This window comes from Castor canadensis, chromosome 3 (genome assembly GCF_047511655.1).
Source record: "Castor canadensis chromosome 3, mCasCan1.hap1v2, whole genome shotgun sequence".
Lineage (NCBI taxonomy): Eukaryota > Metazoa > Chordata > Mammalia > Rodentia > Castoridae > Castor > Castor canadensis.
Window position 1 is genome coordinate 93,134,482 of NC_133388.1, and position 144,179 is coordinate 93,278,660.

Consider the following 144,179-nt stretch of genomic DNA (forward strand, 5'->3'; position numbering starts at 1 on the left):
CCTATTCAGCAGATTGAAGAAACACATATAGCACTGCAAAGATAACCATCTATGTTAGAAGCTGCAGATTTGAGCACATGGTTTGCTTGTGAGAATTGAGTCCATTTTGAAAGGAATTTCCCTTGCAACTTAGACTTTTCGAGGTGGAGGTAGGCTCTGGTTGTTCCAAGTAGCCCTATTCAGATCAGTTGAAGAAACACCATGTATCACTTCAAAGAAGACCATATGTGTGAGAGCTGCGGCATCTAGCACATTGTTTCCCGGTGAGAATTCAATGAGTTTCTGAAAGTAATCCTTCCTCCAACTTATGCTTTTCATGGTTGACCTAGGCTGTCTTTGTGCCAAATAGGCCTATTCAGCTGAGTTGAACAAACAGCTGTACAACTCTAAAGAAAACCATCTATGTTTCAAACGGTACCAACTATCACCTTGTTTCCAAGTGAAAATTGAGTTAGTTTTTGGAAGGTGTTCCTCCTTCAACTTCGATTTTGAACGTTGGAGATTAGCTCTTGTGGTTCCAAAGGGGCATAGTCAGCTCAGTTGAAGAAACCCATGTATCACTGCAAAGAAGAACATCTGTGTTAAAAGCGTCATTATCTAGCACATTGTTTCCCTATGAGAATTGAGTAATTTTTGACAGGAACTCCACCTTCAACTTAGATTATTCAAAGTGGAGATAGGCTGTCTTTGCTTCAAATAGGCCTACTCACCTGAACTGAATGAACACATGTTTCTCTAGAAAGAAAACCATCTGTCATGGAAGCCAGATCAAAAGTCACATTGTTTCCCTGTGAGAATTGAGTGAATTTTTGAACAGAAAACTTCCTGCTTCTTAGGTTTTTCAAGGTGTATACAGGCTGTGTTTGTTCCATATTGGGCTCTTCAGCTCAGTTGAAGAAACACATGTGTCTCTCCAAAGAAACCATCTATGTTAGAAGCTGCAGCATCTAGCACATTGTTTCCCGGTGAGAACTGAGATTCTTTCTGAAAGCAATACTTCTTGCAAGTTAGGTTTCTGAAGGTGGGGATAGGCTTTCTTGTTCCAAATAGGCCTATTCATGAGAGTTGAAGATACACATATATCACTGCAGATAAATCCATGTATGTTAGAAGCTGCAAAAACTAGCAAATTGTTTCCCAGTGAGAATTGATTTCTTTTTAGAAGGGAATACTTCTGGAACCTAGGTATCTCAAGGTGTAGAAAGGCTGATTTTGTTAGAAGTATGTGTATGCAGCAGAGTTGATGTAACACATGTATCTCTCGAAAGAAAACCATCTGCGTTATCTCTTTGAGCATCAGACACACTGCTCCCTGTGAGCATTGAGTTAGTTTTTGAAAGGAAAACCTCCTGAAGCTTGAATGTTTCAAGGTGGATGTTGCCTCTGTTTGTTCGAAATAGGGCTATTCATCTCAGTTGAAGAAATACATGTATCACTAAAAAGAAGACCATCTGTGTTACAAGCTGCAGTATCTAACACATGGTTTCCCTGTGACAAATGAGTTCGTTTAGGAACGTAAACTTCCTGCAACTTTGCTTTCTCTCGGTGGAGATAGGCTCTGTTTGTTTCAAGTCGGCCTATACTGTTGAGTTGAAGAAACACATGTATCTCTCGAAAGAAAACAATCTGTGTTAGAAGCAGACTCATAGAGCACATTGTTTCCCAGTGAGAAATGATGGACTTATTGAAAGGAAAACTCCTGCTCCCTGGAATTTTCATGGTGGACATAGGCTCTGTTTGTACCAAGAAACTCTATTCAGCTCAGTTGAAAATACACATGTATCAGTCCAAAGAAACCATCTCTGTTAGAAGCTGTACCATATACCACATTGTTTCCTTAGGGGAATTCAGTTTCTGATAGAAATACTTCCTGCTAATTAGGTTTGACAAGGACGCGCTTCACTTTCTTCCAAATAGGCCTTTTAAGCACAGTTGAAGAAACACATGTATCATGCAAAGAAAATCATCTATATTAGAAGTTGAAGTATCTAGTCCACTGTTTTCCTTGGAGAATTGAGTGAGTTTCTTAAAGTGCTACTTCTTACCACTTAGGTATTTCAAGGTGGAGATAAGCTCTTGTTCCAAATATTCCTATTTAGATGAGATGAAGAAACACATGTATCTCTCCAAAGAAAACCATCTGTGTTAGAAGCAGGATCTTCAAGCCCCTAATTTTTCTGTCAGAATTGAATTAGTTTTTGAAAGGAAAACCTCTGCTTCTTAGGATTTTCAAGGAGTAGATATGATCTGTTTGTTCCATGTAGGCCTGTTCAGCTGAGTTGAAAAACGGATGTTGTAGAACAAAGAAAGCCATCTGTGTTAGACGCTGCAGCATCAAGCACATTGTTTCCCTATGAGACCTGAGTTAGTTTCTGAAAGTAATACTTCCTGCAACTTATGTTTTTCAAGGTGGATATAGGCTCTTTTTGTTCCATATAGGCCTATGAGGCTGAGTGGAAGAAACACATGTATCAACCCAAAGAAAACCATTTTAGATAGAAGCTGCAGCATCTAGCTCCATGTTTCCCTGTGAATATTGAGTTAATTTTACAAAGGAGTACTTCCTGCAACTTAGGTTTCTCAAGGTGGAGAGAAGCTTACTTTTTTACCAGTATGCCTATTGAGAAGATTTGATGACACACATGAATCTCTCGAAAGAAAATAATCCACATTCGAGGCAGGAGTATCTAGCCCACTGTCTCCCTCTGAGAACTTAGTTAATTTCTGAAATTAATAGATCCTGAAACGTCGGTTTTGAAAGGTGGAGATAGACTCTCTTTGTTCCGAATATCTCTATTCAGCTGAGTTGAAAGAACACATATATCAATTGAAAACAAACCGCTGTTGTTAGATGCAGGATCATTGAGCTTACTGTTTCCCTGTTAGATTTCAGTTGTTTTTTCCAAGAAAAACCTTGTGCTACTTAGCATGTTCAAATAGGCATATTCAGCTCAGTTGATGAAACACATATGTCACTGCAAAAAAGGCCATCTGTGTTAGAAGTTACAGCATTTAGCACATTGTTTCCCTGTGAGAATTCAGTTATATTCTGATAGCAATACTTCCTGCAACTTAGGTTTTTCCAGCTGGAGATAGTCTCTCTTCGTTCCAAATATCCCTATTCGGCTGAGTTGAAAAAACACACGTATCTCTCCAAAGAAAACCATCTGTGTTAGAAGCAGGGGCATCTATCACACTGATTCCCTGTGAGAATTGACATACTTTTTGAAAGGAAAAGTTCCTTCTACTTAGGAATTTCGAGATAGTGATAGGCTCTTTTTATTCCCCAGTAGGCCTATTGAGTAGACCTGAAGAAACACATATATCACTTCAAAGAAAAACATCTATGTTGAAAGCTGCAGCATCTAGCACCTTGGTTGCCTGTGAGAATTGAGTTAGTTTTAGAAAGGAATACTTCCTGCAACTTATGTTTCTCTAAGTAGATGTAGGCTTAGTTTGTCGCCTGTAGGCCTATTGGTAAGAGTTGATGGAACACATGTATCTCTCAAAAGGGTACCATCTGGGTTCAAAGCTAGAGCACCTAGCACTTGATTCCCTACGAGAATTGAGTGAATTTGTGAAAATAATACTCCCTGCATCTTCGGATTTTCTTTCTGGAGATAGATTCTGGTTGTTCCAAATAGGCCTATTTAGCATAGTTGAAGAAATGTCTGTACCAATCGAAAGAAAATCATCTGTGATAGAAGCAGGATCATCAAGCACATTGTTTCGGAGTGAGAATTGAATTAGTTTTTGAGAAGAAAACTTTCTCCTACTTAGGTTATTCAAGGTGAAATTAGACTGGGTTTGTTCCACATTGCCTTGTTCAGGTCCCTTGAAGAAACACTTGTATCACTCTAAGGAAAACCATGTATGTTAGAAGCTGCAGAATCTGGCACACTGTTTCACTCTGAGAAGTGAGTAAGTTTTTGAAAGGAATTCCTCCCCTAACTTAGATTTATCCAGAAGACGATTGGCTTTCTTGGTTCCAAGTAGTCATACTCACCTCAGTTGAAGAAACACATGTATCAACAGGCAGAAAAACATCTGTGTGAGAAGAAGGATCATCTAGCACATTGTTTTCCTGTGAGAATTGAGTTCGATTTTGAAAGGAAAATGTCCTGCTATGGAGGTTATTTAAGGTGGAGGATGGCTCTGATTGTTCCAAATAAGCCTATTCAGCTGATTTGAAGAAACACATGTATCAATGGAAAGAAACCCATCTGAGTTAGAGGCACGATCATCTATCACATAGTTTTTTATTTTTGTGATAATTGAGTTACTGTTTGAAAGGGAAACTTCATGCTACTTTAGGATATCAAGGTGGTGGTAGGCTCTCTTTATTCCAAATAGGCCTATTCAGCAGATTGAAGAAACACATATAGCACTGCAAAGATAACCATCTATGTTAGAAGCTGCAGATTTGAGCACATGGTTTGCTTGTGAGAATTGAGTCCGTTTTGAAAGGAATTTCCCTTGCAACTTAGACTTTTCGAGGTGGAGGTAGGCTCTGGTTGTTCCAAGTAGCCCTATTCAGATCAGTTGAAGAAACACCATGTATCACTTCAAAGAAGACCATATGTGTGAGAGCTGCGGCATCTAGCACATTGTTTCCCGGTGAGAATTCAATGAGTTTCTGAAAGTAATCCTTCCTCCAACTTATGCTTTTCATGGTTGACCTAGGCTGTCTTTGTGCCAAATAGGCCTATTCAGCTGAGTTGAACAAACAGCTGTACAACTCTAAAGAAAACCATCTATGTTTCAAACGGTACCAACTATCACCTTGTTTCCAAGTGAAAATTGAGTTAGTTTTTGGAAGGTGTTCCTCCTTCAACTTCGATTTTGAACGTTGGAGATTAGCTCTTGTGGTTCCAAAGGGGCATAGTCAGCTCAGTTGAAGAAACCCATGTATCACTGCAAAGAAGAACATCTGTGTTAAAAGCGTCATTATCTAGCACATTGTTTCCCTATGAGAATTGAGTAATTTTTGACAGGAACTCCACCTTCAACTTAGATTATTCAAAGTGGAGATAGGCTGTCTTTGCTTCAAATAGGCCTACTCACCTGAACTGAATGAACACATGTTTCTCTAGAAAGAAAACCATCTGTCATGGAAGCCAGATCAAAAGTCACATTGTTTCCCTGTGAGAATTGAGTGAATTTTTGAACAGAAAACTTCCTGCTTCTTAGGTTTTTCAAGGTGTATACAGGCTGTGTTTGTTCCATATTGGGCTCTTCAGCTCAGTTGAAGAAACACATGTGTCTCTCCAAAGAAACCATCTATGTTAGAAACTGCAGCATCTAGCACATTGTTTCCTGGTGAGAACTGAGATTCTTTCTGAAAGCAATACTTCTTGCAAGTTAGGTTTCTGAAGGTGGGGATAGGCTTTCTTGTTCCAAATAGGCCTATTCATGAGAGTTGAAGATACACATATATCACTGCAGATAAATCCATGTATGTTAGAAGCTGCAAAAACTAGCAAATTGTTTCCCAGTGAGAATTGATTTCTTTTTAGAAGGGAATACTTCTGGAACCTAGGTATCTCAAGGTGTAGAAAGGCTGATTTTGTTAGAAGTATGTGTATGCAGCAGAGTTGATGTAACACATGTATCTCTCGAAAGAAAACCATCTGCGTTAACTCTTTGAGCATCAGACACACTGCTCCCTGTGAGCATTGAGTTAGTTTTTGAAAGGAAAACCTCCTGAAGCTTGAATGTTTTAAGGTGGATGTTGCCTCTGTTTGTTCGAAATAGGGCTATTCATCTCAGTTGAAGAAATACATGTATCACTAAAAAGAAGACCATCTGTGTTACAAGCTGCAGTATCTAACACATGGTTTCCCTGTGACAAATGAGTTCGTTTAGGAACGTAAACTTCCTGCAACTTTGCTTTCTCTCGGAGGAGATAGGCTCTGTTTGTTTCAAGTCGGCCTATACTGTTGAGTTGAAGAAACACATGTATCTCTCGAAAGAAAACAATCTGTGTTAGAAGCAGACTCATAGAGCACATTGTTTCCCAGTGAGAAATGATGGACTTATTGAAAGGAAAACTCCTGCTCCCTGGAATTTTCATGGTGGACATAGGCTCTGTTTGTACCAAGAAACTCTATTCAGCTCAGTTGAAAATACACATGTATCAGTCCAAAGAAACCATCTCTGTTAGAAGCTGTACCATATACCACATTGTTTCCTTAGGGGAATTCAGTTTCTGATAGAAATACTTCCTGCTAATTAGGTTTGACAAGGACGCGCTTCACTATCTTCCAAATAGGCCTTTTAAGCACAGTTGAAGAAACACATGTATCATGCAAAGAAAATCATCTATATTAGAAGTTGAAGTATCTAGTCCACTGTTTTCCTTGGAGAATTGAGTGAGTTTCTTAAAGTGCTACTTCTTACCACTTAGGTATTTCAAGGTGGAGATAAGCTCTTGTTCCAAATATTCCTATTTAGATGAGATGAAGAAACACATGTATCTCTCCAAAGAAAACCATCTGTGTTAGAAGCAGGATCTTCAAGCCCCTAATTTTTCTGTCAGAATTGAATTAGTTTTTGAAAGGAAAACCTCTGCTTCTTAGGATTTTCAAGGAGTAGATATGATCTGTTTGTTCCATGTAGGCCTGTTCAGCTGAGTTGAAAAACGGATGTTGTAGAACAAAGAAAGCCATCTGTGTTAGACGCTGCAGCATCAAGCACATTGTTTCCCTATGAGACCTGAGTTAGTTTCTGAAAGTAATACTTCCTGCAACTTATGTTTTTCAAGGTGGATATAGGCTCTTTTTGTTCCATATAGGCCTATGAGGCTGAGTGGAAGAAACACATGTATCAACCCAAAGAAAACCATTTTAGATAGAAGCTGCAGCATCTAGCTCCATGTTTCCCTGTGAATATTGAGTTAATTTTACAAAGGAGTACTTCCTGCAACTTAGGTTTCTCAAGGTGGAGAGAAGCTTACTTTTTTACCAGTATGCCTATTGAGAAGATTTGATGACACACATGAATCTCTCGAAAGAAAATAATCCACATTCGAGGCAGGAGTATCTAGCCCACTGTCTCCCTCTGAGAACTTAGTTAATTTCTGAAATTAATAGATCCTGAAACGTCGGTTTTGAAAGGTGGAGATAGACTCTCTTTGTTCCGAATATCTCTATTCAGCTGAGTTGAAAGAACACATATATCAATTGAAAACAAACCGCTGTTGTTAGATGCAGGATCATTGAGCTTACTGTTTCCCTGTTAGATTTCAGTTGTTTTTTCCAAGAAAAACCTTGTGCTACTTAGCATGTTCAAATAGGCATATTCAGCTCAGTTGATGAAACACATATGTCACTGCAAAAAAGGCCATCTGTGTTAGAAGTTACAGCATTTAGCACATTGTTTCCCTGTGAGAATTCAGTTATATTCTGATAGCAATACTTCCTGCAACTTAGGTTTTTCCAGCTGGAGATAGTCTCTCTTCGTTCCAAATATCCCTATTCGGCTGAGTTGAAAAAACACACGTATCTCTCCAAAGAAAACCATCTGTGTTAGAAGCAGGGGCATCTATCACACTGATTCCCTGTGAGAATTGACATACTTTTTGAAAGGAAAAGTTCCTTCTACTTAGGAATTTCGAGATAGTGATAGGCTCTTTTTATTCCCCAGTAGGCCTATTGAGTAGACCTGAAGAAACACATATATCACTTCAAAGAAAAACATCTATGTTGAAAGCTGCAGCATCTAGCACCTTGGTTGCCTGTGAGAATTGAGTTAGTTTTAGAAAGGAATACTTCCTGCAACTTATGTTTCTCTAAGTAGATGTAGGCTTAGTTTGTCGCCTGTAGGCCTATTGGTAAGAGTTGATGGAACACATGTATCTCTCAAAAGGGTACCATCTGGGTTCAAAGCTAGAGCACCTAGCACTTGATTCCCTACGAGAATTGAGTGAATTTGTGAAAATAATACTCCCTGCATCTTCGGATTTTCTTTCTGGAGATAGATTCTGGTTGTTCCAAATAGGCCTATTTAGCATAGTTGAAGAAATGTCTGTACCAATCGAAAGAAAATCATCTGTGCTAGAAGCAGGATCATCAAGCACATTGTTTCGGAGTGAGAATTGAATTAGTTTTTGAGAAGAAAACTTTCTCCTACTTAGGTTATTCAAGGTGAAATTAGACTGGGTTTGTTCCACATTGCCTTGTTCAGGTCACTTGAAGAAACACTTGTATCACTCTAAGGAAAACCATGTATGTTAGAAGCTGCAGAATCTGGCACACTGTTTCACTCTGAGAAGTGAGTAAGTTTTTGAAAGGAATTCCTCCCCTAACTTAGATTTATCCAGAAGACGATTGGCTTTCTTGGTTCCAAGTAGTCATACTCACCTCAGTTGAAGAAACACATGTATCAACAGGCAGAAAAACATCTGTGTGAGAAGAAGGATCATCTAGCACATTGTTTTCCTGTGAGAATTGAGTTCGATTTTGAAAGGAAAATGTCCTGCTATGGAGGTTATTTAAGGTGGAGGATGGCTCTGATTGTTCCAAATAAGCCTATTCAGCTGATTTGAAGAAACACATGTATCAATGGAAAGAAACCCACCTGAGTTAGAGGCACGATCATCTATCACATAGTTTTTTATTTTTGTGATAATTGAGTTACTGTTTGAAAGGGAAACTTCATGCTACTTTAGGATATCAAGGTGGTGGTAGGCTCTCTTTATTCCAAATAGGCCTATTCAGCAGATTGAAGAAACACATATAGCACTGCAAAGATAACCATCTATGTTAGAAGCTGCAGATTTGAGCACATGGTTTGCTTGTGAGAATTGAGTCCATTTTGAAAGGAATTTCCCTTACAACTTAGACTTTTCGAGGTGGAGGTAGGCTCTGGTTGTTCCAAGTAGCCCTATTCAGATCAGTTGAAGAAACACCATGTATCACTTCAAAGAAGACCATATGTGTGAGAGCTGCGGCATCTAGCACATTGTTTCCCGGTGAGAATTCAATGAGTTTCTGAAAGTAATCCTTCCTCCAACTTATGCTTTTCATGGTTGACCTAGGCTGTCTTTGTGCCAAATAGGCCTATTCAGCTGAGTTGAACAAACAGCTGTACAACTCTAAAGAAAACCATCTATGTTTCAAACGGTACCAACTATCACCTTGTTTCCAAGTGAAAATTGAGTTAGTTTTTGGAAGGTGTTCCTCCTTCAACTTCGATTTTGAACGTTGGAGATTAGCTCTTGTGGTTCCAAAGGGGCATAGTCAGCTCAGTTGAAGAAACCCATGTATCACTGCAAAGAAGAACATCTGTGTTAAAAGCGTCATTATCTAGCACATTGTTTCCCTATGAGAATTGAGTAATTTTTGACAGGAACTCCACCTTCAACTTAGATTATTCAAAGTGGAGATAGGCTGTCTTTGCTTCAAATAGGCCTACTCACCTGAACTGAATGAACACATGTTTCTCTAGAAAGAAAACCATCTGTCATGGAAGCCAGATCAAAAGTCACATTGTTTCCCTGTGAGAATTGAGTGAATTTTTGAACAGAAAACTTCCTGCTTCTTAGGTTTTTCAAGGTGTATACAGGCTGTGTTTGTTCCATATTGGGCTCTTCAGCTCAGTTGAAGAAACACATGTGTCTCTCCAAAGAAACCATCTATGTTAGAAACTGCAGCATCTAGCACATTGTTTCCCGGTGAGAACTGAGATTCTTTCTGAAAGCAATACTTCTTGCAAGTTAGGTTTCTGAAGGTGGGGATAGGCTTTCTTGTTCCAAATAGGCCTATTCATGAGAGTTGAAGATACACATATATCACTGCAGATAAATCCATGTATGTTAGAAGCTGCAAAAACTAGCAAATTGTTTCCCAGTGAGAATTGATTTCTTTTTAGAAGGGAATACTTCTGGAACCTAGGTATCTCAAGGTGTAGAAAGGCTGATTTTGTTAGAAGTATGTGTATGCAGCAGAGTTGATGTAACACATGTATCTCTCGAAAGAAAACCATCTGCGTTAACTCTTTGAGCATCAGACACACTGCTCCCTGTGAGCATTGAGTTAGTTTTTGAAAGGAAAACCTCCTGAAGCTTGAATGTTTCAAGGTGGATGTTGCCTCTGTTTGTTCGAAATAGGGCTATTCATCTCAGTTGAAGAAATACATGTATCACTAAAAAGAAGACCATCTGTGTTACAAGCTGCAGTATCTAACACATGGTTTCCCTGTGACAAATGAGTTCGTTTAGGAACGTAAACTTCCTGCAACTTTGCTTTCTCTCGGTGGAGATAGGCTCTGTTTGTTTCAAGTCGGCCTATACTGTTGAGTTGAAGAAACACATGTATCTCTCGAAAGAAAACAATCTGTGTTAGAAGCAGACTCATAGAGCACATTGTTTCCCAGTGAGAAATGATGGACTTATTGAAAGGAAAACTCCTGCTCCCTGGAATTTTCATGGTGGACATAGGCTCTGTTGGTACCAAGAAACTCTATTCAGCTCAGTTGAAAATACACATGTATCAGTCCAAAGAAACCATCTCTGTTAGAAGCTGTACCATATACCACATTGTTTCCTTAGGGGAATTCAGTTTCTGATAGAAATACTTCCTGCTAATTAGGTTTGACAAGGACGCGCTTCACTTTCTTCCAAATAGGCCTTTTAAGCACAGTTGAAGAAACACATGTATCATGCAAAGAAAATCATCTATATTAGAAGTTGAAGTATCTAGTCCACTGTTTTCCTTGGAGAATTGAGTGAGTTTCTTAAAGTGCTACTTCTTACCACTTAGGTATTTCAAGGTGGAGATAAGCTCTTGTTCCAAATATTCCTATTTAGATGAGATGAAGAAACACATGTATCTCTCCAAAGAAAACCATCTGTGTTAGAAGCAGGATCTTCAAGCCCCTAATTTTTCTGTCAGAATTGAATTAGTTTTTGAAAGGAAAACCTCTGCTTCTTAGGATTTTCAAGGAGTAGATATGATCTGTTTGTTCCATGTAGGCCTGTTCAGCTGAGTTGAAAAACGGATGTTGTAGAACAAAGAAAGCCATCTGTGTTAGACGCTGCAGCATCAAGCACGTTGTTTCCCTATAAGACCTGAGTTAGTTTCTGAAAGTAATACTTCCTGCAACTTATGTTTTTCAAGGTGGATATAGGCTCTTTTTGTTCCATATAGGCCTATGAGGCTGAGTGGAAGAAACACATGTATCAACCCAAAGAAAACCATTTTAGATAGAAGCTGCAGCATCTAGCTCCATGTTTCCCTGTGAATATTGAGTTAATTTTACAAAGGAGTACTTCCTGCAACTTAGGTTTCTCAAGGTGGAGAGAAGCTTACTTTTTTACCAGTATGCCTATTGAGAAGATTTGATGACACACATGAATCTCTCGAAAGAAAATAATCGACATTCGAGGCAGGAGTATCTAGCACATTGTCTCCCTCTGAGAACTTAGTTAATTTCTGAAATTAATAGATCCTGAAACGTCGGTTTTGAAAGGTGGAGATAGACTCTCTTTGTTCCGAATATCTCTATTCAGCTGAGTTGAAAGAACACATATATCAATTGAAAACAAACCGCTGTTGTTAGATGCAGGATCATTGAGCTTACTGTTTCCCTGTTAGATTTCAGTTGTTTTTTCCAAGAAAAACCTTGTGCTACTTAGCATGTTCAAATAGGCATATTCAGCTCAGTTGATGAAACACATATGTCACTGCAAAAAAGGCCATCTGCGTTAGAAGTTACAGCATTTAGCACATTGTTTCCCTGTGAGAATTCAGTTATATTCTGATAGCAATACTTCCTGCAACTTAGGTTTTTCCAGCTGGAGATAGTCTCTCTTCGTTCCAAATATCCCTATTCGGCTGAGTTGAAAAAACACACGTATCTCTCCAAAGAAAACCATCTGTGTTAGAAGCAGGGGCATCTATCACACTGATTCCCTGTGAGAATTGACATATTTTTTGAAAGGAAAAGTTCCTTCTACTTAGGAATTTCGAGATAGTGATAGGCTCTTTTTATTCCCCAGTAGGCCTATTGAGTAGACCTGAAGAAACACATATATCACTTCAAAGAAAAACATCTATGTTGAAAGCTGCAGCATCTAGCACCTTGGTTGCCTGTGAGAATTGAGTTAGTTTTAGAAAGGAATACTTCCTGCAACTTATGTTTCTCTAAGTAGATGTAGGCTTAGTTTGTCGCCTGTAGGCCTATTGGTAAGAGTTGATGGAACACATGTATCTCTCAAAAGGGTACCATCTGGGTTCAAAGCTAGAGCACCTAGCACTTGATTCCCTATGAGAATTGAGTGAATTTGTGAAAATAATACTCCCTGCATCTTCGGATTTTCTTTCTGGAGATAGATTCTGGTTGTTCCAAATAGGCCTATTTAGCATAGTTGAAGAAATGTCTGTACCAATCGAAAGAAAATCATCTGTGCTAGAAGCAGGATCATCAAGCACATTGTTTCGGAGTGAGAATTGAATTAGTTTTTGAGAAGAAAACTTTCTCCTACTTAGGTTATTCAAGGTGAAATTAGACTGGGTTTGTTCCACATTGCCTTGTTCAGGTCACTTGAAGAAACACTTGTATCACTCTAAGGAAAACCATGTATGTTAGAAGCTGCAGAATCTGGCACACTGTTTCACTCTGAGAAGTGAGTAAGTTTTTGAAAGGAATTCCTCCCCTAACTTAGATTTATCCAGAAGACGATTGGCTTTCTTGGTTCCAAGTAGTCATACTCACCTCAGTTGAAGAAACACATGTATCAACAGGCAGAAAAACATCTGTGTGAGAAGAAGGATCATCTAGCACATTGTTTTCCTGTGAGAATTGAGTTCGATTTTGAAAGGAAAATGTCCTGCTATGGAGGTTATTTAAGGTGGAGGATGGCTCTGATTGTTCCAAATAAGCCTATTCAGCTGATTTGAAGAAACACATGTATCAATGGAAAGAAACCCATCTGAGTTAGAGGCACGATCATCTATCACATAGTTTTTTATTTTTGTGATAATTGAGTTACTGTTTGAAAGGGAAACTTCATGCTACTTTAGGATATCAAGGTGGTGGTAGGCTCTCTTTATTCCAAATAGGCCTATTCAGCAGATTGAAGAAACACATATAGCACTGCAAAGATAACCATCTATGTTAGAAGCTGCAGATTTGAGCACATGGTTTGCTTGTGAGAATTGAGTCCGTTTTGAAAGGAATTTCCCTTGCAACTTAGACTTTTCGAGGTGGAGGTAGGCTCTGGTTGTTCCAAGTAGCCCTATTCAGATCAGTTGAAGAAACACCATGTATCACTTCAAAGAAGACCATATGTGTGAGAGCTGCGGCATCTAGCACATTGTTTCCCGGTGAGAATTCAATGAGTTTCTGAAAGTAATCCTTCCTCCAACTTATGCTTTTCATGGTTGACCTAGGCTGTCTTTGTGCCAAATAGGCCTATTCAGCTGAGTTGAACAAACAGCTGTACAACTCTAAAGAAAACCATCTATGTTTCAAACGGTACCAACTATCACCTTGTTTCCAAGTGAAAATTGAGTTAGTTTTTGGAAGGTGTTCCTCCTTCAACTTCGATTTTGAACGTTGGAGATTAGCTCTTGTGGTTCCAAAGGGGCATAGTCAGCTCAGTTGAAGAAACCCATGTATCACTGCAAAGAAGAACATCTGTGTTAAAAGCGTCATTATCTAGCACATTGTTTCCCTATGAGAATTGAGTAATTTTTGACAGGAACTCCACCTTCAACTTAGATTATTCAAAGTGGAGATAGGCTGTCTTTGCTTCAAATAGGCCTACTCACCTGAACTGAATGAACACATGTTTCTCTAGAAAGAAAACCATCTGTCATGGAAGCCAGATCAAAAGTCACATTGTTTCCCTGTGAGAATTGAGTGAATTTTTGAACAGAAAACTTCCTGCTTCTTAGGTTTTTCAAGGTGTATACAGGCTGTGTTTGTTCCATATTGGGCTCTTCAGCTCAGTTGAAGAAACACATGTGTCTCTCCAAAGAAACCATCTATGTTAGAAACTGCAGCATCTAGCACATTGTTTCCCGGTGAGAACTGAGATTCTTTCTGAAAGCAATACTTCTTGCAAGTTAGGTTTCTGAAGGTGGGGATAGGCTTTCTTGTTCCAAATAGGCCTATTCATGAGAGTTGAAGATACACATATATCACTGCAGATAAATCCATGTATGTTAGAAGCTGTAAAAACTAGCAAATTGTTTCCCAGTGAGAATTGATTTCTTTTTAGAAGGGAATACTTCTGGAACCTAGGTATCTCAAGGTGTAGAAAGGCTGATTTTGTTAGAAGTATGTGTATGCAGCAGAGTTGATGTAACACATGTATCTCTCGAAAGAAAACCATCTGCGTTAACTCTTTGAGCATCAGACACACTGCTCCCTGTGAGCATTGAGTTAGTTTTTGAAAGGAAAACCTCCTGAAGCTTGAATGTTTTAAGGTGGATGTTGCCTCTGTTTGTTCGAAATAGGGCTATTCATCTCAGTTGAAGAAATACATGTATCACTAAAAAGAAGACCATCTGTGTTACAAGCTGCAGTATCTAACACATGGTTTCCCTGTGACAAATGAGTTCGTTTAGGAACGTAAACTTCCTGCAACTTTGCTTTCTCTCGGAGGAGATAGGCTCTGTTTGTTTCAAGTCGGCCTATACTGTTGAGTTGAAGAAACACATGTATCTCTCGAAAGAAAACAATCTGTGTTAGAAGCAGACTCATAGAGCACATTGTTTCCCAGTGAGAAATGATGGACTTATTGAAAGGAAAACTCCTGCTCCCTGGAATTTTCATGGTGGACATAGGCTCTGTTTGTACCAAGAAACTCTATTCAGCTCAGTTGAAAATACACATGTATCAGTCCAAAGAAACCATCTCTGTTAGAAGCTGTACCATATACCACATTGTTTCCTTAGGGGAATTCAGTTTCTGATAGAAATACTTCCTGCTAATTAGGTTTGACAAGGACGCGCTTCACTATCTTCCAAATAGGCCTTTTAAGCACAGTTGAAGAAACACATGTATCATGCAAAGAAAATCATCTATATTAGAAGTTGAAGTATCTAGTCCACTGTTTTCCTTGGAGAATTGAGTGAGTTTCTTAAAGTGCTACTTCTTACCACTTAGGTATTTCAAGGTGGAGATAAGCTCTTGTTCCAAATATTCCTATTTAGATGAGATGAAGAAACACATGTATCTCTCCAAAGAAAACCATCTGTGTTAGAAGCAGGATCTTCAAGCCCCTAATTTTTCTGTCAGAATTGAATTAGTTTTTGAAAGGAAAACCTCTGCTTCTTAGGATTTTCAAGGAGTAGATATGATCTGTTTGTTCCATGTAGGCCTGTTCAGCTGAGTTGAAAAACGGATGTTGTAGAACAAAGAAAGCCATCTGTGTTAGACGCTGCAGCATCAAGCACATTGTTTCCCTATGAGACCTGAGTTAGTTTCTGAAAGTAATACTTCCTGCAACTTATGTTTTTCAAGGTGGATATAGGCTCTTTTTGTTCCATATAGGCCTATGAGGCTGAGTGGAAGAAACACATGTATCAACCCAAAGAAAACCATTTTAGATAGAAGCTGCAGCATCTAGCTCCATGTTTCCCTGTGAATATTGAGTTAATTTTACAAAGGAGTACTTCCTGCAACTTAGGTTTCTCAAGGTGGAGAGAAGCTTACTTTTTTACCAGTATGCCTATTGAGAAGATTTGATGACACACATGAATCTCTCGAAAGAAAATAATCCACATTCGAGGCAGGAGTATCTAGCCCACTGTCTCCCTCTGAGAACTTAGTTAATTTCTGAAATTAATAGATCCTGAAACGTCGGTTTTGAAAGGTGGAGATAGACTCTCTTTGTTCCGAATATCTCTATTCAGCTGAGTTGAAAGAACACATATATCAATTGAAAACAAACCGCTGTTGTTAGATGCAGGATCATTGAGCTTACTGTTTCCCTGTTAGATTTCAGTTGTTTTTTCCAAGAAAAACCTTGTGCTACTTAGCATGTTCAAATAGGCATATTCAGCTCAGTTGATGAAACACATATGTCACTGCAAAAAAGGCCATCTGTGTTAGAAGTTACAGCATTTAGCACATTGTTTCCCTGTGAGAATTCAGTTATATTCTGATAGCAATACTTCCTGCAACTTAGGTTTTTCCAGCTGGAGATAGTCTCTCTTCGTTCCAAATATCCCTATTCGGCTGAGTTGAAAAAACACACGTATCTCTCCAAAGAAAACCATCTGTGTTAGAAGCAGGGGCATCTATCACACTGATTCCCTGTGAGAATTGACATACTTTTTGAAAGGAAAAGTTCCTTCTACTTAGGAATTTCGAGATAGTGATAGGCTCTTTTTATTCCCCAGTAGGCCTATTGAGTAGACCTGAAGAAACACATATATCACTTCAAAGAAAAACATCTATGTTGAAAGCTGCAGCATCTAGCACCTTGGTTGCCTGTGAGAATTGAGTTAGTTTTAGAAAGGAATACTTCCTGCAACTTATGTTTCTCTAAGTAGATGTAGGCTTAGTTTGTCGCCTGTAGGCCTATTGGTAAGAGTTGATGGAACACATGTATCTCTCAAAAGGGTACCATCTGGGTTCAAAGCTAGAGCACCTAGCACTTGATTCCCTACGAGAATTGAGTGAATTTGTGAAAATAATACTCCCTGCATCTTCGGATTTTCTTTCTGGAGATAGATTCTGGTTGTTCCAAATAGGCCTATTTAGCATAGTTGAAGAAATGTCTGTACCAATCGAAAGAAAATCATCTGTGATAGAAGCAGGATCATCAAGCACATTGTTTCGGAGTGAGAATTGAATTAGTTTTTGAGAAGAAAACTTTCTCCTACTTAGGTTATTCAAGGTGAAATTAGACTGGGTTTGTTCCACATTGCCTTGTTCAGGTCACTTGAAGAAACACTTGTATCACTCTAAGGAAAACCATGTATGTTAGAAGCTGCAGAATCTGGCACACTGTTTCACTCTGAGAAGTGAGTAAGTTTTTGAAAGGAATTCCTCCCCTAACTTAGATTTATCCAGAAGACGATTGGCTTTCTTGGTTCCAAGTAGTCATACTCACCTCAGTTGAAGAAACACATGTATCAACAGGCAGAAAAACATCTGTGTGAGAAGAAGGATCATCTAGCACATTGTTTTCCTGTGAGAATTGAGTTCGATTTTGAAAGGAAAATGTCCTGCTATGGAGGTTATTTAAGGTGGAGGATGGCTCTGATTGTTCCAAATAAGCCTATTCAGCTGATTTGAAGAAACACATGTATCAATGGAAAGAAACCCATCTGAGTTAGAGGCACGATCATCTATCACATAGTTTTTTATTTTTGTGATAATTGAGTTACTGTTTGAAAGGGAAACTTCATGCTACTTTAGGATATCAAGGTGGTGGTAGGCTCTCTTTATTCCAAATAGGCCTATTCAGCAGATTGAAGAAACACATATAGCACTGCAAAGATAACCATCTATGTTAGAAGCTGCAGATTTGAGCACATGGTTTGCTTGTGAGAATTGAGTCCATTTTGAAAGGAATTTCCCTTGCAACTTAGACTTTTCGAGGTGGAGGTAGGCTCTGGTTGTTCCAAGTAGCCCTATTCAGATCAGTTGAAGAAACACCATGTATCACTTCAAAGAAGACCATATGTGTGAGAGCTGCGGCATCTAGCACATTGTTTCCCGGTGAGAATTCAATGAGTTTCTGAAAGTAATCCTTCCTCCAACTTATGCTTTTCATGGTTGACCTAGGCTGTCTTTGTGCCAAATAGGCCTATTCAGCTGAGTTGAACAAACAGCTGTACAACTCTAAAGAAAACCATCTATGTTTCAAACGGTACCAACTATCACCTTGTTTCCAAGTGAAAATTGAGTTAGTTTTTGGAAGGTGTTCCTCCTTCAACTTCGATTTTGAACGTTGGAGATTAGCTCTTGTGGTTCCAAAGGGGCATAGTCAGCTCAGTTGAAGAAACCCATGTATCACTGCAAAGAAGAACATCTGTGTTAAAAGCGTCATTATCTAGCACATTGTTTCCCTATGAGAATTGAGTAATTTTTGACAGGAACTCCACCTTCAACTTAGATTATTCAAAGTGGAGATAGGCTGTCTTTGCTTCAAATAGGCCTACTCACCTGAACTGAATGAACACATGTTTCTCTAGAAAGAAAACCATCTGTCATGGAAGCCAGATCAAAAGTCACATTGTTTCCCTGTGAGAATTGAGTGAATTTTTGAACAGAAAACTTCCTGCTTCTTAGGTTTTTCAAGGTGTATACAGGCTGTGTTTGTTCCATATTGGGCTCTTCAGCTCAGTTGAAGAAACACATGTGTCTCTCCAAAGAAACCATCTATGTTAGAAACTGCAGCATCTAGCACATTGTTTCCCGGTGAGAACTGAGATTCTTTCTGAAAGCAATACTTCTTGCAAGTTAGGTTTCTGAAGGTGGGGATAGGCTTTCTTGTTCCAAATAGGCCTATTCATGAGAGTTGAAGATACACATATATCACTGCAGATAAATCCATGTATGTTAGAAGCTGCAAAAACTAGCAAATTGTTTCCCAGTGAGAATTGATTTCTTTTTAGAAGGGAATACTTCTGGAACCTAGGTATCTCAAGGTGTAGAAAGGCTGATTTTGTTAGAAGTATGTGTATGCAGCAGAGTTGATGTAACACATGTATCTCTCGAAAGAAAACCATCTGCGTTAACTCTTTGAGCATCAGACACACTGCTCCCTGTGAGCATTGAGTTAGTTTTTGAAAGGAAAACCTCCTGAAGCTTGAATGTTTCAAGGTGGATGTTGCCTCTGTTTGTTCGAAATAGGGCTATTCATCTCAGTTGAAGAAATACATGTATCACTAAAAAGAAGACCATCTGTGTTACAAGCTGCAGTATCTAACACATGGTTTCCCTGTGACAAATGAGTTCGTTTAGGAACGTAAACTTCCTGCAACTTTGCTTTCTCTCGGTGGAGATAGGCTCTGTTTGTTTCAAGTCGGCCTATACTGTTGAGTTGAAGAAACACATGTATCTCTCGAAAGAAAACAATCTGTGTTAGAAGCAGACTCATAGAGCACATTGTTTCCCAGTGAGAAATGATGGACTTATTGAAAGGAAAACTCCTGCTCCCTGGAATTTTCATGGTGGACATAGGCTCTGTTGGTACCAAGAAACTCTATTCAGCTCAGTTGAAAATACACATGTATCAGTCCAAAGAAACCATCTCTGTTAGAAGCTGTACCATATACCACATTGTTTCCTTAGGGGAATTCAGTTTCTGATAGAAATACTTCCTGCTAATTAGGTTTGACAAGGACGCGCTTCACTTTCTTCCAAATAGGCCTTTTAAGCACAGTTGAAGAAACACATGTATCATGCAAAGAAAATCATCTATATTAGAAGTTGAAGTATCTAGTCCACTGTTTTCCTTGGAGAATTGAGTGAGTTTCTTAAAGTGCTACTTCTTACCACTTAGGTATTTCAAGGTGGAGATAAGCTCTTGTTCCAAATATTCCTATTTAGATGAGATGAAGAAACACATGTATCTCTCCAAAGAAAACCATCTGTGTTAGAAGCAGGATCTTCAAGCCCCTAATTTTTCTGTCAGAATTGAATTAGTTTTTGAAAGGAAAACCTCTGCTTCTTAGGATTTTCAAGGAGTAGATATGATCTGTTTGTTCCATGTAGGCCTGTTCAGCTGAGTTGAAAAACGGATGTTGTAGAACAAAGAAAGCCATCTGTGTTAGACGCTGCAGCATCAAGCACGTTGTTTCCCTATAAGACCTGAGTTAGTTTCTGAAAGTAATACTTCCTGCAACTTATGTTTTTCAAGGTGGATATAGGCTCTTTTTGTTCCATATAGGCCTATGAGGCTGAGTGGAAGAAACACATGTATCAACCCAAAGAAAACCATTTTAGATAGAAGCTGCAGCATCTAGCTCCATGTTTCCCTGTGAATATTGAGTTAATTTTACAAAGGAGTACTTCCTGCAACTTAGGTTTCTCAAGGTGGAGAGAAGCTTACTTTTTTACCAGTATGCCTATTGAGAAGATTTGATGACACACATGAATCTCTCGAAAGAAAATAATCGACATTCGAGGCAGGAGTATCTAGCACATTGTCTCCCTCTGAGAACTTAGTTAATTTCTGAAATTAATAGATCCTGAAACGTCGGTTTTGAAAGGTGGAGATAGACTCTCTTTGTTCCGAATATCTCTATTCAGCTGAGTTGAAAGAACACATATATCAATTGAAAACAAACCGCTGTTGTTAGATGCAGGATCATTGAGCTTACTGTTTCCCTGTTAGATTTCAGTTGTTTTTTCCAAGAAAAACCTTGTGCTACTTAGCATGTTCAAATAGGCATATTCAGCTCAGTTGATGAAACACATATGTCACTGCAAAAAAGGCCATCTGCGTTAGAAGTTACAGCATTTAGCACATTGTTTCCCTGTGAGAATTCAGTTATATTCTGATAGCAATACTTCCTGCAACTTAGGTTTTTCCAGCTGGAGATAGTCTCTCTTCGTTCCAAATATCCCTATTCGGCTGAGTTGAAAAAACACACGTATCTCTCCAAAGAAAACCATCTGTGTTAGAAGCAGGGGCATCTATCACACTGATTCCCTGTGAGAATTGACATATTTTTTGAAAGGAAAAGTTCCTTCTACTTAGGAATTTCGAGATAGTGATAGGCTCTTTTTATTCCCCAGTAGGCCTATTGAGTAGACCTGAAGAAACACATATATCACTTCAAAGAAAAACATCTATGTTGAAAGCTGCAGCATCTAGCACCTTGGTTGCCTGTGAGAATTGAGTTAGTTTTAGAAAGGAATACTTCCTGCAACTTATGTTTCTCTAAGTAGATGTAGGCTTAGTTTGTCGCCTGTAGGCCTATTGGTAAGAGTTGATGGAACACATGTATCTCTCAAAAGGGTACCATCTGGGTTCAAAGCTAGAGCACCTAGCACTTGATTCCCTATGAGAATTGAGTGAATTTGTGAAAATAATACTCCCTGCATCTTCGGATTTTCTTTCTGGAGATAGATTCTGGTTGTTCCAAATAGGCCTATTTAGCATAGTTGAAGAAATGTCTGTACCAATCGAAAGAAAATCATCTGTGCTAGAAGCAGGATCATCAAGCACATTGTTTCGGAGTGAGAATTGAATTAGTTTTTGAGAAGAAAACTTTCTCCTACTTAGGTTATTCAAGGTGAAATTAGACTGGGTTTGTTCCACATTGCCTTGTTCAGGTCACTTGAAGAAACACTTGTATCACTCTAAGGAAAACCATGTATGTTAGAAGCTGCAGAATCTGGCACACTGTTTCACTCTGAGAAGTGAGTAAGTTTTTGAAAGGAATTCCTCCCCTAACTTAGATTTATCCAGAAGACGATTGGCTTTCTTGGTTCCAAGTAGTCATACTCACCTCAGTTGAAGAAACACATGTATCAACAGGCAGAAAAACATCTGTGTGAGAAGAAGGATCATCTAGCACATTGTTTTCCTGTGAGAATTGAGTTCGATTTTGAAAGGAAAATGTCCTGCTATGGAGGTTATTTAAGGTGGAGGATGGCTCTGATTGTTCCAAATAAGCCTATTCAGCTGATTTGAAGAAACACATGTATCAATGGAAAGAAACCCATCTGAGTTAGAGGCACGATCATCTATCACATAGTTTTTTATTTTTGTGATAATTGAGTTACTGTTTGAAAGGGAAACTTCATGCTACTTTAGGGTATCAAGGTGGTGGTAGGCTCTCTTTATTCCAAATAGGCCTATTCAGCAGATTGAAGAAACACATATAGCACTGCAAAGATAACCATCTATGTTAGAAGCTGCAGATTTGAGCACATGGTTTGCTTGTGAGAATTGAGTCCGTTTTGAAAGGAATTTCCCTTGCAACTTAGACTTTTCGAGGTGGAGGTAGGCTCTGGTTGTTCCAAGTAGCCCTATTCAGATCAGTTGAAGAAACACCATGTATCACTTCAAAGAAGACCATATGTGTGAGAGCTGCGGCATCTAGCACATTGTTTCCCGGTGAGAATTCAATGAGTTTCTGAAAGTAATCCTTCCTCCAACTTATGCTTTTCATGGTTGACCTAGGCTGTCTTTGTGCCAAATAGGCCTATTCAGCTGAGTTGAACAAACAGCTGTACAACTCTAAAGAAAACCATCTATGTTTCAAACGGTACCAACTATCACCTTGTTTCCAAGTGAAAATTGAGTTAGTTTTTGGAAGGTGTTCCTCCTTCAACTTCGATTTTGAACGTTGGAGATTAGCTCTTGTGGTTCCAAAGGGGCATAGTCAGCTCAGTTGAAGAAACCCATGTATCACTGCAAAGAAGAACATCTGTGTTAAAAGCGTCATTATCTAGCACATTGTTTCCCTATGAGAATTGAGTAATTTTTGACAGGAACTCCACCTTCAACTTAGATTATTCAAAGTGGAGATAGGCTGTCTTTGCTTCAAATAGGCCTACTCACCTGAACTGAATGAACACATGTTTCTCTAGAAAGAAAACCATCTGTCATGGAAGCCAGATCAAAAGTCACATTGTTTCCCTGTGAGAATTGAGTGAATTTTTGAACAGAAAACTTCCTGCTTCTTAGGTTTTTCAAGGTGTATACAGGCTGTGTTTGTTCCATATTGGGCTCTTCAGCTCAGTTGAAGAAACACATGTGTCTCTCCAAAGAAACCATCTATGTTAGAAGCTGCAGCATCTAGCACATTGTTTCCCGGTGAGAACTGAGATTCTTTCTGAAAGCAATACTTCTTGCAAGTTAGGTTTCTGAAGGTGGGGATAGGCTTTCTTGTTCCAAATAGGCCTATTCATGAGAGTTGAAGATACACATATATCACTGCAGATAAATCCATGTATGTTAGAAGCTGCAAAAACTAGCAAATTGTTTCCCAGTGAGAATTGATTTCTTTTTAGAAGGGAATACTTCTGGAACCTAGGTATCTCAAGGTGTAGAAAGGCTGATTTTGTTAGAAGTATGTGTATGCAGCAGAGTTGATGTAACACATGTATCTCTCGAAAGAAAACCATCTGCGTTAACTCTTTGAGCATCAGACACACTGCTCCCTGTGAGCATTGAGTTAGTTTTTGAAAGGAAAACCTCCTGAAGCTTGAATGTTTCAAGGTGGATGTTGCCTCTGTTTGTTCGAAATAGGGCTATTCATCTCAGTTGAAGAAATACATGTATCACTAAAAAGAAGACCATCTGTGTTACAAGCTGCAGTATCTAACACATGGTTTCCCTGTGACAAATGAGTTCGTTTAGGAACGTAAACTTCCTGCAACTTTGCTTTCTCTCGGTGGAGATAGGCTCTGTTTGTTTCAAGTCGGCCTATACTGTTGAGTTGAAGAAACACATGTATCTCTCGAAAGAAAACAATCTGTGTTAGAAGCAGACTCATAGAGCACATTGTTTCCCAGTGAGAAATGATGGACTTATTGAAAGGAAAACTCCTGCTCCCTGGAATTTTCATGGTGGACATAGGCTCTGTTGGTACCAAGAAACTCTATTCAGCTCAGTTGAAAATACACATGTATCAGTCCAAAGAAACCATCTCTGTTAGAAGCTGTACCATATACCACATTGTTTCCTTAGGGGAATTCAGTTTCTGATAGAAATACTTCCTGCTAATTAGGTTTGACAAGGACGCGCTTCACTTTCTTCCAAATAGGCCTTTTAAGCACAGTTGAAGAAACACATGTATCATGCAAAGAAAATCATCTATATTAGAAGTTGAAGTATCTAGTCCACTGTTTTCCTTGGAGAATTGAGTGAGTTTCTTAAAGTGCTACTTCTTACCACTTAGGTATTTCAAGGTGGAGATAAGCTCTTGTTCCAAATATTCCTATTTAGATGAGATGAAGAAACACATGTATCTCTCCAAAGAAAACCATCTGTGTTAGAAGCAGGATCTTCAAGCCCCTAATTTTTCTGTCAGAATTGAATTAGTTTTTGAAAGGAAAACCTCTGCTTCTTAGGATTTTCAAGGAGTAGATATGATCTGTTTGTTCCATGTAGGCCTGTTCAGCTGAGTTGAAAAACGGATGTTGTAGAACAAAGAAAGCCATCTGTGTTAGACGCTGCAGCATCAAGCACGTTGTTTCCCTATAAGACCTGAGTTAGTTTCTGAAAGTAATACTTCCTGCAACTTATGTTTTTCAAGGTGGATATAGGCTCTTTTTGTTCCATATAGGCCTATGAGGCTGAGTGGAAGAAACACATGTATCAACCCAAAGAAAACCATTTTAGATAGAAGCTGCAGCATCTAGCTCCATGTTTCCCTGTGAATATTGAGTTAATTTTACAAAGGAGTACTTCCTGCAACTTAGGTTTCTCAAGGTGGAGAGAAGCTTACTTTTTTACCAGTATGCCTATTGAGAAGATTTGATGACACACATGAATCTCTCGAAAGAAAATAATCGACATTCGAGGCAGGAGTATCTAGCACGTTGTCTCCCTCTGAGAACTTAGTTAATTTCTGAAATTAATAGATCCTGAAACGTCGGTTTTGAAAGGTGGAGATAGACTCTCTTTGTTCCGAATATCTCTATTCAGCTGAGTTGAAAGAACACATATATCAATTGAAAACAAACCGCTGTTGTTAGATGCAGGATCATTGAGCTTACTGTTTCCCTGTTAGATTTCAGTTGTTTTTTCCAAGAAAAACCTTGTGCTACTTAGCATGTTCAAATAGGCATATTCAGCTCAGTTGATGAAACACATATGTCACTGCAAAAAAGGCCATCTGCGTTAGAAGTTACAGCATTTAGCACATTGTTTCCCTGTGAGAATTCAGTTATATTCTGATAGCAATACTTCCTGCAACTTAGGTTTTTCCAGCTGGAGATAGTCTCTCTTCGTTCCAAATATCCCTATTCGGCTGAGTTGAAAAAACACACGTATCTCTCCAAAGAAAACCATCTGTGTTAGAAGCAGGGGCATCTATCACACTGATTCCCTGTGAGAATTGACATATTTTTTGAAAGGAAAAGTTCCTTCTACTTAGGAATTTCGAGATAGTGATAGGCTCTTTTTATTCCCCAGTAGGCCTATTGAGTAGACCTGAAGAAACACATATATCACTTCAAAGAAAAACATCTATGTTGAAAGCTGCAGCATCTAGCACCTTGGTTGCCTGTGAGAATTGAGTTAGTTTTAGAAAGGAATACTTCCTGCAACTTATGTTTCTCTAAGTAGATGTAGGCTTAGTTTGTCGCCTGTAGGCCTATTGGTAAGAGTTGATGGAACACATGTATCTCTCAAAAGGGTACCATCTGGGTTCAAAGCTAGAGCACCTAGCACTTGATTCCCTATGAGAATTGAGTGAATTTGTGAAAATAATACTCCCTGCATCTTCGGATTTTCTTTCTGGAGATAGATTCTGGTTGTTCCAAATAGGCCTATTTAGCATAGTTGAAGAAATGTCTGTACCAATCGAAAGAAAATCATCTGTGCTAGAAGCAGGATCATCAAGCACATTGTTTCGGAGTGAGAATTGAATTAGTTTTTGAGAAGAAAACTTTCTCCTACTTAGGTTATTCAAGGTGAAATTAGACTGGGTTTGTTCCACATTGCCTTGTTCAGGTCACTTGAAGAAACACTTGTATCACTCTAAGGAAAACCATGTATGTTAGAAGCTGCAGAATCTGGCACACTGTTTCACTCTGAGAAGTGAGTAAGTTTTTGAAAGGAATTCCTCCCCTAACTTAGATTTATCCAGAAGACGATTGGCTTTCTTGGTTCCAAGTAGTCATACTCACCTCAGTTGAAGAAACACATGTATCAACAGGCAGAAAAACATCTGTGTGAGAAGAAGGATCATCTAGCACATTGTTTTCCTGTGAGAATTGAGTTCGATTTTGAAAGGAAAATGTCCTGCTATGGAGGTTATTTAAGGTGGAGGATGGCTCTGATTGTTCCAAATAAGCCTATTCAGCTGATTTGAAGAAACACATGTATCAATGGAAAGAAACCCATCTGAGTTAGAGGCACGATCATCTATCACATAGTTTTTTATTTTTGTGATAATTGAGTTACTGTTTGAAAGGGAAACTTCATGCTACTTTAGGATATCAAGGTGGTGGTAGGCTCTCTTTATTCCAAATAGGCCTATTCAGCAGATTGAAGAAACACATATAGCACTGCAAAGATAACCATCTATGTTAGAAGCTGCAGATTTGAGCACATGGTTTGCTTGTGAGAATTGAGTCCGTTTTGAAAGGAATTTCCCTTGCAACTTAGACTTTTCGAGGTGGAGGTAGGCTCTGGTTGTTCCAAGTAGCCCTATTCAGATCAGTTGAAGAAACACCATGTATCACTTCAAAGAAGACCATATGTGTGAGAGCTGCGGCATCTAGCACATTGTTTCCCGGTGAGAATTCAATGAGTTTCTGAAAGTAATCCTTCCTCCAACTTATGCTTTTCATGGTTGACCTAGGCTGTCTTTGTGCCAAATAGGCCTATTCAGCTGAGTTGAACAAACAGCTGTACAACTCTAAAGAAAACCATCTATGTTTCAAACGGTACCAACTATCACCTTGTTTCCAAGTGAAAATTGAGTTAGTTTTTGGAAGGTGTTCCTCCTTCAACTTCGATTTTGAACGTTGGAGATTAGCTCTTGTGGTTCCAAAGGGGCATAGTCAGCTCAGTTGAAGAAACCCATGTATCACTGCAAAGAAGAACATCTGTGTTAAAAGCGTCATTATCTAGCACATTGTTTCCCTATGAGAATTGAGTAATTTTTGACAGGAACTCCACCTTCAACTTAGATTATTCAAAGTGGAGATAGGCTGTCTTTGCTTCAAATAGGCCTACTCACCTGAACTGAATGAACACATGTTTCTCTAGAAAGAAAACCATCTGTCATGGAAGCCAGATCAAAAGTCACATTGTTTCCCTGTGAGAATTGAGTGAATTTTTGAACAGAAAACTTCCTGCTTCTTAGGTTTTTCAAGGTGTATACAGGCTGTGTTTGTTCCATATTGGGCTCTTCAGCTCAGTTGAAGAAACACATGTGTCTCTCCAAAGAAACCATCTATGTTAGAAGCTGCAGCATCTAGCACATTGTTTCCCGGTGAGAACTGAGATTCTTTCTGAAAGCAATACTTCTTGCAAGTTAGGTTTCTGAAGGTGGGGATAGGCTTTCTTGTTCCAAATAGGCCTATTCATGAGAGTTGAAGATACACATATATCACTGCAGATAAATCCATGTATGTTAGAAGCTGCAAAAACTAGCAAATTGTTTCCCAGTGAGAATTGATTTCTTTTTAGAAGGGAATACTTCTGGAACCTAGGTATCTCAAGGTGTAGAAAGGCTGATTTTGTTAGAAGTATGTGTATGCAGCAGAGTTGATGTAACACATGTATCTCTCGAAAGAAAACCATCTGCGTTAACTCTTTGAGCATCAGACACACTGCTCCCTGTGAGCATTGAGTTAGTTTTTGAAAGGAAAACCTCCTGAAGCTTGAATGTTTCAAGGTGGATGTTGCCTCTGTTTGTTCGAAATAGGGCTATTCATCTCAGTTGAAGAAATACATGTATCACTAAAAAGAAGACCATCTGTGTTACAAGCTGCAGTATCTAACACATGGTTTCCCTGTGACAAATGAGTTCGTTTAGGAACGTAAACTTCCTGCAACTTTGCTTTCTCTCGGTGGAGATAGGCTCTGTTTGTTTCAAGTCGGCCTATACTGTTGAGTTGAAGAAACACATGTATCTCTCGAAAGAAAACAATCTGTGTTAGAAGCAGACTCATAGAGCACATTGTTTCCCAGTGAGAAATGATGGACTTATTGAAAGGAAAACTCCTGCTCCCTGGAATTTTCATGGTGGACATAGGCTCTGTTTGTACCAAGAAACTCTATTCAGCTCAGTTGAAAATACACATGTATCACTCCAAAGAAACCATCTCTGTTAGAAGCTGTACCATATACCACATTGTTTCCTTAGGGGAATTCAGTTTCTGATAGAAATACTTCCTGCTAATTAGGTTTGACAAGGACGCGCTTCACTTTCTTCCAAATAGGCCTTTTAAGCACAGTTGAAGAAACACATGTATCATGCAAAGAAAATCATCTATATTAGAAGTTGAAGTATCTAGTCCACTGTTTTCCTTGGAGAATTGAGTGAGTTTCTTAAAGTGCTACTTCTTACCACTTAGGTATTTCAAGGTGGAGATAAGCTCTTGTTCCAAATATTCCTATTTAGATGAGATGAAGAAACACATGTATCTCTCCAAAGAAAACCATCTGTGTTAGAAGCAGGATCTTCAAGCCCCTAATTTTTCTGTCAGAATTGAATTAGTTTTTGAAAGGAAAACCTCTGCTTCTTAGGATTTTCAAGGAGTAGATATGATCTGTTTGTTCCATGTAGGCCTGTTCAGCTGAGTTGAAAAACGGATGTTGTAGAACAAAGAAAGCCATCTGTGTTAGACGCTGCAGCATCAAGCACATTGTTTCCCTATGAGACCTGAGTTAGTTTCTGAAAGTAATACTTCCTGCAACTTATGTTTTTCAAGGTGGATATAGGCTCTTTTTGTTCCATATAGGCCTATGAGGCTGAGTGGAAGAAACACATGTATCAACCCAAAGAAAACCATTTTAGATAGAAGCTGCAGCATCTAGCTCCATGTTTCCCTGTGAATATTGAGTTAATTTTACAAAGGAGTACTTCCTGCAACTTAGGTTTCTCAAGGTGGAGAGAAGCTTACTTTTTTACCAGTATGCCTATTGAGAAGATTTGATGACACACATGAATCTCTCGAAAGAAAATAATCGACATTCGAGGCAGGAGTATCTAGCACATTGTCTCCCTCTGAGAACTTAGTTAATTTCTGAAATTAATAGATCCTGAAACGTCGGTTTTGAAAGGTGGAGATAGACTCTCTTTGTTCCGAATATCTCTATTCAGCTGAGTTGAAAGAACACATATATCAATTGAAAACAAACCGCTGTTGTTAGATGCAGGATCATTGAGCTTACTGTTTCCCTGTTAGATTTCAGTTGTTTTTTCCAAGAAAAACCTTGTGCTACTTAGCATGTTCAAATAGGCATATTCAGCTCAGTTGATGAAACACATATGTCACTGCAAAAAAGGCCATCTGTGTTAGAAGTTACAGCATTTAGCACATTGTTTCCCTGTGAGAATTCAGTTATATTCTGATAGCAATACTTCCTGCAACTTAGGTTTTTCCAGCTGGAGATAGTCTCTCTTCGTTCCAAATATCCCTATTCGGCTGAGTTGAAAAAACACACGTATCTCTCCAAAGAAAACCATCTGTGTTAGAAGCAGGGGCATCTATCACACTGATTCCCTGTGAGAATTGACATATTTTTTGAAAGGAAAAGTTCCTTCTACTTAGGAATTTCGAGATAGTGATAGGCTCTTTTTATTCCCCAGTAGGCCTATTGAGTAGACCTGAAGAAACACATATATCACTTCAAAGAAAAACATCTATGTTGAAAGCTGCAGCATCTAGCACCTTGGTTGCCTGTGAGAATTGAGTTAGTTTTAGAAAGGAATACTTCCTGCAACTTATGTTTCTCTAAGCAGATGTAGGCTTAGTTTGTCGCCTGTAGGCCTATTGGTAAGAGTTGATGGAACACATGTATCTCTCAAAAGGGTACCATCTGGGTTCAAAGCTAGAGCACCTAGCACTTGATTCCCTATGAGAATTGAGTGAATTTGTGAAAATAATACTCCCTGCATCTTCGGATTTTCTTTCTGGAGATAGATTCTGGTTGTTCCAAATAGGCCTATTGAGCATAGTTGAAGAAATGTCTGTACCAATCGAAAGAAAATCATCTGTGCTAGAAGCAGGATCATCAAGCACATTGTTTCGGAGTGAGAATTGAATTAGTTTTTGAGAAGAAAACTTTCTCCTACTTAGGTTATTCAAGGTGAAATTAGACTGGGTTTGTTCCACATTGCCTTGTTCAGGTCACTTGAAGAAACACTTGTATCACTCTAAGGAAAACCATGTATGTTAGAAGCTGCAGAATCTGGCACACTGTTTCACTCTGAGAAGTGAGTAAGTTTTTGAAAGGAATTCCTCCCCTAACTTAGATTTATCCAGAAGACGATTGGCTTTCTTGGTTCCAAGTAGTCATACTCACCTCAGTTGAAGAAACACATGTATCAACAGGCAGAAAAACATCTGTGTGAGAAGAAGGATCATCTAGCACATTGTTTTCCTGTGAGAATTGAGTTCGATTTTGAAAGGAAAATGTCCTGCTATGGAGGTTATTTAAGGTGGAGGATGGCTCTGATTGTTCCAAATAAGCCTATTCAGCTGATTTGAAGAAACACATGTATCAATGGAAAGAAACCCATCTGAGTTAGAGGCACGATCATCTATCACATAGTTTTTTATTTTTGTGATAATTGAGTTACTGTTTGAAAGGGAAACTTCATGCTACTTTAGGATATCAAGGTGGTGGTAGGCTCTCTTTATTCCAAATAGGCCTATTCAGCAGATTGAAGAAACACATATAGCACTGCAAAGATAACCATCTATGTTAGAAGCTGCAGATTTGAGCACATGGTTTGCTTGTGAGAATTGAGTCCGTTTTGAAAGGAATTTCCCTTGCAACTTAGACTTTTCGAGGTGGAGGTAGGCTCTGGTTGTTCCAAGTAGCCCTATTCAGATCAGTTGAAGAAACACCATGTATCACTTCAAAGAAGACCATATGTGTGAGAGCTGCGGCATCTAGCACATTGTTTCCCGGTGAGAATTCAATGAGTTTCTGAAAGTAATCCTTCCTCCAACTTATGCTTTTCATGGTTGACCTAGGCTGTCTTTGTGCCAAATAGGCCTATTCAGCTGAGTTGAACAAACAGCTGTACAACTCTAAAGAAAACCATCTATGTTTCAAACGGTACCAACTATCACCTTGTTTCCAAGTGAAAATTGAGTTAGTTTTTGGAAGGTGTTCCTCCTTCAACTTCGATTTTGAATGTTGGAGATGAGCTCTTGTGGTTCCAAAGGGGCATAGTCAGCTCAGTTGAAGAAACCCATGTATCACTGCAAAGAAGAACATCTGTGTTAAAAGCGTCATTATCTAGCACATTGTTTCCCTATGAGAATTGAGTAATTTTTGACAGGAACTCCACCTTCAACTTAGATTATTCAAAGTGGAGATAGGCTGTCTTTGCTTCAAATAGGCCTACTCACCTGAACTGAATGAACACATGTTTCTCTAGAAAGAAAACCATCTGTCATGGAAGCCAGATCAAAAGTCACATTGTTTCCCTGTGAGAATTGAGTGAATTTTTGAACAGAAAACTTCCTGCTTCTTAGGTTTTTCAAGGTGTATACAGGCTGTGTTTGTTCCATATTGGGCTCTTCAGCTCAGTTGAAGAAACACATGTGTCTCTCCAAAGAAACCATCTATGTTAGAAGCTGCAGCATCTAGCACATTGTTTCCCGGTGAGAACTGAGATTCTTTCTGAAAGCAATACTTCTTGCAAGTTAGGTTTCTGAAGGTGGGGATAGGCTTTCTTGTTCCAAATAGGCCTATTCATGAGAGTTGAAGATACACATATATCACTGCAGATAAATCCATGTATGTTAGAAGCTGCAAAAACTAGCAAATTGTTTCCCAGTGAGAATTGATTTCTTTTTAGAAGGGAATACTTCTGGAACCTAGGTATCTCAAGGTGTAGAAAGGCTGATTTTGTTAGAAGTATGTGTATGCAGCAGAGTTGATGTAACACATGTATCTCTCGAAAGAAAACCATCTGCGTTAACTCTTTGAGCATCAGACACACTGCTCCCTGTGAGCATTGAGTTAGTTTTTGAAAGGAAAACCTCCTGAAGCTTGAATGTTTCAAGGTGGATGTTGCCTCTGTTTGTTCGAAATAGGGCTATTCATCTCAGTTGAAGAAATACATGTATCACTAAAAAGAAGACCATCTGTGTTACAAGCTGCAGTATCTAACACATGGTTTCCCTGTGACAAATGAGTTCGTTTAGGAACGTAAACTTCCTGCAACTTTGCTTTCTCTCGGTGGAGATAGGCTCTGTTTGTTTCAAGTCGGCCTATACTGTTGAGTTGAAGAAACACATGTATCTCTCGAAAGAAAACAATCTGTGTTAGAAGCAGACTCATAGAGCACATTGTTTCCCAGTGAGAAATGATGGACTTATTGAAAGGAAAACTCCTGCTCCCTGGAATTTTCATGGTGGACATAGGCTCTGTTGGTACCAAGAAACTCTATTCAGCTCAGTTGAAAATACACATGTATCAGTCCAAAGAAACCATCTCTGTTAGAAGCTGTACCATATACCACATTGTTTCCTTAGGGGAATTCAGTTTCTGATAGAAATACTTCCTGCTAATTAGGTTTGACAAGGACGCGCTTCACTTTCTTCCAAATAGGCCTTTTAAGCACAGTTGAAGAAACACATGTATCATGCAAAGAAAATCATGTATATTAGAAGTTGAAGTATGTAGTAGACTGTTTTCCTTGGAGAATTGAGTGAGTTTCTTAAAGTGCTACTTCTTACCACTTAGGTATTTCAAGGTGGAGATAAGCTCTTGTTCCAAATATTCCTATTTAGATGAGATGAAGAAACACATGTATCTCTCCAAAGAAAACCATCTGTGTTAGAAGCAGGATCTTCAAGCCCCTAATTTTTCTGTCAGAATTGAATTAGTTTTTGAAAGGAAAACCTCTGCTTCTTAGGATTTTCAAGGAGTAGATATGATCTGTTTGTTCCATGTAGGCCTGTTCAGCTGAGTTGAAAAACGGATGTTGTAGAACAAAGAAAGCCATCTGTGTTAGACGCTGCAGCATCAAGCACATTGTTTCCCTATGAGACCTGAGTTAGTTTCTGAAAGTAATACTTCCTGCAACTTATGTTTTTCAAGGTGGATATAGGCTCTTTTTGTTCCATATAGGCCTATGAGGCTGAGTGGAAGAAACACATGTATCAACCCAAAGAAAACCATTTTAGATAGAAGCTGCAGCATCTAGCTCCATGTTTCCCTGTGAATATTGAGTTAATTTTACAAAGGAGTACTTCCTGCAACTTAGGTTTCTCAAGGTGGAGAGAAGCTTACTTTTTTACCAGTATGCCTATTGAGAAGATTTGATGACACACATGAATCTCTCGAAAGAAAATAATCGACATTCGAGGCAGGAGTATCTAGCACATTGTCTCCCTCTGAGAACTTAGTTAATTTCTGAAATTAATAGATCCTGAAACGTCGGTTTTGAAAGGTGGAGATAGACTCTCTTTGTTCCGAATATCTCTATTCAGCTGAGTTGAAAGAACACATATATCAATTGAAAACAAACCGCTGTTGTTAGATGCAGGATCATTGAGCTTACTGTTTCCCTGTTAGATTTCAGTTGTTTTTTCCAAGAAAAACCTTGTGCTACTTAGCATGTTCAAATAGGCATATTCAGCTCAGTTGATGAAACACATATGTCACTGCAAAAAAGGCCATCTGTGTTAGAAGTTACAGCATTTAGCACATTGTTTCCCTGTGAGAATTCAGTTATATTCTGATAGCAATACTTCCTGCAACTTAGGTTTTTCCAGCTGGAGATAGTCTCTCTTCGTTCCAAATATCCCTATTCGGCTGAGTTGAAAAAACACACGTATCTCTCCAAAGAAAACCATCTGTGTTAGAAGCAGGGGCATCTATCACACTGATTCCCTGTGAGAATTGACATATTTTTTGAAAGGAAAAGTTCCTTCTACTTAGGAATTTCGAGATAGTGATAGGCTCTTTTTATTCCCCAGTAGGCCTATTGAGTAGACCTGAAGAAACACATATATCACTTCAAAGAAAAACATCTATGTTGAAAGCTGCAGCATCTAGCACCTTGGTTGCCTGTGAGAATTGAGTTAGTTTTAGAAAGGAATACTTCCTGCAACTTATGTTTCTCTAAGCAGATGTAGGCTTAGTTTGTCGCCTGTAGGCCTATTGGTAAGAGTTGATGGAACACATGTATCTCTCAAAAGGGTACCATCTGGGTTCAAAGCTAGAGCACCTAGCACTTGATTCCCTATGAGAATTGAGTGAATTTGTGAAAATAATACTCCCTGCATCTTCGGATTTTCTTTCTGGAGATAGATTCTGGTTGTTCCAAATAGGCCTATTTAGCATAGTTGAAGAAATGTCTGTACCAATCGAAAGAAAATCATCTGTGATAGAAGCAGGATCATCAAGCACATTGTTTCGGAGTGAGAATTGAATTAGTTTTTGAGAAGAAAACTTTCTCCTACTTAGGTTATTCAAGGTGAAATTAGACTGGGTTTGTTCCACATTGCCTTGTTCAGGTCACTTGAAGAAACACTTGTATCACTCTAAGGAAAACCATGTATGTTAGAAGCTGCAGAATCTGGCACACTGTTTCACTCTGAGAAGTGAGTAAGTTTTTGAAAGGAATTCCTCCCCTAACTTAGATTTATCCAGAAGACGATTGGCTTTCTTGGTTCCAAGTAGTCATACTCACCTCAGTTGAAGAAACACATGTATCAACAGGCAGAAAAACATCTGTGTGAGAAGAAGGATCATCTAGCACATTGTTTTCCTGTGAGAATTGAGTTCGATTTTGAAAGGAAAATGTCCTGCTATGGAGGTTATTTAAGGTGGAGGATGGCTGTGATTGTTCCAAATAAGCCTATTCAGCTGATTTGAAGAAACACATGTATCAATGGAAAGAAACCCATCTGAGTTAGAGGCACGATCATCTATCACATAGTTTTTTATTTTTGTGATAATTGAGTTACTGTTTGAAAGGGAAACTTCATGCTACTTTAGGATATCAAGGTGGTGGTAGGCTCTCTTTATTCCAAATAGGCCTATTCAGCAGATTGAAGAAACACATATAGCACTGCAAAGATAACCATCTATGTTAGAAGCTGCAGATTTGAGCACATGGTTTGCTTGTGAGAATTGAGTCCGTTTTGAAAGGAATTTCCCTTGCAACTTAGACTTTTCGAGGTGGAGGTAGGCTCTGGTTGTTCCAAGTAGCCCTATTCAGATCAGTTGAAGAAACACCATGTATCACTTCAAAGAAGACCATATGTGTGAGAGCTGCGGCATCTAGCACATTGTTTCCCGGTGAGAATTCAATGAGTTTCTGAAAGTAATCCTTCCTCCAACTTATGCTTTTCATGGTTGACCTAGGCTGTCTTTGTGCCAAATAGGCCTATTCAGCTGAGTTGAACAAACAGCTGTACAACTCTAAAGAAAACCATCTATGTTTCAAACGGTACCAACTATCACCTTGTTTCCAAGTGAAAATTGAGTTAGTTTTTGGAAGGTGTTCCTCCTTCAACTTCGATTTTGAACGTTGGAGATTAGCTCTTGTGGTTCCAAAGGGGCATAGTCAGCTCAGTTGAAGAAACCCATGTATCACTGCAAAGAAGAACATCTGTGTTAAAAGCGTCATTATCTAGCACATTGTTTCCCTATGAGAATTGAGTAATTTTTGACAGGAACTCCACCTTCAACTTAGATTATTCAAAGTGGAGATAGGCTGTCTTTGCTTCAAATAGGCCTACTCACCTGAACTGAATGAACACATGTTTCTCTAGAAAGAAAACCATCTGTCATGGAAGCCAGATCAAAAGTCACATTGTTTCCCTGTGAGAATTGAGTGAATTTTTGAACAGAAAACTTCCTGCTTCTTAGGTTTTTCAAGGTGTATACAGGCTGTGTTTGTTCCATATTGGGCTCTTCAGCTCAGTTGAAGAAACACATGTGTCTCTCCAAAGAAACCATCTATGTTAGAAGCTGCAGCATCTAGCACATTGTTTCCCGGTGAGAACTGAGATTCTTTCTGAAAGCAATACTTCTTGCAAGTTAGGTTTCTGAAGGTGGGGATAGGCTTTCTTGTTCCAAATAGGCCTATTCATGAGAGTTGAAGATACACATATATCACTGCAGATAAATCCATGTATGTTAGAAGCTGCAAAAACTAGCAAATTGTTTCCCAGTGAGAATTGATTTCTTTTTAGAAGGGAATACTTCTGGAACCTAGGTATCTCAAGGTGTAGAAAGGCTGATTTTGTTAGAAGTATGTGTATGCAGCAGAGTTGATGTAACACATGTATCTCTCGAAAGAAAACCATCTGCGTTAACTCTTTGAGCATCAGACACACTGCTCCCTGTGAGCATTGAGTTAGTTTTTGAAAGGAAAACCTCCTGAAGCTTGAATGTTTCAAGGTGGATGTTGCCTCTGTTTGTTCGAAATAGGGCTATTCATCTCAGTTGAAGAAATACATGTATCACTAAAAAGAAGACCATCTGTGTTACAAGCTGCAGTATCTAACACATGGTTTCCCTGTGACAAATGAGTTCGTTTAGGAACGTAAACTTCCTGCAACTTTGCTTTCTCTCGGTGGAGATAGGCTCTGTTTGTTTCAAGTCGGCCTATACTGTTGAGTTGAAGAAACACATGTATCTCTCGAAAGAAAACAATCTGTGTTAGAAGCAGACTCATAGAGCACATTGTTTCCCAGTGAGAAATGATGGACTTATTGAAAAGAAAACTCCTGCTCCCTGGAATTTTCATGGTGGACATAGGCTCTGTTGGTACCAAGAAACTCTATTCAGCTCAGTTGAAAATACACATGTATCAGTCCAAAGAAACCATCTCTGTTAGAAGCTGTACCATATACCACATTGTTTCCTTAGGGGAATTCAGTTTCTGATAGAAATACTTCCTGCTAATTAGGTTTGACAAGGACGCGCTTCACTTTCTTCCAAATAGGCCTTTTAAGCACAGTTGAAGAAACACATGTATCATGCAAAGAAAATCATCTATATTAGAAGTTGAAGTATCTAGTAGACTGTTTTCCTTGGAGAATTGAGTGAGTTTCTTAAAGTGCTACTTCTTACCACTTAGGTATTTCAAGGTGGAGATAAGCTCTTGTTCCAAATATTCCTATTTAGATGAGATGAAGAAACACATGTATCTCTCCAAAGAAAACCATCTGTGTTAGAAGCAGGATCTTCAAGCCCCTAATTTTTCTGTCAGAATTGAATTAGTTTTTGAAAGGAAAACCTCTGCTTCTTAGGATTTTCAAGGAGTAGATATGATCTGTTTGTTCCATGTAGGCCTGTTCAGCTGAGTTGAAAAACGGATGTTGTAGAACAAAGAAAGCCATCTGTGTTAGACGCTGCAGCATCAAGCACATTGTTTCCCTATGAGACCTGAGTTAGTTTCTGAAAGTAATACTTCCTGCAACTTATGTTTTTCAAGGTGGATATAGGCTCTTTTTGTTCCATATAGGCCTATGAGGCTGAGTGGAAGAAACACATGTATCAACCCAAAGAAAACCATTTTAGATAGAAGCTGCAGCATCTAGCTCCATGTTTCCCTGTGAATATTGAGTTAATTTTACAAAGGAGTACTTCCTGCAACTTAGGTTTCTCAAGGTGGAGAGAAGCTTACTTTTTTACCAGTATGCCTATTGAGAAGATTTGATGACACACATGAATCTCTCGAAAGAAAATAATCGACATTCGAGGCAGGAGTATCTAGCACATTGTCTCCCTCTGAGAACTTAGTTAATTTCTGAAATTAATAGATCCTGAAACGTCGGTTTTGAAAGGTGGAGATAGACTCTCTTTGTTCCGAATATCTCTATTCAGCTGAGTTGAAAGAACACATATATCAATTGAAAACAAACCGCTGTTGTTAGATGCAGGATCATTGAGCTTACTGTTTCCCTGTTAGATTTCAGTTGTTTTTTCCAAGAAAAACCTTGTGCTACTTAGCATGTTCAAATAGGCATATTCAGCTCAGTTGATGAAACACATATGTCACTGCAAAAAAGGCCATCTGTGTTAGAAGTTACAGCATTTAGCACATTGTTTCCCTGTGAGAATTCAGTTATATTCTGATAGCAATACTTCCTGCAACTTAGGTTTTTCCAGCTGGAGATAGTCTCTCTTCGTTCCAAATATCCCTATTCGGCTGAGTTGAAAAAACACACGTATCTCTCCAAAGAAAACCATCTGTGTTAGAAGCAGGGGCATCTATCACACTGATTCCCTGTGAGAATTGACATATTTTTTGAAAGGAAAAGTTCCTTCTACTTAGGAATTTCGAGATAGTGATAGGCTCTTTTTATTCCCCAGTAGGCCTATTGAGTAGACCTGAAGAAACACATATATCACTTCAAAGAAAAACATCTATGTTGAAAGCTGCAGCATCTAGCACCTTGGTTGCCTGTGAGAATTGAGTTAGTTTTAGAAAGGAATACTTCCTGCAACTTATGTTTCTCTAAGTAGATGTAGGCTTAGTTTGTCGCCTGTAGGCCTATTGGTAAGAGTTGATGGAACACATGTATCTCTCAAAAGGGTACCATCTGGGTTCAAAGCTAGAGCACCTAGCACTTGATTCCCTATGAGAATTGAGTGAATTTGTGAAAATAATACTCCCTGCATCTTCGGATTTTCTTTCTGGAGATAGATTCTGGTTGTTCCAAATAGGCCTATTTAGCATAGTTGAAGAAATGTCTGTACCAATCGAAAGAAAATCATCTGTGCTAGAAGCAGGATCATCAAGCACATTGTTTCGGAGTGAGAATTGAATTAGTTTTTGAGAAGAAAACTTTCTCCTACTTAGGTTATTCAAGGTGAAATTAGACTGGGTTTGTTCCACATTGCCTTGTTCAGGTCACTTGAAGAAACACTTGTATCACTCTAAGGAAAACCATGTATGTTAGAAGCTGCAGAATCTGGCACACTGTTTCACTCTGAGAAGTGAGTAAGTTTTTGAAAGGAATTCCTCCCCTAACTTAGATTTATCCAGAAGACGATTGGCTTTCTTGGTTCCAAGTAGTCATACTCACCTCAGTTGAAGAAACACATGTATCAACAGGCAGAAAAACATCTGTGTGAGAAGAAGGATCATCTAGCACATTGTTTTCCTGTGAGAATTGAGTTCGATTTTGAAAGGAAAATGTCCTGCTATGGAGGTTATTTAAGGTGGAGGATGGCTCTGATTGTTCCAAATAAGCCTATTCAGCTGATTTGAAGAAACACATGTATCAATGGAAAGAAACCCATCTGAGTTAGAGGCACGATCATCTATCACATAGTTTTTTATTTTTGTGATAATTGAGTTACTGTTTGAAAGGGAAACTTCATGCTACTTTAGGATATCAAGGTGGTGGTAGGCTCTCTTTATTCCAAATAGGCCTATTCAGCAGATTGAAGAAACACATATAGCACTGCAAAGATAACCATCTATGTTAGAAGCTGCAGATTTGAGCACATGGTTTGCTTGTGAGAATTGAGTCCATTTTGAAAGGAATTTCCCTTGCAACTTAGACTTTTCGAGGTGGAGGTAGGCTCTGGTTGTTCCAAGTAGCCCTATTCAGATCAGTTGAAGAAACACCATGTATCACTTCAAAGAAGACCATATGTGTGAGAGCTGCGGCATCTAGCACATTGTTTCCCGGTGAGAATTCAATGAGTTTCTGAAAGTAATCCTTCCTCCAACTTATGCTTTTCATGGTTGACCTAGGCTGTCTTTGTGCCAAATAGGCCTATTCAGCTGAGTTGAACAAACAGCTGTACAACTCTAAAGAAAACCATCTATGTTTCAAACGGTACCAACTATCACCTTGTTTCCAAGTGAAAATTGAGTTAGTTTTTGGAAGGTGTTCCTCCTTCAACTTCGATTTTGAACGTTGGAGATTAGCTCTTGTGGTTCCAAAGGGGCATAGTCAGCTCAGTTGAAGAAACCCATGTATCACTGCAAAGAAGAACATCTGTGTTAAAAGCGTCATTATCTAGCACATTGTTTCCCTATGAGAATTGAGTAATTTTTGACAGGAACTCCACCTTCAACTTAGATTATTCAAAGTGGAGATAGGCTGTCTTTGCTTCAAATAGGCCTACTCACCTGAACTGAATGAACACATGTTTCTCTAGAAAGAAAACCATCTGTCATGGAAGCCAGATCAAAAGTCACATTGTTTCCCTGTGAGAATTGAGTGAATTTTTGAACAGAAAACTTCCTGCTTCTTAGGTTTTTCAAGGTGTATACAGGCTGTGTTTGTTCCATATTGGGCTCTTCAGCTCAGTTGAAGAAACACATGTGTCTCTCCAAAGAAACCATCTATGTTAGAAGCTGCAGCATCTAGCACATTGTTTCCCGGTGAGAACTGAGATTCTTTCTGAAAGCAATACTTCTTGCAAGTTAGGTTTCTGAAGGTGGGGATAGGATTTCTTGTTCCAAATAGGCCTATTCATGAGAGTTGAAGATACACATATATCACTGCAGATAAATCCATGTATGTTAGAAGCTGCAAAAACTAGCAAATTGTTTCCCAGTGAGAATTGATTTCTTTTTAGAAGGGAATACTTCTGGAACCTAGGTATCTCAAGGTGTAGAAAGGCTGATTTTGTTAGAAGTATGTGTATGCAGCAGAGTTGATGTAACACATGTATCTCTCGAAAGAAAACCATCTGCGTTAACTCTTTGAGCATCAGACACACTGCTCCCTGTGAGCATTGAGTTAGTTTTTGAAAGGAAAACCTCCTGAAGCCTTAATGTTTCAAGGTGGATGTTGCCTCTGTTTGTTCGAAATAGGGCTATTCATCTCAGTTGAAGAAATACATGTATCACGAAAAAGAAGACCATCTGTGTTACAAGCTGCAGTATCTAACACATGGTTTCCCTGTGACAAATGAGTTCGTTTAGGAACGTAAACTTCCTGCAACTTTGCTTTCTCTCGGTGGAGATAGGCTCTGTTTGTTTCAAGTCGGCCTATACTGTTGAGTTGAAGAAACACATGTATCTCTCGAAAGAAAACAATCTGTGTTAGAAGCAGACTCATAGAGCACATTGTTTCCCAGTGAGAAATGATGGACTTATTGAAAGGAAAACTCCTGCTCCCTGGAATTTTCATGGTGGACATAGGCTCTGTTGGTACCAAGAAACTCTATTCAGCTCAGTTGAAAATACACATGTATCACTCCAAAGAAACCATCTCTGTTAGAAGCTGTACCATATACCACATTGTTTCCTTAGGGGAATTCAGTTTCTGATAGAAATACTTCCTGCTAATTAGGTTTGACAAGGACGCGCTTCACTTTCTTCCAAACAGGCCTTTTAAGCACAGTTGAAGAAACACATGTATCATGCAAAGAAAATCATCTATATTAGAAGTTGAAGTATCTAGTCCACTGTTTTCCTTGGAGAATTGAGTGAGTTTCTTAAAGTGCTACTTCTTACCACTTAGGTATTTCAAGGTGGAGATAAGCTCTTGTTCCAAATATTCCTATTTAGATGAGATGAAGAAACACATGTATCTCTCCAAAGAAAACCATCTGTGTTAGAAGCAGGATCTTCAAGCCCCTAATTTTTCTGTCAGAATTGAATTAGTTTTTGAAAGGAAAACCTCTGCTTCTTAGGATTTTCAAGGAGTAGATATGATCTGTTTGTTCCATGTAGGCCTGTTCAGCTGAGTTGAAAAACGGATGTTGTAGAACAAAGAAAGCCATCTGTGTTAGACGCTGCAGCATCAAGCACATTGTTTCCCTATGAGACCTGAGTTAGTTTCTGAAAGTAATACTTCCTGCAACTTATGTTTTTCAAGGTGGATATAGGCTCTTTTTGTTCCATATAGGCCTATGAGGCTGAGTGGAAGAAACACATGTATCAACCCAAAGAAAACCATTTTAGATAGAAGCTGCAGCATCTAGCTCCATGTTTCCCTGTGAATATTGAGTTAATTTTACAAAGGAGTACTTCCTGCAACTTAGGTTTCTCAAGGTGGAGAGAAGCTTACTTTTTTACCAGTATGCCTATTGAGAAGATTTGATGACACACATGAATCTCTCGAAAGAAAATAATCGACATTCGAGGCAGGAGTATCTAGCACATTGTCTCCCTCTGAGAACTTAGTTAATTTCTGAAATTAATAGATCCTGAAACGTCGGTTTTGAAAGGTGGAGATAGACTCTCTTTGTTCCGAATATCTCTATTCAGCTGAGTTGAAAGAACACATATATCAATTGAAAACAAACCGCTGTTGTTAGATGCAGGATCATTGAGCTTACTGTTTCCCTGTTAGATTTCAGTTGTTTTTTCCAAGAAAAACCTTGTGCTACTTAGCATGTTCAAATAGGCATATTCAGCTCAGTTGATGAAACACATATGTCACTGCAAAAAAGGCCATCTGTGTTAGAAGTTACAGCATTTAGCACATTGTTTCCCTGTGAGAATTCAGTTATATTCTGATAGCAATACTTCCTGCAACTTAGGTTTTTCCAGCTGGAGATAGTCTCTCTTCGTTCCAAATATCCCTATTCGGCTGAGTTGAAAAAACACACGTATCTCTCCAAAGAAAACCATCTGTGTTAGAAGCAGGGGCATCTATCACACTGATTCCCTGTGAGAATTGACATATTTTTTGAAAGGAAAAGTTCCTTCTACTTAGGAATTTCGAGATAGTGATAGGCTCGTTTTATTCCCCAGTAGGCCTATTGAGTAGACCTGAAGAAACACATATATCACTTCAAAGAAAAACATCTATGTTGAAAGCTGCAGCATCTAGCACCTTGGTTGCCTGTGAGAATTGAGTTAGTTTTAGAAAGGAATACTTCCTGCAACTTATGTTTCTCTAAGTAGATGTAGGCTTAGTTTGTCGCCTGTAGGCCTATTGGTAAGAGTTGATGGAACACATGTATCTCTCAAAAGGGTACCATCTGGGTTCAAAGCTAGAGCACCTAGCACTTGATTCCCTATGAGAATTGAGTGAATTTGTGAAAATAATACTCCCTGCATCTTCGGATTTTCTTTCTGGAGATAGATTCTGGTTGTTCCAAATAGGCCTATTTAGCATAGTTGAAGAAATGTCTGTACCAATCGAAAGAAAATCATCTGTGCTAGAAGCAGGATCATCAAGCACATTGTTTCGGAGTGAGAATTGAATTAGTTTTTGAGAAGAAAACTTTCTCCTACTTAGGTTATTCAAGGTGAAATTAGACTGGGTTTGTTCCACATTGCCTTGTTCAGGTCACTTGAAGAAACACTTGTATCACTCTAAGGAAAACCATGTATGTTAGAAGCTGCAGAATCTGGCACACTGTTTCACTCTGAGAAGTGAGTAAGTTTTTGAAAGGAATTCCTCCCCTAACTTAGATTTATCCAGAAGACGATTGGCTTTCTTGGTTCCAAGTAGTCATACTCACCTCAGTTGAAGAAACACATGTATCAACAGGCAGAAAAACATCTGTGTGAGAAGAAGGATCATCTAGCACATTGTTTTCCTGTGAGAATTGAGTTCGATTTTGAAAGGAAAATGTCCTGCTATGGAGGTTATTTAAGGTGGAGGATGGCTCTGATTGTTCCAAATAAGCCTATTCAGCTGATTTGAAGAAACACATGTATCAATGGAAAGAAACCCATCTGAGTTAGAGGCACGATCATCTATCACATAGTTTTTTATTTTTGTGATAATTGAGTTACTGTTTGAAAGGGAAACTTCATGCTACTTTAGGATATCAAGGTGGTGGTAGGCTCTCTTTATTCCAAATAGGCCTATTCAGCAGATTGAAGAAACACATATAGCACTGCAAAGATAACCATCTATGTTAGAAGCTGCAGATTTGAGCACATGGTTTGCTTGTGAGAATTGAGTCCGTTTTGAAAGGAATTTCCCTTGCAACTTAGACTTTTCGAGGTGGAGGTAGGCTCTGGTTGTTCCAAGTAGCCCTATTCAGATCAGTTGAAGAAACACCATGTATCACTTCAAAGAAGACCATATGTGTGAGAGCTGCGGCATCTAGCACATTGTTTCCCGGTGAGAATTCAATGAGTTTCTGAAAGTAATCCTTCCTCCAACTTATGCTTTTCATGGTTGACCTAGGCTGTCTTTGTGCCAAATAGGCCTATTCAGCTGAGTTGAACAAACAGCTGTACAACTCTAAAGAAAACCATCTATGTTTCAAACGGTACCAACTATCACCTTGTTTCCAAGTGAAAATTGAGTTAGTTTTTGGAAGGTGTTCCTCCTTCAACTTCGATTTTGAACGTTGGAGATTAGCTCTTGTGGTTCCAAAGGGGCATAGTCAGCTCAGTTGAAGAAACCCATGTATCACTGCAAAGAAGAACATCTGTGTTAAAAGCGTCATTATCTAGCACATTGTTTCCCTATGAGAATTGAGTAATTTTTGACAGGAACTCCACCTTCAACTTAGATTATTCAAAGTGGAGATAGGCTGTCTTTGCTTCAAATAGGCCTACTCACCTGAACTGAATGAACACATGTTTCTCTAGAAAGAAAACCATCTGTCATGGAAGCCAGATCAAAAGTCACATTGTTTCCCTGTGAGAATTGAGTGAATTTTTGAACAGAAAACTTCCTGCTTCTTAGGTTTTTCAAGGTGTATACAGGCTGTGTTTGTTCCATATTGGGCTCTTCAGCTCAGTTGAAGAAACACATGTGTCTCTCCAAAGAAACCATCTATGTTAGAAGCTGCAGCATCTAGCACATTGTTTCCCGGTGAGAACTGAGATTCTTTCTGAAAGCAATACTTCTTGCAAGTTAGGTTTCTGAAGGTGGGGATAGGATTTCTTGTTCCAAATAGGCCTATTCATGAGAGTTGAAGATACACATATATCACTGCAGATAAATCCATGTATGTTAGAAGCTGCAAAAACTAGCAAATTGTTTCCCAGTGAGAATTGATTTCTTTTTAGAAGGGAATACTTCTGGAACCTAGGTATCTCAAGGTGTAGAAAGGCTGATTTTGTTAGAAGTATGTGTATGCAGCAGAGTTGATGTAACACATGTATCTCTCGAAAGAAAACCATCTGCGTTAACTCTTTGAGCATCAGACACACTGCTCCCTGTGAGCATTGAGTTAGTTTTTGAAAGGAAAACCTCCTGAAGCCTTAATGTTTCAAGGTGGATGTTGCCTCTGTTTGTTCGAAATAGGGCTATTCATCTCAGTTGAAGAAATACATGTATCACTAAAAAGAAGACCATCTGTGTTACAAGCTGCAGTATCTAACACATGGTTTCCCTGTGACAAATGAGTTCGTTTAGGAACGTAAACTTCCTGCAACTTTGCTTTCTCTCGGTGGAGATAGGCTCTGTTTGTTTCAAGTCGGCCTATACTGTTGAGTTGAAGAAACACATGTATCTCTCGAAAGAAAACAATCTGTGTTAGAAGCAGACTCATAGAGCACATTGTTTCCCAGTGAGAAATGATGGACTTATTGAAAGGAAAACTCCTGCTCCCTGGAATTTTCATGGTGGACATAGGCTCTGTTGGTACCAAGAAACTCTATTCAGCTCAGTTGAAAATACACATGTATCACTCCAAAGAAACCATCTCTGTTAGAAGCTGTACCATATACCACATTGTTTCCTTAGGGGAATTCAGTTTCTGATAGAAATACTTCCTGCTAATTAGGTTTGACAAGGACGCGCTTCACTTTCTTCCAAACAGGCCTTTTAAGCACAGTTGAAGAAACACATGTATCATGCAAAGAAAATCATCTATATTAGAAGTTGAAGTATCTAGTCCACTGTTTTCCTTGGAGAATTGAGTGAGTTTCTTAAAGTGCTACTTCTTACCACTTAGGTATTTCAAGGTGGAGATAAGCTCTTGTTCCAAATATTCCTATTTAGATGAGATGAAGAAACACATGTATCTCTCCAAAGAAAACCATCTGTGTTAGAAGCAGGATCTTCAAGCCCCTAATTTTTCTGTCAGAATTGAATTAGTTTTTGAAAGGAAAACCTCTGCTTCTTAGGATTTTCAAGGAGTAGATATGATCTGTTTGTTCCATGTAGGCCTGTTCAGCTGAGTTGAAAAACGGATGTTGTAGAACAAAGAAAGCCATCTGTGTTAGACGCTGCAGCATCAAGCACATTGTTTCCCTATGAGACCTGAGTTAGTTTCTGAAAGTAATACTTCCTGCAACTTATGTTTTTCAAGGTGGATATAGGCTCTTTTTGTTCCATATAGGCCTATGAGGCTGAGTGGAAGAAACACATGTATCAACCCAAAGAAAACCATTTTAGATAGAAGCTGCAGCATCTAGCTCCATGTTTCCCTGTGAATATTGAGTTAATTTTACAAAGGAGTACTTCCTGCAACTTAGGTTTCTCAAGGTGGAGAGAAGCTTACTTTTTTACCAGTATGCCTATTGAGAAGATTTGATGACACACATGAATCTCTCGAAAGAAAATAATCGACATTCGAGGCAGGAGTATCTAGCACATTGTCTCCCTCTGAGAACTTAGTTAATTTCTGAAATTAATAGATCCTGAAACGTCGGTTTTGAAAGGTGGAGATAGACTCTCTTTGTTCCGAATATCTCTATTCAGCTGAGTTGAAAGAACACATATATCAATTGAAAACAAACCGCTGTTGTTAGATGCAGGATCATTGAGCTTACTGTTTCCCTGTTAGATTTCAGTTGTTTTTTCCAAGAAAAACCTTGTGCTACTTAGCATGTTCAAATAGGCATATTCAGCTCAGTTGATGAAACACATATGTCACTGCAAAAAAGGCCATCTGTGTTAGAAGTTACAGCATTTAGCACATTGTTTCCCTGTGAGAATTCAGTTATATTCTGATAGCAATACTTCCTGCAACTTAGGTTTTTCCAGCTGGAGATAGTCTCTCTTCGTTCCAAATATCCCTATTCGGCTGAGTTGAAAAAACACACGTATCTCTCCAAAGAAAACCATCTGTGTTAGAAGCAGGGGCATCTATCACACTGATTCCCTGTGAGAATTGACATATTTTTTGAAAGGAAAAGTTCCTTCTACTTAGGAATTTCGAGATAGTGATAGGCTCTTTTTATTCCCCAGTAGGCCTATTGAGTAGACCTGAAGAAACACATATATCACTTCAAAGAAAAACATCTATGTTGAAAGCTGCAGCATCTAGCACCTTGGTTGCCTGTGAGAATTGAGTTAGTTTTAGAAAGGAATACTTCCTGCAACTTATGTTTCTCTAAGTAGATGTAGGCTTAGTTTGTCGCCTGTAGGCCTATTGGTAAGAGTTGATGGAACACATGTATCTCTCAAAAGGGTACCATCTGGGTTCAAAGCTAGAGCACCTAGCACTTGATTCCCTATGAGAATTGAGTGAATTTGTGAAAATAATACTCCCTGCATCTTCGGATTTTCTTTCTGGAGATAGATTCTGGTTGTTCCAAATAGGCCTATTTAGCATAGTTGAAGAAATGTCTGTACCAATCGAAAGAAAATCATCTGTGCTAGAAGCAGGATCATCAAGCACATTGTTTCGGAGTGAGAATTGAATTAGTTTTTGAGAAGAAAACTTTCTCCTACTTAGGTTATTCAAGGTGAAATTAGACTGGGTTTGTTCCACATTGCCTTGTTCAGGTCACTTGAAGAAACACTTGTATCACTCTAAGGAAAACCATGTATGTTAGAAGCTGCAGAATCTGGCACACTGTTTCACTCTGAGAAGTGAGTAAGTTTTTGAAAGGAATTCCTCCCCTAACTTAGATTTATCCAGAAGACGATTGGCTTTCTTGGTTCCAAGTAGTCATACTCACCTCAGTTGAAGAAACACATGTATCAACAGGCAGAAAAACATCTGTGTGAGAAGAAGGATCATCTAGCACATTGTTTTCCTGTGAGAATTGAGTTCGATTTTGAAAGGAAAATGTCCTGCTATGGAGGTTATTTAAGGTGGAGGATGGCTCTGATTGTTCCAAATAAGCCTATTCAGCTGATTTGAAGAAACACATGTATCAATGGAAAGAAACCCATCTGAGTTAGAGGCACGATCATCTATCACATAGTTTTTTATTTTTGTGATAATTGAGTTACTGTTTGAAAGGGAAACTTCATGCTACTTTAGGATATCAAGGTGGTGGTAGGCTCTCTTTATTCCAAATAGGCCTATTCAGCAGATTGAAGAAACACATATAGCACTGCAAAGATAACCATCTATGTTAGAAGCTGCAGATTTGAGCACATGGTTTGCTTGTGAGAATTGAGTCCGTTTTGAAAGGAATTTCCCTTGCAACTTAGACTTTTCGAGGTGGAGGTAGGCTCTGGTTGTTCCAAGTAGCCCTATTCAGATCAGTTGAAGAAACACCATGTATCACTTCAAAGAAGACCATATGTGTGAGAGCTGCGGCATCTAGCACATTGTTTCCCGGTGAGAATTCAATGAGTTTCTGAAAGTAATCCTTCCTCCAACTTATGCTTTTCATGGTTGACCTAGGCTGTCTTTGTGCCAAATAGGCCTATTCAGCTGAGTTGAACAAACAGCTGTACAACTCTAAAGAAAACCATCTATGTTTCAAACGGTACCAACTATCACCTTGTTTCCAAGTGAAAATTGAGTTAGTTTTTGGAAGGTGTTCCTCCTTCAACTTCGATTTTGAACGTTGGAGATTAGCTCTTGTGGTTCCAAAGGGGCATAGTCAGCTCAGTTGAAGAAACCCATGTATCACTGCAAAGAAGAACATCTGTGTTAAAAGCGTCATTATCTAGCACATTGTTTCCCTATGAGAATTGAGTAATTTTTGACAGGAACTCCACCTTCAACTTAGATTATTCAAAGTGGAGATAGGCTGTCTTTGCTTCAAATAGGCCTACTCACCTGAACTGAATGAACACATGTTTCTCTAGAAAGAAAACCATCTGTCATGGAAGCCAGATCAAAAGTCACATTGTTTCCCTGTGAGAATTGAGTGAATTTTTGAACAGAAAACTTCCTGCTTCTTAGGTTTTTCAAGGTGTATACAGGCTGTGTTTGTTCCATATTGGGCTCTTCAGCTCAGTTGAAGAAACACATGTGTCTCTCCAAAGAAACCATCTATGTTAGAAGCTGCAGCATCTAGCACATTGTTTCCCGGTGAGAACTGAGATTCTTTCTGAAAGCAATACTTCTTGCAAGTTAGGTTTCTGAAGGTGGGGATAGGATTTCTTGTTCCAAATAGGCCTATTCATGAGAGTTGAAGATACACATATATCACTGCAGATAAATCCATGTATGTTAGAAGCTGCAAAAACTAGCAAATTGTTTCCCAGTGAGAATTGATTTCTTTTTAGAAGGGAATACTTCTGGAACCTAGGTATCTCAAGGTGTAGAAAGGCTGATTTTGTTAGAAGTATGTGTATGCAGCAGAGTTGATGTAACACATGTATCTCTCGAAAGAAAACCATCTGCGTTAACTCTTTGAGCATCAGACACACTGCTCCCTGTGAGCATTGAGTTAGTTTTTGAAAGGAAAACCTCCTGAAGCCTTAATGTTTCAAGGTGGATGTTGCCTCTGTTTGTTCGAAATAGGGCTATTCATCTCAGTTGAAGAAATACATGTATCACTAAAAAGAAGACCATCTGTGTTACAAGCTGCAGTATCTAACACATGGTTTCCCTGTGACAAATGAGTTCGTTTAGGAACGTAAACTTCCTGCAACTTTGCTTTCTCTCGGTGGAGATAGGCTCTGTTTGTTTCAAGTCGGCCTATACTGTTGAGTTGAAGAAACACATGTATCTCTCGAAAGAAAACAATCTGTGTTAGAAGCAGACTCATAGAGCACATTGTTTCCCAGTGAGAAATGATGGACTTATTGAAAGGAAAACTCCTGCTCCCTGGAATTTTCATGGTGGACATAGGCTCTGTTGGTACCAAGAAACTCTATTCAGCTCAGTTGAAAATACACATGTATCACTCCAAAGAAACCATCTCTGTTAGAAGCTGTACCATATACCACATTGTTTCCTTAGGGGAATTCAGTTTCTGATAGAAATACTTCCTGCTAATTAGGTTTGACAAGGACGCGCTTCACTTTCTTCCAAACAGGCCTTTTAAGCACAGTTGAAGAAACACATGTATCATGCAAAGAAAATCATCTATATTAGAAGTTGAAGTATCTAGTCCACTGTTTTCCTTGGAGAATTGAGTGAGTTTCTTAAAGTGCTACTTCTTACCACTTAGGTATTTCAAGGTGGAGATAAGCTCTTGTTCCAAATATTCCTATTTAGATGAGATGAAGAAACACATGTATCTCTCCAAAGAAAACCATCTGTGTTAGAAGCAGGATCTTCAAGCCCCTAATTTTTCTGTCAGAATTGAATTAGTTTTTGAAAGGAAAACCTCTGCTTCTTAGGATTTTCAAGGAGTAGATATGATCTGTTTGTTCCATGTAGGCCTGTTCAGCTGAGTTGAAAAACGGATGTTGTAGAACAAAGAAAGCCATCTGTGTTAGACGCTGCAGCATCAAGCACATTGTTTCCCTATGAGACCTGAGTTAGTTTCTGAAAGTAATACTTCCTGCAACTTATGTTTTTCAAGGTGGATATAGGCTCTTTTTGTTCCATATAGGCCTATGAGGCTGAGTGGAAGAAACACATGTATCAACCCAAAGAAAACCATTTTAGATAGAAGCTGCAGCATCTAGCTCCATGTTTCCCTGTGAATATTGAGTTAATTTTACAAAGGAGTACTTCCTGCAACTTAGGTTTCTCAAGGTGGAGAGAAGCTTACTTTTTTACCAGTATGCCTATTGAGAAGATTTGATGACACACATGAATCTCTCGAAAGAAAATAATCGACATTCGAGGCAGGAGTATCTAGCACATTGTCTCCCTCTGAGAACTTAGTTAATTTCTGAAATTAATAGATCCTGAAACGTCGGTTTTGAAAGGTGGAGATAGACTCTCTTTGTTCCGAATATCTCTATTCAGCTGAGTTGAAAGAACACATATATCAATTGAAAACAAACCGCTGTTGTTAGATGCAGGATCATTGAGCTTACTGTTTCCCTGTTAGATTTCAGTTGTTTTTTCCAAGAAAAACCTTGTGCTACTTAGCATGTTCAAATAGGCATATTCAGCTCAGTTGATGAAACACATATGTCACTGCAAAAAAGGCCATCTGTGTTAGAAGTTACAGCATTTAGCACATTGTTTCCCTGTGAGAATTCAGTTATATTCTGATAGCAATACTTCCTGCAACTTAGGTTTTTCCAGCTGGAGATAGTCTCTCTTCGTTCCAAATATCCCTATTCGGCTGAGTTGAAAAAACACACGTATCTCTCCAAAGAAAACCATCTGTGTTAGAAGCAGGGGCATCTATCACACTGATTCCCTGTGAGAATTGACATATTTTTTGAAAGGAAAAGTTCCTTCTACTTAGGAATTTCGAGATAGTGATAGGCTCTTTTTATTCCCCAGTAGGCCTATTGAGTAGACCTGAAGAAACACATATATCACTTCAAAGAAAAACATCTATGTTGAAAGCTGCAGCATCTAGCACCTTGGTTGCCTGTGAGAATTGAGTTAGTTTTAGAAAGGAATACTTCCTGCAACTTATGTTTCTCTAAGTAGATGTAGGCTTAGTTTGTCGCCTGTAGGCCTATTGGTAAGAGTTGATGGAACACATGTATCTCTCAAAAGGGTACCATCTGGGTTCAAAGCTAGAGCACCTAGCACTTGATTCCCTATGAGAATTGAGTGAATTTGTGAAAATAATACTCCCTGCATCTTCGGATTTTCTTTCTGGAGATAGATTCTGGTTGTTCCAAATAGGCCTATTTAGCATAGTTGAAGAAATGTCTGTACCAATCGAAAGAAAATCATCTGTGCTAGAAGCAGGATCATCAAGCACATTGTTTCGGAGTGAGAATTGAATTAGTTTTTGAGAAGAAAACTTTCTCCTACTTAGGTTATTCAAGGTGAAATTAGACTGGGTTTGTTCCACATTGCCTTGTTCAGGTCACTTGAAGAAACACTTGTATCACTCTAAGGAAAACCATGTATGTTAGAAGCTGCAGAATCTGGCACACTGTTTCACTCTGAGAAGTGAGTAAGTTTTTGAAAGGAATTCCTCCCCTAACTTAGATTTATCCAGAAGACGATTGGCTTTCTTGGTTCCAAGTAGTCATACTCACCTCAGTTGAAGAAACACATGTATCAACAGGCAGAAAAACATCTGTGTGAGAAGAAGGATCATCTAGCACATTGTTTTCCTGTGAGAATTGAGTTCGATTTTGAAAGGAAAATGTCCTGCTATGGAGGTTATTTAAGGTGGAGGATGGCTCTGATTGTTCCAAATAAGCCTATTCAGCTGATTTGAAGAAACACATGTATCAATGGAAAGAAACCCATCTGAGTTAGAGGCACGATCATCTATCACATAGTTTTTTATTTTTGTGATAATTGAGTTACTGTTTGAAAGGGAAACTTCATGCTACTTTAGGATATCAAGGTGGTGGTAGGCTCTCTTTATTCCAAATAGGCCTATTCAGCAGATTGAAGAAACACATATAGCACTGCAAAGATAACCATCTATGTTAGAAGCTGCAGATTTGAGCACATGGTTTGCTTGTGAGAATTGAGTCCGTTTTGAAAGGAATTTCCCTTGCAACTTAGACTTTTCGAGGTGGAGGTAGGCTCTGGTTGTTCCAAGTAGCCCTATTCAGATCAGTTGAAGAAACACCATGTATCACTTCAAAGAAGACCATATGTGTGAGAGCTGCGGCATCTAGCACATTGTTTCCCGGTGAGAATTCAATGAGTTTCTGAAAGTAATCCTTCCTCCAACTTATGCTTTTCATGGTTGACCTAGGCTGTCTTTGTGCCAAATAGGCCTATTCAGCTGAGTTGAACAAACAGCTGTACAACTCTAAAGAAAACCATCTATGTTTCAAACGGTACCAACTATCACCTTGTTTCCAAGTGAAAATTGAGTTAGTTTTTGGAAGGTGTTCCTCCTTCAACTTCGATTTTGAACGTTGGAGATTAGCTCTTGTGGTTCCAAAGGGGCATAGTCAGCTCAGTTGAAGAAACCCATGTATCACTGCAAAGAAGAACATCTGTGTTAAAAGCGTCATTATCTAGCACATTGTTTCCCTATGAGAATTGAGTAATTTTTGACAGGAACTCCACCTTCAACTTAGATTATTCAAAGTGGAGATAGGCTGTCTTTGCTTCAAATAGGCCTACTCACCTGAACTGAATGAACACATGTTTCTCTAGAAAGAAAACCATCTGTCATGGAAGCCAGATCAAAAGTCACATTGTTTCCCTGTGAGAATTGAGTGAATTTTTGAACAGAAAACTTCCTGCTTCTTAGGTTTTTCAAGGTGTATACAGGCTGTGTTTGTTCCATATTGGGCTCTTCAGCTCAGTTGAAGAAACACATGTGTCTCTCCAAAGAAACCATCTATGTTAGAAACTGCAGCATCTAGCACATTGTTTCCCGGTGAGAACTGAGATTCTTTCTGAAAGCAATACTTCTTGCAAGTTAGGTTTCTGAAGGTGGGGATAGGCTTTCTTGTTCCAAATAGGCCTATTCATGAGAGTTGAAGATACACATATATCACTGCAGATAAATCCATGTATGTTAGAAGCTGCAAAAACTAGCAAATTGTTTCCCAGTGAGAATTGATTTCTTTTTAGAAGGGAATACTTCTGGAACCTAGGTATCTCAAGGTGTAGAAAGGCTGATTTTGTTAGAAGTATGTGTATGCAGCAGAGTTGATGTAACACATGTATCTCTCGAAAGAAAACCATCCTCGTTAACTCTTTGAGCATCAGACACACTGCTCCCTGTGAGCATTGAGTTAGTTTTTGAAAGGAAAACCTCCTGAAGCTTGAATGTTTCAAGGTGGATGTTGCCTCTGTTTGTTCGAAATAGGGCTATTCATCTCAGTTGAAGAAATACATGTATCACGAAAAAGAAGACCATCTGTGTTACAAGCTACAGTATCTAACACATGGTTTCCCTGTGACAAATGAGTTCGTTTAGGAATGTAAACTTCCTGCAACTTTGCTTTCTCTCGGTGGAGATAGGCTCTGTTTGTTTCAAGTCGGCCTATACTGTTGAGTTGAAGAAACACATGTATCTCTCGAAAGAAAACAATCTGTGTTAGAAGCAGACTCATAGAGCACATTGTTTCCCAGTGAGAAATGATGGACTTATTGAAAGGAAAACTCCTGCTCCCTGGAATTTTCATGGTGGACATAGGCTCTGTTGGTACCAAGAAACTCTATTCAGCTCAGTTGAAAATACACATGTATCAGTCCAAAGAAACCATCTCTGTTAGAAGCTGTACCATATACCACATTGTTTCCTTAGGGGAATTCAGTTTCTGATAGAAATACTTCCTGCTAATTAGGTTTGACAAGGACGCGCTTTACTTTCTTCCAAATAGGCCTTTTAAGCACAGTTGAAGAAACACATGTATCATGCAAAGAAAATCATCTATATTAGAAGTTGAAGTATCTAGTCCACTGTTTTCCTTGGAGAATTGAGTGAGTTTCTTAAAGTGCTACTTCTTACCACTTAGGTATTTCAAGGTGGAGATAAGCTCTTGTTCCAAATATTCCTATTTAGATGAGATGAAGAAACACATGTATCTCTCCAAAGAAAACCATCTGTGTTAGAAGCAGGATCTTCAAGCCCCTAATTTTTCTGTCAGAATTGAATTAGTTTTTGAAAGGAAAACCTCTGCTTCTTAGGATTTTCAAGGAGTAGATATGATCTGTTTGTTCCATGTAGGCCTGTTCAGCTGAGTTGAAAAACGGATGTTGTAGAACAAAGAAAGCCATCTGTGTTAGACGCTGCAGCATCAAGCACGTTGTTTCCCTATGAGACCTGAGTTAGTTTCTGAAAGTAATACTTCCTGCAACTTATGTTTTTCAAGGTGGATATAGGCTCTTTTTGTTCCATATAGGCCTATGAGGCTGAGTGGAAGAAACACATGTATCAACCCAAAGAAAACCATTTTAGATAGAAGCTGCAGCATCTAGCTCCATGTTTCCCTGTGAATATTGAGTTAATTTTACAAAGGAGTACTTCCTGCAACTTAGGTTTCTCAAGGTGGAGAGAAGCTTACTTTTTTACCAGTATGCCTATTGAGAAGATTTGATGACACACATGAATCTCTCGAAAGAAAATAATCGACATTCGAGGCAGGAGTATCTAGCACATTGTCTCCCTCTGAGAACTTAGTTAATTTCTGAAATTAATAGATCCTGAAACGTCGGTTTTGAAAGGTGGAGATAGACTCTCTTTGTTCCGAATATCTCTATTCAGCTGAGTTGAAAGAACACATATATCAATTGAAAACAAACCGCTGTTGTTAGATGCAGGATCATTGAGCTTACTGTTTCCCTGTTAGATTTCAGTTGTTTTTTCCAAGAAAAACCTTGTGCTACTTAGCATGTTCAAATAGGCATATTCAGCTCAGCTGATGAAACACATATGTCACTGCAAAAAAGGCCATCTGTGTTAGAAGTTACAGCATTTAGCACATTGTTTCCCTGTGAGAATTCAGTTATATTCTGATAGCAATACTTCCTGCAACTTAGGTTTTTCCAGCTGGAGATAGTCTCTCTTCGTTCCAAATATCCCTATTCGGCTGAGTTGAAAAAACACACGTATCTCTCCAAAGAAAACCATCTGTGTTAGAAGCAGGGGCATCTATCACACTGATTCCCTGTGAGAATTGACATATTTTTTGAAAGGAAAAGTTCCTTCTACTTAGGAATTTCGAGATAGTGATAGGCTCTTTTTATTCCCCAGTAGGCCTATTGAGTAGACCTGAAGAAACACATATATCACTTCAAAGAAAAACATCTATGTTGAAAGCTGCAGCATCTAGCACCTTGGTTGCCTGTGAGAATTGAGTTAGTTTTAGAAAGGAATACTTCCTGCAACTTATGTTTCTCTAAGTAGATGTAGGCTTAGTTTGTCGCCTGTAGGCCTATTGGTAAGAGTTGATGGAACACATGTATCTCTCAAAAGGGTACCATCTGGGTTCAAAGCTAGAGCACCTAGCACTTGATTCCCTATGAGAATTGAGTGAATTTGTGAAAATAATACTCCCTGCATCTTCGGATTTTCTTTCTGGAGATAGATTCTGGTTGTTCCAAATAGGCCTATTTAGCATAGTTGAAGAAATGTCTGTACCAATCGAAAGAAAATCATCTGTGCTAGAAGCAGGATCATCAAGCACATTGTTTCGGAGTGAGAATTGAATTAGTTTTTGAGAAGAAAACTTTCTCCTACTTAGGTTATTCAAGGTGAAATTAGACTGGGTTTGTTCCACATTGCCTTGTTCAGGTCACTTGAAGAAACACTTGTATCACTCTAAGGAAAACCATGTATGTTAGAAGCTGCAGAATCTGGCACACTGTTTCACTCTGAGAAGTGAGTAAGTTTTTGAAAGGAATTCCTCCCCTAACTTAGATTTATCCAGAAGACGATTGGCTTTCTTGGTTCCAAGTAGTCATACTCACCTCAGTTGAAGAAACACATGTATCAACAGGCAGAAAAACATCTGTGTGAGAAGAAGGATCATCTAGCACATTGTTTTCCTGTGAGAATTGAGTTCGATTTTGAAAGGAAAATGTCCTGCTATGGAGGTTATTTAAGGTGGAGGATGGCTCTGATTGTTCCAAATAAGCCTATTCAGCTGATTTGAAGAAACACATGTATCAATGGAAAGAAAGCCATCTGAGTTAGAGGCACGATCATCTATCACATAGTTTTTTATTTTTGTGATAATTGAGTTACTGTTTGAAAGGGAAACTTCATGCTACTTTAGGATATCAAGGTGGTGGTAGGCTCTCTTTATTCCAAATAGGCCTATTCAGCAGATTGAAGAAACACATATAGCACTGCAAAGATAACCATCTATGTTAGAAGCTGCAGATTTGAGCACATGGTTTGCTTGTGAGAATTGAGTCCGTTTTGAAAGGAATTTCCCTTGCAACTTAGACTTTTCGAGGTGGAGGTAGGCTCTGGTTGTTCCAAGTAGCCCTATTCAGATCAGTTGAAGAAACACCATGTATCACTTCAAAGAAGACCATATGTGTGAGAGCTGCGGCATCTAGCACATTGTTTCCCGGTGAGAATTCAATGAGTTTCTGAAAGTAATCCTTCCTCCAACTTATGCTTTTCATGGTTGACCTAGGCTGTCTTTGTGCCAAATAGGCCTATTCAGCTGAGTTGAACAAACAGCTGTACAACTCTAAAGAAAACCATCTATGTTTCAAACGGTACCAACTATCACCTTGTTTCCAAGTGAAAATTGAGTTAGTTTTTGGAAGGTGTTCCTCCTTCAACTTCGATTTTGAACGTTGGAGATTAGCTCTTGTGGTTCCAAAGGGGCATAGTCAGCTCAGTTGAAGAAACCCATGTATCACTGCAAAGAAGAACATCTGTGTTAAAAGCGTCATTATCTAGCACATTGTTTCCCTATGAGAATTGAGTAATTTTTGACAGGAACTCCACCTTCAACTTAGATTATTCAAAGTGGAGATAGGCTGTCTTTGCTTCAAATAGGCCTACTCACCTGAACTGAATGAACACATGTTTCTCTAGAAAGAAAACCATCTGTCATGGAAGCCAGATCAAAAGTCACATTGTTTCCCTGTGAGAATTGAGTGAATTTTTGAACAGAAAACTTCCTGCTTCTTAGGTTTTTCAAGGTGTATACAGGCTGTGTTTGTTCCATATTGGGCTCTTCAGCTCAGTTGAAGAAACACATGTGTCTCTCCAAAGAAACCATCTATGTTAGAAGCTGCAGCATCTAGCACATTGTTTCCCGGTGAGAACTGAGATTCTTTCTGAAAGCAATACTTCTTGCAAGTTAGGTTTCTGAAGGTGGGGATAGGCTTTCTTGTTCCAAATAGGCCTATTCATGAGAGTTGAAGATACACATATATCACTGCAGATAAATCCATGTATGTTAGAAGCTGCAAAAACTAGCAAATTGTTTCCCAGTGAGAATTGATTTCTTTTTAGAAGGGAATACTTCTGGAACCTAGGTATCTCAAGGTGTAGAAAGGCTGATTTTGTTAGAAGTATGTGTATGCAGCAGAGTTGATGTAACACATGTATCTCTCGAAAGAAAACCATCTGCGTTAACTCTTTGAGCATCAGACACACTGCTCCCTGTGAGCATTGAGTTAGTTTTTGAAAGGAAAACCTCCTGAAGCCTTAATGTTTCAAGGTGGATGTTGCCTCTGTTTGTTCGAAATAGGGCTATTCATCTCAGTTGAAGAAATACATGTATCACTAAAAAGAAGACCATCTGTGTTACAAGCTGCAGTATCTAACACATGGTTTCCCTGTGACAAATGAGTTCGTTTAGGAACGTAAACTTCCTGCAACTTTGCTTTCTCTCGGTGGAGATAGGCTCTGTTTGTTTCAAGTCGGCCTATACTGTTGAGTTGAAGAAACACATGTATCTCTCAAAAGAAAACAATCTGTGTTAGAAGCAGACTCATAGAGCACATTGTTTCCCAGTGAGAAATGATGGACTTATTGAAAGGAAAACTCCTGCTCCCTGGAATTTTCATGGTGGACATAGGCTCTGTTGGTACCAAGAAACTCTATTCAGCTCAGTTGAAAATACACATGTATCACTCCAAAGAAACCATCTCTGTTAGAAGCTGTACCATATACCACATTGTTTCCTTAGGGGAATTCAGTTTCTGATAGAAATACTTCCTGCTAATTAGGTTTGACAAGGACGCGCTTCACTTTCTTCCAAACAGGCCTTTTAAGCACAGTTGAAGAAACACATGTATCATGCAAAGAAAATCATCTATATTAGAAGTTGAAGTATCTAGTCCACTGTTTTCCTTGGAGAATTGAGTGAGTTTCTTAAAGTGCTACTTCTTACCACTTAGGTATTTCAAGGTGGAGATAAGCTCTTGTTCCAAATATTCCTATTTAGATGAGATGAAGAAACACATGTATCTCTCCAAAGAAAACCATCTGTGTTAGAAGCAGGATCTTCAAGCCCCTAATTTTTCTGTCAGAATTGAATTAGTTTTTGAAAGGAAAACCTCTGCTTCTTAGGATTTTCAAGGAGTAGATATGATCTGTTTGTTCCATGTAGGCCTGTTCAGCTGAGTTGAAAAACGGATGTTGTAGAACAAAGAAAGCCATCTGTGTTAGACGCTGCAGCATCAAGCACGTTGTTTCCCTATGAGACCTGAGTTAGTTTCTGAAAGTAATACTTCCTGCAACTTATGTTTTTCAAGGTGGATATAGGCTCTTTTTGTTCCATATAGGCCTATGAGGCTGAGTGGAAGAAACCCATGTATCAACCCAAAGAAAACCATTTTAGATAGAAGCTGCAGCATCTAGCTCCATGTTTCCCTGTGAATATTGAGTTAATTTTACAAAGGAGTACTTCCTGCAACTTAGGTTTCTCAAGGTGGAGAGAAGCTTACTTTTTTACCAGTATGCCTATTGAGAAGATTTGATGACACACATGAATCTCTCGAAAGAAAATAATCGACATTCGAGGCAGGAGTATCTAGCACATTGTCTCCCTCTGAGAACTTAGTTAATTTCTGAAATTAATAGATCCTGAAACGTCGGTTTTGAAAGGTGGAGATAGACTCTCTTTGTTCCGAATATCTCTATTCAGCTGAGTTGAAAGAACACATATATCAATTGAAAACAAACCGCTGTTGTTAGATGCAGGATCATTGAGCTTACTGTTTCCCTGTTAGATTTCAGTTGTTTTTTCCAAGAAAAACCTTGTGCTACTTAGCATGTTCAAATAGGCATATTCAGCTCAGTTGATGAAACACATATGTCACTGCAAAAAAGGCCATCTGTGTTAGAAGTTACAGCATTTAGCACATTGTTTCCCTGTGAGAATTCAGTTATATTCTGATAGCAATACTTCCTGCAACTTAGGTTTTTCCAGCTGGAGATAGTCTCTCTTCGTTCCAAATATCCCTATTCGGCTGAGTTGAAAAAACACACGTATCTCTCCAAAGAAAACCATCTGTGTTAGAAGCAGGGGCATCTATCACACTGATTCCCTGTGAGAATTGACATATTTTTTGAAAGGAAAAGTTCCTTCTACTTAGGAATTTCGAGATAGTGATAGGCTCTTTTTATTCCCCAGTAGGCCTATTGAGTAGACCTGAAGAAACACATATATCACTTCAAAGAAAAACATCTATGTTGAAAGCTGCAGCATCTAGCACCTTGGTTGCCTGTGAGAATTGAGTTAGTTTTAGAAAGGAATACTTCCTGCAACTTATGTTTCTCTAAGTAGATGTAGGCTTAGTTTATCGCCTGTAGGCCTATTGGTAAGAGTTGATGGAACACATGTATCTCTCAAAAGGGTACCATCTGGGTTCAAAGCTAGAGCACCTAGCACTTGATTCCCTATGAGAATTGAGTGAATTTGTGAAAATAATACTCCCTGCATCTTCGGATTTTCTTTCTGGAGATAGATTCTGGTTGTTCCAAATAGGCCTATTTAGCATAGTTGAAGAAATGTCTGTACCAATCGAAAGAAAATCATCTGTGCTAGAAGCAGGATCATCAAGCACATTGTTTCGGAGTGAGAATTGAATTAGTTTTTGAGAAGAAAACTTTCTCCTACTTAGGTTATTCAAGGTGAAATTAGACTGGGTTTGTTCCACATTGCCTTGTTCAGGTCACTTGAAGAAACACTTGTATCACTCTAAGGAAAACCATGTATGTTAGAAGCTGCAGAATCTGGCACACTGTTTCACTCTGAGAAGTGAGTAAGTTTTTGAAAGGAATTCCTCCCCTAACTTAGATTTATCCAGAAGACGATTGGCTTTCTTGGTTCCAAGTAGTCATACTCACCTCAGTTGAAGAAACACATGTATCAACAGGCAGAAAAACATCTGTGTGAGAAGAAGGATCATCTAGCACATTGTTTTCCTGTGAGAATTGAGTTCGATTTTGAAAGGAAAATGTCCTGCTATGGAGGTTATTTAAGGTGGAGGATGGCTCTGATTGTTCCAAATAAGCCTATTCAGCTGATTTGAAGAAACACATGTATCAATGGAAAGAAACCCATCTGAGTTAGAGGCACGATCATCTATCACATAGTTTTTTATTTTTGTGATAATTGAGTTACTGTTTGAAAGGGAAACTTCATGCTACTTTAGGATATCAAGGTGGTGGTAGGCTCTCTTTATTCCAAATAGGCCTATTCAGCAGATTGAAGAAACACATATAGCACTGCAAAGATAACCATCTATGTTAGAAGCTGCAGATTTGAGCACATGGTTTGCTTGTGAGAATTGAGTCCGTTTTGAAAGGAATTTCCCTTGCAACTTAGACTTTTCGAGGTGGAGGTAGGCTCTGGTTGTTCCAAGTAGCCCTATTCAGATCAGTTGAAGAAACACCATGTATCACTTCAAAGAAGACCATATGTGTGAGAGCTGCGGCATCTAGCACATTGTTTCCCGGTGAGAATTCAATGAGTTTCTGAAAGTAATCCTTCCTCCAACTTATGCTTTTCATGGTTGACCTAGGCTGTCTTTGTGCCAAATAGGCCTATTCAGCTGAGTTGAACAAACAGCTGTACAACTCTAAAGAAAACCATCTATGTTTCAAACGGTACCAACTATCACCTTGTTTCCAAGTGAAAATTGAGTTAGTTTTTGGAAGGTGTTCCTCCTTCAACTTCGATTTTGAACGTTGGAGATTAGCTCTTGTGGTTCCAAAGGGGCATAGTCAGCTCAGTTGAAGAAACCCATGTATCACTGCAAAGAAGAACATCTGTGTTAAAAGCGTCATTATCTAGCACATTGTTTCCCTATGAGAATTGAGTAATTTTTGACAGGAACTCCACCTTCAACTTAGATTATTCAAAGTGGAGATAGGCTGTCTTTGCTTCAAATAGGCCTACTCACCTGAACTGAATGAACACATGTTTCTCTAGAAAGAAAACCATCTGTCATGGAAGCCAGATCAAAAGTCACATTGTTTCCCTGTGAGAATTGAGTGAATTTTTGAACAGAAAACTTCCTGCTTCTTAGGTTTTTCAAGGTGTATACAGGCTGTGTTTGTTCCATATTGGGCTCTTCAGCTCAGTTGAAGAAACACATGTGTCTCTCCAAAGAAACCATCTATGTTAGAAGCTGCAGCATCTAGCACATTGTTTCCCGGTGAGAACTGAGATTCTTTCTGAAAGCAATACTTCTTGCAAGTTAGGTTTCTGAAGGTGGGGATAGGCTTTCTTGTTCCAAATAGGCCTATTCATGAGAGTTGAAGATACACATATATCACTGCAGATAAATCCATGTATGTTAGAAGCTGCAAAAACTAGCAAATTGTTTCCCAGTGAGAATTGATTTCTTTTTAGAAGGGAATACTTCTGGAACCTAGGTATCTCAAGGTGTAGAAAGGCTGATTTTGTTAGAAGTATGTGTATGCAGCAGAGTTGATGTAACACATGTATCTCTCGAAAGAAAACCATCTGCGTTAACTCTTTGAGCATCAGACACACTGCTCCCTGTGAGCATTGAGTTAGTTTTTGAAAGGAAAACCTCCTGAAGCTTGAATGTTTCAAGGTGGATGTTGCCTCTGTTTGTTCGAAATAGGGCTATTCATCTCAGTTGAAGAAATACATGTATCACTAAAAAGAAGACCATCTGTGTTACAAGCTGCAGTATCTAACACATGGTTTCCCTGTGACAAATGAGTTCGTTTAGGAACGTAAACTTCCTGCAACTTTGCTTTCTCTCGGTGGAGATAGGCTCTGTTTGTTTCAAGTCGGCCTATACTGTTGAGTTGAAGAAACACATGTATCTCTCGAAAGAAAACAATCTGTGTTAGAAGCAGACTCATAGAGCACATTGTTTCCCAGTGAGAAATGATGGACTTATTGAAAGGAAAACTCCTGCTCCCTGGAATTTTCATGGTGGACATAGGCTCTGTTGGTACCAAGAAACTCTATTCAGCTCAGTTGAAAATACACATGTATCAGTCCAAAGAAACCATCTCTGTTAGAAGCTGTACCATATACCACATTGTTTCCTTAGGGGAATTCAGTTTCTGATAGAAATACTTCCTGCTAATTAGGTTTGACAAGGACGCGCTTCACTTTCTTCCAAATAGGCCTTTTAAGCACAGTTGAAGAAACACATGTATCATGCAAAGAAAATCATCTATATTAGAAGTTGAAGTATCTAGTCCACTGTTTTCCTTGGAGAATTGAGTGAGTTTCTTAAAGTGCTACTTCTTACCACTTAGGTATTTCAAGGTGGAGATAAGCTCTTGTTCCAAATATTCCTATTTAGATGAGATGAAGAAACACATGTATCTCTCCAAAGAAAACCATCTGTGTTAGAAGCAGGATCTTCAAGCCCCTAATTTTTCTGTCAGAATTGAATTAGTTTTTGAAAGGAAAACCTCTGCTTCTTAGGATTTTCAAGGAGTAGATATGATCTGTTTGTTCCATGTAGGCCTGTTCAGCTGAGTTGAAAAACGGATGTTGTAGAACAAAGAAAGCCATCTGTGTTAGACGCTGCAGCATCAAGCACGTTGTTTCCCTATAAGACCTGAGTTAGTTTCTGAAAGTAATACTTCCTGCAACTTATGTTTTTCAAGGTGGATATAGGCTCTTTTTGTTCCATATAGGCCTATGAGGCTGAGTGGAAGAAACACATGTATCAACCCAAAGAAAACCATTTTAGATAGAAGCTGCAGCATCTAGCTCCATGTTTCCCTGTGAATATTGAGTTAATTTTACAAAGGAGTACTTCCTGCAACTTAGGTTTCTCAAGGTGGAGAGAAGCTTACTTTTTTACCAGTATGCCTATTGAGAAGATTTGATGACACACATGAATCTCTCGAAAGAAAATAATCGACATTCGAGGCAGGAGTATCTAGCACATTGTCTCCCTCTGAGAACTTAGTTAATTTCTGAAATTAATAGATCCTGAAACGTCGGTTTTGAAAGGTGGAGATAGACTCTCTTTGTTCCGAATATCTCTATTCAGCTGAGTTGAAAGAACACATATATCAATTGAAAACAAACCGCTGTTGTTAGATGCAGGATCATTGAGCTTACTGTTTCCCTGTTAGATTTCAGTTGTTTTTTCCAAGAAAAACCTTGTGCTACTTAGCATGTTCAAATAGGCATATTCAGCTCAGTTGATGAAACACATATGTCACTGCAAAAAAGGCCATCTGTGTTAGAAGTTACAGCATTTAGCACATTGTTTCCCTGTGAGAATTCAGTTATATTCTGATAGCAATACTTCCTGCAACTTAGGTTTTTCCAGCTGGAGATAGTCTCTCTTCGTTCCAAATATCCCTATTCGGCTGAGTTGAAAAAACACACGTATCTCTCCAAAGAAAACCATCTGTGTTAGAAGCAGGGGCATCTATCACACTGATTCCCTGTGAGAATTGACATATTTTTTGAAAGGAAAAGTTCCTTCTACTTAGGAATTTCGAGATAGTGATAGGCTCTTTTTATTCCCCAGTAGGCCTATTGAGTAGACCTGAAGAAACACATATATCACTTCAAAGAAAAACATCTATGTTGAAAGCTGCAGCATCTAGCACCTTGGTTGCCTGTGAGAATTGAGTTAGTTTTAGAAAGGAATACTTCCTGCAACTTATGTTTCTCTAAGTAGATGTAGGCTTAGTTTGTCGCCTGTAGGCCTATTGGTAAGAGTTGATGGAACACATGTATCTCTCAAAAGGGTACCATCTGGGTTCAAAGCTAGAGCACCTAGCACTTGATTCCCTATGAGAATTGAGTGAATTTGTGAAAATAATACTCCCTGCATCTTCGGATTTTCTTTCTGGAGATAGATTCTGGTTGTTCCAAATAGGCCTATTTAGCATAGTTGAAGAAATGTCTGTACCAATCGAAAGAAAATCATCTGTGCTAGAAGCAGGATCATCAAGCACATTGTTTCGGAGTGAGAATTGAATTAGTTTTTGAGAAGAAAACTTTCTCCTACTTAGGTTATTCAAGGTGAAATTAGACTGGGTTTGTTCCACATTGCCTTGTTCAGGTCACTTGAAGAAACACTTGTATCACTCTAAGGAAAACCATGTATGTTAGAAGCTGCAGAATCTGGCACACTGTTTCACTCTGAGAAGTGAGTAAGTTTTTGAAAGGAATTCCTCCCCTAACTTAGATTTATCCAGAAGACGATTGGCTTTCTTGGTTCCAAGTAGTCATACTCACCTCAGTTGAAGAAACACATGTATCAACAGGCAGAAAAACATCTGTGTGAGAAGAAGGATCATCTAGCACATTGTTTTCCTGTGAGAATTGAGTTCGATTTTGAAAGGAAAATGTCCTGCTATGGAGGTTATTTAAGGTGGAGGATGGCTCTGATTGTTCCAAATAAGCCTATTCAGCTGATTTGAAGAAACACATGTATCAATGGAAAGAAACCCATCTGAGTTAGAGGCACGATCATCTATCACATAGTTTTTTATTTTTGTGATAATTGAGTTACTGTTTGAAAGGGAAACTTCATGCTACTTTAGGGTATCAAGGTGGTGGTAGGCTCTCTTTATTCCAAATAGGCCTATTCAGCAGATTGAAGAAACACATATAGCACTGCAAAGATAACCATCTATGTTAGAAGCTGCAGATTTGAGCACATGGTTTGCTTGTGAGAATTGAGTCCGTTTTGAAAGGAATTTCCCTTGCAACTTAGACTTTTCGAGGTGGAGGTAGGCTCTGGTTGTTCCAAGTAGCCCTATTCAGATCAGTTGAAGAAACACCATGTATCACTTCAAAGAAGACCATATGTGTGAGAGCTGCGGCATCTAGCACATTGTTTCCCGGTGAGAATTCAATGAGTTTCTGAAAGTAATCCTTCCTCCAACTTATGCTTTTCATGGTTGACCTAGGCTGTCTTTGTGCCAAATAGGCCTATTCAGCTGAGTTGAACAAACAGCTGTACAACTCTAAAGAAAACCATCTATGTTTCAAACGGTACCAACTATCACCTTGTTTCCAAGTGAAAATTGAGTTAGTTTTTGGAAGGTGTTCCTCCTTCAACTTCGATTTTGAACGTTGGAGATTAGCTCTTGTGGTTCCAAAGGGGCATAGTCAGCTCAGTTGAAGAAACCCATGTATCACTGCAAAGAAGAACATCTGTGTTAAAAGCGTCATTATCTAGCACATTGTTTCCCTATGAGAATTGAGTAATTTTTGACAGGAACTCCACCTTCAACTTAGATTATTCAAAGTGGAGATAGGCTGTCTTTGCTTCAAATAGGCCTACTCACCTGAACTGAATGAACACATGTTTCTCTAGAAAGAAAACCATCTGTCATGGAAGCCAGATCAAAAGTCACATTGTTTCCCTGTGAGAATTGAGTGAATTTTTGAACAGAAAACTTCCTGCTTCTTAGGTTTTTCAAGGTGTATACAGGCTGTGTTTGTTCCATATTGGGCTCTTCAGCTCAGTTGAAGAAACACATGTGTCTCTCCAAAGAAACCATCTATGTTAGAAGCTGCAGCATCTAGCACATTGTTTCCCGGTGAGAACTGAGATTCTTTCTGAAAGCAATACTTCTTGCAAGTTAGGTTTCTGAAGGTGGGGATAGGCTTTCTTGTTCCAAATAGGCCTATTCATGAGAGTTGAAGATACACATATATCACTGCAGATAAATCCATGTATGTTAGAAGCTGCAAAAACTAGCAAATTGTTTCCCAGTGAGAATTGATTTCTTTTTAGAAGGGAATACTTCTGGAACCTAGGTATCTCAAGGTGTAGAAAGGCTGATTTTGTTAGAAGTATGTGTATGCAGCAGAGTTGATGTAACACATGTATCTCTCGAAAGAAAACCATCTGCGTTAACTCTTTGAGCATCAGACACACTGCTCCCTGTGAGCATTGAGTTAGTTTTTGAAAGGAAAACCTCCTGAAGCCTTAATGTTTCAAGGTGGATGTTGCCTCTGTTTGTTCGAAATAGGGCTATTCATCTCAGTTGAAGAAATACATGTATCACTAAAAAGAAGACCATCTGTGTTACAAGCTGCAGTATCTAACACATGGTTTCCCTGTGACAAATGAGTTCGTTTAGGAACGTAAACTTCCTGCAACTTTGCTTTCTCTCGGTGGAGATAGGCTCTGTTTGTTTCAAGTCGGCCTATACTGTTGAGTTGAAGAAACACATGTATCTCTCGAAAGAAAACAATCTGTGTTAGAAGCAGACTCATAGAGCACATTGTTTCCCAGTGAGAAATGATGGACTTATTGAAAGGAAAACTCCTGCTCCCTGGAATTTTCATGGTGGACATAGGCTCTGTTGGTACCAAGAAACTCTATTCAGCTCAGTTGAAAATACACATGTATCAGTCCAAAGAAACCATCTCTGTTAGAAGCTGTACCATATACCACATTGTTTCCTTAGGGGAATTCAGTTTCTGATAGAAATACTTCCTGCTAATTAGGTTTGACAAGGACGCGCTTCACTTTCTTCCAAATAGGCCTTTTAAGCACAGTTGAAGAAACACATGTATCATGCAAAGAAAATCATCTATATTAGAAGTTGAAGTATCTAGTCCACTGTTTTCCTTGGAGAATTGAGTGAGTTTCTTAAAGTGCTACTTCTTACCACTTAGGTATTTCAAGGTGGAGATAAGCTCTTGTTCCAAATATTCCTATTTAGATGAGATGAAGAAACACATGTATCTCTCCAAAGAAAACCATCTGTGTTAGAAGCAGGATCTTCAAGCCCCTAATTTTTCTGTCAGAATTGAATTAGTTTTTGAAAGGAAAACCTCTGCTTCTTAGGATTTTCAAGGAGTAGATATGATCTGTTTGTTCCATGTAGGCCTGTTCAGCTGAGTTGAAAAACGGATGTTGTAGAACAAAGAAAGCCATCTGTGTTAGACGCTGCAGCATCAAGCACGTTGTTTCCCTATAAGACCTGAGTTAGTTTCTGAAAGTAATACTTCCTGCAACTTATGTTTTTCAAGGTGGATATAGGCTCTTTTTGTTCCATATAGGCCTATGAGGCTGAGTGGAAGAAACACATGTATCAACCCAAAGAAAACCATTTTAGATAGAAGCTGCAGCATCTAGCTCCATGTTTCCCTGTGAATATTGAGTTAATTTTACAAAGGAGTACTTCCTGCAACTTAGGTTTCTCAAGGTGGAGAGAAGCTTACTTTTTTACCAGTATGCCTATTGAGAAGATTTGATGACACACATGAATCTCTCGAAAGAAAATAATCGACATTCGAGGCAGGAGTATCTAGCACATTGTCTCCCTCTGAGAACTTAGTTAATTTCTGAAATTAATAGATCCTGAAACGTCGGTTTTGAAAGGTGGAGATAGACTCTCTTTGTTCCGAATATCTCTATTCAGCTGAGTTGAAAGAACACATATATCAATTGAAAACAAACCGCTGTTGTTAGATGCAGGATCATTGAGCTTACTGTTTCCCTGTTAGATTTCAGTTGTTTTTTCCAAGAAAAACCTTGTGCTACTTAGCATGTTCAAATAGGCATATTCAGCTCAGTTGATGAAACACATATGTCACTGCAAAAAAGGCCATCTGTGTTAGAAGTTACAGCATTTAGCACATTGTTTCCCTGTGAGAATTCAGTTATATTCTGATAGCAATACTTCCTGCAACTTAGGTTTTTCCAGCTGGAGATAGTCTCTCTTCGTTCCAAATATCCCTATTCGGCTGAGTTGAAAAAACACACGTATCTCTCCAAAGAAAACCATCTGTGTTAGAAGCAGGGGCATCTATCACACTGATTCCCTGTGAGAATTGACATATTTTTTGAAAGGAAAAGTTCCTTCTACTTAGGAATTTCGAGATAGTGATAGGCTCTTTTTATTCCCCAGTAGGCCTATTGAGTAGACCTGAAGAAACACATATATCACTTCAAAGAAAAACATCTATGTTGAAAGCTGCAGCATCTAGCACCTTGGTTGCCTGTGAGAATTGAGTTAGTTTTAGAAAGGAATACTTCCTGCAACTTATGTTTCTCTAAGTAGATGTAGGCTTAGTTTGTCGCCTGTAGGCCTATTGGTAAGAGTTGATGGAACACATGTATCTCTCAAAAGGGTACCATCTGGGTTCAAAGCTAGAGCACCTAGCACTTGATTCCCTATGAGAATTGAGTGAATTTGTGAAAATAATACTCCCTGCATCTTCGGATTTTCTTTCTGGAGATAGATTCTGGTTGTTCCAAATAGGCCTATTTAGCATAGTTGAAGAAATGTCTGTACCAATCGAAAGAAAATCATCTGTGCTAGAAGCAGGATCATCAAGCACATTGTTTCGGAGTGAGAATTGAATTAGTTTTTGAGAAGAAAACTTTCTCCTACTTAGGTTATTCAAGGTGAAATTAGACTGGGTTTGTTCCACATTGCCTTGTTCAGGTCACTTGAAGAAACACTTGTATCACTCTAAGGAAAACCATGTATGTTAGAAGCTGCAGAATCTGGCACACTGTTTCACTCTGAGAAGTGAGTAAGTTTTTGAAAGGAATTCCTCCCCTAACTTAGATTTATCCAGAAGACGATTGGCTTTCTTGGTTCCAAGTAGTCATACTCACCTCAGTTGAAGAAACACATGTATCAACAGGCAGAAAAACATCTGTGTGAGAAGAAGGATCATCTAGCACATTGTTTTCCTGTGAGAATTGAGTTCGATTTTGAAAGGAAAATGTCCTGCTATGGAGGTTATTTAAGGTGGAGGATGGCTCTGATTGTTCCAAATAAGCCTATTCAGCTGATTTGAAGAAACACATGTATCAATGGAAAGAAACCCATCTGAGTTAGAGGCACGATCATCTATCACATAGTTTTTTATTTTTGTGATAATTGAGTTACTGTTTGAAAGGGAAACTTCATGCTACTTTAGGGTATCAAGGTGGTGGTAGGCTCTCTTTATTCCAAATAGGCCTATTCAGCAGATTGAAGAAACACATATAGCACTGCAAAGATAACCATCTATGTTAGAAGCTGCAGATTTGAGCACATGGTTTGCTTGTGAGAATTGAGTCCGTTTTGAAAGGAATTTCCCTTGCAACTTAGACTTTTCGAGGTGGAGGTAGGCTCTGGTTGTTCCAAGTAGCCCTATTCAGATCAGTTGAAGAAACACCATGTATCACTTCAAAGAAGACCATATGTGTGAGAGCTGCGGCATCTAGCACATTGTTTCCCGGTGAGAATTCAATGAGTTTCTGAAAGTAATCCTTCCTCCAACTTATGCTTTTCATGGTTGACCTAGGCTGTCTTTGTGCCAAATAGGCCTATTCAGCTGAGTTGAACAAACAGCTGTACAACTCTAAAGAAAACCATCTATGTTTCAAACGGTACCAACTATCACCTTGTTTCCAAGTGAAAATTGAGTTAGTTTTTGGAAGGTGTTCCTCCTTCAACTTCGATTTTGAACGTTGGAGATTAGCTCTTGTGGTTCCAAAGGGGCATAGTCAGCTCAGTTGAAGAAACCCATGTATCACTGCAAAGAAGAACATCTGTGTTAAAAGCGTCATTATCTAGCACATTGTTTCCCTATGAGAATTGAGTAATTTTTGACAGGAACTCCACCTTCAACTTAGATTATTCAAAGTGGAGATAGGCTGTCTTTGCTTCAAATAGGCCTACTCACCTGAACTGAATGAACACATGTTTCTCTAGAAAGAAAACCATCTGTCATGGAAGCCAGATCAAAAGTCACATTGTTTCCCTGTGAGAATTGAGTGAATTTTTGAACAGAAAACTTCCTGCTTCTTAGGTTTTTCAAGGTGTATACAGGCTGTGTTTGTTCCATATTGGGCTCTTCAGCTCAGTTGAAGAAACACATGTGTCTCTCCAAAGAAACCATCTATGTTAGAAGCTGCAGCATCTAGCACATTGTTTCCCGGTGAGAACTGAGATTCTTTCTGAAAGCAATACTTCTTGCAAGTTAGGTTTCTGAAGGTGGGGATAGGCTTTCTTGTTCCAAATAGGCCTATTCATGAGAGTTGAAGATACACATATATCACTGCAGATAAATCCATGTATGTTAGAAGCTGCAAAAACTAGCAAATTGTTTCCCAGTGAGAATTGATTTCTTTTTAGAAGGGAATACTTCTGGAACCTAGGTATCTCAAGGTGTAGAAAGGCTGATTTTGTTAGAAGTATGTGTATGCAGCAGAGTTGATGTAACACATGTATCTCTCGAAAGAAAACCATCTGCGTTAACTCTTTGAGCATCAGACACACTGCTCCCTGTGAGCATTGAGTTAGTTTTTGAAAGGAAAACCTCCTGAAGCCTTAATGTTTCAAGGTGGATGTTGCCTCTGTTTGTTCGAAATAGGGCTATTCATCTCAGTTGAAGAAATACATGTATCACTAAAAAGAAGACCATCTGTGTTACAAGCTGCAGTATCTAACACATGGTTTCCCTGTGACAAATGAGTTCGTTTAGGAACGTAAACTTCCTGCAACTTTGCTTTCTCTCGGTGGAGATAGGCTCTGTTTGTTTCAAGTCGGCCTATACTGTTGAGTTGAAGAAACACATGTATCTCTCGAAAGAAAACAATCTGTGTTAGAAGCAGACTCATAGAGCACATTGTTTCCCAGTGAGAAATGATGGACTTATTGAAAGGAAAACTCCTGCTCCCTGGAATTTTCATGGTGGACATAGGCTCTGTTTGTACCAAGAAACTCTATTCAGCTCAGTTGAAAATACACATGTATCAGTCCAAAGAAACCATCTCTGTTAGAAGCTGTACCATATACCACATTGTTTCCTTAGGGGAATTCAGTTTCTGATAGAAATACTTCCTGCTAATTAGGTTTGACAAGGACGCGCTTCACTTTCTTCCAAATAGGCCTTTTAAGCACAGTTGAAGAAACACATGTATCATGCAAAGAAAATCATCTATATTAGAAGTTGAAGTATCTAGTCCACTGTTTTCCTTGGAGAATTGAGTGAGTTTCTTAAAGTGCTACTTCTTACCACTTAGGTATTTCAAGGTGGAGATAAGCTCTTGTTCCAAATATTCCTATTTAGATGAGATGAAGAAACACATGTATCTCTCCAAAGAAAACCATCTGTGTTAGAAGCAGGATCTTCAAGCCCCTAATTTTTCTGTCAGAATTGAATTAGTTTTTGAAAGGAAAACCTCTGCTTCTTAGGATTTTCAAGGAGTAGATATGATCTGTTTGTTCCATGTAGGCCTGTTCAGCTGAGTTGAAAAACGGATGTTGTAGAACAAAGAAAGCCATCTGTGTTAGACGCTGCAGCATCAAGCACGTTGTTTCCCTATAAGACCTGAGTTAGTTTCTGAAAGTAATACTTCCTGCAACTTATGTTTTTCAAGGTGGATATAGGCTCTTTTTGTTCCATATAGGCCTATGAGGCTGAGTGGAAGAAACACATGTATCAACCCAAAGAAAACCATTTTAGATAGAAGCTGCAGCATCTAGCTCCATGTTTCCCTGTGAATATTGAGTTAATTTTACAAAGGAGTACTTCCTGCAACTTAGGTTTCTCAAGGTGGAGAGAAGCTTACTTTTTTACCAGTATGCCTATTGAGAAGATTTGATGACACACATGAATCTCTCGAAAGAAAATAATCGACATTCGAGGCAGGAGTATCTAGCACATTGTCTCCCTCTGAGAACTTAGTTAATTTCTGAAATTAATAGATCCTGAAACGTCGGTTTTGAAAGGTGGAGATAGACTCTCTTTGTTCCGAATATCTCTATTCAGCTGAGTTGAAAGAACACATATATCAATTGAAAACAAACCGCTGTTGTTAGATGCAGGATCATTGAGCTTACTGTTTCCCTGTTAGATTTCAGTTGTTTTTTCCAAGAAAAACCTTGTGCTACTTAGCATGTTCAAATAGGCATATTCAGCTCAGTTGATGAAACACATATGTCACTGCAAAAAAGGCCATCTGTGTTAGAAGTTACAGCATTTAGCACATTGTTTCCCTGTGAGAATTCAGTTATATTCTGATAGCAATACTTCCTGCAACTTAGGTTTTTCCAGCTGGAGATAGTCTCTCTTCGTTCCAAATATCCCTATTCGGCTGAGTTGAAAAAACACACGTATCTCTCCAAAGAAAACCATCTGTGTTAGAAGCAGGGGCATCTATCACACTGATTCCCTGTGAGAATTGACATATTTTTTGAAAGGAAAAGTTCCTTCTACTTAGGAATTTCGAGATAGTGATAGGCTCTTTTTATTCCCCAGTAGGCCTATTGAGTAGACCTGAAGAAACACATATATCACTTCAAAGAAAAACATCTATGTTGAAAGCTGCAGCATCTAGCACCTTGGTTGCCTGTGAGAATTGAGTTAGTTTTAGAAAGGAATACTTCCTGCAACTTATGTTTCTCTAAGTAGATGTAGGCTTAGTTTGTCGCCTGTAGGCCTATTGGTAAGAGTTGATGGAACACATGTATCTCTCAAAAGGGTACCATCTGGGTTCAAAGCTAGAGCACCTAGCACTTGATTCCCTATGAGAATTGAGTGAATTTGTGAAAATAATACTCCCTGCATCTTCGGATTTTCTTTCTGGAGATAGATTCTGGTTGTTCCAAATAGGCCTATTTAGCATAGTTGAAGAAATGTCTGTACCAATCGAAAGAAAATCATCTGTGCTAGAAGCAGGATCATCAAGCACATTGTTTCGGAGTGAGAATTGAATTAGTTTTTGAGAAGAAAACTTTCTCCTACTTAGGTTATTCAAGGTGAAATTAGACTGGGTTTGTTCCACATTGCCTTGTTCAGGTCACTTGAAGAAACACTTGTATCACTCTAAGGAAAACCATGTATGTTAGAAGCTGCAGAATCTGGCACACTGTTTCACTCTGAGAAGTGAGTAAGTTTTTGAAAGGAATTCCTCCCCTAACTTAGATTTATCCAGAAGACGATTGGCTTTCTTGGTTCCAAGTAGTCATACTCACCTCAGTTGAAGAAACACATGTATCAACAGGCAGAAAAACATCTGTGTGAGAAGAAGGATCATCTAGCACATTGTTTTCCTGTGAGAATTGAGTTCGATTTTGAAAGGAAAATGTCCTGCTATGGAGGTTATTTAAGGTGGAGGATGGCTCTGATTGTTCCAAATAAGCCTATTCAGCTGATTTGAAGAAACACATGTATCAATGGAAAGAAACCCATCTGAGTTAGAGGCACGATCATCTATCACATAGTTTTTTATTTTTGTGATAATTGAGTTACTGTTTGAAAGGGAAACTTCATGCTACTTTAGGGTATCAAGGTGGTGGTAGGCTCTCTTTATTCCAAATAGGCCTATTCAGCAGATTGAAGAAACACATATAGCACTGCAAAGATAACCATCTATGTTAGAAGCTGCAGATTTGAGCACATGGTTTGCTTGTGAGAATTGAGTCCGTTTTGAAAGGAATTTCCCTTGCAACTTAGACTTTTCGAGGTGGAGGTAGGCTCTGGTTGTTCCAAGTAGCCCTATTCAGATCAGTTGAAGAAACACCATGTATCACTTCAAAGAAGACCATATGTGTGAGAGCTGCGGCATCTAGCACATTGTTTCCCGGTGAGAATTCAATGAGTTTCTGAAAGTAATCCTTCCTCCAACTTATGCTTTTCATGGTTGACCTAGGCTGTCTTTGTGCCAAATAGGCCTATTCAGCTGAGTTGAACAAACAGCTGTACAACTCTAAAGAAAACCATCTATGTTTCAAACGGTACCAACTATCACCTTGTTTCCAAGTGAAAATTGAGTTAGTTTTTGGAAGGTGTTCCTCCTTCAACTTCGATTTTGAACGTTGGAGATTAGCTCTTGTGGTTCCAAAGGGGCATAGTCAGCTCAGTTGAAGAAACCCATGTATCACTGCAAAGAAGAACATCTGTGTTAAAAGCGTCATTATCTAGCACATTGTTTCCCTATGAGAATTGAGTAATTTTTGACAGGAACTCCACCTTCAACTTAGATTATTCAAAGTGGAGATAGGCTGTCTTTGCTTCAAATAGGCCTACTCACCTGAACTGAATGAACACATGTTTCTCTAGAAAGAAAACCATCTGTCATGGAAGCCAGATCAAAAGTCACATTGTTTCCCTGTGAGAATTGAGTGAATTTTTGAACAGAAAACTTCCTGCTTCTTAGGTTTTTCAAGGTGTATACAGGCTGTGTTTGTTCCATATTGGGCTCTTCAGCTCAGTTGAAGAAACACATGTGTCTCTCCAAAGAAACCATCTATGTTAGAAGCTGCAGCATCTAGCACATTGTTTCCCGGTGAGAACTGAGATTCTTTCTGAAAGCAATACTTCTTGCAAGTTAGGTTTCTGAAGGTGGGGATAGGCTTTCTTGTTCCAAATAGGCCTATTCATGAGAGTTGAAGATACACATATATCACTGCAGATAAATCCATGTATGTTAGAAGCTGCAAAAACTAGCAAATTGTTTCCCAGTGAGAATTGATTTCTTTTTAGAAGGGAATACTTCTGGAACCTAGGTATCTCAAGGTGTAGAAAGGCTGATTTTGTTAGAAGTATGTGTATGCAGCAGAGTTGATGTAACACATGTATCTCTCGAAAGAAAACCATCTGCGTTAACTCTTTGAGCATCAGACACACTGCTCCCTGTGAGCATTGAGTTAGTTTTTGAAAGGAAAACCTCCTGAAGCCTTAATGTTTCAAGGTGGATGTTGCCTCTGTTTGTTCGAAATAGGGCTATTCATCTCAGTTGAAGAAATACATGTATCACTAAAAAGAAGACCATCTGTGTTACAAGCTGCAGTATCTAACACATGGTTTCCCTGTGACAAATGAGTTCGTTTAGGAACGTAAACTTCCTGCAACTTTGCTTTCTCTCGGTGGAGATAGGCTCTGTTTGTTTCAAGTCGGCCTATACTGTTGAGTTGAAGAAACACATGTATCTCTCAAAAGAAAACAATCTGTGTTAGAAGCAGACTCATAGAGCACATTGTTTCCCAGTGAGAAATGATGGACTTATTGAAAGGAAAACTCCTGCTCCCTGGAATTTTCATGGTGGACATAGGCTCTGTTGGTACCAAGAAACTCTATTCAGCTCAGTTGAAAATACACATGTATCACTCCAAAGAAACCATCTCTGTTAGAAGCTGTACCATATACCACATTGTTTCCTTAGGGGAATTCAGTTTCTGATAGAAATACTTCCTGCTAATTAGGTTTGACAAGGACGCGCTTCACTTTCTTCCAAACAGGCCTTTTAAGCACAGTTGAAGAAACACATGTATCATGCAAAGAAAATCATCTATATTAGAAGTTGAAGTATCTAGTCCACTGTTTTCCTTGGAGAATTGAGTGAGTTTCTTAAAGTGCTACTTCTTACCACTTAGGTATTTCAAGGTGGAGATAAGCTCTTGTTCCAAATATTCCTATTTAGATGAGATGAAGAAACACATGTATCTCTCCAAAGAAAACCATCTGTGTTAGAAGCAGGATCTTCAAGCCCCTAATTTTTCTGTCAGAATTGAATTAGTTTTTGAAAGGAAAACCTCTGCTTCTTAGGATTTTCAAGGAGTAGATATGATCTGTTTGTTCCATGTAGGCCTGTTCAGCTGAGTTGAAAAACGGATGTTGTAGAACAAAGAAAGCCATCTGTGTTAGACGCTGCAGCATCAAGCACGTTGTTTCCCTATGAGACCTGAGTTAGTTTCTGAAAGTAATACTTCCTGCAACTTATGTTTTTCAAGGTGGATATAGGCTCTTTTTGTTCCATATAGGCCTATGAGGCTGAGTGGAAGAAACACATGTATCAACCCAAAGAAAACCATTTTAGATAGAAGCTGCAGCATCTAGCTCCATGTTTCCCTGTGAATATTGAGTTAATTTTACAAAGGAGTACTTCCTGCAACTTAGGTTTCTCAAGGTGGAGAGAAGCTTACTTTTTTACCAGTATGCCTATTGAGAAGATTTGATGACACACATGAATCTCTCGAAAGAAAATAATCGACATTCGAGGCAGGAGTATCTAGCACATTGTCTCCCTCTGAGAACTTAGTTAATTTCTGAAATTAATAGATCCTGAAACGTCGGTTTTGAAAGGTGGAGATAGACTCTCTTTGTTCCGAATATCTCTATTCAGCTGAGTTGAAAGAACACATATATCAATTGAAAACAAACCGCTGTTGTTAGATGCAGGATCATTGAGCTTACTGTTTCCCTGTTAGATTTCAGTTGTTTTTTCCAAGAAAAACCTTGTGCTACTTAGCATGTTCAAATAGGCATATTCAGCTCAGTTGATGAAACACATATGTCACTGCAAAAAAGGCCATCTGTGTTAGAAGTTACAGCATTTAGCACATTGTTTCCCTGTGAGAATTCAGTTATATTCTGATAGCAATACTTCCTGCAACTTAGGTTTTTCCAGCTGGAGATAGTCTCTCTTCGTTCCAAATATCCCTATTCGGCTGAGTTGAAAAAACACACGTATCTCTCCAAAGAAAACCATCTGTGTTAGAAGCAGGGGCATCTATCACACTGATTCCCTGTGAGAATTGACATATTTTTTGAAAGGAAAAGTTCCTTCTACTTAGGAATTTCGAGATAGTGATAGGCTCTTTTTATTCCCCAGTAGGCCTATTGAGTAGACCTGAAGAAACACATATATCACTTCAAAGAAAAACATCTATGTTGAAAGCTGCAGCATCTAGCACCTTGGTTGCCTGTGAGAATTGAGTTAGTTTTAGAAAGGAATACTTCCTGCAACTTATGTTTCTCTAAGTAGATGTAGGCTTAGTTTATCGCCTGTAGGCCTATTGGTAAGAGTTGATGGAACACATGTATCTCTCAAAAGGGTACCATCTGGGTTCAAAGCTAGAGCACCTAGCACTTGATTCCCTATGAGAATTGAGTGAATTTGTGAAAATAATACTCCCTGCATCTTCGGATTTTCTTTCTGGAGATAGATTCTGGTTGTTCCAAATAGGCCTATTTAGCATAGTTGAAGAAATGTCTGTACCAATCGAAAGAAAATCATCTGTGCTAGAAGCAGGATCATCAAGCACATTGTTTCGGAGTGAGAATTGAATTAGTTTTTGAGAAGAAAACTTTCTCCTACTTAGGTTATTCAAGGTGAAATTAGACTGGGTTTGTTCCACATTGCCTTGTTCAGGTCACTTGAAGAAACACTTGTATCACTCTAAGGAAAACCATGTATGTTAGAAGCTGCAGAATCTGGCACACTGTTTCACTCTGAGAAGTGAGTAAGTTTTTGAAAGGAATTCCTCCCCTAACTTAGATTTATCCAGAAGACGATTGGCTTTCTTGGTTCCAAGTAGTCATACTCACCTCAGTTGAAGAAACACATGTATCAACAGGCAGAAAAACATCTGTGTGAGAAGAAGGATCATCTAGCACATTGTTTTCCTGTGAGAATTGAGTTCGATTTTGAAAGGAAAATGTCCTGCTATGGAGGTTATTTAAGGTGGAGGATGGCTCTGATTGTTCCAAATAAGCCTATTCAGCTGATTTGAAGAAACACATGTATCAATGGAAAGAAAGCCATCTGAGTTAGAGGCACGATCATCTATCACATAGTTTTTTATTTTTGTGATAATTGAGTTACTGTTTGAAAGGGAAACTTCATGCTACTTTAGGATATCAAGGTGGTGGTAGGCTCTCTTTATTCCAAATAGGCCTATTCAGCAGATTGAAGAAACACATATAGCACTGCAAAGATAACCATCTATGTTAGAAGCTGCAGATTTGAGCACATGGTTTGCTTGTGAGAATTGAGTCCGTTTTGAAAGGAATTTCCCTTGCAACTTAGACTTTTCGAGGTGGAGGTAGGCTCTGGTTGTTCCAAGTAGCCCTATTCAGATCAGTTGAAGAAACACCATGTATCACTTCAAAGAAGACCATATGTGTGAGAGCTGCGGCATCTAGCACATTGTTTCCCGGTGAGAATTCAATGAGTTTCTGAAAGTAATCCTTCCTCCAACTTATGCTTTTCATGGTTGACCTAGGCTGTCTTTGTGCCAAATAGGCCTATTCAGCTGAGTTGAACAAACAGCTGTACAACTCTAAAGAAAACCATCTATGTTTCAAACGGTACCAACTATCACCTTGTTTCCAAGTGAAAATTGAGTTAGTTTTTGGAAGGTGTTCCTCCTTCAACTTCGATTTTGAACGTTGGAGATTAGCTCTTGTGGTTCCAAAGGGGCATAGTCAGCTCAGTTGAAGAAACCCATGTATCACTGCAAAGAAGAACATCTGTGTTAAAAGCGTCATTATCTAGCACATTGTTTCCCTATGAGAATTGAGTAATTTTTGACAGGAACTCCACCTTCAACTTAGATTATTCAAAGTGGAGATAGGCTGTCTTTGCTTCAAATAGGCCTACTCACCTGAACTGAATGAACACATGTTTCTCTAGAAAGAAAACCATCTGTCATGGAAGCCAGATCAAAAGTCACATTGTTTCCCTGTGAGAATTGAGTGAATTTTTGAACAGAAAACTTCCTGCTTCTTAGGTTTTTCAAGGTGTATACAGGCTGTGTTTGTTCCATATTGGGCTCTTCAGCTCAGTTGAAGAAACACATGTGTCTCTCCAAAGAAACCATCTATGTTAGAAGCTGCAGCATCTAGCACATTGTTTCCCGGTGAGAACTGAGATTCTTTCTGAAAGCAATACTTCTTGCAAGTTAGGTTTCTGAAGGTGGGGATAGGCTTTCTTGTTCCAAATAGGCCTATTCATGAGAGTTGAAGATACACATATATCACTGCAGATAAATCCATGTATGTTAGAAGCTGCAAAAACTAGCAAATTGTTTCCCAGTGAGAATTGATTTCTTTTTAGAAGGGAATACTTCTGGAACCTAGGTATCTCAAGGTGTAGAAAGGCTGATTTTGTTAGAAGTATGTGTATGCAGCAGAGTTGATGTAACACATGTATCTCTCGAAAGAAAACCATCTGCGTTAACTCTTTGAGCATCAGACACACTGCTCCCTGTGAGCATTGAGTTAGTTTTTGAAAGGAAAACCTCCTGAAGCTTGAATGTTTCAAGGTGGATGTTGCCTCTGTTTGTTCGAAATAGGGCTATTCATCTCAGTTGAAGAAATACATGTATCACTAAAAAGAAGACCATCTGTGTTACAAGCTGCAGTATCTAACACATGGTTTCCCTGTGACAAATGAGTTCGTTTAGGAACGTAAACTTCCTGCAACTTTGCTTTCTCTCGGTGGAGATAGGCTCTGTTTGTTTCAAGTCGGCCTATACTGTTGAGTTGAAGAAACACATGTATCTCTCGAAAGAAAACAATCTGTGTTAGAAGCAGACTCATAGAGCACATTGTTTCCCAGTGAGAAATGATGGACTTATTGAAAGGAAAACTCCTGCTCCCTGGAATTTTCATGGTGGACATAGGCTCTGTTGGTACCAAGAAACTCTATTCAGCTCAGTTGAAAATACACATGTATCAGTCCAAAGAAACCATCTCTGTTAGAAGCTGTACCATATACCACATTGTTTCCTTAGGGGAATTCAGTTTCTGATAGAAATACTTCCTGCTAATTAGGTTTGACAAGGACGCGCTTCACTTTCTTCCAAATAGGCCTTTTAAGCACAGTTGAAGAAACACATGTATCATGCAAAGAAAATCATCTATATTAGAAGTTGAAGTATCTAGTCCACTGTTTTCCTTGGAGAATTGAGTGAGTTTCTTAAAGTGCTACTTCTTACCACTTAGGTATTTCAAGGTGGAGATAAGCTCTTGTTCCAAATATTCCTATTTAGATGAGATGAAGAAACACATGTATCTCTCCAAAGAAAACCATCTGTGTTAGAAGCAGGATCTTCAAGCCCCTAATTTTTCTGTCAGAATTGAATTAGTTTTTGAAAGGAAAACCTCTGCTTCTTAGGATTTTCAAGGAGTAGATATGATCTGTTTGTTCCATGTAGGCCTGTTCAGCTGAGTTGAAAAACGGATGTTGTAGAACAAAGAAAGCCATCTGTGTTAGACGCTGCAGCATCAAGCACGTTGTTTCCCTATAAGACCTGAGTTAGTTTCTGAAAGTAATACTTCCTGCAACTTATGTTTTTCAAGGTGGATATAGGCTCTTTTTGTTCCATATAGGCCTATGAGGCTGAGTGGAAGAAACACATGTATCAACCCAAAGAAAACCATTTTAGATAGAAGCTGCAGCATCTAGCTCCATGTTTCCCTGTGAATATTGAGTTAATTTTACAAAGGAGTACTTCCTGCAACTTAGGTTTCTCAAGGTGGAGAGAAGCTTACTTTTTTACCAGTATGCCTATTGAGAAGATTTGATGACACACATGAATCTCTCGAAAGAAAATAATCGACATTCGAGGCAGGAGTATCTAGCACATTGTCTCCCTCTGAGAACTTAGTTAATTTCTGAAATTAATAGATCCTGAAACGTCGGTTTTGAAAGGTGGAGATAGACTCTCTTTGTTCCGAATATCTCTATTCAGCTGAGTTGAAAGAACACATATATCAATTGAAAACAAACCGCTGTTGTTAGATGCAGGATCATTGAGCTTACTGTTTCCCTGTTAGATTTCAGTTGTTTTTTCCAAGAAAAACCTTGTGCTACTTAGCATGTTCAAATAGGCATATTCAGCTCAGTTGATGAAACACATATGTCACTGCAAAAAAGGCCATCTGTGTTAGAAGTTACAGCATTTAGCACATTGTTTCCCTGTGAGAATTCAGTTATATTCTGATAGCAATACTTCCTGCAACTTAGGTTTTTCCAGCTGGAGATAGTCTCTCTTCGTTCCAAATATCCCTATTCGGCTGAGTTGAAAAAACACACGTATCTCTCCAAAGAAAACCATCTGTGTTAGAAGCAGGGGCATCTATCACACTGATTCCCTGTGAGAATTGACATATTTTTTGAAAGGAAAAGTTCCTTCTACTTAGGAATTTCGAGATAGTGATAGGCTCTTTTTATTCCCCAGTAGGCCTATTGAGTAGACCTGAAGAAACACATATATCACTTCAAAGAAAAACATCTATGTTGAAAGCTGCAGCATCTAGCACCTTGGTTGCCTGTGAGAATTGAGTTAGTTTTAGAAAGGAATACTTCCTGCAACTTATGTTTCTCTAAGTAGATGTAGGCTTAGTTTGTCGCCTGTAGGCCTATTGGTAAGAGTTGATGGAACACATGTATCTCTCAAAAGGGTACCATCTGGGTTCAAAGCTAGAGCACCTAGCACTTGATTCCCTATGAGAATTGAGTGAATTTGTGAAAATAATACTCCCTGCATCTTCGGATTTTCTTTCTGGAGATAGATTCTGGTTGTTCCAAATAGGCCTATTTAGCATAGTTGAAGAAATGTCTGTACCAATCGAAAGAAAATCATCTGTGCTAGAAGCAGGATCATCAAGCACATTGTTTCGGAGTGAGAATTGAATTAGTTTTTGAGAAGAAAACTTTCTCCTACTTAGGTTATTCAAGGTGAAATTAGACTGGGTTTGTTCCACATTGCCTTGTTCAGGTCACTTGAAGAAACACTTGTATCACTCTAAGGAAAACCATGTATGTTAGAAGCTGCAGAATCTGGCACACTGTTTCACTCTGAGAAGTGAGTAAGTTTTTGAAAGGAATTCCTCCCCTAACTTAGATTTATCCAGAAGACGATTGGCTTTCTTGGTTCCAAGTAGTCATACTCACCTCAGTTGAAGAAACACATGTATCAACAGGCAGAAAAACATCTGTGTGAGAAGAAGGATCATCTAGCACATTGTTTTCCTGTGAGAATTGAGTTCGATTTTGAAAGGAAAATGTCCTGCTATGGAGGTTATTTAAGGTGGAGGATGGCTCTGATTGTTCCAAATAAGCCTATTCAGCTGATTTGAAGAAACACATGTATCAATGGAAAGAAACCCATCTGAGTTAGAGGCACGATCATCTATCACATAGTTTTTTATTTTTGTGATAATTGAGTTACTGTTTGAAAGGGAAACTTCATGCTACTTTAGGGTATCAAGGTGGTGGTAGGCTCTCTTTATTCCAAATAGGCCTATTCAGCAGATTGAAGAAACACATATAGCACTGCAAAGATAACCATCTATGTTAGAAGCTGCAGATTTGAGCACATGGTTTGCTTGTGAGAATTGAGTCCGTTTTGAAAGGAATTTCCCTTGCAACTTAGACTTTTCGAGGTGGAGGTAGGCTCTGGTTGTTCCAAGTAGCCCTATTCAGATCAGTTGAAGAAACACCATGTATCACTTCAAAGAAGACCATATGTGTGAGAGCTGCGGCATCTAGCACATTGTTTCCCGGTGAGAATTCAATGAGTTTCTGAAAGTAATCCTTCCTCCAACTTATGCTTTTCATGGTTGACCTAGGCTGTCTTTGTGCCAAATAGGCCTATTCAGCTGAGTTGAACAAACAGCTGTACAACTCTAAAGAAAACCATCTATGTTTCAAACGGTACCAACTATCACCTTGTTTCCAAGTGAAAATTGAGTTAGTTTTTGGAAGGTGTTCCTCCTTCAACTTCGATTTTGAACGTTGGAGATTAGCTCTTGTGGTTCCAAAGGGGCATAGTCAGCTCAGTTGAAGAAACCCATGTATCACTGCAAAGAAGAACATCTGTGTTAAAAGCGTCATTATCTAGCACATTGTTTCCCTATGAGAATTGAGTAATTTTTGACAGGAACTCCACCTTCAACTTAGATTATTCAAAGTGGAGATAGGCTGTCTTTGCTTCAAATAGGCCTACTCAACTGAACTGAATGAACACATGTTTCTCTAGAAAGAAAACCATCTGTCATGGAAGCCAGATCAAAAGTCACATTGTTTCCCTGTGAGAATTGAGTGAATTTTTGAACAGAAAACTTCCTGCTTCTTAGGTTTTTCAAGGTGTATACAGGCTGTGTTTGTTCCATATTGGGCTCTTCAGCTCAGTTGAAGAAACACATGTGTCTCTCCAAAGAAACCATCTATGTTAGAAGCTGCAGCATCTAGCACATTGTTTCCCGGTGAGAACTGAGATTCTTTCTGAAAGCAATACTTCTTGCAAGTTAGGTTTCTGAAGGTGGGGATAGGCTTTCTTGTTCCAAATAGGCCTATTCATGAGAGTTGAAGATACACATATATCACTGCAGATAAATCCATGTATGTTAGAAGCTGCAAAAACTAGCAAATTGTTTCCCAGTGAGAATTGATTTCTTTTTAGAAGGGAATACTTCTGGAACCTAGGTATCTCAAGGTGTAGAAAGGCTGATTTTGTTAGAAGTATGTGTATGCAGCAGAGTTGATGTAACACATGTATCTCTCGAAAGAAAACCATCTGCGTTAACTCTTTGAGCATCAGACACACTGCTCCCTGTGAGCATTGAGTTAGTTTTTGAAAGGAAAACCTCCTGAAGCTTGAATGTTTCAAGGTGGATGTTGCCTCTGTTTGTTCGAAATAGGGCTATTCATCTCAGTTGAAGAAATACATGTATCACTAAAAAGAAGACCATCTGTGTTACAAGCTGCAGTATCTAACACATGGTTTCCCTGTGACAAATGAGTTCGTTTAGGAACGTAAACTTCCTGCAACTTTGCTTTCTCTTGGTGGAGATAGGCTCTGTTTGTTTCAAGTCGGCCTATACTGTTGAGTTGAAGAAACACATGTATCTCTCGAAAGAAAACAATCTGTGTTAGAAGCAGACTCATAGAGCACATTGTTTCCCAGTGAGAAATGATGGACTTATTGAAAGGAAAACTCCTGCTCCCTGGAATTTTCATGGTGGACATAGGCTCTGTTGGTACCAAGAAACTCTATTCAGCTCAGTTGAAAATACACATGTATCAGTCCAAAGAAACCATCTCTGTTAGAAGCTGTACCATATACCACATTGTTTCCTTAGGGGAATTCAGTTTCTGATAGAAATACTTCCTGCTAATTAGGTTTGACAAGGACGCGCTTCACTTTCTTCCAAATAGGCCTTTTAAGCACAGTTGAAGAAACACATGTATCATGCAAAGAAAATCATCTATATTAGAAGTTGAAGTATCTAGTCCACTGTTTTCCTTGGAGAATTGAGTGAGTTTCTTAAAGTGCTACTTCTTACCACTTAGGCATTTCAAGGTGGAGATAAGCTCTTGTTCCAAATATTCCTATTTAGATGAGATGAAGAAACACATGTATCTCTCCAAAGAAAACCATCTGTGTTAGAAGCAGGATCTTCAAGCCCCTAATTTTTCTGTCAGAATTGAATTAGTTTTTGAAAGGAAAACCTCTGCTTCTTAGGATTTTCAAGGAGTAGATATGATCTGTTTGTTCCATGTAGGCCTGTTCAGCTGAGTTGAAAAACGGATGTTGTAGAACAAAGAAAGCCATCTGTGTTAGACGCTGCAGCATCAAGCACATTGTTTCCCTATGAGACCTGAGTTAGTTTCTGAAAGTAATACTTCCTGCAACTTATGTTTTTCAAGGTGGATATAGGCTCTTTTTGTTCCATATAGGCCTATGAGGCTGAGTGGAAGAAACACATGTATCAACCCAAAGAAAACCATTTTAGATAGAAGCTGCAGCATCTAGCTCCATGTTTCCCTGTGAATATTGAGTTAATTTTACAAAGGAGTACTTCCTGCAACTTAGGTTTCTCAAGGTGGAGAGAAGCTTACTTTTTTACCAGTATGCCTATTGAGAAGATTTGATGACACACATGAATCTCTCGAAAGAAAATAATCGACATTCGAGGCAGGAGTATCTAGCACATTGTCTCCCTCTGAGAACTTAGTTAATTTCTGAAATTAATAGATCCTGAAACGTCGGTTTTGAAAGGTGGAGATAGACTCTCTTTGTTCCGAATATCTCTATTCAGCTGAGTTGAAAGAACACATATATCAATTGAAAACAAACCGCTGTTGTTAGATGCAGGATCATTGAGCTTACTGTTTCCCTGTTAGATTTCAGTTGTTTTTTCCAAGAAAAACCTTGTGCTACTTAGCATGTTCAAATAGGCATATTCAGCTCAGTTGATGAAACACATATGTCACTGCAAAAAAGGCCATCTGTGTTAGAAGTTACAGCATTTAGCACATTGTTTCCCTGTGAGAATTCAGTTATATTCTGATAGCAATACTTCCTGCAACTTAGGTTTTTCCAGCTGGAGATAGTCTCTCTTCGTTCCAAATATCCCTATTCGGCTGAGTTGAAAAAACACACGTATCTCTCCAAAGAAAACCATCTGTGTTAGAAGCAGGGGCATCTATCACACTGATTCCCTGTGAGAATTGACATATTTTTTGAAAGGAAAAGTTCCTTCTACTTAGGAATTTCGAGATAGTGATAGGCTCTTTTTATTCCCCAGTAGGCCTATTGAGTAGACCTGAAGAAACACATATATCACTTCAAAGAAAAACATCTATGTTGAAAGCTGCAGCATCTAGCACCTTGGTTGCCTGTGAGAATTGAGTTAGTTTTAGAAAGGAATACTTCCTGCAACTTATGTTTCTCTAAGCAGATGTAGGCTTAGTTTGTCGCCTGTAGGCCTATTGGTAAGAGTTGATGGAACACATGTATCTCTCAAAAGGGTACCATCTGGGTTCAAAGCTAGAGCACCTAGCACTTGATTCCCTATGAGAATTGAGTGAATTTGTGAAAATAATACTCCCTGCATCTTCGGATTTTCTTTCTGGAGATAGATTCTGGTTGTTCCAAATAGGCCTATTTAGCATAGTTGAAGAAATGTCTGTACCAATCGAAAGAAAATCATCTGTGCTAGAAGCAGGATCATCAAGCACATTGTTTCGGAGTGAGAATTGAATTAGTTTTTGAGAAGAAAACTTTCTCCTACTTAGGTTATTCAAGGTGAAATTAGACTGGGTTTGTTCCACATTGCCTTGTTCAGGTCACTTGAAGAAACACTTGTATCACTCTAAGGAAAACCATGTATGTTAGAAGCTGCAGAATCTGGCACACTGTTTCACTATGAGAAGTGAGTAAGTTTTTGAAAGGAATTCCTCCCCTAACTTAGATTTATCCAGAAGACGATTGGCTTTCTTGGTTCCAAGTAGTCATACTCACCTCAGTTGAAGAAACACATGTATCAACAGGAAGAAAAACATCTGTGTGAGAAGAAGGATCATCTAGCACATTGTTTTCCTGTGAGAATTGAGTTCGATTTTGAAAGGAAAATGTCCTGCTATGGAGGTTATTTAAGGTGGAGGATGGCTCTGATTGTTCCAAATAAGCCTATTCAGCTGATTTGAAGAAACACATGTATCAATGGAAAGAAACCCATCTGAGTTAGAGGCACGATCATCTATCACATAGTTTTTTATTTTTGTGATAATTGAGTTACTGTTTGAAAGGGAAACTTCATGCTACTTTAGGATATCAAGGTGGTGGTAGGCTCTCTTTATTCCAAATAGGCCTATTCAGCAGATTGAAGAAACACATATAGCACTGCAAAGATAACCATCTATGTTAGAAGCTGCAGATTTGAGCACATGGTTTGCTTGTGAGAATTGAGTCCGTTTTGAAAGGAATTTCCCTTGCAACTTAGACTTTTCGAGGTGGAGGTAGGCTCTGGTTGTTCCAAGTAGCCCTATTCAGATCAGTTGAAGAAACACCATGTATCACTTCAAAGAAGACCATATGTGTGAGAGCTGCGGCATCTAGCACATTGTTTCCCGGTGAGAATTCAATGAGTTTCTGAAAGTAATCCTTCCTCCAACTTATGCTTTTCATGGTTGACCTAGGCTGTCTTTGTGCCAAATAGGCCTATTCAGCTGAGTTGAACAAACAGCTGTACAACTCTAAAGAAAACCATCTATGTTTCAAACGGTACCAACTATCACCTTGTTTCCAAGTGAAAATTGAGTTAGTTTTTGGAAGGTGTTCCTCCTTCAACTTCGATTTTGAACGTTGGAGATTAGCTCTTGTGGTTCCAAAGGGGCATAGTCAGCTCAGTTGAAGAAACCCATGTATCACTGCAAAGAAGAACATCTGTGTTAAAAGCGTCATTATCTAGCACATTGTTTCCCTATGAGAATTGAGTAATTTTTGACAGGAACTCCACCTTCAACTTAGATTATTCAAAGTGGAGATAGGCTGTCTTTGCTTCAAATAGGCCTACTCACCTGAACTGAATGAACACATGTTTCTCTAGAAAGAAAACCATCTGTCATGGAAGCCAGATCAAAAGTCACATTGTTTCCCTGTGAGAATTGAGTGAATTTTTGAACAGAAAACTTCCTGCTTCTTAGGTTTTTCAAGGTGTATACAGGCTGTGTTTGTTCCATATTGGGCTCTTCAGCTCAGTTGAAGAAACACATGTGTCTCTCCAAAGAAACCATCTATGTTAGAAGCTGCAGCATCTAGCACATTGTTTCCCGGTGAGAACTGAGATTCTTTCTGAAAGCAATACTTCTTGCAAGTTAGGTTTCTGAAGGTGGGGATAGGCTTTCTTGTTCCAAATAGGCCTATTCATGAGAGTTGAAGATACACATATATCACTGCAGATAAATCCATGTATGTTAGAAGCTGCAAAAACTAGCAAATTGTTTCCCAGTGAGAATTGATTTCTTTTTAGAAGGGAATACTTCTGGAACCTAGGTATCTCAAGGTGTAGAAAGGCTGATTTTGTTAGAAGTATGTGTATGCAGCAGAGTTGATGTAACACATGTATCTCTCGAAAGAAAACCATCTGCGTTAACTCTTTGAGCATCAGACACACTGCTCCCTGTGAGCATTGAGTTAGTTTTTGAAAGGAAAACCTCCTGAAGCTTGAATGTTTCAAGGTGGATGTTGCCTCTGTTTGTTCGAAATAGGGCTATTCATCTCAGTTGAAGAAATACATGTATCACTAAAAAGAAGACCATCTGTGTTACAAGCTGCAGTATCTAACACATGGTTTCCCTGTGACAAATGAGTTCGTTTAGGAACGTAAACTTCCTGCAACTTTGCTTTCTCTCGGTGGAGATAGGCTCTGTTTGTTTCAAGTCGGCCTATACTGTTGAGTTGAAGAAACACATGTATCTCTCGAAAGAAAACAATCTGTGTTAGAAGCAGACTCATAGAGCACATTGTTTCCCAGTGAGAAATGATGGACTTATTGAAAGGAAAACTCCTGCTCCCTGGAATTTTCATGGTGGACATAGGCTCTGTTGGTACCAAGAAACTCTATTCAGCTCAGTTGAAAATACACATGTATCAGTCCAAAGAAACCATCTCTGTTAGAAGCTGTACCATATACCACATTGTTTCCTTAGGGGAATTCAGTTTCTGATAGAAATACTTCCTGCTAATTAGGTTTGACAAGGACGCGCTTTACTTTCTTCCAAATAGGCCTTTTAAGCACAGTTGAAGAAACACATGTATCATGCAAAGAAAATCATCTATATTAGAAGTTGAAGTATCTAGTCCACTGTTTTCCTTGGAGAATTGAGTGAGTTTCTTAAAGTGCTACTTCTTACCACTTAGGTATTTCAAGGTGGAGATAAGCTCTTGTTCCAAATATTCCTATTTAGATGAGATGAAGAAACACATGTATCTCTCCAAAGAAAACCATCTGTGTTAGAAGCAGGATCTTCAAGCCCCTAATTTTTCTGTCAGAATTGAATTAGTTTTTGAAAGGAAAACCTCTGCTTCTTAGGATTTTCAAGGAGTAGATATGATCTGTTTGTTCCATGTAGGCCTGTTCAGCTGAGTTGAAAAACGGATGTTGTAGAACAAAGAAAGCCATCTGTGTTAGACGCTGCAGCATCAAGCACGTTGTTTCCCTATGAGACCTGAGTTAGTTTCTGAAAGTAATACTTCCTGCAACTTATGTTTTTCAAGGTGGATATAGGCTCTTTTTGTTCCATATAGGCCTATGAGGCTGAGTGGAAGAAACACATGTATCAACCCAAAGAAAACCATTTTAGATAGAAGCTGCAGCATCTAGCTCCATGTTTCCCTGTGAATATTGAGTTAATTTTACAAAGGAGTACTTCCTGCAACTTAGGTTTCTCAAGGTGGAGAGAAGCTTACTTTTTTACCAGTATGCCTATTGAGAAGATTTGATGACACACATGAATCTCTCGAAAGAAAATAATCGACATTCGAGGCAGGAGTATCTAGCACATTGTCTCCCTCTGAGAACTTAGTTAATTTCTGAAATTAATAGATCCTGAAACGTCGGTTTTGAAAGGTGGAGATAGACTCTCTTTGTTCCGAATATCTCTATTCAGCTGAGTTGAAAGAACACATATATCAATTGAAAACAAACCGCTGTTGTTAGATGCAGGATCATTGAGCTTACTGTTTCCCTGTTAGATTTCAGTTGTTTTTTCCAAGAAAAACCTTGTGCTACTTAGCATGTTCAAATAGGCATATTCAGCTCAGTTGATGAAACACATATGTCACTGCAAAAAAGGCCATCTGTGTTAGAAGTTACAGCATTTAGCACATTGTTTCCCTGTGAGAATTCAGTTATATTCTGATAGCAATACTTCCTGCAACTTAGGTTTTTCCAGCTGGAGATAGTCTCTCTTCGTTCCAAATATCCCTATTCGGCTGAGTTGAAAAAACACACGTATCTCTCCAAAGAAAACCATCTGTGTTAGAAGCAGGGGCATCTATCACACTGATTCCCTGTGAGAATTGACATATTTTTTGAAAGGAAAAGTTCCTTCTACTTAGGAATTTCGAGATAGTGATAGGCTCTTTTTATTCCCCAGTAGGCCTATTGAGTAGACCTGAAGAAACACATATATCACTTCAAAGAAAAACATCTATGTTGAAAGCTGCAGCATCTAGCACCTTGGTTGCCTGTGAGAATTGAGTTAGTTTTAGAAAGGAATACTTCCTGCAACTTATGTTTCTCTAAGCAGATGTAGGCTTAGTTTGTCGCCTGTAGGCCTATTGGTAAGAGTTGATGGAACACATGTATCTCTCAAAAGGGTACCATCTGGGTTCAAAGCTAGAGCACCTAGCACTTGATTCCCTATGAGAATTGAGTGAATTTGTGAAAATAATACTCCCTGCATCTTCGGATTTTCTTTCTGGAGATAGATTCTGGTTGTTCCAAATAGGCCTATTTAGCATAGTTGAAGAAATGTCTGTACCAATCGAAAGAAAATCATCTGTGCTAGAAGCAGGATCATCAAGCACATTGTTTCGGAGTGAGAATTGAATTAGTTTTTGAGAAGAAAACTTTCTCCTACTTAGGTTATTCAAGGTGAAATTAGACTGGGTTTGTTCCACATTGCCTTGTTCAGGTCACTTGAAGAAACACTTGTATCACTCTAAGGAAAACCATGTATGTTAGAAGCTGCAGAATCTGGCACACTGTTTCACTCTGAGAAGTGAGTAAGTTTTTGAAAGGAATTCCTCCCCTAACTTAGATTTATCCAGAAGACGATTGGCTTTCTTGGTTCCAAGTAGTCATACTCACCTCAGTTGAAGAAACACATGTATCAACAGGCAGAAGAACATCTGTGTGAGAAGAAGGATCATCTAGCACATTGTTTTCCTGTGAGAATTGAGTTCGATTTTGAAAGGAAAATGTCCTGCTATGGAGGTTATTTAAGGTGGAGGATGGCTCTGATTGTTCCAAATAAGCCTATTCAGCTGATTTGAAGAAACACATGTATCAATGGAAAGAAACCCATCTGAGTTAGAGGCACGATCATCTATCACATAGTTTTTTATTTTTGTGATAATTGAGTTACTGTTTGAAAGGGAAACTTCATGCTACTTTAGGATATCAAGGTGGTGGTAGGCTCTCTTTATTCCAAATAGGCCTATTCAGCAGATTGAAGAAACACATATAGCACTGCAAAGATAACCATCTATGTTAGAAGCTGCAGATTTGAGCACATGGTTTGCTTGTGAGAATTGAGTCCGTTTTGAAAGGAATTTCCCTTGCAACTTAGACTTTTCGAGGTGGAGGTAGGCTCTGGTTGTTCCAAGTAGCCCTATTCAGATCAGTTGAAGAAACACCATGTATCACTTCAAAGAAGACCATATGTGTGAGAGCTGCGGCATCTAGCACATTGTTTCCCGGTGAGAATTCAATGAGTTTCTGAAAGTAATCCTTCCTCCAACTTATGCTTTTCATGGTTGACCTAGGCTGTCTTTGTGCCAAATAGGCCTATTCAGCTGAGTTGAACAAACAGCTGTACAACTCTAAAGAAAACCATCTATGTTTCAAACGGTACCAACTATCACCTTGTTTCCAAGTGAAAATTGAGTTAGTTTTTGGAAGGTGTTCCTCCTTCAACTTCGATTTTGAACGTTGGAGATTAGCTCTTGTGGTTCCAAAGGGGCATAGTCAGCTCAGTTGAAGAAACCCATGTATCACTGCAAAGAAGAACATCTGTGTTAAAAGCGTCATTATCTAGCACATTGTTTCCCTATGAGAATTGAGTAATTTTTGACAGGAACTCCACCTTCAACTTAGATTATTCAAAGTGGAGATAGGCTGTCTTTGCTTCAAATAGGCCTACTCACCTGAACTGAATGAACACATGTTTCTCTAGAAAGAAAACCATCTGTCATGGAAGCCAGATCAAAAGTCACATTGTTTCCCTGTGAGAATTGAGTGAATTTTTGAACAGAAAACTTCCTGCTTCTTAGGTTTTTCAAGGTGTATACAGGCTGTGTTTGTTCCATATTGGGCTCTTCAGCTCAGTTGAAGAAACACATGTGTCTCTCCAAAGAAACCATCTATATTAGAAGCTGCAGCATCTAGCACATTGTTTCCCGGTGAGAACTGAGATTCTTTCTGAAAGCAATACTTCTTGCAAGTTAGGTTTCTGAAGGTGGGGATAGGCTTTCTTGTTCCAAATAGGCCTATTCATGAGAGTTGAAGATACACATATATCACTGCAGATAAATCCATGTATGTTAGAAGCTGCAAAAACTAGCAAATTGTTTCCCAGTGAGAATTGATTTCTTTTTAGAAGGGAATACTTCTGGAACCTAGGTATCTCAAGGTGTAGAAAGGCTGATTTTGTTAGAAGTATGTGTATGCAGCAGAGTTGATGTAACACATGTATCTCTCGAAAGAAAACCATCTGCGTTAACTCTTTGAGCATCAGACACACTGCTCCCTGTGAGCATTGAGTTAGTTTTTGAAAGGAAAACCTCCTGAAGCTTGAATGTTTCAAGGTGGATGTTGCCTCTGTTTGTTCGAAATAGGGCTATTCATCTCAGTTGAAGAAATACATGTATCACTAAAAAGAAGACCATCTGTGTTACAAGCTGCAGTATCTAACACATGGTTTCCCTGTGACAAAGGAGTTCGTTTAGGAACGTAAACTTCCTGCAACTTTGCTTTCTCTCGGTGGAGATAGGCTCTGTTTGTTTCAAGTCGGCCTATACTGTTGAGTTGAAGAAACACATGTATCTCTCGAAAGAAAACAATCTGTGTTAGAAGCAGACTCATAGAGCACATTGTTTCCCAGTGAGAAATGATGGACTTATTGAAAGGAAAACTCCTGCTCCCTGGAATTTTCATGGTGGACATAGGCTCTGTTGGTACCAAGAAACTCTATTCAGCTCAGTTGAAAATACACATGTATCAGTCCAAAGAAACCATCTCTGTTAGAAGCTGTACCATATACCACATTGTTTCCTTAGGGGAATTCAGTTTCTGATAGAAATACTTCCTGCTAATTAGGTTTGACAAGGACGCGCTTCACTTTCTTCCAAATAGGCCTTTTAAGCACAGTTGAAGAAACACATGTATCATGCAAAGAAAATCATCTATATTAGAAGTTGAAGTATCTAGTAGACTGTTTTCCTTGGAGAATTGAGTGAGTTTCTTAAAGTGCTACTTCTTACCACTTAGGTATTTCAAGGTGGAGATAAGCTCTTGTTCCAAATATTCCTATTTAGATGAGATGAAGAAACACATGTATCTCTCCAAAGAAAACCATCTGTGTTAGAAGCAGGATCTTCAAGCCCCTAATTTTTCTGTCAGAATTGAATTAGTTTTTGAAAGGAAAACCTCTGCTTCTTAGGATTTTCAAGGAGTAGATATGATCTGTTTGTTCCATGTAGGCCTGTTCAGCTGAGTTGAAAAACGGATGTTGTAGAACAAAGAAAGCCATCTGTGTTAGACGCTGCAGCATCAAGCACATTGTTTCCCTATGAGACCTGAGTTAGTTTCTGAAAGTAATACTTCCTGCAACTTATGTTTTTCAAGGTGGATATAGGCTCTTTTTGTTCCATATAGGCCTATGAGGCTGAGTGGAAGAAACACATGTATCAACCCAAAGAAAACCATTTTAGATAGAAGCTGCAGCATCTAGCTCCATGTTTCCCTGTGAATATTGAGTTAATTTTACAAAGGAGTACTTCCTGCAACTTAGGTTTCTCAAGGTGGAGAGAAGCTTACTTTTTTACCAGTATGCCTATTGAGAAGATTTGATGACACACATGAATCTCTCGAAAGAAAATAATCGACATTCGAGGCAGGAGTATCTAGCACATTGTCTCCCTCTGAGAACTTAGTTAATTTCTGAAATTAATAGATCCTGAAACGTCGGTTTTGAAAGGTGGAGATAGACTCTCTTTGTTCCGAATATCTCTATTCAGCTGAGTTGAAAGAACACATATATCAATTGAAAACAAACCGCTGTTGTTAGATGCAGGATCATTGAGCTTACTGTTTCCCTGTTAGATTTCAGTTGTTTTTTCCAAGAAAAACCTTGTGCTACTTAGCATGTTCAAATAGGCATATTCAGCTCAGTTGATGAAACACATATGTCACTGCAAAAAAGGCCATCTGTGTTAGAAGTTACAGCATTTAGCACATTGTTTCCCTGTGAGAATTCAGTTATATTCTGATAGCAATACTTCCTGCAACTTAGGTTTTTCCAGCTGGAGATAGTCTCTCTTCGTTCCAAATATCCCTATTCGGCTGAGTTGAAAAAACACACGTATCTCTCCAAAGAAAACCATCTGTGTTAGAAGCAGGGGCATCTATCACACTGATTCCCTGTGAGAATTGACATATTTTTTGAAAGGAAAAGTTCCTTCTACTTAGGAATTTCGAGATAGTGATAGGCTCTTTTTATTCCCCAGTAGGCCTATTGAGTAGACCTGAAGAAACACATATATCACTTCAAAGAAAAACATCTATGTTGAAAGCTGCAGCATCTAGCACCTTGGTTGCCTGTGAGAATTGAGTTAGTTTTAGAAAGGAATACTTCCTGCAACTTATGTTTCTCTAAGCAGATGTAGGCTTAGTTTGTCGCCTGTAGGCCTATTGGTAAGAGTTGATGGAACACATGTATCTCTCAAAAGGGTACCATCTGGGTTCAAAGCTAGAGCACCTAGCACTTGATTCCCTATGAGAATTGAGTGAATTTGTGAAAATAATACTCCCTGCATCTTCGGATTTTCTTTCTGGAGATAGATTCTGGTTGTTCCAAATAGGCCTATTTAGCATAGTTGAAGAAATGTCTGTACCAATCGAAAGAAAATCATCTGTGCTAGAAGCAGGATCATCAAGCACATTGTTTCGGAGTGAGAATTGAATTAGTTTTTGAGAAGAAAACTTTCTCCTACTTAGGTTATTCAAGGTGAAATTAGACTGGGTTTGTTCCACATTGCCTTGTTCAGGTCACTTGAAGAAACACTTGTATCACTCTAAGGAAAACCATGTATGTTAGAAGCTGCAGAATCTGGCACACTGTTTCACTCTGAGAAGTGAGTAAGTTTTTGAAAGGAATTCCTCCCCTAACTTAGATTTATCCAGAAGACGATTGGCTTTCTTGGTTCCAAGTAGTCATACTCACCTCAGTTGAAGAAACACATGTATCAACAGGCAGAAAAACATCTGTGTGAGAAGAAGGATCATCTAGCACATTGTTTTCCTGTGAGAATTGAGTTCGATTTTGAAAGGAAAATGTCCTGCTATGGAGGTTATTTAAGGTGGAGGATGGCTCTGATTGTTCCAAATAAGCCTATTCAGCTGATTTGAAGAAACACATGTATCAATGGAAAGAAACCCATCTGAGTTAGAGGCACGATCATCTATCACATAGTTTTTTATTTTTGTGATAATTGAGTTACTGTTTGAAAGGGAAACTTCATGCTACTTTAGGATATCAAGGTGGTGGTAGGCTCTCTTTATTCCAAATAGGCCTATTCAGCAGATTGAAGAAACACATATAGCACTGCAAAGATAACCATCTATGTTAGAAGCTGCAGATTTGAGCACATGGTTTGCTTGTGAGAATTGAGTCCGTTTTGAAAGGAATTTCCCTTGCAACTTAGACTTTTCGAGGTGGAGGTAGGCTCTGGTTGTTCCAAGTAGCCCTATTCAGATCAGTTGAAGAAACACCATGTATCACTTCAAAGAAGACCATATGTGTGAGAGCTGCGGCATCTAGCACATTGTTTCCCGGTGAGAATTCAATGAGTTTCTGAAAGTAATCCTTCCTCCAACTTATGCTTTTCATGGTTGACCTAGGCTGTCTTTGTGCCAAATAGGCCTATTCAGCTGAGTTGAACAAACAGCTGTACAACTCTAAAGAAAACCATCTATGTTTCAAACGGTACCAACTATCACCTTGTTTCCAAGTGAAAATTGAGTTAGTTTTTGGAAGGTGTTCCTCCTTCAACTTCGATTTTGAACGTTGGAGATTAGCTCTTGTGGTTCCAAAGGGGCATAGTCAGCTCAGTTGAAGAAACCCATGTATCACTGCAAAGAAGAACATCTGTGTTAAAAGCGTCATTATCTAGCACATTGTTTCCCTATGAGAATTGAGTAATTTTTGACAGGAACTCCACCTTCAACTTAGATTATTCAAAGTGGAGATAGGCTGTCTTTGCTTCAAATAGGCCTACTCACCTGAACTGAATGAACACATGTTTCTCTAGAAAGAAAACCATCTGTCATGGAAGCCAGATCAAAAGTCACATTGTTTCCCTGTGAGAATTGAGTGAATTTTTGAACAGAAAACTTCCTGCTTCTTAGGTTTTTCAAGGTGTATACAGGCTGTGTTTGTTCCATATTGGGCTCTTCAGCTCAGTTGAAGAAACACATGTGTCTCTCCAAAGAAACCATCTATGTTAGAAGCTGCAGCATCTAGCACATTGTTTCCCGGTGAGAACTGAGATTCTTTCTGAAAGCAATACTTCTTGCAAGTTAGGTTTCTGAAGGTGGGGATAGGCTTTCTTGTTCCAAATAGGCCTATTCATGAGAGTTGAAGATACACATATATCACTGCAGATAAATCCATGTATGTTAGAAGCTGCAAAAACTAGCAAATTGTTTCCCAGTGAGAATTGATTTCTTTTTAGAAGGGAATACTTCTGGAACCTAGGTATCTCAAGGTGTAGAAAGGCTGATTTTGTTAGAAGTATGTGTATGCAGCAGAGTTGATGTAACACATGTATCTCTCGAAAGAAAACCATCTGCGTTAACTCTTTGAGCATCAGACACACTGCTCCCTGTGAGCATTGAGTTAGTTTTTGAAAGGAAAACCTCCTGAAGCCTTAATGTTTCAAGGTGGATGTTGCCTCTGTTTGTTCGAAATAGGGCTATTCATCTCAGTTGAAGAAATACATGTATCACTAAAAAGAAGACCATCTGTGTTACAAGCTGCAGTATCTAACACATGGTTTCCCTGTGACAAATGAGTTCGTTTAGGAACGTAAACTTCCTGCAACTTTGCTTTCTCTCGGTGGAGATAGGCTCTGTTTGTTTCAAGTCGGCCTATACTGTTGAGTTGAAGAAACACATGTATCTCTCGAAAGAAAACAATCTGTGTTAGAAGCAGACTCATAGAGCACATTGTTTCCCAGTGAGAAATGATGGACTTATTGAAAAGAAAACTCCTGCTCCCTGGAATTTTCATGGTGGACATAGGCTCTGTTGGTACCAAGAAACTCTATTCAGCTCAGTTGAAAATACACATGTATCAGTCCAAAGAAACCATCTCTGTTAGAAGCTGTACCATATACCACATTGTTTCCTTAGGGGAATTCAGTTTCTGATAGAAATACTTCCTGCTAATTAGGTTTGACAAGGACGCGCTTCACTTTCTTCCAAATAGGCCTTTTAAGCACAGTTGAAGAAACACATGTATCATGCAAAGAAAATCATCTATATTAGAAGTTGAAGTATCTAGTAGACTGTTTTCCTTGGAGAATTGAGTGAGTTTCTTAAAGTGCTACTTCTTACCACTTAGGTATTTCAAGGTGGAGATAAGCTCTTGTTCCAAATATTCCTATTTAGATGAGATGAAGAAACACATGTATCTCTCCAAAGAAAACCATCTGTGTTAGAAGCAGGATCTTCAAGCCCCTAATTTTTCTGTCAGAATTGAATTAGTTTTTGAAAGGAAAACCTCTGCTTCTTAGGATTTTCAAGGAGTAGATATGATCTGTTTGTTCCATGTAGGCCTGTTCAGCTGAGTTGAAAAACGGATGTTGTAGAACAAAGAAAGCCATCTGTGTTAGACGCTGCAGCATCAAGCACATTGTTTCCCTATGAGACCTGAGTTAGTTTCTGAAAGTAATACTTCCTGCAACTTATGTTTTTCAAGGTGGATATAGGCTCTTTTTGTTCCATATAGGCCTATGAGGCTGAGTGGAAGAAACACATGTATCAACCCAAAGAAAACCATTTTAGATAGAAGCTGCAGCATCTAGCTCCATGTTTCCCTGTGAATATTGAGTTAATTTTACAAAGGAGTACTTCCTGCAACTTAGGTTTCTCAAGGTGGAGAGAAGCTTACTTTTTTACCAGTATGCCTATTGAGAAGATTTGATGACACACATGAATCTCTCGAAAGAAAATAATCGACATTCGAGGCAGGAGTATCTAGCACATTGTCTCCCTCTGAGAACTTAGTTAATTTCTGAAATTAATAGATCCTGAAACGTCGGTTTTGAAAGGTGGAGATAGACTCTCTTTGTTCCGAATATCTCTATTCAGCTGAGTTGAAAGAACACATATATCAATTGAAAACAAACCGCTGTTGTTAGATGCAGGATCATTGAGCTTACTGTTTCCCTGTTAGATTTCAGTTGTTTTTTCCAAGAAAAACCTTGTGCTACTTAGCATGTTCAAATAGGCATATTCAGCTCAGTTGATGAAACACATATGTCACTGCAAAAAAGGCCATCTGTGTTAGAAGTTACAGCATTTAGCACATTGTTTCCCTGTGAGAATTCAGTTATATTCTGATAGCAATACTTCCTGCAACTTAGGTTTTTCCAGCTGGAGATAGTCTCTCTTCGTTCCAAATATCCCTATTCGGCTGAGTTGAAAAAACACACGTATCTCTCCAAAGAAAACCATCTGTGTTAGAAGCAGGGGCATCTATCACACTGATTCCCTGTGAGAATTGACATATTTTTTGAAAGGAAAAGTTCCTTCTACTTAGGAATTTCGAGATAGTGATAGGCTCTTTTTATTCCCCAGTAGGCCTATTGAGTAGACCTGAAGAAACACATATATCACTTCAAAGAAAAACATCTATGTTGAAAGCTGCAGCATCTAGCACCTTGGTTGCCTGTGAGAATTGAGTTAGTTTTAGAAAGGAATACTTCCTGCAACTTATGTTTCTCTAAGCAGATGTAGGCTTAGTTTGTCGCCTGTAGGCCTATTGGTAAGAGTTGATGGAACACATGTATCTCTCAAAAGGGTACCATCTGGGTTCAAAGCTAGAGCACCTAGCACTTGATTCCCTATGAGAATTGAGTGAATTTGTGAAAATAATACTCCCTGCATCTTCGGATTTTCTTTCTGGAGATAGATTCTGGTTGTTCCAAATAGGCCTATTTAGCATAGTTGAAGAAATGTCTGTACCAATCGAAAGAAAATCATCTGTGCTAGAAGCAGGATCATCAAGCACATTGTTTCGGAGTGAGAATTGAATTAGTTTTTGAGAAGAAAACTTTCTCCTACTTAGGTTATTCAAGGTGAAATTAGACTGGGTTTGTTCCACATTGCCTTGTTCAGGTCACTTGAAGAAACACTTGTATCACTCTAAGGAAAACCATGTATGTTAGAAGCTGCAGAATCTGGCACACTGTTTCACTCTGAGAAGTGAGTAAGTTTTTGAAAGGAATTCCTCCCCTAACTTAGATTTATCCAGAAGACGATTGGCTTTCTTGGTTCCAAGTAGTCATACTCACCTCAGTTGAAGAAACACATGTATCAACAGGCAGAAAAACATCTGTGTGAGAAGAAGGATCATCTAGCACATTGTTTTCCTGTGAGAATTGAGTTCGATTTTGAAAGGAAAATGTCCTGCTATGGAGGTTATTTAAGGTGGAGGATGGCTCTGATTGTTCCAAATAAGCCTATTCAGCTGATTTGAAGAAACACATGTATCAATGGAAAGAAACCCATCTGAGTTAGAGGCACGATCATCTATCACATAGTTTTTTATTTTTGTGATAATTGAGTTACTGTTTGAAAGGGAAACTTCATGCTACTTTAGGATATCAAGGTGGTGGTAGGCTCTCTTTATTCCAAATAGGCCTATTCAGCAGATTGAAGAAACACATATAGCACTGCAAAGATAACCATCTATGTTAGAAGCTGCAGATTTGAGCACATGGTTTGCTTGTGAGAATTGAGTCCGTTTTGAAAGGAATTTCCCTTGCAACTTAGACTTTTCGAGGTGGAGGTAGGCTCTGGTTGTTCCAAGTAGCCCTATTCAGATCAGTTGAAGAAACACCATGTATCACTTCAAAGAAGACCATATGTGTGAGAGCTGCGGCATCTAGCACATTGTTTCCCGGTGAGAATTCAATGAGTTTCTGAAAGTAATCCTTCCTCCAACTTATGCTTTTCATGGTTGACCTAGGCTGTCTTTGTGCCAAATAGGCCTATTCAGCTGAGTTGAACAAACAGCTGTACAACTCTAAAGAAAACCATCTATGTTTCAAACGGTACCAACTATCACCTTGTTTCCAAGTGAAAATTGAGTTAGTTTTTGGAAGGTGTTCCTCCTTCAACTTCGATTTTGAACGTTGGAGATTAGCTCTTGTGGTTCCAAAGGGGCATAGTCAGCTCAGTTGAAGAAACCCATGTATCACTGCAAAGAAGAACATCTGTGTTAAAAGCGTCATTATCTAGCACATTGTTTCCCTATGAGAATTGAGTAATTTTTGACAGGAACTCCACCTTCAACTTAGATTATTCAAAGTGGAGATAGGCTGTCTTTGCTTCAAATAGGCCTACTCACCTGAACTGAATGAACACATGTTTCTCTAGAAAGAAAACCATCTGTCATGGAAGCCAGATCAAAAGTCACATTGTTTCCCTGTGAGAATTGAGTGAATTTTTGAACAGAAAACTTCCTGCTTCTTAGGTTTTTCAAGGTGTATACAGGCTGTGTTTGTTCCATATTGGGCTCTTCAGCTCAGTTGAAGAAACACATGTGTCTCTCCAAAGAAACCATCTATGTTAGAAGCTGCAGCATCTAGCACATTGTTTCCCGGTGAGAACTGAGATTCTTTCTGAAAGCAATACTTCTTGCAAGTTAGGTTTCTGAAGGTGGGGATAGGCTTTCTTGTTCCAAATAGGCCTATTCATGAGAGTTGAAGATACACATATATCACTGCAGATAAATCCATGTATGTTAGAAGCTGCAAAAACTAGCAAATTGTTTCCCAGTGAGAATTGATTTCTTTTTAGAAGGGAATACTTCTGGAACCTAGGTATCTCAAGGTGTAGAAAGGCTGATTTTGTTAGAAGTATGTGTATGCAGCAGAGTTGATGTAACACATGTATCTCTCGAAAGAAAACCATCTGCGTTAACTCTTTGAGCATCAGACACACTGCTCCCTGTGAGCATTGAGTTAGTTTTTGAAAGGAAAACCTCCTGAAGCCTGAATGTTTCAAGGTGGATGTTGCCTCTGTTTGTTCGAAATAGGGCTATTCATCTCAGTTGAAGAAATACATGTATCACTAAAAAGAAGACCATCTGTGTTACAAGCTGCAGTATCTAACACATGGTTTCCCTGTGACAAATGAGTTCGTTTAGGAACGTAAACTTCCTGCAACTTTGCTTTCTCTCGGTGGAGATAGGCTCTGTTTGTTTCAAGTCGGCCTATACTGTTGAGTTGAAGAAACACATGTATCTCTCGAAAGAAAACAATCTGTGTTAGAAGCAGACTCATAGAGCACATTGTTTCCCAGTGAGAAATGATGGACTTATTGAAAAGAAAACTCCTGCTCCCTGGAATTTTCATGGTGGACATAGGCTCTGTTGGTACCAAGAAACTCTATTCAGCTCAGTTGAAAATACACATGTATCAGTCCAAAGAAACCATCTCTGTTAGAAGCTGTACCATATACCACATTGTTTCCTTAGGGGAATTCAGTTTCTGATAGAAATACTTCCTGCTAATTAGGTTTGACAAGGACGCGCTTCACTTTCTTCCAAACAGGCCTTTTAAGCACAGTTGAAGAAACACATGTATCATGCAAAGAAAATCATCTATATTAGAAGTTGAAGTATCTAGTAGACTGTTTTCCTTGGAGAATTGAGTGAGTTTCTTAAAGTGCTACTTCTTACCACTTAGGTATTTCAAGGTGGAGATAAGCTCTTGTTCCAAATATTCCTATTTAGATGAGATGAAGAAACACATGTATCTCTCCAAAGAAAACCATCTGTGTTAGAAGCAGGATCTTCAAGCCCCTAATTTTTCTGTCAGAATTGAATTAGTTTTTGAAAGGAAAACCTCTGCTTCTTAGGATTTTCAAGGAGTAGATATGATCTGTTTGTTCCATGTAGGCCTGTTCAGCTGAGTTGAAAAACGGATGTTGTAGAACAAAGAAAGCCATCTGTGTTAGACGCTGCAGCATCAAGCACATTGTTTCCCTATGAGACCTGAGTTAGTTTCTGAAAGTAATACTTCCTGCAACTTATGTTTTTCAAGGTGGATATAGGCTCTTTTTGTTCCATATAGGCCTATGAGGCTGAGTGGAAGAAACACATGTATCAACCCAAAGAAAACCATTTTAGATAGAAGCTGCAGCATCTAGCTCCATGTTTCCCTGTGAATATTGAGTTAATTTTACAAAGGAGTACTTCCTGCAACTTAGGTTTCTCAAGGTGGAGATAAGCTTACTTTTTTACCAGTATGCCTATTGAGAAGATTTGATGACACACATGAATCTCTCGAAAGAAAATAATCGACATTCGAGGCAGGAGTATCTAGCACATTGTCTCCCTCTGAGAACTTAGTTAATTTCTGAAATTAATAGATCCTGAAACGTCGGTTTTGAAAGGTGGAGATAGACTCTCTTTGTTCCGAATATCTCTATTCAGCTGAGTTGAAAGAACACATATATCAATTGAAAACAAACCGCTGTTGTTAGATGCAGGATCATTGAGCTTACTGTTTCCCTGTTAAATTTCAGTTGTTTTTTCCAAGAAAAACCTTGTGCTACTTAGCATGTTCAAATAGGCATATTCAGCTCAGTTGATGAAACACATATGTCACTGCAAAAAAGGCCATCTGTGTTAGAAGTTACAGCATTTAGCACATTGTTTCCCTGTGAGAATTCAGTTATATTCTGATAGCAATACTTCCTGCAACTTAGGTTTTTCCAGCTGGAGATAGTCTCTCTTCGTTCCAAATATCCCTATTCGGCTGAGTTGAAAAAACACACGTATCTCTCCAAAGAAAACCATCTGTGTTAGAAGCAGGGGCATCTATCACACTGATTCCCTGTGAGAATTGACATATTTTTTGAAAGGAAAAGTTCCTTCTACTTAGGAATTTCGAGATAGTGATAGGCTCTTTTTATTCCCCAGTAGGCCTATTGAGTAGACCTGAAGAAACACATATATCACTTCAAAGAAAAACATCTATGTTGAAAGCTGCAGCATCTAGCACCTTGGTTGCCTGTGAGAATTGAGTTAGTTTTAGAAAGGAATACTTCCTGCAACTTATGTTTCTCTAAGTAGATGTAGGCTTAGTTTGTCGCCTGTAGGCCTATTGGTAAGAGTTGATGGAACACATGTATCTCTCAAAAGGGTACCATCTGGGTTCAAAGCTAGAGCACCTAGCACTTGATTCCCTATGAGAATTGAGTGAATTTGTGAAAATAATACTCCCTGCATCTTCGGATTTTCTTTCTGGAGATAGATTCTGGTTGTTCCAAATAGGCCTATTTAGCATAGTTGAAGAAATGTCTGTACCAATCGAAAGAAAATCATCTGTGCTAGAAGCAGGATCATCAAGCACATTGTTTCGGAGTGAGAATTGAATTAGTTTTTGAGAAGAAAACTTTCTCCTACTTAGGTTATTCAAGGTGAAATTAGACTGGGTTTGTTCCACATTGCCTTGTTCAGGTCACTTGAAGAAACACTTGTATCACTCTAAGGAAAACCATGTATGTTAGAAGCTGCAGAATCTGGCACACTGTTTCACTCTGAGAAGTGAGTAAGTTTTTGAAAGGAATTCCTCCCCTAACTTAGATTTATCCAGAAGACGATTGGCTTTCTTGGTTCCAAGTAGTCATACTCACCTCAGTTGAAGAAACACATGTATCAACAGGCAGAAAAACATCTGTGTGAGAAGAAGGATCATCTAGCACATTGTTTTCCTGTGAGAATTGAGTTCGATTTTGAAAGGAAAATGTCCTGCTATGGAGGTTATTTAAGGTGGAGGATGGCTCTGATTGTTCCAAATAAGCCTATTCAGCTGATTTGAAGAAACACATGTATCAATGGAAAGAAACCCATCTGAGTTAGAGGCACGATCATCTATCACATAGTTTTTTATTTTTGTGATAATTGAGTTACTGTTTGAAAGGGAAACTTCATGCTACTTTAGGATATCAAGGTGGTGGTAGGCTCTCTTTATTCCAAATAGGCCTATTCAGCAGATTGAAGAAACACATATAGCACTGCAAAGATAACCATCTATGTTAGAAGCTGCAGATTTGAGCACATGGTTTGCTTGTGAGAATTGAGTCCATTTTGAAAGGAATTTCCCTTGCAACTTAGACTTTTCGAGGTGGAGGTAGGCTCTGGTTGTTCCAAGTAGCCCTATTCAGATCAGTTGAAGAAACACCATGTATCACTTCAAAGAAGACCATATGTGTGAGAGCTGCGGCATCTAGCACATTGTTTCCCGGTGAGAATTCAATGAGTTTCTGAAAGTAATCCTTCCTCCAACTTATGCTTTTCATGGTTGACCTAGGCTGTCTTTGTGCCAAATAGGCCTATTCAGCTGAGTTGAACAAACAGCTGTACAACTCTAAAGAAAACCATCTATGTTTCAAACGGTACCAACTATCACCTTGTTTCCAAGTGAAAATTGAGTTAGTTTTTGGAAGGTGTTCCTCCTTCAACTTCGATTTTGAACGTTGGAGATTAGCTCTTGTGGTTCCAAAGGGGCATAGTCAGCTCAGTTGAAGAAACCCATGTATCACTGCAAAGAAGAACATCTGTGTTAAAAGCGTCATTATCTAGCACATTGTTTCCCTATGAGAATTGAGTAATTTTTGACAGGAACTCCACCTTCAACTTAGATTATTCAAAGTGGAGATAGGCTGTCTTTGCTTCAAATAGGCCTACTCACCTGAACTGAATGAACACATGTTTCTCTAGAAAGAAAACCATCTGTCATGGAAGCCAGATCAAAAGTCACATTGTTTCCCTGTGAGAATTGAGTGAATTTTTGAACAGAAAACTTCCTGCTTCTTAGGTTTTTCAAGGTGTATACAGGCTGTGTTTGTTCCATATTGGGCTCTTCAGCTCAGTTGAAGAAACACATGTGTCTCTCCAAAGAAACCATCTATGTTAGAAGCTGCAGCATCTAGCACATTGTTTCCCGGTGAGAACTGAGATTCTTTCTGAAAGCAATACTTCTTGCAAGTTAGGTTTCTGAAGGTGGGGATAGGATTTCTTGTTCCAAATAGGCCTATTCATGAGAGTTGAAGATACACATATATCACTGCAGATAAATCCATGTATGTTAGAAGCTGCAAAAACTAGCAAATTGTTTCCCAGTGAGAATTGATTTCTTTTTAGAAGGGAATACTTCTGGAACCTAGGTATCTCAAGGTGTAGAAAGGCTGATTTTGTTAGAAGTATGTGTATGCAGCAGAGTTGATGTAACACATGTATCTCTCGAAAGAAAACCATCTGCGTTAACTCTTTGAGCATCAGACACACTGCTCCCTGTGAGCATTGAGTTAGTTTTTGAAAGGAAAACCTCCTGAAGCCTTAATGTTTCAAGGTGGATGTTGCCTCTGTTTGTTCGAAATAGGGCTATTCATCTCAGTTGAAGAAATACATGTATCACTAAAAAGAAGACCATCTGTGTTACAAGCTGCAGTATCTAACACATGGTTTCCCTGTGACAAATGAGTTCGTTTAGGAACGTAAACTTCCTGCAACTTTGCTTTCTCTCGGTGGAGATAGGCTCTGTTTGTTTCAAGTCGGCCTATACTGTTGAGTTGAAGAAACACATGTATCTCTCGAAAGAAAACAATCTGTGTTAGAAGCAGACTCATAGAGCACATTGTTTCCCAGTGAGAAATGATGGACTTATTGAAAGGAAAACTCCTGCTCCCTGGAATTTTCATGGTGGACATAGGCTCTGTTGGTACCAAGAAACTCTATTCAGCTCAGTTGAAAATACACATGTATCACTCCAAAGAAACCATCTCTGTTAGAAGCTGTACCATATACCACATTGTTTCCTTAGGGGAATTCAGTTTCTGATAGAAATACTTCCTGCTAATTAGGTTTGACAAGGACGCGCTTCACTTTCTTCCAAACAGGCCTTTTAAGCACAGTTGAAGAAACACATGTATCATGCAAAGAAAATCATCTATATTAGAAGTTGAAGTATCTAGTCCACTGTTTTCCTTGGAGAATTGAGTGAGTTTCTTAAAGTGCTACTTCTTACCACTTAGGTATTTCAAGGTGGAGATAAGCTCTTGTTCCAAATATTCCTATTTAGATGAGATGAAGAAACACATGTATCTCTCCAAAGAAAACCATCTGTGTTAGAAGCAGGATCTTCAAGCCCCTAATTTTTCTGTCAGAATTGAATTAGTTTTTGAAAGGAAAACCTCTGCTTCTTAGGATTTTCAAGGAGTAGATATGATCTGTTTGTTCCATGTAGGCCTGTTCAGCTGAGTTGAAAAACGGATGTTGTAGAACAAAGAAAGCCATCTGTGTTAGACGCTGCAGCATCAAGCACATTGTTTCCCTATGAGACCTGAGTTAGTTTCTGAAAGTAATACTTCCTGCAACTTATGTTTTTCAAGGTGGATATAGGCTCTTTTTGTTCCATATAGGCCTATGAGGCTGAGTGGAAGAAACACATGTATCAACCCAAAGAAAACCATTTTAGATAGAAGCTGCAGCATCTAGCTCCATGTTTCCCTGTGAATATTGAGTTAATTTTACAAAGGAGTACTTCCTGCAACTTAGGTTTCTCAAGGTGGAGAGAAGCTTACTTTTTTACCAGTATGCCTATTGAGAAGATTTGATGACACACATGAATCTCTCGAAAGAAAATAATCGACATTCGAGGCAGGAGTATCTAGCACATTGTCTCCCTCTGAGAACTTAGTTAATTTCTGAAATTAATAGATCCTGAAACGTCGGTTTTGAAAGGTGGAGATAGACTCTCTTTGTTCCGAATATCTCTATTCAGCTGAGTTGAAAGAACACATATATCAATTGAAAACAAACCGCTGTTGTTAGATGCAGGATCATTGAGCTTACTGTTTCCCTGTTAGATTTCAGTTGTTTTTTCCAAGAAAAACCTTGTGCTACTTAGCATGTTCAAATAGGCATATTCAGCTCAGTTGATGAAACACATATGTCACTGCAAAAAAGGCCATCTGTGTTAGAAGTTACAGCATTTAGCACATTGTTTCCCTGTGAGAATTCAGTTATATTCTGATAGCAATACTTCCTGCAACTTAGGTTTTTCCAGCTGGAGATAGTCTCTCTTCGTTCCAAATATCCCTATTCGGCTGAGTTGAAAAAACACACGTATCTCTCCAAAGAAAACCATCTGTGTTAGAAGCAGGGGCATCTATCACACTGATTCCCTGTGAGAATTGACATATTTTTTGAAAGGAAAAGTTCCTTCTACTTAGGAATTTCGAGATAGTGATAGGCTCTTTTTATTCCCCAGTAGGCCTATTGAGTAGACCTGAAGAAACACATATATCACTTCAAAGAAAAACATCTATGTTGAAAGCTGCAGCATCTAGCACCTTGGTTGCCTGTGAGAATTGAGTTAGTTTTAGAAAGGAATACTTCCTGCAACTTATGTTTCTCTAAGTAGATGTAGGCTTAGTTTGTCGCCTGTAGGCCTATTGGTAAGAGTTGATGGAACACATGTATCTCTCAAAAGGGTACCATCTGGGTTCAAAGCTAGAGCACCTAGCACTTGATTCCCTATGAGAATTGAGTGAATTTGTGAAAATAATACTCCCTGCATCTTCGGATTTTCTTTCTGGAGATAGATTCTGGTTGTTCCAAATAGGCCTATTTAGCATAGTTGAAGAAATGTCTGTACCAATCGAAAGAAAATCATCTGTGCTAGAAGCAGGATCATCAAGCACATTGTTTCGGAGTGAGAATTGAATTAGTTTTTGAGAAGAAAACTTTCTCCTACTTAGGTTATTCAAGGTGAAATTAGACTGGGTTTGTTCCACATTGCCTTGTTCAGGTCACTTGAAGAAACACTTGTATCACTCTAAGGAAAACCATGTATGTTAGAAGCTGCAGAATCTGGCACACTGTTTCACTCTGAGAAGTGAGTAAGTTTTTGAAAGGAATTCCTCCCCTAACTTAGATTTATCCAGAAGACGATTGGCTTTCTTGGTTCCAAGTAGTCATACTCACCTCAGTTGAAGAAACACATGTATCAACAGGCAGAAAAACATCTGTGTGAGAAGAAGGATCATCTAGCACATTGTTTTCCTGTGAGAATTGAGTTCGATTTTGAAAGGAAAATGTCCTGCTATGGAGGTTATTTAAGGTGGAGGATGGCTCTGATTGTTCCAAATAAGCCTATTCAGCTGATTTGAAGAAACACATGTATCAATGGAAAGAAACCCATCTGAGTTAGAGGCACGATCATCTATCACATAGTTTTTTATTTTTGTGATAATTGAGTTACTGTTTGAAAGGGAAACTTCATGCTACTTTAGGATATCAAGGTGGTGGTAGGCTCTCTTTATTCCAAATAGGCCTATTCAGCAGATTGAAGAAACACATATAGCACTGCAAAGATAACCATCTATGTTAGAAGCTGCAGATTTGAGCACATGGTTTGCTTGTGAGAATTGAGTCCGTTTTGAAAGGAATTTCCCTTGCAACTTAGACTTTTCGAGGTGGAGGTAGGCTCTGGTTGTTCCAAGTAGCCCTATTCAGATCAGTTGAAGAAACACCATGTATCACTTCAAAGAAGACCATATGTGTGAGAGCTGCGGCATCTAGCACATTGTTTCCCGGTGAGAATTCAATGAGTTTCTGAAAGTAATCCTTCCTCCAACTTATGCTTTTCATGGTTGACCTAGGCTGTCTTTGTGCCAAATAGGCCTATTCAGCTGAGTTGAACAAACAGCTGTACAACTCTAAAGAAAACCATCTATGTTTCAAACGGTACCAACTATCACCTTGTTTCCAAGTGAAAATTGAGTTAGTTTTTGGAAGGTGTTCCTCCTTCAACTTCGATTTTGAACGTTGGAGATTAGCTCTTGTGGTTCCAAAGGGGCATAGTCAGCTCAGTTGAAGAAACCCATGTATCACTGCAAAGAAGAACATCTGTGTTAAAAGCGTCATTATCTAGCACATTGTTTCCCTATGAGAATTGAGTAATTTTTGACAGGAACTCCACCTTCAACTTAGATTATTCAAAGTGGAGATAGGCTGTCTTTGCTTCAAATAGGCCTACTCACCTGAACTGAATGAACACATGTTTCTCTAGAAAGAAAACCATCTGTCATGGAAGCCAGATCAAAAGTCACATTGTTTCCCTGTGAGAATTGAGTGAATTTTTGAACAGAAAACTTCCTGCTTCTTAGGTTTTTCAAGGTGTATACAGGCTGTGTTTGTTCCATATTGGGCTCTTCAGCTCAGTTGAAGAAACACATGTGTCTCTCCAAAGAAACCATCTATGTTAGAAGCTGCAGCATCTAGCACATTGTTTCCCGGTGAGAACTGAGATTCTTTCTGAAAGCAATACTTCTTGCAAGTTAGGTTTCTGAAGGTGGGGATAGGATTTTTTGTTCCAAATAGGCCTATTCATGAGAGTTGAAGATACACATATATCACTGCAGATAAATCCATGTATGTTAGAAGCTGCAAAAACTAGCAAATTGTTTCCCAGTGAGAATTGATTTCTTTTTAGAAGGGAATACTTCTGGAACCTAGGTATCTCAAGGTGTAGAAAGGCTGATTTTGTTAGAAGTATGTGTATGCAGCAGAGTTGATGTAACACATGTATCTCTCGAAAGAAAACCATCTGCGTTAACTCTTTGAGCATCAGACACACTGCTCCCTGTGAGCATTGAGTTAGTTTTTGAAAGGAAAACCTCCTGAAGCCTTAATGTTTCAAGGTGGATGTTGCCTCTGTTTGTTCGAAATAGGGCTATTCATCTCAGTTGAAGAAATACATGTATCACTAAAAAGAAGACCATCTGTGTTACAAGCTGCAGTATCTAACACATGGTTTCCCTGTGACAAATGAGTTCGTTTAGGAACGTAAACTTCCTGCAACTTTGCTTTCTCTCGGTGGAGATAGGCTCTGTTTGTTTCAAGTCGGCCTATACTGTTGAGTTGAAGAAACACATGTATCTCTCGAAAGAAAACAATCTGTGTTAGAAGCAGACTCATAGAGCACATTGTTTCCCAGTGAGAAATGATGGACTTATTGAAAGGAAAACTCCTGCTCCCTGGAATTTTCATGGTGGACATAGGCTCTGTTGGTACCAAGAAACTCTATTCAGCTCAGTTGAAAATACACATGTATCACTCCAAAGAAACCATCTCTGTTAGAAGCTGTACCATATACCACATTGTTTCCTTAGGGGAATTCAGTTTCTGATAGAAATACTTCCTGCTAATTAGGTTTGACAAGGACGCGCTTCACTTTCTTCCAAACAGGCCTTTTAAGCACAGTTGAAGAAACACATGTATCATGCAAAGAAAATCATCTATATTAGAAGTTGAAGTATCTAGTCCACTGTTTTCCTTGGAGAATTGAGTGAGTTTCTTAAAGTGCTACTTCTTACCACTTAGGTATTTCAAGGTGGAGATAAGCTCTTGTTCCAAATATTCCTATTTAGATGAGATGAAGAAACACATGTATCTCTCCAAAGAAAACCATCTGTGTTAGAAGCAGGATCTTCAAGCCCCTAATTTTTCTGTCAGAATTGAATTAGTTTTTGAAAGGAAAACCTCTGCTTCTTAGGATTTTCAAGGAGTAGATATGATCTGTTTGTTCCATGTAGGCCTGTTCAGCTGAGTTGAAAAACGGATGTTGTAGAACAAAGAAAGCCATCTGTGTTAGACGCTGCAGCATCAAGCACATTGTTTCCCTATGAGACCTGAGTTAGTTTCTGAAAGTAATACTTCCTGCAACTTATGTTTTTCAAGGTGGATATAGGCTCTTTTTGTTCCATATAGGCCTATGAGGCTGAGTGGAAGAAACACATGTATCAACCCAAAGAAAACCATTTTAGATAGAAGCTGCAGCATCTAGCTCCATGTTTCCCTGTGAATATTGAGTTAATTTTACAAAGGAGTACTTCCTGCAACTTAGGTTTCTCAAGGTGGAGAGAAGCTTACTTTTTTACCAGTATGCCTATTGAGAAGATTTGATGACACACATGAATCTCTCGAAAGAAAATAATCGACATTCGAGGCAGGAGTATCTAGCACATTGTCTCCCTCTGAGAACTTAGTTAATTTCTGAAATTAATAGATCCTGAAACGTCGGTTTTGAAAGGTGGAGATAGACTCTCTTTGTTCCGAATATCTCTATTCAGCTGAGTTGAAAGAACACATATATCAATTGAAAACAAACCGCTGTTGTTAGATGCAGGATCATTGAGCTTACTGTTTCCCTGTTAGATTTCAGTTGTTTTTTCCAAGAAAAACCTTGTGCTACTTAGCATGTTCAAATAGGCATATTCAGCTCAGTTGATGAAACACATATGTCACTGCAAAAAAGGCCATCTGTGTTAGAAGTTACAGCATTTAGCACATTGTTTCCCTGTGAGAATTCAGTTATATTCTGATAGCAATACTTCCTGCAACTTAGGTTTTTCCAGCTGGAGATAGTCTCTCTTCGTTCCAAATATCCCTATTCGGCTGAGTTGAAAAAACACACGTATCTCTCCAAAGAAAACCATCTGTGTTAGAAGCAGGGGCATCTATCACACTGATTCCCTGTGAGAATTGACATATTTTTTGAAAGGAAAAGTTCCTTCTACTTAGGAATTTCGAGATAGTGATAGGCTCTTTTTATTCCCCAGTAGGCCTATTGAGTAGACCTGAAGAAACACATATATCACTTCAAAGAAAAACATCTATGTTGAAAGCTGCAGCATCTAGCACCTTGGTTGCCTGTGAGAATTGAGTTAGTTTTAGAAAGGAATACTTCCTGCAACTTATGTTTCTCTAAGTAGATGTAGGCTTAGTTTGTCGCCTGTAGGCCTATTGGTAAGAGTTGATGGAACACATGTATCTCTCAAAAGGGTACCATCTGGGTTCAAAGCTAGAGCACCTAGCACTTGATTCCCTATGAGAATTGAGTGAATTTGTGAAAATAATACTCCCTGCATCTTCGGATTTTCTTTCTGGAGATAGATTCTGGTTGTTCCAAATAGGCCTATTTAGCATAGTTGAAGAAATGTCTGTACCAATCGAAAGAAAATCATCTGTGCTAGAAGCAGGATCATCAAGCACATTGTTTCGGAGTGAGAATTGAATTAGTTTTTGAGAAGAAAACTTTCTCCTACTTAGGTTATTCAAGGTGAAATTAGACTGGGTTTGTTCCACATTGCCTTGTTCAGGTCACTTGAAGAAACACTTGTATCACTCTAAGGAAAACCATGTATGTTAGAAGCTGCAGAATCTGGCACACTGTTTCACTCTGAGAAGTGAGTAAGTTTTTGAAAGGAATTCCTCCCCTAACTTAGATTTATCCAGAAGACGATTGGCTTTCTTGGTTCCAAGTAGTCATACTCACCTCAGTTGAAGAAACACATGTATCAACAGGCAGAAAAACATCTGTGTGAGAAGAAGGATCATCTAGCACATTGTTTTCCTGTGAGAATTGAGTTCGATTTTGAAAGGAAAATGTCCTGCTATGGAGGTTATTTAAGGTGGAGGATGGCTCTGATTGTTCCAAATAAGCCTATTCAGCTGATTTGAAGAAACACATGTATCAATGGAAAGAAACCCATCTGAGTTAGAGGCACGATCATCTATCACATAGTTTTTTATTTTTGTGATAATTGAGTTACTGTTTGAAAGGGAAACTTCATGCTACTTTAGGATATCAAGGTGGTGGTAGGCTCTCTTTATTCCAAATAGGCCTATTCAGCAGATTGAAGAAACACATATAGCACTGCAAAGATAACCATCTATGTTAGAAGCTGCAGATTTGAGCACATGGTTTGCTTGTGAGAATTGAGTCCGTTTTGAAAGGAATTTCCCTTGCAACTTAGACTTTTCGAGGTGGAGGTAGGCTCTGGTTGTTCCAAGTAGCCCTATTCAGATCAGTTGAAGAAACACCATGTATCACTTCAAAGAAGACCATATGTGTGAGAGCTGCGGCATCTAGCACATTGTTTCCCGGTGAGAATTCAATGAGTTTCTGAAAGTAATCCTTCCTCCAACTTATGCTTTTCATGGTTGACCTAGGCTGTCTTTGTGCCAAATAGGCCTATTCAGCTGAGTTGAACAAACAGCTGTACAACTCTAAAGAAAACCATCTATGTTTCAAACGGTACCAACTATCACCTTGTTTCCAAGTGAAAATTGAGTTAGTTTTTGGAAGGTGTTCCTCCTTCAACTTCGATTTTGAACGTTGGAGATTAGCTCTTGTGGTTCCAAAGGGGCATAGTCAGCTCAGTTGAAGAAACCCATGTATCACTGCAAAGAAGAACATCTGTGTTAAAAGCGTCATTATCTAGCACATTGTTTCCCTATGAGAATTGAGTAATTTTTGACAGGAACTCCACCTTCAACTTAGATTATTCAAAGTGGAGATAGGCTGTCTTTGCTTCAAATAGGCCTACTCACCTGAACTGAATGAACACATGTTTCTCTAGAAAGAAAACCATCTGTCATGGAAGCCAGATCAAAAGTCACATTGTTTCCCTGTGAGAATTGAGTGAATTTTTGAACAGAAAACTTCCTGCTTCTTAGGTTTTTCAAGGTGTATACAGGCTGTGTTTGTTCCATATTGGGCTCTTCAGCTCAGTTGAAGAAACACATGTGTCTCTCCAAAGAAACCATCTATGTTAGAAGCTGCAGCATCTAGCACATTGTTTCCCGGTGAGAACTGAGATTCTTTCTGAAAGCAATACTTCTTGCAAGTTAGGTTTCTGAAGGTGGGGATAGGCTTTCTTGTTCCAAATAGGCCTATTCATGAGAGTTGAAGATACACATATATCACTGCAGATAAATCCATGTATGTTAGAAGCTGCAAAAACTAGCAAATTGTTTCCCAGTGAGAATTGATTTCTTTTTAGAAGGGAATACTTCTGGAACCTAGGTATCTCAAGGTGTAGAAAGGCTGATTTTGTTAGAAGTATGTGTATGCAGCAGAGTTGATGTAACACATGTATCTCTCGAAAGAAAACCATCCTCGTTAACTCTTTGAGCATCAGACACACTGCTCCCTGTGAGCATTGAGTTAGTTTTTGAAAGGAAAACCTCCTGAAGCTTGAATGTTTCAAGGTGGATGTTGCCTCTGTTTGTTCGAAATAGGGCTATTCATCTCAGTTGAAGAAATACATGTATCACGAAAAAGAAGACCATCTGTGTTACAAGCTGCAGTATCTAACACATGGTTTCCCTGTGACAAATGAGTTCGTTTAGGAACGTAAACTTCCTGCAACTTTGCTTTCTCTCGGTGGAGATAGGCTCTGTTTGTTTCAAGTCGGCCTATACTGTTGAGTTGAAGAAACACATGTATCTCTCGAAAGAAAACAATCTGTGTTAGAAGCAGACTCATAGAGCACATTGTTTCCCAGTGAGAAATGATGGACTTATTGAAAGGAAAACTCCTGCTCCCTGGAATTTTCATGGTGGACATAGGCTCTGTTGGTACCAAGAAACTCTATTCAGCTCAGTTGAAAATACACATGTATCAGTCCAAAGAAACCATCTCTGTTAGAAGCTGTACCATATACCACATTGTTTCCTTAGGGGAATTCAGTTTCTGATAGAAATACTTCCTGCTAATTAGGTTTGACAAGGACGCGCTTTACTTTCTTCCAAATAGGCCTTTTAAGCACAGTTGAAGAAACACATGTATCATGCAAAGAAAATCATCTATATTAGAAGTTGAAGTATCTAGTCCACTGTTTTCCTTGGAGAATTGAGTGAGTTTCTTAAAGTGCTACTTCTTACCACTTAGGTATTTCAAGGTGGAGATAAGCTCTTGTTCCAAATATTCCTATTTAGATGAGATGAAAAAACACATGTATCTCTCCAAAGAAAACCATCTGTGTTAGAAGCAGGATCTTCAAGCCCCTAATTTTTCTGTCAGAATTGAATTAGTTTTTGAAAGGAAAACCTCTGCTTCTTAGGATTTTCAAGGAGTAGATATGATCTGTTTGTTCCATGTAGGCCTGTTCAGCTGAGTTGAAAAACGGATGTTGTAGAACAAAGAAAGCCATCTGTGTTAGACGCTGCAGCATCAAGCACGTTGTTTCCCTATGAGACCTGAGTTAGTTTCTGAAAGTAATACTTCCTGCAACTTATGTTTTTCAAGGTGGATATAGGCTCTTTTTGTTCCATATAGGCCTATGAGGCTGAGTGGAAGAAACACATGTATCAACCCAAAGAAAACCATTTTAGATAGAAGCTGCAGCATCTAGCTCCATGTTTCCCTGTGAATATTGAGTTAATTTTACAAAGGAGTACTTCCTGCAACTTAGGTTTCTCAAGGTGGAGAGAAGCTTACTTTTTTACCAGTATGCCTATTGAGAAGATTTGATGACACACATGAATCTCTCGAAAGAAAATAATCGACATTCGAGGCAGGAGTATCTAGCACATTGTCTCCCTCTGAGAACTTAGTTAATTTCTGAAATTAATAGATCCTGAAACGTCAGTTTTGAAAGGTGGAGATAGACTCTCTTTGTTCCGAATATCTCTATTCAGCTGAGTTGAAAGAACACATATATCAATTGAAAACAAACCGCTGTTGTTAGATGCAGGATCATTGAGCTTACTGTTTCCCTGTTAGATTTCAGTTGTTTTTTCCAAGAAAAACCTTGTGCTACTTAGCATGTTCAAATAGGCATATTCAGCTCAGTTGATGAAACACATATGTCACTGCAAAAAAGGCCATCTGTGTTAGAAGTTACAGCATTTAGCACATTGTTTCCCTGTGAGAATTCAGTTATATTCTGATAGCAATACTTCCTGCAACTTAGGTTTTTCCAGCTGGAGATAGTCTCTCTTCGTTCCAAATATCCCTATTCGGCTGAGTTGAAAAAACACACGTATCTCTCCAAAGAAAACCATCTGTGTTAGAAGCAGGGGCATCTATCACACTGATTCCCTGTGAGAATTGACATATTTTTTGAAAGGAAAAGTTCCTTCTACTTAGGAATTTCGAGATAGTGATAGGCTCTTTTTATTCCCCAGTAGGCCTATTGAGTAGACCTGAAGAAACACATATATCACTTCAAAGAAAAACATCTATGTTGAAAGCTGCAGCATCTAGCACCTTGGTTGCCTGTGAGAATTGAGTTAGTTTTAGAAAGGAATACTTCCTGCAACTTATGTTTCTCTAAGTAGATGTAGGCTTAGTTTGTCGCCTGTAGGCCTATTGGTAAGAGTTGATGGAACACATGTATCTCTCAAAAGGGTACCATCTGGGTTCAAAGCTAGAGCACCTAGCACTTGATTCCCTATGAGAATTGAGTGAATTTGTGAAAATAATACTCCCTGCATCTTCGGATTTTCTTTCTGGAGATAGATTCTGGTTGTTCCAAATAGGCCTATTTAGCATAGTTGAAGAAATGTCTGTACCAATCGAAAGAAAATCATCTGTGCTAGAAGCAGGATCATCAAGCACATTGTTTCGGAGTGAGAATTGAATTAGTTTTTGAGAAGAAAACTTTCTCCTACTTAGGTTATTCAAGGTGAAATTAGACTGGGTTTGTTCCACATTGCCTTGTTCAGGTCACTTGAAGAAACACTTGTATCACTCTAAGGAAAACCATGTATGTTAGAAGCTGCAGAATCTGGCACACTGTTTCACTCTGAGAAGTGAGTAAGTTTTTGAAAGGAATTCCTCCCCTAACTTAGATTTATCCAGAAGACGATTGGCTTTCTTGGTTCCAAGTAGTCATACTCACCTCAGTTGAAGAAACACATGTATCAACAGGCAGAAAAACATCTGTGTGAGAAGAAGGATCATCTAGCACATTGTTTTCCTGTGAGAATTGAGTTCGATTTTGAAAGGAAAATGTCCTGCTATGGAGGTTATTTAAGGTGGAGGATGGCTCTGATTGTTCCAAATAAGCCTATTCAGCTGATTTGAAGAAACACATGTATCAATGGAAAGAAACCCATCTGAGTTAGAGGCACGATCATCTATCACATAGTTTTTTATTTTTGTGATAATTGAGTTACTGTTTGAAAGGGAAACTTCATGCTACTTTAGGATATCAAGGTGGTGGTAGGCTCTCTTTATTCCAAATAGGCCTATTCAGCAGATTGAAGAAACACATATAGCACTGCAAAGATAACCATCTATGTTAGAAGCTGCAGATTTGAGCACATGGTTTGCTTGTGAGAATTGAGTCCGTTTTGAAAGGAATTTCCCTTGCAACTTAGACTTTTCGAGGTGGAGGTAGGCTCTGGTTGTTCCAAGTAGCCCTATTCAGATCAGTTGAAGAAACACCATGTATCACTTCAAAGAAGACCATATGTGTGAGAGCTGCGGCATCTAGCACATTGTTTCCCGGTGAGAATTCAATGAGTTTCTGAAAGTAATCCTTCCTCCAACTTATGCTTTTCATGGTTGACCTAGGCTGTCTTTGTGCCAAATAGGCCTATTCAGCTGAGTTGAACAAACAGCTGTACAACTCTAAAGAAAACCATCTATGTTTCAAACGGTACCAACTATCACCTTGTTTCCAAGTGAAAATTGAGTTAGTTTTTGGAAGGTGTTCCTCCTTCAACTTCGATTTTGAACGTTGGAGATTAGCTCTTGTGGTTCCAAAGGGGCATAGTCAGCTCAGTTGAAGAAACCCATGTATCACTGCAAAGAAGAACATCTGTGTTAAAAGCGTCATTATCTAGCACATTGTTTCCCTATGAGAATTGAGTAATTTTTGACAGGAACTCCACCTTCAACTTAGATTATTCAAAGTGGAGATAGGCTGTCTTTGCTTCAAATAGGCCTACTCACCTGAACTGAATGAACACATGTTTCTCTAGAAAGAAAACCATCTGTCATGGAAGCCAGATCAAAAGTCACATTGTTTCCCTGTGAGAATTGAGTGAATTTTTGAACAGAAAACTTCCTGCTTCTTAGGTTTTTCAAGGTGTATACAGGCTGTGTTTGTTCCATATTGGGCTCTTCAGCTCAGTTGAAGAAACACATATGTCTCTCCAAAGAAACCATCTATGTTAGAAACTGCAGCATCTAGCACATTGTTTCCCGGTGAGAACTGAGATTCTTTCTGAAAGCAATACTTCTTGCAAGTTAGGTTTCTGAAGGTGGGGATAGGCTTTCTTGTTCCAAATAGGCCTATTCATGAGAGTTGAAGATACACATATATCACTGCAGATAAATCCATGTATGTTAGAAGCTGCAAAAACTAGCAAATTGTTTCCCAGTGAGAATTGATTTCTTTTTAGAAGGGAATACTTCTGGAACCTAGGTATCTCAAGGTGTAGAAAGGCTGATTTTGTTAGAAGTATGTGTATGCAGCAGAGTTGATGTAACACATGTATCTCTCGAAAGAAAACCATCCTCGTTAACTCTTTGAGCATCAGACACACTGCTCCCTGTGAGCATTGAGTTAGTTTTTGAAAGGAAAACCTTCTGAAGCTTGAATGTTTCAAGGTGGATGTTGCCTCTGTTTGTTCGAAATAGGGCTATTCATCTCAGTTGAAGAAATACATGTATCACGAAAAAGAAGACCATCTGTGTTACAAGCTGCAGTATCTAACACATGGTTTCCCTGTGACAAATGAGTTCGTTTAGGAACGTAAACTTCCTGCAACTTTGCTTTCTCTCGGTGGAGATAGGCTCTGTTTGTTTCAAGTCGGCCTATACTGTTGAGTTGAAGAAACACATGTATCTCTCGAAAGAAAACAATCTGTGTTAGAAGCAGACTCATAGAGCACATTGTTTCCCAGTGAGAAATGATGGACTTATTGAAAGGAAAACTCCTGCTCCCTGGAATTTTCATGGTGGACATAGGCTCTGTTGGTACCAAGAAACTCTATTCAGCTCAGTTGAAAATACACATGTATCACTCCAAAGAAACCATCTCTGTTAGAAGCTGTACCATATACCACATTGTTTCCTTAGGGGAATTCAGTTTCTGATAGAAATACTTCCTGCTAATTAGGTTTGACAAGGACGTGCTTTACTTTCTTCCAAATAGGCCTTTTAAGCACAGTTGAAGAAACACATGTATCATGCAAAGAAAATCATCTATATTAGAAGTTGAAGTATCTAGTCCACTGTTTTCCTTGGAGAATTGAGTGAGTTTCTTAAAGTGCTACTTCTTACCACTTAGGTATTTCAAGGTGGAGATAAGCTCTTGTTCCAAATATTCCTATTTAGATGAGATGAAGAAACACATGTATCTCTCCAAAGAAAACCATCTGTGTTAGAAGCAGGATCTTCAAGCCCCTAATTTTTCTGTCAGAATTGAATTAGTTTTTGAAAGGAAAACCTCTGCTTCTTAGGATTTTCAAGGAGTAGATATGATCTGTTTGTTCCATGTAGGCCTGTTCAGCTGAGTTGAAAAACGGATGTTGTAGAACAAAGAAAGCCATCTGTGTTAGACGCTGCAGCATCAAGCACGTTGTTTCCCTATGAGACCTGAGTTAGTTTCTGAAAGTAATACTTCCTGCAACTTATGTTTTTCAAGGTGGATATAGGCTCTTTTTGTTCCATATAGGCCTATGAGGCTGAGTGGAAGAAACACATGTATCAACCCAAAGAAAACCATTTTAGATAGAAGCTGCAGCATCTAGCTCCATGTTTCCCTGTGAATATTGAGTTAATTTTACAAAGGAGTACTTCCTGCAACTTAGGTTTCTCAAGGTGGAGAGAAGCTTACTTTTTTACCAGTATGCCTATTGAGAAGATTTGATGACACACATGAATCTCTCGAAAGAAAATAATCGACATTCGAGGCAGGAGTATCTAGCACATTGTCTCCCTCTGAGAACTTAGTTAATTTCTGAAATTAATAGATCCTGAAACGTCGGTTTTGAAAGGTGGAGATAGACTCTCTTTGTTCCGAATATCTCTATTCAGCTGAGTTGAAAGAACACATATATCAATTGAAAACAAACCGCTGTTGTTAGATGCAGGATCATTGAGCTTACTGTTTCCCTGTTAGATTTCAGTTGTTTTTTCCAAGAAAAACCTTGTGCTACTTAGCATGTTCAAATAGGCATATTCAGCTCAGTTGATGAAACACATATGTCACTGCAAAAAAGGCCATCTGTGTTAGAAGTTACAGCATTTAGCACATTGTTTCCCTGTGAGAATTCAGTTATATTCTGATAGCAATACTTCCTGCAACTTAGGTTTTTCCAGCTGGAGATAGTCTCTCTTCGTTCCAAATATCCCTATTCGGCTGAGTTGAAAAAACACACGTATCTCTCCAAAGAAAACCATCTGTGTTAGAAGCAGGGGCATCTATCACACTGATTCCCTGTGAGAATTGACATATTTTTTGAAAGGAAAAGTTCCTTCTACTTAGGAATTTCGAGATAGTGATAGGCTCTTTTTATTCCCCAGTAGGCCTATTGAGTAGACCTGAAGAAACACATATATCACTTCAAAGAAAAACATCTATGTTGAAAGCTGCAGCATCTAGCACCTTGGTTGCCTGTGAGAATTGAGTTAGTTTTAGAAAGGAATACTTCCTGCAACTTATGTTTCTCTAAGTAGATGTAGGCTTAGTTTGTCGCCTGTAGGCCTATTGGTAAGAGTTGATGGAACACATGTATCTCTCAAAAGGGTACCATCTGGGTTCAAAGCTAGAGCACCTAGCACTTGATTCCCTATGAGAATTGAGTGAATTTGTGAAAATAATACTCCCTGCATCTTCGGATTTTCTTTCTGGAGATAGATTCTGGTTGTTCCAAATAGGCCTATTTAGCATAGTTGAAGAAATGTCTGTACCAATCGAAAGAAAATCATCTGTGCTAGAAGCAGGATCATCAAGCACATTGTTTCGGAGTGAGAATTGAATTAGTTTTTGAGAAGAAAACTTTCTCCTACTTAGGTTATTCAAGGTGAAATTAGACTGGGTTTGTTCCACATTGCCTTGTTCAGGTCACTTGAAGAAACACTTGTATCACTCTAAGGAAAACCATGTATGTTAGAAGCTGCAGAATCTGGCACACTGTTTCACTCTGAGAAGTGAGTAAGTTTTTGAAAGGAATTCCTCCCCTAACTTAGATTTATCCAGAAGACGATTGGCTTTCTTGGTTCCAAGTAGTCATACTCACCTCAGTTGAAGAAACACATGTATCAACAGGCAGAAAAACATCTGTGTGAGAAGAAGGATCATCTAGCACATTGTTTTCCTGTGAGAATTGAGTTCGATTTTGAAAGGAAAATGTCCTGCTATGGAGGTTATTTAAGGTGGAGGATGGCTCTGATTGTTCCAAATAAGCCTATTCAGCTGATTTGAAGAAACACATGTATCAATGGAAAGAAACCCATCTGAGTTAGAGGCACGATCATCTATCACATAGTTTTTTATTTTTGTGATAATTGAGTTACTGTTTGAAAGGGAAACTTCATGCTACTTTAGGATATCAAGGTGGTGGTAGGCTCTCTTTATTCCAAATAGGCCTATTCAGCAGATTGAAGAAACACATATAGCACTGCAAAGATAACCATCTATGTTAGAAGCTGCAGATTTGAGCACATGGTTTGCTTGTGAGAATTGAGTCCGTTTTGAAAGGAATTTCCCTTGCAACTTAGACTTTTCGAGGTGGAGGTAGGCTCTGGTTGTTCCAAGTAGCCCTATTCAGATCAGTTGAAGAAACACCATGTATCACTTCAAAGAAGACCATATGTGTGAGAGCTGCGGCATCTAGCACATTGTTTCCCGGTGAGAATTCAATGAGTTTCTGAAAGTAATCCTTCCTCCAACTTATGCTTTTCATGGTTGACCTAGGCTGTCTTTGTGCCAAATAGGCCTATTCAGCTGAGTTGAACAAACAGCTGTACAACTCTAAAGAAAACCATCTATGTTTCAAACGGTACCAACTATCACCTTGTTTCCAAGTGAAAATTGAGTTAGTTTTTGGAAGGTGTTCCTCCTTCAACTTCGATTTTGAACGTTGGAGATTAGCTCTTGTGGTTCCAAAGGGGCATAGTCAGCTCAGTTGAAGAAACCCATGTATCACTGCAAAGAAGAACATCTGTGTTAAAAGCGTCATTATCTAGCACATTGTTTCCCTATGAGAATTGAGTAATTTTTGACAGGAACTCCACCTTCAACTTAGATTATTCAAAGTGGAGATAGGCTGTCTTTGCTTCAAATAGGCCTACTCACCTGAACTGAATGAACACATGTTTCTCTAGAAAGAAAACCATCTGTCATGGAAGCCAGATCAAAAGTCACATTGTTTCCCTGTGAGAATTGAGTGAATTTTTGAACAGAAAACTTCCTGCTTCTTAGGTTTTTCAAGGTGTATACAGGCTGTGTTTGTTCCATATTGGGCTCTTCAGCTCAGTTGAAGAAACACATGTGTCTCTCCAAAGAAACCATCTATGTTAGAAGCTGCAGCATCTAGCACATTGTTTCCCGGTGAGAACTGAGATTCTTTCTGAAAGCAATACTTCTTGCAAGTTAGGTTTCTGAAGGTGGGGATAGGCTTTCTTGTTCCAAATAGGCCTATTCATGAGAGTTGAAGATACACATATATCACTGCAGATAAATCCATGTATGTTAGAAGCTGCAAAAACTAGCAAATTGTTTCCCAGTGAGAATTGATTTCTTTTTAGAAGGGAATACTTCTGGAACCTAGGTATCTCAAGGTGTAGAAAGGCTGATTTTGTTAGAAGTATGTGTATGCAGCAGAGTTGATGTAACACATGTATCTCTCGAAAGAAAACCATCTGCGTTAACTCTTTGAGCATCAGACACACTGCTCCCTGTGAGCATTGAGTTAGTTTTTGAAAGGAAAACCTCCTGAAGCTTGAATGTTTCAAGGTGGATGTTGCCTCTGTTTGTTCGAAATAGGGCTATTCATCTCAGTTGAAGAAATACATGTATCACTAAAAAGAAGACCATCTGTGTTACAAGCTGCAGTATCTAACACATGGTTTCCCTGTGACAAATGAGTTCGTTTAGGAACGTAAACTTCCTGCAACTTTGCTTTCTCTCGGTGGAGATAGGCTCTGTTTGTTTCAAGTCGGCCTATACTGTTGAGTTGAAGAAACACATGTATCTCTCGAAAGAAAACAATCTGTGTTAGAAGCAGACTCATAGAGCACATTGTTTCCCAGTGAGAAATGATGGACTTATTGAAAGGAAAACTCCTGCTCCCTGGAATTTTCATGGTGGACATAGGCTCTGTTGGTACCAAGAAACTCTATTCAGCTCAGTTGAAAATACACATGTATCACTCCAAAGAAACCATCTCTGTTAGAAGCTGTACCATATACCACATTGTTTCCTTAGGGGAATTCAGTTTCTGATAGAAATACTTCCTGCTAATTAGGTTTGACAAGGACGCGCTTTACTTTCTTCCAAATAGGCCTTTTAAGCACAGTTGAAGAAACACATGTATCATGCAAAGAAAATCATCTATGTTAGAAGTTGAAGTATCTAGTCCACTGTTTTCCTTGGAGAATTGAGTGAGTTTCTTAAAGTGCTACTTCTTACCACTTAGGTATTTCAAGGTGGAGATAAGCTCTTGTTCCAAATATTCCTATTTAGATGAGATGAAGAAACACATGTATCTCTCCAAAGAAAACCATCTGTGTTAGAAGCAGGATCTTCAAGCCCCTAATTTTTCTGTCAGAATTGAATTAGTTTTTGAAAGGAAAACCTCTGCTTCTTAGGATTTTCAAGGAGTAGATATGATCTGTTTGTTCCATGTAGGCCTGTTCAGCTGAGTTGAAAAACGGATGTTGTAGAACAAAGAAAGCCATCTGTGTTAGACGCTGCAGCATCAAGCACATTGTTTCCCTATGAGACCTGAGTTAGTTTCTGAAAGTAATACTTCCTGCAACTTATGTTTTTCAAGGTGGATATAGGCTCTTTTTGTTCCATATAGGCCTATGAGGCTGAGTGGAAGAAACACATGTATCAACCCAAAGAAAACCATTTTAGATAGAAGCTGCAGCATCTAGCTCCATGTTTCCCTGTGAATATTGAGTTAATTTTACAAAGGAGTACTTCCTGCAACTTAGGTTTCTCAAGGTGGAGAGAAGCTTACTTTTTTACCAGTATGCCTATTGAGAAGATTTGATGACACACATGAATCTCTCGAAAGAAAATAATCCACATTCGAGGCAGGAGTATCTAGCACATTGTCTCCCTCTGAGAACTTAGTTAATTTCTGAAATTAATAGATCCTGAAACGTCGGTTTTGAAAGGTGGAGATAGACTCTCTTTGTTCCGAATATCTCTATTCAGCTGAGTTGAAAGAACACATATATCAATTGAAAACAAACCGCTGTTGTTAGATGCAGGATCATTGAGCTTACTGTTTCCCTGTTAGATTTCAGTTGTTTTTTCCAAGAAAAACCTTGTGCTACTTAGCATGTTCAAATAGGCATATTCAGCTCAGTTGATGAAACACATATGTCACTGCAAAAAAGGCCATCTGTGTTAGAAGTTACAGCATTTAGCACATTGTTTCCCTGTGAGAATTCAGTTATATTCTGATAGCAATACTTCCTGCAACTTAGGTTTTTCCAGCTGGAGATAGTCTCTCTTCGTTCCAAATATCCCTATTCGGCTGAGTTGAAAAAACACACGTATCTCTCCAAAGAAAACCATCTGTGTTAGAAGCAGGGGCATCTATCACACTGATTCCCTGTGAGAATTGACATATTTTTTGAAAGGAAAAGTTCCTTCTACTTAGGAATTTCGAGATAGTGATAGGCTCTTTTTATTCCCCAGTAGGCCTATTGAGTAGACCTGAAGAAACACATATATCACTTCAAAGAAAAACATCTATGTTGAAAGCTGCAGCATCTACCACCTTGGTTGCCTGTGAGAATTGAGTTAGTTTTAGAAAGGAATACTTACTGCAACTTATGTTTCTCTAAGTAGATGTAGGCTTAGTTTGTCGCCTGTAGGCCTATTGGTAAGAGTTGATGGAACACATGTATCTCTCAAAAGGGTACCATCTGGGTTCAAAGCTAGAGCACCTAGCACTTGATTCCCTACGAGAATTGAGTGAATTTGTGAAAATAATACTCCCTGCATCTTCGGATTTTCTTTCTGGAGATAGATTCTGGTTGTTCCAAATAGGCCTATTTAGCATAGTTGAAGAAATGTCTGTACCAATCGAAAGAAAATCATCTGTGATAGAAGCAGGATCATCAAGCACATTGTTTCGGAGTGAGAATTGAATTAGTTTTTGAGAAGAAAACTTTCTCCTACTTAGGTTATTCAAGGTGAAATTAGACTGGGTTTGTTCCACATTGCCTTGTTCAGGTCACTTGAAGAAACACTTGTATCACTCTAAGGAAAACCATGTATGTTAGAAGCTGCAGAATCTGGCACACTGTTTCACTCTGAGAAGTGAGTAAGTTTTTGAAAGGAATTCCTCCCCTAACTTAGATTTATCCAGAAGACGATTGGCTTTCTTGGTTCCAAGTAGTCATACTCACCTCAGTTGAAGAAACACATGTATCAACAGGCAGAAAAACATCTGTGTGAGAAGAAGGATCATCTAGCACATTGTTTTCCTGTGAGAATTGAGTTCGATTTTGAAAGGAAAATGTCCTGCTATGGAGGTTATTTAAGGTGGAGGATGGCTCTGATTGTTCCAAATAAGCCTATTCAGCTGATTTGAAGAAACACATGTATCAATGGAAAGAAACCCATCTGAGTTAGAGGCACGATCATCTATCACATAGTTTTTTATTTTTGTGATAATTGAGTTACTGTTTGAAAGGGAAACTTCATGCTACTTTAGGATATCAAGGTGGTGGTAGGCTCTCTTTATTCCAAATAGGCCTATTCAGCAGATTGAAGAAACACATATAGCACTGCAAAGATAACCATCTATGTTAGAAGCTGCAGATTTGAGCACATGGTTTGCTTGTGAGAATTGAGTCCGTTTTGAAAGGAATTTCCCTTGCAACTTAGACTTTTCGAGGTGGAGGTAGGCTCTGGTTGTTCCAAGTAGCCCTATTCAGATCAGTTGAAGAAACACCATGTATCACTTCAAAGAAGACCATATGTGTGAGAGCTGTGGCATCTAGCACATTGTTTCCCGGTGAGAATTCAATGAGTTTCTGAAAGTAATCCTTCCTCCAACTTATGCTTTTCATGGTTGACCTAGGCTGTCTTTGTGCCAAATAGGCCTATTCAGCTGAGTTGAACAAACAGCTGTACAACTCTAAAGAAAACCATCTATGTTTCAAACGGTACCAACTATCACCTTGTTTCCAAGTGAAAATTGAGTTAGTTTTTGGAAGGTGTTCCTCCTTCAACTTCGATTTTGAACGTTGGAGATTAGCTCTTGTGGTTCCAAAGGGGCATAGTCAGCTCAGTTGAAGAAACCCATGTATCACTGCAAAGAAGAACATCTGTGTTAAAAGCGTCATTATCTAGCACATTGTTTCCCTATGAGAATTGAGTAATTTTTGACAGGAACTCCACCTTCAACTTAGATTATTCAAAGTGGAGATAGGCTGTCTTTGCTTCAAATAGGCCTACTCACCTGAACTGAATGAACACATGTTTCTCTAGAAAGAAAACCATCTGTCATGGAAGCCAGATCAAAAGTCACATTGTTTCCCTGTGAGAATTGAGTGAATTTTTGAACAGAAAACTTCCTGCTTCTTAGGTTTTTCAAGGTGTATACAGGCTGTGTTTGTTCCATATTGGGCTCTTCAGCTCAGTTGAAGAAACACATGTGTCTCTCCAAAGAAACCATCTATGTTAGAAGCTGCAGCATCTAGCACATTGTTTCCCGGTGAGAACTGAGATTCTTTCTGAAAGCAATACTTCTTGCAAGTTAGGTTTCTGAAGGTGGGGATAGGCTTTCTTGTTCCAAATAGGCCTATTCATGAGAGTTGAAGATACACATATATCACTGCAGATAAATCCATGTATGTTAGAAGCTGCAAAAACTAGCAAATTGTTTCCCAGTGAGAATTGATTTCTTTTTAGAAGGGAATACTTCTGGAACCTAGGTATCTCAAGGTGTAGAAAGGCTGATTTTGTTAGAAGTATGTGTATGCAGCAGAGTTGATGTAACACATGTATCTCTCGAAAGAAAACCATCTGCGTTAACTCTTTGAGCATCAGACACACTGCTCCCTGTGAGCATTGAGTTAGTTTTTGAAAGGAAAACCTCCTGAAGCTTGAATGTTTCAAGGTGGATGTTGCCTCTGTTTGTTCGAAATAGGGCTATTCATCTCAGTTGAAGAAATACATGTATCACTAAAAAGAAGACCATCTGTGTTACAAGCTGCAGTATCTAACACATGGTTTCCCTGTGACAAATGAGTTCGTTTAGGAACGTAAACTTCCTGCAACTTTGCTTTCTCTCGGTGGAGATAGGCTCTGTTTGTTTCAAGTCGGCCTATACTGTTGAGTTGAAGAAACACATGTATCTCTCGAAAGAAAACAATCTGTGTTAGAAGCAGACTCATAGAGCACATTGTTTCCCAGTGAGAAATGATGGACTTATTGAAAGGAAAACTCCTGCTCCCTGGAATTTTCATGGTGGACATAGGCTCTGTTGGTACCAAGAAACTCTATTCAGCTCAGTTGAAAATACACATGTATCAGTCCAAAGAAACCATCTCTGTTAGAAGCTGTACCATATACCACATTGTTTCCTTAGGGGAATTCAGTTTCTGATAGAAATACTTCCTGCTAATTAGGTTTGACAAGGACGCGCTTTACTTTCTTCCAAATAGGCCTTTTAAGCACAGTTGAAGAAACACATGTATCATGCAAAGAAAATCATCTATATTAGAAGTTGAAGTATCTAGTCCACTGTTTTCCTTGGAGAATTGAGTGAGTTTCTTAAAGTGCTACTTCTTACCACTTAGGTATTTCAAGGTGGAGATAAGCTCTTGTTCCAAATATTCCTATTTAGATGAGATGAAGAAACACATGTATCTCTCCAAAGAAAACCATCTGTGTTAGAAGCAGGATCTTCAAGCCCCTAATTTTTCTGTCAGAATTGAATTAGTTTTTGAAAGGAAAACCTCTGCTTCTTAGGATTTTCAAGGAGTAGATATGATCTGTTTGTTCCATGTAGGCCTGTTCAGCTGAGTTGAAAAACGGATGTTGTAGAACAAAGAAAGCCATCTGTGTTAGACGCTGCAGCATCAAGCACATTGTTTCCCTATGAGACCTGAGTTAGTTTCTGAAAGTAATACTTCCTGCAACTTATGTTTTTCAAGGTGGATATAGGCTCTTTTTGTTCCATATAGGCCTATGAGGCTGAGTGGAAGAAACACATGTATCAACCCAAAGAAAACCATTTTAGATAGAAGCTGCAGCATCTAGCTCCATGTTTCCCTGTGAATATTGAGTTAATTTTACAAAGGAGTACTTCCTGCAACTTAGGTTTCTCAAGGTGGAGAGAAGCTTACTTTTTTACCAGTATGCCTATTGAGAAGATTTGATGACACACATGAATCTCTCGAAAGAAAATAATCCACATTCGAGGCAGGAGTATCTAGCACATTGTCTCCCTCTGAGAACTTAGTTAATTTCTGAAATTAATAGATCCTGAAACGTCGGTTTTGAAAGGTGGAGATAGACTCTCTTTGTTCCGAATATCTCTATTCAGCTGAGTTGAAAGAACACATATATCAATTGAAAACAAACCGCTGTTGTTAGATGCAGGATCATTGAGCTTACTGTTTCCCTGTTAGATTTCAGTTGTTTTTTCCAAGAAAAACCTTGTGCTACTTAGCATGTTCAAATAGGCATATTCAGCTCAGTTGATGAAACACATATGTCACTGCAAAAAAGGCCATCTGTGTTAGAAGTTACAGCATTTAGCACATTGTTTCCCTGTGAGAATTCAGTTATATTCTGATAGCAATACTTCCTGCAACTTAGGTTTTTCCAGCTGGAGATAGTCTCTCTTCATTCCAAATATCCCTATTCGGCTGAGTTGAAAAAACACACGTATCTCTCCAAAGAAAACCATCTGTGTTAGAAGCAGGGGCATCTATCACACTGATTCCCTGTGAGAATTGACATATTTTTTGAAAGGAAAAGTTCCTTCTACTTAGGAATTTCGAGATAGTGATAGGCTCTTTTTATTCCCCAGTAGGCCTATTGAGTAGACCTGAAGAAACACATATATCACTTCAAAGAAAAACATCTATGTTGAAAGCTGCAGCATCTAGCACCTTGGTTGCCTGTGAGAATTGAGTTAGTTTTAGAAAGGAATACTTCCTGCAACTTATGTTTCTCTAAGTAGATGTAGGCTTAGTTTGTCGCCTGTAGGCCTATTGGTAAGAGTTGATGGAACACATGTATCTCTCAAAAGGGTACCATCTGGGTTCAAAGCTAGAGCACCTAGCACTTGATTCCCTACGAGAATTGAGTGAATTTGTGAAAATAATACTCCCTGCATCTTCGGATTTTCTTTCTGGAGATAGATTCTGGTTGTTCCAAATAGGCCTATTTAGCATAGTTGAAGAAATGTCTGTACCAATCGAAAGAAAATCATCTGTGATAGAAGCAGGATCATCAAGCACATTGTTTTGGAGTGAGAATTGAATTAGTTTTTGAGAAGAAAACTTTCTCCTACTTAGGTTATTCAAGGTGAAATTAGACTGGGTTTGTTCCACATTGCCTTGTTCATGTCACTTGAAGAAACACTTGTATCACTCTAAGGAAAACCATGTATGTTAGAAGCTGCAGAATCTGGCACACTGTTTCACTCTGAGAAGTGAGTAAGTTTTTGAAAGGAATTCCTCCCCTAACTTAGATTTATCCAGAAGACGATTGGCTTTCTTGGTTCCAAGTAGTCATACTCACCTCAGTTGAAGAAACACATGTATCAACAGGCAGAAAAACATCTGTGTGAGAAGAAGGATCATCTAGCACATTGTTTTCCTGTGAGAATTGAGTTCGATTTTGAAAGGAAAATGTCCTGCTATGGAGGTTATTTAAGGTGGAGGATGGCTGTGATTGTTCCAAATAAGCCTATTCAGCTGATTTGAAGAAACACATGTATCAATGGAAAGAAACCCATCTGAGTTAGAGGCACGATCATCTATCACATAGTTTTTTATTTTTGTGATAATTGAGTTACTGTTTGAAAGGGAAACTTCATGCTACTTTAGGATATCAAGGTGGTGGTAGGCTCTCTTTATTCCAAATAGGCCTATTCAGCAGATTGAAGAAACACATATAGCACTGCAAAGATAACCATCTATGTTAGAAGCTGCAGATTTGAGCACATGGTTTGCTTGTGAGAATTGAGTCCATTTTGAAAGGAATTTCCCTTGCAACTTAGACTTTTCGAGGTGGAGGTAGGCTCTGGTTGTTCCAAGTAGCCCTATTCAGATCAGTTGAAGAAACACCATGTATCACTTCAAAGAAGACCATATGTGTGAGAGCTGCGGCATCTAGCACATTGTTTCCCGGTGAGAATTCAATGAGTTTCTGAAAGTAATCCTTCCTCCAACTTATGCTTTTCATGGTTGACCTAGGCTGTCTTTTGCCAAATAGGCCTATTCAGCTGAGTTGAACAAACAGCTGTACAACTCTAAAGAAAACCATCTATGTTTCAAACGGTACCAACTATCACCTTGTTTCCAAGTGAAAATTGAGTTAGTTTTTGGAAGGTGTTCCTCCTTCAACTTCGATTTTGAACGTTGGAGATTAGCTCTTGTGGTTCCAAAGGGGCATAGTCAGCTCAGTTGAAGAAACCCATGTATCACTGCAAAGAAGAACATCTGTGTTAAAAGCGTCATTATCTAGCACATTGTTTCCCTATGAGAATTGAGTAATTTTTGACAGGAACTCCACCTTCAACTTAGATTATTCAAAGTGGAGATAGGCTGTCTTTGCTTCAAATAGGCCTACTCACCTGAACTGAATGAACACATGTTTCTCTAGAAAGAAAACCATCTGTCATGGAAGCCAGATCAAAAGTCACATTGTTTCCCTGTGAGAATTGAGTGAATTTTTGAACAGAAAACTTCCTGCTTCTTAGGTTTTTCAAGGTGTATACAGGCTGTGTTTGTTCCATATTGGGCTCTTCAGCTCAGTTGAAGAAACACATGTGTCTCTCCAAAGAAACCATCTATGTTAGAAGCTGCAGCATCTAGCACATTGTTTCCCGGTGAGAACTGAGATTCTTTCTGAAAGCAATACTTCTTGCAAGTTAGGTTTCTGAAGGTGGGGATAGGCTTTCTTGTTCCAAATAGGCCTATTCATGAGAGTTGAAGATACACATATATCACTGCAGATAAATCCATGTATGTTAGAAGCTGCAAAAACTAGCAAATTGTTTCCCAGTGAGAATTGATTTCTTTTTAGAAGGGAATACTTCTGGAACCTAGGTATCTCAAGGTGTAGAAAGGCTGATTTTGTTAGAAGTATGTGTATGCAGCAGAGTTGATGTAACACATGTATCTCTCGAAAGAAAACCATCTGCGTTAACTCTTTGAGCATCAGACACACTGCTCCCTGTGAGCATTGAGTTAGTTTTTGAAAGGAAAACCTCCTGAAGCTTGAATGTTTCAAGGTGGATGTTGCCTCTGTTTGTTCGAAATAGGGCTATTCATCTCAGTTGAAGAAATACATGTATCACTAAAAAGAAGACCATCTGTGTTACAAGCTGCAGTATCTAACACATGGTTTCCCTGTGACAAATGAGTTCGTTTAGGAACGTAAACTTCCTGCAACTTTGCTTTCTCTCGGTGGAGATAGGCTCTGTTTGTTTCAAGTCGGCCTATACTGTTGAGTTGAAGAAACACATGTATCTCTCGAAAGAAAACAATCTGTGTTAGAAGCAGACTCATAGAGCACATTGTTTCCCAGTGAGAAATGATGGACTTATTGAAAGGAAAACTCCTGCTCCCTGGAATTGTCATGGTGGACATAGGCTCTGTTTGTACCAAGAAACTCTATTCAGCTCAGTTGAAAATACACATGTATCACTCCAAAGAAACCATCTCTGTTAGAAGCTGTACCATATACCACATTGTTTCCTTAGGGGAATTCAGTTTCTGATAGAAATACTTCCTGCTAATTAGGTTTGACAAGGACGCGCTTCACTTTCTTCCAAATAGGCCTTTTAAGCACAGTTGAAGAAACACATGTATCATGCAAAGAAAATCATCTATATTAGAAGTTGAAGTATCTAGTCCACTGTTTTCCTTGGAGAATTGAGTGAGTTTCTTAAAGTGCTACTTCTTACCACTTAGGTATTTCAAGGTGGAGATAAGCTCTTGTTCCAAATATTCCTATTTAGATGAGATGAAGAAACACATGTATCTCTCCAAAGAAAACCATCTGTGTTAGAAGCAGGATCTTCAAGCCCCTAATTTTTCTGTCAGAATTGAATTAGTTTTTGAAAGGAAAACCTCTGCTTCTTAGGATTTTCAAGGAGTAGATATGATCTGTTTGTTCCATGTAGGCCTGTTCAGCTGAGTTGAAAAACGGATGTTGTAGAACAAAGAAAGCCATCTGTGTTAGACGCTGCAGCATCAAGCACATTGTTTCCCTATGAGACCTGAGTTAGTTTCTGAAAGTAATACTTCCTGCAACTTATGTTTTTCAAGGTGGATATAGGCTCTTTTTGTTCCATATAGGCCTATGAGGCTGAGTGGAAGAAACACATGTATCAACCCAAAGAAAACCATTTTAGATAGAAGCTGCAGCATCTAGCTCCATGTTTCCCTGTGAATATTGAGTTAATTTTACAAAGGAGTACTTCCTGCAACTTAGGTTTCTCAAGGTGGAGAGAAGCTTACTTTTTTACCAGTATGCCTATTGAGAAGATTTGATGACACACATGAATCTCTCGAAAGAAAATAATCCACATTCGAGGCAGGAGTATCTAGCACATTGTGTCCCTCTGAGAACTTAGTTAATTTCTGAAATTAATAGATCCTGAAACGTCGGTTTTGAAAGGTGGAGATAGACTCTCTTTGTTCCGAATATCTCTATTCAGCTGAGTTGAAAGAACACATATATCAATTGAAAACAAACCGCTGTTGTTAGATGCAGGATCATTGAGCTTACTGTTTCCCTGTTAGATTTCAGTTGTTTTTTCCAAGAAAAACCTTGTGCTACTTAGCATGTTCAAATAGGCATATTCAGCTCAGTTGATGAAACACATATGTCACTGCAAAAAAGGCCATCTGTGTTAGAAGTTACAGCATTTAGCACATTGTTTCCCTGTGAGAATTCAGTTATATTCTGATAGCAATACTTCCTGCAACTTAGGTTTTTCCAGCTGGAGATAGTCTCTCTTCGTTCCAAATATCCCTATTCGGCTGAGTTGAAAAAACACACGTATCTCTCCAAAGAAAACCATCTGTGTTAGAAGCAGGGGCATCTATCACACTGATTCCCTGTGAGAATTGACATATTTTTTGAAAGGAAAAGTTCCTTCTACTTAGGAATTTCGAGATAGTGATAGGCTCTTTTTATTCCCCAGTAGGCCTATTGAGTAGACCTGAAGAAACACATATATCACTTCAAAGAAAAACATCTATGTTGAAAGCTGCAGCATCTAGCACCTTGGTTGCCTGTGAGAATTGAGTTAGTTTTAGAAAGGAATACTTCCTGCAACTTATGTTTCTCTAAGTAGATGTAGGCTTAGTTTGTCGCCTGTAGGCCTATTGGTAAGAGTTGATGGAACACATGTATCTCTCAAAAGGGTACCATCTGGGTTCAAAGCTAGAGCACCTAGCACTTGATTCCCTACGAGAATTGAGTGAATTTGTGAAAATAATACTCCCTGCATCTTCGGATTTTCTTTCTGGAGATAGATTCTGGTTGTTCCAAATAGGCCTATTTAGCATAGTTGAAGAAATGTCTGTACCAATCGAAAGAAAATCATCTGTGATAGAAGCAGGATCATCAAGCACATTGTTTCGGAGTGAGAATTGAATTAGTTTTTGAGAAGAAAACTTTCTCCTACTTAGGTTATTCAAGGTGAAATTAGACTGGGTTTGTTCCACATTGCCTTGTTGAGGTCACTTGAAGAAACACTTGTATCACTCTAAGGAAAACCATGTATGTTAGAAGCTGCAGAATCTGGCACACTGTTTCACTCTGAGAAGTGAGTAAGTTTTTGAAAGGAATTCCTCCCCTAACTTAGATTTATCCAGAAGACGATTGGCTTTCTTGGTTCCAAGTAGTCATACTCACCTCAGTTGAAGAAACACATGTATCAACAGGCAGAAAAACATCTGTGTGAGAAGAAGGATCATCTAGCACATTGTTTTCCTGTGAGAATTGAGTTCGATTTTGAAAGGAAAATGTCCTGCTATGGAGGTTATTTAAGGTGGAGGATGCCTCTGATTGTTCCAAATAAGCCTATTCAGCTGATTTGAAGAAACACATGTATCAATGGAAAGAAACCCATCTGAGTTAGAGGCACGATCATCTATCACATAGTTTTTTATTTTTGTGATAATTGAGTTACTGTTTGAAAGGGAAACTTCATGCTACTTTAGGATATCAAGGTGGTGGTAGGCTCTCTTTATTCCAAATAGGCCTATTCAGCAGATTGAAGAAACACATATAGCACTGCAAAGATAACCATCTATGTTAGAAGCTGCAGATTTGAGCACATGGTTTGCTTGTGAGAATTGAGTCCGTTTTGAAAGGAATTTCCCTTGCAACTTAGACTTTTCGAGGTGGAGGTAGGCTCTGGTTGTTCCAAGTAGCCCTATTCAGATCAGTTGAAGAAACACCATGTATCACTTCAAAGAAGACCATATGTGTGAGAGCTGCGGCATCTAGCACATTGTTTCCCGGTGAGAATTCAATGTGTTTCTGAAAGTAATCCTTCCTCCAACTTATGCTTTTCATGGTTGACCTAGGCTGTCTTTGTGCCAAATAGGCCTATTCAGCTGAGTTGAACAAACAGCTGTACAACTCTAAAGAAAACCATCTATGTTTCAAACGGTACCAACTATCACCTTGTTTCCAAGTGAAAATTGAGTTAGTTTTTGGAAGGTGTTCCTCCTTCAACTTCGATTTTGAACGTTGGAGATTAGCTCTTGTGGTTCCAAAGGGGCATAGTCAGCTCAGTTGAAGAAACCCATGTATCACTGCAAAGAAGAACATCTGTGTTAAAAGCGTCATTATCTAGCACATTGTTTCCCTATGAGAATTGAGTAATTTTTGACAGGAACTCCACCTTCAACTTAGATTATTCAAAGTGGAGATAGGCTGTCTTTGCTTCAAATAGGCCTACTCACCTGAACTGAATGAACACATGTTTCTCTAGAAAGAAAACCATCTGTCATGGAAGCCAGATCAAAAGTCACATTGTTTCCCTGTGAGAATTGAGTGAATTTTTGAACAGAAAACTTCCTGCTTCTTAGGTTTTTCAAGGTGTATACAGGCTGTGTTTGTTCCATATTGGGCTCTTCAGCTCAGTTGAAGAAACACATGTGTCTCTCCAAAGAAACCAACTATGTTAGAAGCTGCAGCATCTAGCACATTGTTTCCCGGTGAGAACTGAGATTCTTTCTGAAAGCAATACTTCTTGCAAGTTAGGTTTCTGAAGGTGGGGATAGGCTTTCTTGTTCCAAATAGGCCTATTCATGAGAGTTGAAGATACACATATATCACTGCAGATAAATCCATGTATGTTAGAAGCTGCAAAAACTAGCAAATTGTTTCCCAGTGAGAATTGATTTCTTTTTAGAAGGGAATACTTCTGGAACCTAGGTATCTCAAGGTGTAGAAAGGCTGATTTTGTTAGAAGTATGTGTATGCAGCAGAGTTGATGTAACACATGTATCTCTCGAAAGAAAACCATCTGCGTTAACTCTTTGAGCATCAGACACACTGCTCCCTGTGAGCATTGAGTTAGTTTTTGAAAGGAAAACCTCCTGAAGCCTTAATGTTTCAAGGTGGATGTTGCCTCTGTTTGTTCGAAATAGGGCTATTCATCTCAGTTGAAGAAATACATGTATCACTAAAAAGAAGACCATCTGTGTTACAAGCTGCAGTATCTAACACATGGTTTCCCTGTGACAAATGAGTTAGTTTAGGAACGTAAACTTCCTGCAACTTTGCTTTCTCTCAGTGGAGATAGGCTCTGTTTGTTTCAAGTCGGCCTATACTGTTGAGTTGAAGAAACACATGTATCTCTCGAAAGAAAACAATCTGTGTTACAAGCAGACTCATAGAGCACATTGTTTCCCAGTGAGAAATGATGGACTTATTGAAAGGAAAACTCCTGCTCCCTGGAATTTTCATGGTGGACATAGGCTCTGTTTGTACCAAGAAACTCTATTCAGCTCAGTTGAAAATACACATGTATCAGTCCAAAGAAACCATCTCTGTTAGAAGCTGTACCATATACCACATTGTTTCCTTAGGGGAATTCAGTTTCTGATAGAAATACTTCCTGCTAATTAGGTTTGACAAGGACGCGCTTCACTTTCTTCCAAATAGGCCTTTTAAGGGCTGGTGGAGTGGCTCAAGTGGTAGAATTCCTGCCAAATAGGCCTTTTAAGCACAGTTGAAGAAACACATGTATCATGCAAAGAAAATCATCTATATTAGAAGTTGAAGTATCTAGTCCACTGTTTTCCTTGGAGAATTGAGTGAGTTTCTTAAAGTGCTACTTCTTACCACTTAGGTATTTCAAGGTGGAGATAAGCTCTTGTTCCAAATATTCCTATTTAGATGAGATGAAGAAACACATGTATCTCTCCAAAGAAAACCATCTGTGTTAGAAGCAGGATCTTCAAGCCCCTAATTTTTCTGTCAGAATTGAATTAGTTTTTGAAAGGAAAACCTCTGCTTCTTAGGATTTTCAAGGAGTAGATATGATCTGTTTGTTCCATGTAGGCCTGTTCAGCTGAGTTGAAAAACGGATGTTGTAGAACAAAGAAAGCCATCTGTGTTAGACGCTGCAGCATCAAGCACATTGTTTCCCTATGAGACCTGAGTTAGTTTCTGAAAGTAATACTTCCTGCAACTTATGTTTTTCAAGGTGGATATAGGCTCTTTTTGTTCCATATAGGCCTATGAGGCTGAGTGGAAGAAACACATGTATCAACCCAAAGAAAACCATTTTAGATAGAAGCTGCAGCATCTAGCTCCATGTTTCCCTGTGAATATTGAGTTAATTTTACAAAGGAGTACTTCCTGCAACTTAGGTTTCTCAAGGTGGAGAGAAGCTTACTTTTTTACCAGTATGCCTATTGAGAAGATTTGATGACACACATGAATCTCTCGAAAGAAAATAATCCACATTCGAGGCAGGAGTATCTAGCACATTGTGTCCCTCTGAGAACTTAGTTAATTTCTGAAATTAATAGATCCTGAAACGTCGGTTTTGAAAGGTGGAGATAGACTCTCTTTGTTCCGAATATCTCTATTCAGCTGAGTTGAAAGAACACATATATCAATTGAAAACAAACCGCTGTTGTTAGATGCAGGATCATTGAGCTTACTGTTTCCCTGTTAGATTTCAGTTGTTTTTTCCAAGAAAAACCTTGTGCTACTTAGCATGTTCAAATAGGCATATTCAGCTCAGTTGATGAAACACATATGTCACTGCAAAAAAGGCCATCTGTGTTAGAAGTTACAGCATTTAGCACATTGTTTCCCTGTGAGAATTCAGTTATATTCTGATAGCAATACTTCCTGCAACTTAGGTTTTTCCAGCTGGAGATAGTCTCTCTTCGTTCCAAATATCCCTATTCGGCTGAGTTGAAAAAACACACGTATCTCTCCAAAGAAAACCATCTGTGTTAGAAGCAGGGGCATCTATCACACTGATTCCCTGTGAGAATTGACATATTTTTTGAAAGGAAAAGTTCCTTCTACTTAGGAATTTCGAGATAGTGATAGGCTCTTTTTATTCCCCAGTAGGCCTATTGAGTAGACCTGAAGAAACACATATATCACTTCAAAGAAAAACATCTATGTTGAAAGCTGCAGCATCTAGCACCTTGGTTGCCTGTGAGAATTGAGTTAGTTTTAGAAAGGAATACTTCCTGCAACTTATGTTTCTCTAAGTAGATGTAGGCTTAGTTTGTCGCCTGTAGGCCTATTGGTAAGAGTTGATGGAACACATGTATCTCTCAAAAGGGTACCATCTGGGTTCAAAGCTAGAGCACCTAGCACTTGATTCCCTACGAGAATTGAGTGAATTTGTGAAAATAATACTCCCTGCATCTTCGGATTTTCTTTCTGGAGATAGATTCTGGTTGTTCCAAATAGGCCTATTTAGCATAGTTGAAGAAATGTCTGTACCAATCGAAAGAAAATCATCTGTGATAGAAGCAGGATCATCAAGCACATTGTTTCGGAGTGAGAATTGAATTAGTTTTTGAGAAGAAAACTTTCTCCTACTTAGGTTATTCAAGGTGAAATTAGACTGGGTTTGTTCCACATTGCCTTGTTCAGGTCACTTGAAGAAACACTTGTATCACTCTAAGGAAAACCATGTATGTTAGAAGCTGCAGAATCTGGCACACTGTTTCACTCTGAGAAGTGAGTAAGTTTTTGAAAGGAATTCCTCCCCTAACTTAGATTTATCCAGAAGACGATTGGCTTTCTTGGTTCCAAGTAGTCATACTCACCTCAGTTGAAGAAACACATGTATCAACAGGCAGAAAAACATCTGTGTGAGAAGAAGGATCATCTAGCACATTGTTTTCCTGTGAGAATTGAGTTCGATTTTGAAAGGAAAATGTCCTGCTATGGAGGTTATTTAAGGTGGAGGATGCCTCTGATTGTTCCAAATAAGCCTATTCAGCTGATTTGAAGAAACACATGTATCAATGGAAAGAAACCCATCTGAGTTAGAGGCACGATCATCTATCACATAGTTTTTTATTTTTGTGATAATTGAGTTACTGTTTGAAAGGGAAACTTCATGCTACTTTAGGATATCAAGGTGGTGGTAGGCTCTCTTTATTCCAAATAGGCCTATTCAGCAGATTGAAGAAACACATATAGCACTGCAAAGATAACCATCTATGTTAGAAGCTGCAGATTTGAGCACATGGTTTGCTTGTGAGAATTGAGTCCGTTTTGAAAGGAATTTCCCTTGCAACTTAGACTTTTCGAGGTGGAGGTAGGCTCTGGTTGTTCCAAGTAGCCCTATTCAGATCAGTTGAAGAAACACCATGTATCACTTCAAAGAAGACCATATGTGTGAGAGCTGCGGCATCTAGCACATTGTTTCCCGGTGAGAATTCAATGTGTTTCTGAAAGTAATCCTTCCTCCAACTTATGCTTTTCATGGTTGACCTAGGCTGTCTTTGTGCCAAATAGGCCTATTCAGCTGAGTTGAACAAACAGCTGTACAACTCTAAAGAAAACCATCTATGTTTCAAACGGTACCAACTATCACCTTGTTTCCAAGTGAAAATTGAGTTAGTTTTTGGAAGGTGTTCCTCCTTCAACTTCGATTTTGAACGTTGGAGATTAGCTCTTGTGGTTCCAAAGGGGCATAGTCAGCTCAGTTGAAGAAACCCATGTATCACTGCAAAGAAGAACATCTGTGTTAAAAGCGTCATTATCTAGCACATTGTTTCCCTATGAGAATTGAGTAATTTTTGACAGGAACTCCACCTTCAACTTAGATTATTCAAAGTGGAGATAGGCTGTCTTTGCTTCAAATAGGCCTACTCACCTGAACTGAATGAACACATGTTTCTCTAGAAAGAAAACCATCTGTCATGGAAGCCAGATCAAAAGTCACATTGTTTCCCTGTGAGAATTGAGTGAATTTTTGAACAGAAAACTTCCTGCTTCTTAGGTTTTTCAAGGTGTATACAGGCTGTGTTTGTTCCATATTGGGCTCTTCAGCTCAGTTGAAGAAACACATGTGTCTCTCCAAAGAAACCAACTATGTTAGAAGCTGCAGCATCTAGCACATTGTTTCCCGGTGAGAACTGAGATTCTTTCTGAAAGCAATACTTCTTGCAAGTTAGGTTTCTGAAGGTGGGGATAGGCTTTCTTGTTCCAAATAGGCCTATTCATGAGAGTTGAAGATACACATATATCACTGCAGATAAATCCATGTATGTTAGAAGCTGCAAAAACTAGCAAATTGTTTCCCAGTGAGAATTGATTTCTTTTTAGAAGGGAATACTTCTGGAACCTAGGTATCTCAAGGTGTAGAAAGGCTGATTTTGTTAGAAGTATGTGTATGCAGCAGAGTTGATGTAACACATGTATCTCTCGAAAGAAAACCATCTGCGTTAACTCTTTGAGCATCAGACACACTGCTCCCTGTGAGCATTGAGTTAGTTTTTGAAAGGAAAACCTCCTGAAGCCTTAATGTTTCAAGGTGGATGTTGCCTCTGTTTGTTCGAAATAGGGCTATTCATCTCAGTTGAAGAAATACATGTATCACTAAAAAGAAGACCATCTGTGTTACAAGCTGCAGTATCTAACACATGGTTTCCCTGTGACAAATGAGTTAGTTTAGGAACGTAAACTTCCTGCAACTTTGCTTTCTCTCAGTGGAGATAGGCTCTGTTTGTTTCAAGTCGGCCTATACTGTTGAGTTGAAGAAACACATGTATCTCTCGAAAGAAAACAATCTGTGTTACAAGCAGACTCATAGAGCACATTGTTTCCCAGTGAGAAATGATGGACTTATTGAAAGGAAAACTCCTGCTCCCTGGAATTTTCATGGTGGACATAGGCTCTGTTTGTACCAAGAAACTCTATTCAGCTCAGTTGAAAATACACATGTATCAGTCCAAAGAAACCATCTCTGTTAGAAGCTGTACCATATACCACATTGTTTCCTTAGGGGAATTCAGTTTCTGATAGAAATACTTCCTGCTAATTAGGTTTGACAAGGACGCGCTTCACTTTCTTCCAAATAGGCCTTTTAAGGGCTGGTGGAGTGGCTCAAGTGGTAGAATTCCTGCCAAATAGGCCTTTTAAGCACAGTTGAAGAAACACATGTATCATGCAAAGAAAATCATCTATATTAGAAGTTGAAGTATCTAGTCCACTGTTTTCCTTGGAGAATTGAGTGAGTTTCTTAAAGTGCTACTTCTTACCACTTAGGTATTTCAAGGTGGAGATAAGCTCTTGTTCCAAATATTCCTATTTAGATGAGATGAAGAAACACATGTATCTCTCCAAAGAAAACCATCTGTGTTAGAAGCAGGATCTTCAAGCCCCTAATTTTTCTGTCAGAATTGAATTAGTTTTTGAAAGGAAAACCTCTGCTTCTTAGGATTTTCAAGGAGTAGATATGATCTGTTTGTTCCATGTAGGCCTGTTCAGCTGAGTTGAAAAACGGATGTTGTAGAACAAAGAAAGCCATCTGTGTTAGACGCTGCAGCATCAAGCACATTGTTTCCCTATGAGACCTGAGTTAGTTTCTGAAAGTAATACTTCCTGCAACTTATGTTTTTCAAGGTGGATATAGGCTCTTTTTGTTCCATATAGGCCTATGAGGCTGAGTGGAAGAAACACATGTATCAACCCAAAGAAAACCATTTTAGATAGAAGCTGCAGCATCTAGCTCCATGTTTCCCTGTGAATATTGAGTTAATTTTACAAAGGAGTACTTCCTGCAACTTAGGTTTCTCAAGGTGGAGAGAAGCTTACTTTTTTACCAGTATGCCTATTGAGAAGATTTGTTGACACACATGAATCTCTCGAAAGAAAATAATCGACATTCGAGGCAGGAGTATCTAGCACATTGTCTCCCTCTGAGAACTTAGTTAATTTCTGAAATTAATAGATCCTGAAACGTCGGTTTTGAAAGGTGGAGATAGACTCTCTTTGTTCCGAATATCTCTATTCAGCTGAGTTGAAAGAACACATATATCAATTGAAAACAAACCGCTGTTGTTAGATGCAGGATCATTGAGCTTACTGTTTCCCTGTTAGATTTCAGTTGTTTTTTCCAAGAAAAACCTTGTGCTACTTAGCATGTTCAAATAGGCATATTCAGCTCAGTTGATGAAACACATATGTCACTGCAAAAAAGGCCATCTGTGTTAGAAGCAGGGGCATCTATCACACTGATTCCCTGTGAGAATTCACATATTTTTTGAAAGGAAAAGTTCCTTCTACTTAGGAATTTCGAGATAGTGATAGGCTCTTTTTATTCCCCAGTAGGCCTATTGAGTAGACCTGAAGAAACACATATATCACTTCAAAGAAAAACATCTATGTTGAAAGCTGCAGCATCTAGCACCTTGGTTGCCTGTGAGAATTGAGTTAGTTTTAGAAAGGAATACTTCCTGCAACTTATGTTTCTCTAAGTAGATGTAGGCTTAGTTTGTCGCCTGTAGGCCTATTGGTAAGAGTTGATGGAACACATGTATCTCTCAAAAGGGTACCATCTGGGTTCAAAGCTAGAGCACCTAGCACTTGATTCCCTACGAGAATTGAGTGAATTTGTGAAAATAATACTCCCTGCATCTTCGGATTTTCTTTCTGGAGATAGATTCTGGTTGTTCCAAATAGGCCTATTTAGCATAGTTGAAGAAATGTCTGTACCAATCGAAAGAAAATCATCTGTGATAGAAGCAGGATCATCAAGCACATTGTTTCGGAGTGAGAATTGAATTAGTTTTTGAGAAGAAAACTTTCTCCTACTTACGTTATTCAAGGTGAAATTAGACTGGGTTTGTTCCACATTGCCTTGTTCAGGTCACTTGAAGAAACACTTGTATCACTCTAAGGAAAACCATGTATGTTAGAAGCTGCAGAATCTGGCACACTGTTTCACTCTGAGAAGTGAGTAAGTTTTTGAAAGGAATTCCTCCCCTAGCTTAGATTTATCCAGAAGACGATTGGCTTTCTTGGTTCCAAGTAGTCATACTCACCTCAGTTGAAGAAACACATGTATCAACAGGCAGAAAAACATCTGTGTGAGAAGAAGGATCATCTAGCACATTGTTTTCCTGTGGGAATTGAGTTCGATTTTGAAAGGAAAATGTCCTGCTATGGAGGTTATTTAAGGTGGAGGATGGCTGTGATTGTTCCAAATAAGCCTATTCAGCTGATTTGAAGAAACACATGTATCAATGGAAAGAAACCCATCTGAGTTAGAGGCACGATCATCTATCACATAGTTTTTTATTTTTGTGATAATTGAGTTACTGTTTGAAAGGGAAACTTCATGCTACTTTAGGATATCAAGGTGGTGGTAGGCTCTCTTTATTCCAAATAGGCCTATTCAGCAGATTGAAGAAACACATATAGCACTGCAAAGATAACCATCTATGTTAGAAGCTGCAGATTTGAGCACATGGTTTGCTTGTGAGAATTGAGTCCGTTTTGAAAGGAATTTCCCTTGCAACTTAGACTTTTCGAGGTGGAGGTAGGCTCTGGTTGTTCCAAGTAGCCCTATTCAGATCAGTTGAAGAAACACCATGTATCACTTCAAAGAAGACCATATGTGTGAGAGCTGCGGCATCTAGCACATTGTTTCCCGGTGAGAATTCAATGAGTTTCTGAAAGTAATCCTTCCTCCAACTTATGCTTTTCATGGTTGACCTAGGCTGTCTTTGTGCCAAATAGGCCTATTCAGCTGAGTTGAACAAACAGCTGTACAACTCTAAAGAAAACCATCTATGTTTCAAACGGTACCAACTATCACCTTGTTTCCAAGTGAAAATTGAGTTAGTTTTTGGAAGGTGTTCCTCCTTCAACTTCGATTTTGAACGTTGGAGATTAGCTCTTGTGGTTCCAAAGGGGCATAGTCAGCTCAGTTGAAGAAACCCATGTATCACTGCAAAGAA